Raw genomic sequence first — 127,044 nt, 5'->3', positions numbered from 1 at the left:
TCTCCACCACTGACCAAGGGACTGAATGATAAAGATCATTCTGTCGCAATGGCACCTGTCAGGAATGAGATATGATTGACAGCAAGTGAACATTTTGTCCTTGGTGCCGATGTGTTGGAAGCAGAAAAAAAGAGCCTAACTGATTGGTAGATAACTGGGTAAGCACATGCACAAAACTGCAGCTTGTCGGATATTTCCAATGTACAGTGGTGAAAACGTACCAAATGTGGTGAACCAGTGTGATGGTCAAGAGCTGATGGAGCTGAAAACGTTAAGATTTGATAGAAAAATGCCAGAACACATAGAGCATCCCAGTTCATTCCTTTTGGCCTGTGTGGCTGCAGACAGGTCAGGATGTGCAGGATGTCACCTGAGCATCAGGACTTAACCACAGACCAACAGAAGGTTGTCTCTGCTGAACCATGTTGTCTTATACATTATGGGATGGCGGTGGAGTAAACTTTGGGCCCTGCCCTTGATGGAATCAGTATTCTGGATAAAACTTCCTGCCCCACTGAAGCTGGAGGATCAGCATGAGGTACAGAAAGAGATGAGGGTGTTGACTTGGCCTCTGAATTAAATTCAATCAAATAAATTGGGTCTCATGTGGTCCTCAGGGTCTAGTTTTTTTTTTTTTTTTTTTTTTTTTTTTGCAGCAAAAGGCAGGAACAACATCAGACAGGTGGTCATAATGTTATGGCTAGTTATAGAATTACTTTTGAGCCATTGTATTCAAACAAAAAAATGAAATAAAATAGCAAATTTGAAAGGGAATAAAACTCAACCAAGCAAAAAAAAAAAAAAAAAAAAAGAAGTTACCTAAAAATTCATGACTTTCAAACAAATTATCTGTGTAATTGTGTAAAGTATTGGTCTTTGCCTAATGAGTTTTTGAGTGACTCACTCAGCCCCCGGAGACACACACAGAAACACACACAAACAGGAGTCCTACAACATCGTTAACGCGTAAGTATTGATCACATATGTTGTCTGTGTCTTGCTATACGTTATGTTGTGGTTAGTAAGTTTTTATTGAATTAAGGTTAGCTAACATTAGCTATTGCTATCAATAACGATTGCTACCTAGCTAACCACACACACACTCGTACTAAATCGGGCAGTGTAGGTAGGATTTGATTTGTAATGGAAGTATTTTGACATGTGACATTAATACCTTTGCTTAGGTAATCTGGGTACTACCCGAATGTATCAACTTCCAAGTAAGGGCATGATTTATACGAAAGTCAATGATCCATTCACTGAACACTTCAAATACTTTTTCCTGAAAGCCTACACATTATCTGTTATCTCTTGCACGACATGCCCATAAAATAGCCTATAGGTCTACATAATTGTCATCGATGGGATCAACCAGTTAAACTGTAGCACATACACATAAAAATTCAGCAACAAAGCATGGTATTTATTTACTCAAAAATTATAAACAAGTCAACAGGCGCGGACTCGGAGCGAAGAAGAAGAGGTCATGTGGGATGCTGGAGCCAATCGCAGCCCACGCTGGGTGACACGTCATCACGGTTAGGTCAGGTGACGTAAATGTGAAATGGTGAAGTAGCGCAAATTTGTGCTGCAACTCGAGCAGCGCTGTGGCGCAGCGGTAATGCTGCCGCCCCGCACCTAGGTGGGAAGGGTTCGATTCCCGGCTAGGGTCGGTGATGTAAATGTATAATGTATGTAAATGTACAATGTGTTGTATAATGTAATGTAACCCCGGGGTTAAGTGATGATAATGTCAATATGTGTATATATATAATGTAATGGTGATTGTATGATTTACTGTAATGTGTATGTATGTAAAGGTCCATTCCCGGTGTGGGCACCTGAACGTGTCTACGGAGTTAATTGGTTACGAGTAATGGACTGGGCTAATGCAGATACCCCCCCAGGACCTAGGCCGAACCACACCAGACCGGTGAGGGCACCCCTCCAGGAACGGACCAAGACCAGACCGGAGACAGGACGCGTCCACAGACTAGACCAGTAAAGCGAACAGATGAACTATTTTAGTGAAAGGTTATGTAATATTAACTAACTTGTTTTCTTCCTAATTGTAACCACCCCCACAACAAATGGTTTGGCCACCGATCCTTCGCTAAGCCCCGCCCCCATTGGTTACTGTTGCTATGCTAGCCTGTTGTCTGAAGTTCGGTAGGAAAATGTCCAGTCAGCATCACTCCAGTGATCAGAAAGGAAAGGAAAAGAAAGAAGAGTAAGAAAATAATAATGAGAAATTTTCTATGCAAATGTTTTTTTAAAAAGGTTGTGACGGTGAATTTGGGACGAGAAACGTAGAGCAAGGTAAGAAACAGGGTCGTTAGCTTGTAACGTAAGCTAACTGGTCAGTTCTAATGCTAATGTCCATTAGCCTAGCTTGTATTAAAGCCCAACACAAAACGTTATCTTCGACAGAAGCAGCTGAGTTTTGGGAGCTCCGTCAGAAAGGAAGAGACGGAGAGGGCTCCAGCTGCAGTCAGGCCACAGAGAAAGTGACATGGGGGGGGGGGGGGGGGGGGCAGAGGAATTTATTTAACATGTTGGCTTTATTTCTGCACAAAGATTGATTGCAAATTTAGAAGAAGTACTCCACCGCTTCAGACACAACAACACACACAAGGACCGGGACATTACTCGTTGTTAATGTTTTGTGTGTGTGTGTGCAGACAGACCTGTATTCTGTGATGAGGAGTGGGACCGTATTGTTGTAAGTGATGTCCACAGAAGACATCCAAACTCTGGCTACAAGCTAATGAGTGTTCCAGATAATAATACGGCCACGATGTATGATGTAGAATGAGCCGATCGTTGTGGAGAAATAATCCAGGTAGGATGTGGATTATACATCGTGGCCGTATTCTTAACTGGAACATGTACAGACATGGCCACGATGTATAATCATCACCCTACCTGGATTATTTCTCCATAACGATCGGGTCATTCTGCATCATACATCTTGGTCGTATTATTACGTTTCTTCTTTAAGGACGCACGGTAACACAGCACCTACGCACGATTCAGCAGTAAATCAGCGTAAATGGGAACCGGAACTTGGGGGGACGGAATCGGTTGACACACCGGATCCCTCCACAGACCGGTTCTTGTAGGGCCTCTTTAACTGAAGCTATTACTTGTACCTTTGACAAGGAGTACCTGTACCTTTACTGAAGAAGTGAAGTTGTGTACTCTGTCCACCTCAGCCCATCAGGAGTAGGGTGGGTGGTTCTGGGAGAACCTGGTTGACATCCAGCACCTGAGATCCAGGTGATGCTGCATTCTAAACAACTTGGGGAAAAAAATTAGCTCTAAGTTGTCGAAATGGCTGCTGCACATATTTTGGCGTCCAGCAAACGATTGGAATCTGCCAAACTTGCTTTTTCTCCTCCGAGTTCACCTGTTCCGCGAACGCTATGATATCGGAAGTCGGACAGACACAGGGCTTAAAATAAGTGGACAGAAGAGAGGGGCTGGGAAGACAAGCCTTTTGGCTATTTATGTCCTATATTGTATTTAGAATAAGAATTAAATAGTTTACTATTACACCCCCAGTCTCAGGATTTTTTCTTACTTTGAAAGAGTAAAAGACCAATACTTTACACAAGTACACAGATAATTTGTCTGCAAGCCATGAGTTGTAATTTTGAGATTTTTTTTTTGTTTGTTTGTTTGTTTGTTTTTTGCTTGTATTCGCTCTCAAATTTGCATTTTTGTTTTTGTTTGGATATTTTGGCTCAAAAGTAATTCCACAGGGAAGGTATTTGTGACCACAAGGTGGCAACAGAGGCTTTTATTTTTGAGGCAACACTAACTTCCGTTTATTTTGGTGGGAGGGGCGGGGGAACGGAGTAAGACGTAATTTCCGGCCGCCAACGACTGACATTGTTTTTTCGCGGTAAAATGAAAAGCGCATTTAATGGTGGTCGGATTTATTCATTGTCCAACAGACCAAGTCTCGGATCTGCCGTCTACAAATCGGACTTTTGTTAGCGAGTCTGTGATGAGAGAGCACAGCTGCTGTCCTGGACCGTCAGACGGCTGATCTCCATTTTTGACCCACAACCCGGTGAAGTCAGACGATAAAATCATGAATCAAATAACCACAGAAAACCTCAAATCCGAGTTGGATTTGTTCGCCTTAACTTACAAGGACGACTCGGCTCTCGACAAGAGTGAGTATTTCACATCTCTAGTGACAATCAAACGGGCTGAAGTGTTGAATGTGATGTTCAGCGACCCATCCTGACTGCAGATAAATATCTGAAATTACGCCATATGTTGAATCAAATGTTCACTGGACAATCTTTATCATCGCCAAGGGCAATTTGGTTTTCAACTATAGAAGCAGCGGCAGCACACTTCTCAAGCATACGCATGGCGAATTTGCAATTAGGGAGATTCATACATTGAAAAACAAAGTAAAGCATCGTAAGGCTTATAAATAAGCCTAAAAACGCAGAGTCCATGTGCATCTTATATTCTCAAAGAAAATGGCCTTATGTCAGTGAAAAATGGTTTCACCTCCTCACCCTGTGCAGCTGTGTTTTCAGTATTGTCTGATCTCGTCAGCCTGCTTTGTCCCCCTGCTGTCCTGCCTGTGGTTCATGTGTCCTCTGTCACCTCAGTGGTGGAGCTGTGCATGTGCAACCGACTGGAGGTAAATGAAATGGTGGGGGAGTGGATGGCCTACAGCACCAATAAAAAGGGATTAGTTATCACTGTGGAGAATCTGGAGCAATTTGAACACGAGGTAACTAGCTCACACTAACTATTATGTGTTTCCAGTCAACAAAACGTTTTTTTGTGTTGACCTTTAAACCCATTCTCACTGTCTGTCCTCTGTCTAGGTGTTGAGCAAGAGGTTGAGACAAAGTTCCAGAAAAGACCAAACTCGCAACAGAAACAGAGACCTCCAGAGTGTGCACGATGTGTATCCTTTACAGCACTTGGCTTTGGCTGTTGATAAGCGGAAATATCAACATTTTATAGATCTTGACGTCATTTGTTCAGGATGAAAATTGAGGAAGAGGAGGAAAATCTGCTAGATTCCTACTCTACTCCTGCAAAGGTCTGTTTTTATTCTTTGTAATGTGTTCAGATTTGCACTTTGAAGTTTATTTTATTGGTGCAGATGGTGGCTTGATGCATATGATGTCTGTAATCCATGAACTGTTGACTTTAGTTGTTGCTGTTTATGTTGATTATGTTTACTGAATTGTATCTGATGCTTGATTTTAAAAACCTTGCATCCTCTGCTGTGTGTGTGTTTTTCTCTGCAGGGCTCTCAGAAACGAGCACTGACCACTCCTGAACACCCCCGTTCAAAGCGGGGTGCAGCTCTGCTGCCCAGCCCCGGCCTGCTGCTGTCTCCTGCCAGTTTCTCTCACAGGTGCTCAGTGCTGTAAACCAACAGCCCATAAAACCCCACAAACACACCTTCCCCCTCTGGCTTTGGTGCTGACTCACTGTTACAATTATAATAGAATACTAAGACGCCATGACTAAACTGCACTTCCTCCCTCTTCTCCTTCTTTTTTTAGTGTAACTCCCTCACAGAAATATAACCAACGAGGAGGGAAAGGGGAGGTGGTTGTTACATTTGGGGCTGTACAGGGCACCCGCTGGGTGGGCAGGAAAGCTGGAGAGAGTGTTCAGGTGGAGCTGCTGGATGGTCCTGAAGACTCCCTGCGCTGCAGCTATAAGTACATGTTCCAGCGGCTACGGGATGTCCGAAATGGTATGTAGCTGTACAGACTCAACCATAATAATTTCAGACATCATGACATTTAATATAAATGCTGGAGCCTGCAATGTTGATATTTGTTTTTTTTTTTAATCATCCATCCTCCACAGTGTTGACACAGAAGATTGAGGAGCTTGGAGAAAGCCTTAAGTCTCACTTCCAGATCGAAGACTTCTGTCCTGCCTCTCTGCCCGCGCAGGTATGGTGGTTTTATACTCCTGGGCATGGATGCTGTATGTAAAGTTTGTAAAAACCAAATAGCTATTTGGTTCAAGGATAAGGAATTGGACTGGGGACCTGTCCGGGATGTACCCCGCCTCACTCTGTGTGAGCTGGGATTGGCTCAGCACCCCTAACAACCCGGATACGGTTAAGCAGTAGAAGATGAATGAATGAATATGTCAACACTGTTATTTCTTTGTGATCCACAAAGAAAGTTGTTTTACCTATCTGAAATAGATCCAGTTCAGTAATATCTTTTTATTATCATTTCCTGAGCACTGAGCTTGATCTTTTTTTGTCTTACCACATTAGGATAGTATAACGGTGTTGGGACAGGTGTGCTGTGACAGCAATGGCAAACTCAATGCACAGTCAGTTCTGCTGGAGGCAGGACCAGAGCAAGGAGGGCAGCAAGTGCCTGTTGACCTATCAGAGCTCAAGGAGTACTCTCTGTTTCCTGGTCAGGTGCGTGGTGAGAGGTCAATCTACATGCTCTTTTTAGCTGTATTAGAAGTGGGGTTTTTTTTGTTTTGTTTTTTGTTTTTTTTTTGCGTAACTGAATGAAATATGTGTACATAATTGTTTATTACTCTCTCTGTCACATATATTATAGTTTCATGCCATTTGTGTTGAGTGGTGGTTTCTCCTTTGCCTGTGCACTGAGGTTCGTGTGCAGCAGGTTATATGCCCACCAAGAGTAACAGAGCATGCCAAGGACTTGGGCGGAGACGTGCCCAGGATCTGACCGAGAACTCTGACAAATCAGCTGTTCCCATGCCTATCATATGTGAGATGCCAGAGAAGGAGGCGTTTGGCTTCCTCACAGATTCATCCCTTTGCTTGTCGTCTACCAGGTGGTGGTGATGGAGGGAATGAACACAACAGGAAGAAAACTGATGGTCTCCAAGCTCTATGAGGTCAGATACAAGTTAACAAATATTGCCATATGCAGACAGTCAAATATGCCTATTAATTATTTCAACATCTATATGAAGTGAATGTATTTCTTCTTTTTTGTTTTGGTTTTTTAGGGTGTCCCTCTTCCATTCTACGCTTCTGAGATGAAAATGGAGATGGATGAAGGTAAGTAATAATGTTGGGCTGCAACAACAACTGCATCCTCTTACTGATTTGACAGCGGACAAACTCAACATCTCTAACTGTTGCAGAGCCAGTGAATGTACTGGTGGCCTGCGGACCATACGCACCCTCTGACAGCCTGACCTTTGACCCTCTGCTGGACCTGATCAATGTCATTGTCAGGGATCGCCCTGATGTCTGCATACTGGTATAACTTTTTTTTATTTATTTTTTTTTTTTGCTACATCATAATTTATATCTGACACTTCAATGGCCATAATAGCTTATTAAAACCCCTTTTGATCAGACATCTGCAGAAACATAGTTTTAATGACTGTTAATACTGTGTTTCCTTATTCTCTCGCCTCTTCTCCAGCTGGGCCCCTTTGTGGATTCCAAACATGAACAAATTGAGGTATTAATTGTGGGCATGATTTTTTTTTTTTTTTTTTTTTTTTTATGTGCCAGAATACCTTCTTCACTTTGAACTCATATTTTGCTCAATATATGTGACCGTGTCTTTGTTTCTCAAACAGAAAGCCCAGGTGACTGAGCCATTTGAGGCCATTTTCTTCAGATGTGTGCAAAGCATTTTGGATGGCACCAAAAGGTACTTTTGCTGATTCAAGTTGCCAATGACCAGAAAGAGCAGCATTTTCCCGCATGAGTCTTTTTGTGTTTACATCAAAAAGCATTGTTACCATCATGGAGCCTCGTGTTTTCTTTGGTACAGTGTTGGCTGCCACCTGGTGTTTGTGCCGTCCCAGAGAGACACACACCACCATCCAATCTATCCACAGCCTCCTTTCACCCTGCCAAACCACCTCGAGGACCAGGTCAGACACAGAGACTCAGCTCTTGGCCTTTACATGGAAATTAAATAAACTTGCAACAGGCTTGTGAGTGATCATAGCAATTGTTGCTGTAAAGGTTTTTAAACCTTAAATGTAAAATTTAAGTATTTGGGTCAGATTGGAGTCTCGGGTCTGACTTAAATCTTCATTCAGTTTCTTTCATCAGCACTTTATTCATAGAGGTTATGAACAAGTTTGAGCCAGAGAGAAGTTCATAGTCATTGGTAAATGTGTAATCTGACGTCATAAGTTTAGTACAATGTTTTCTCCTCAAACTATGCAGCGTGTCACCCTGGTCCCTGACCCCTGCACCCTGCTAATCGACGGCGTCACCTTTGGCTTGACATCCACTGACATCTTGTTCCACATGGGGGCAGAGGAGATCAGCTGGTGAGAAAGACTACACACTCCAATTGCCATTTGTAATTTTCACACACCTTCACCCAGTAATGAAGCCCACTTATAACTGAACTGCAGAAGACTGTGTTTTGATTGTAATGTCTCTTGGCCACATTTGCATCTATGAATTTATTAATAGTAGCCATCACTGTAGAGTTTGATGTTAAAAGTGTCGGCTTGTATTGCAGTGGAACTGGATCAGACAGATTTTCACGCATCCTGAAACACATGTTGACCCAGAGGAGGTATGAGCCCTCAGAGTTGAGTCATTATTTTGAGTTTGAGGAAACCCAGCATTAATGCCCCCCTCTGTCTGTGTCAACATGAAGCTACTACCCGCTGTACCCCCCTGTGGAGGAGGTCAACATGGATTATGAGAAGTTTGAGATCTTCGCTCAGATGCCACTTACCCCTGATATTCTCATCATTCCCTCTGAGCTGCGTTACTTTGTCAAGGTACAAACCTCTCTCTCGGCATATAGTCCATAATTCTTTATTATATATTTACTATATAGTTTACATAAAGAGTAATCAAAGAATGGACGAACATTTGTCAATATTTTCAGACACAAAGAACCCATTTTATATTGTTTTTTTGTTTTTTTTTAAATGACCATTTTAAAAACTACATCCTGTCCTGTCCTCAGGATGTGGTCGGCTGTGTCTGTGTTAATCCTGGACGGCTTACCAAAGGCCAAGTGGGTGGGACCTACAGCAGGCTGCTCATTCAGCACAGTGCTTCAGAGGATGGGAAGAGAGTGAGCCCCTGTTTGGCTGCTCAGGTGGTGAAAATCTGAGAGTAATAATAACCCTTGACATCTTGTCATCGCAAGAGGTGACCTAGTGTTCCAGTGGCTTTGGAGACTGCAGCAGGTTTTCACATGTAAAATATGTAAAAGAAAAAATTTGATCTTGTTCCGTTGAAACCATTTCACCCACTGGTTCATTTTTATATAACAAACATGTTGGTGTACTGGAATTTCATTTATTCAGCCACAGAAGCAAATATCTTGTCAATAAATTATTGTCACCCTTTTTTGCGTAGTTTGTGCTAACACTTGAGAAAATAAATGTTTCATATGTACAAATGCAAGTTAATGTACTTAAATTATTCCAGGTAATTTTTTAAAATGTTATTAGAATAATAATTTGATGGCCACCTTGATTTAACTCCCACAAAGCAAAATAATCAACATTATTACTGAATCTCAGAGATGGGTGTCTTCCTGCCTGTGTTAGCATCAACTTGGAATTCAGATGACTGATGTTGGTTCATCTTTACTCTCAACATTAGGCTCCAAAAACAGCACAATTAGTCATAAAAGTGATCAAACTCAGAGTCACTCTGGTCCTTTGTCTTGGCCAAGTCATCCAGCTCCACCTGAAAAATCTCTACGTTGTCACAAGTTGCTAGAAAAGATAATTGAACAGATTCATCATCTCGAGCAGCACAATGTTATATATTAATCTTGTAATCCCTGATTTACCCTACCTTCAGATTTGGTGTCGATTTTCAGGTGATTTTTTCTGAAAATGCAGTAGTGAGAGTGAGAAGCATATGTGGATGTGTTTTTACCATCAGAAAAGTAAAAATACACTCACTCTTCCTTCTTGGTTTGATCTTGAGGTGCCAGTAGATCCTCAATGTCGTCCTCACTGAGCCCATTTGAGTTCTCATCAGAGGATCCTAGTTGATCATCTTCAGCTGCTTCTTCTGGAATACTGTGCATCTTTTTCAGTCTGAAAATATGATAATATAATTTACTTAAGTCATTTGCAAAAAGAAAATAAAAAATTCTTTATTACCTTACCTGTTTGCTTGTGGGGATATGATGCTGTCGTCTGACTCTCTGTCCTCCTCCACTTCATCACTCCTCTGCTCCTCATCCCCCTCTTCCTCGTCTCTGTCAACAGACCTGTCTTCATCCTCATCTGGTTCACTCTCATCCTTGTCCACCTCTTCATCCTGAGAGTTAGCAAAACCCTGTCTTCTGTTTTTGCCTTCTTCATTCTTCAGACTACCCTCATCATCTCCCTGATCCTCCAGCTCATCCTCTGTTCCTGTGTCTTCGTCTTCATCCTCATCTGTCTCATCTTCCCCTTCATTTCTCAGTCTGTCTTTTTCCTCACCATCACTATCATCCCCTACAAGATTGTTTTCTTCTGAACTGCTTTCTTCAACAGTGCTGCTTCTCTTCTGCTTTTCTTTTTCTGCAACTCCATTTTCAATCTTGATACTAACACTTTCTGATTCCTCCTCTGTCCAGGTGTCTGGTTTGTCATCAGGACTTGGATTCAGGGCATTTTCACTCCTGATTTCTTCATTGTGACTACCTGACTCGTCTGTGGAGTGATTCTCTTCTTTTTTACTCCGAGAGTTGTCTTTCTTGTTCTTCAGCATTTCAGTTGGGACCTCATCAATCTTTGGTGAACCAACAGCAACTCCCCTGCTTCTTGTCCTTGTTCTCCTGCTAACACTAATGCTACGTTTGTCTGATGAAGAGTCACACTCTGAGCCTTGGACCGCTGGGACTCCAGCAGCAAGGGAACTGGAAGTCGCAGGTGACATAGGAATGAAAAGAGTAATGTGATATTTGGAAGAAATGTGTACTGTATATGAGCAGGAAAGGTGTGCTGCTAAAGTAAAGCTAAATTAGTGGAAGGGAACATAATGCATTCAAAGTATTAAAGATAATTGTTTTTAATGCATAAATGCATCACCTAATTAAACACCACTTTGGGGGTTTTTATTCATTCATTCATCTTCCATCGCTTATCTGTTTCCGGATCATGGGAGCTGCTGGTGCCAATCCCAGCTCACATTTGGCGAGGGCAGTCCATCGCAGGGCCACTTTGAAGGTTTGTTTACTGATGTTTGTAATTAGATATTTTTCATTATTGCTAACATCTAGGCAGCACTATATTTGCTTCTGAAGTTTAGTATCAAGTAGCATTAAATGGAACCATTCAAGTTTATAACTTTAGGTAATGTACTTTGATACTTTGCATCACTGCTGAGGTCGATTTGAACATACATCAGGAATTCTCTGGGGAATGGCACCTGAGGTTGAAAGAATGTTCACAAGATGGGGAATAAGGGCAATAATGGGCAAGATGTGTGTGGAAAACAAAGCAGAGAAGTGGATTCATTATGTGAGGAAAAAGATGTTTACATACTTTTGGGAGCTGCATCGTCCTCTCTCTGAAGGGATATCACTATTTTTCCCTCTTTTCTCCTTCTTCTTCCTCTTCCCTCTGCTCGTCTGAATGGAGTCCCCGCTGCTCTCACTGCCTTCTGCATGGCCACTAGACAGACGCACTGTATATACAGAGTTCAAACACATAAAACATTTATTTTAAAAAATGGCATAATAACATGTGGAAAAAGGTTTTGGTTTCCTCCTCACACCTGGTTTAATGTCCAGCTCTTGAGATAAAGAGCTGTTCCTGCTTCCATTGCTCCTTCTTTTTGAGCTTGGTGCTCTGCTTGTCTCTGCCTCCTCTCCTCTCTCATGACGAGGCTCCCCCATGTAAAGAGGACCCCACAGTGCCTCATAGTTTGAAAAGAAGCCAGCAGCACCTGTTGAACCAGACCAGGGGTAGTCCGGCTGAGGGGAACCCCTGCAAGGTGGATTCTGTCTGGGCCAGGGATGATGATGAGGGGATGTAGAGTCGAAGGGTTGGTGTAGAAATTGATGAGGCGGTAAGTAGAGTGGAGGGGGTGGAAGATAAGATGGAGGGACATGAGAGAGGCCCTGGAGGTGAGACGGTGCTCTAAAAGGAAACCTAGCAGTCGGGGATGAAGAGTGAGCGAGCCAGGAGGACTGAATGAAAGGATGATGAGAGGACACGTCTTGGTTGTAGTCTGAGTAGCTGCTTTTGTCCTTTTGAAGTGTAGACACCTTTTGTGCATTTCTGGCAAGGCCTAGAAATAGAGATATACATGGGAGTGTGTTTCACATTGAAGATGATTTGTTGTGTGATCCAACTGAATTATACATGTCATAATATCTAAAAGTGAGTGAGAAAGGGGGGAGGCACAGTGGTTAGCACTGTCACAACAAGGTGCTGGTTTCTATCTTCAGGCCCCTTTGTCTTCCTCCTTCCTGCAGTAGTTTAGATTTAAACAGTCACTCTATAATCATGAGGGGTTTAACAGCTAAAATAATAGATGGCTGGACTGAGGAAGAGAACTAACCGTATGAAAGTGTAGGTTGATCTGCCGAAGACTTCTGTTCTGGCTTCGTATTCTTCAGATATGACCTCAAATATTCCTCCATCCTCTGTTGAAGAAACACAGGCAGTTTCTCATATTGAGACAGCTGGATAATTTCTTAGAATACCTCATTTGAAGGGCTTGCAGGACTGAAGGAAAACTGTTCTATACCTTCTTCTGAGCCGCCTGTGTTTTCTCTTTGAATTGCTGCTGCCAGCGGGGGGCATTCTCCTCTAAATACCTCTCATACTCCATCTGCAGGGGTCAAAGGTCAAGACAAATGTTGACCACATGGGCTTCCCCAAGCTCCTAAGGTATTTCTTTCTTGTGTGTATGTGATTTTTATGTGTCTTTGCACCCGGATTGTTTTCATGGCAGCGTTGCAGGCCAACATCTCTCTCAGTGCATCCTGGGCTCTGTCAAACTGCTGCAGAAGCTGCTTGTTGTGTTTCTGGGCTGCAAGCTCTCGCTCCTTCAGCTCCTCCCAGCGCCGCTGGAGGTGCATCACTTTGCTGTGGGAAACACATAGACAGACAGAGAATGAGTATGATATTTAAAATAAACGAACACAATTACACAATGAACAGATAAATGTTGTGCATTGTGACTATTCCTTTGTTGCCTGTATACTTCTTGTATTTTCAATAGAGTTGATTAGTGATAGCAGGTAGCCTGACATGAACTTTCTTAGTGAACACAATCTTTGCAGTACTTCTTCTACTCCACATCCCCATTCATGCCAAATTAATGAAATTACAGATGCTGATGCTTTGGAAAAGTTGAAAAGTTGTGTTGCAGCTGCAGTGGTCTGTAGACAGCATAAGAGTAGGAGACATTGCATAATGGTAGCCCATGTCACACACACAAGCACACGCAGACCTGAGCTCACATTTTTCAAATATAAATTCTAAAATAATATAAATTAACTTTAAACTTAAAATGAATAAACGTTGCCATGTTCTGATCTCCCTCCCAACTCTGCAGAAGACAGTTTTTCATATTGTAATTTGTGTCAGGAATAATAATTATTGTGTTTACTGAATGCATTTTGAAGAATAAAAGAATCTCACCTATTTTGTAGACGGTGATCTCTCTGTTTTGTTTTTCTTTCAGTTCCTGTCAGATGTCCAAGAGACAATAAATTCTTTTTCGGTGCAGCCATGACAGCAGGCCTTCAATAGATGGAGGGATTATCGGGGATTAAAGCCTCACTTTGGGGGGAGGGACCATAGACAAGCTGCCAATCCACACATGAGCATGTAATAGGTTTAAACAGTAGTGAGAGTTGTTTGTTGTTTTTGTCACACAGATGATCGATGTATTAAAGCATTCACTTAAATACACAATAACTGTACATGCAAGGATTTAAAACTATTTAACCGTTAATGTGGAGCTGAGTCTTTACTTAAATAAAAGTTCATAACTGTGATAATAAAATATAAAAAAACTAAAAGTATTCAATGCAGAAAACAAACAAATAAATAGTAACAATAAGAATAGTCACAAATAACTGTTTTACGAATTTATATGATCTCATATTTCTTTTCCGGATGAAAAATGTGGATGTCAATTACCCAGAGCCCAAAGTAATAACTATCATAGTAAATGGACAGAATGACAGAAAATTTATATAAAAATGACAGCACTTTTTTTCCAAGATTTTTGATTGTATTAAATGTTCTAGGTTGCTTTTCACAACTGTTGATACTTTTTTTATCTTTATTTTTGGAAAATGGTACATAGCGTAGCATATAGCATAGCGTAACATTCAGCGGAACTACAGTATCTTGTAGCATCACGGATATATTTTGGTGTGACACTAGCAGGCGAGGGCTTGGCTTCGTCCATTGACAGAGATCGTGGCAAAAAAAGAGGATTTAACAGATTAAGGGTGTCAACATTTCAACTTCAACTTACATTTGTTTGTAGACGAAGATTTTCCTTTTTACATTAAAAAGATTCGCTGGATTTAAACTCGGTCGTAAAGATTTTTCACTTTTTTTTCCGCCGGGCGACTAAACGACGGTTATTGGACGGGGCGTCCGTAAAATCCGTCCCTCCTCTGAACACCTGTTTCCAGCTGTGGCGATAAAAGGAGGCAGCAAAGAAACATGACGAGTTTGGCCAGTGAAATGTTCTGCAGGGTGGACAGAGTGTGTCGCCACCTTCCCGTGGCCCTCAACACCTTCCTGGTGTTCTCCATCACCGGGGAGGTGAGCTACCTGGTCCTGGTCGAGGCTCCGCTGGAGGCGGACCTGAAGAAGACGCAGTGGTCCGCATGGTGGAAGCTGGTCCACCTGCTGGCCCAGTACTTCATGCTGGGAAACATCTGCTGGAACGCCCTGCTCTTCCTGAGGACCAGCCCCAGCATCAAGGGAGTGTTTCTGGGAGGAGAGGGCGTGGGCCAGGGCTGGAGGTAAGGTGGGAACAGCTGCGTTAAAAGACAAGGGAGTCCGTTTCCATTCAGCAGGAGGGACCCGAGAGGAGCACTACTCTGTAAATCAGAAAAACGTGCCCTATTTCTGTATGCCCATATCCAGTTTGACAAACTACTGAACAGTGCCTGAGCATATAGTGAAAGTTATGAATAATTTACTTCCCCACTTTAAGTATAAGCGCCAAAACATTTAGAAAGAACCTCCCTAAAAGTCAAGTCATGCATGTTAGAAGGAATGATAACCTCTCTTAACAACTACAACTGATTGGTAGTTTTTACTCTATCAGCTGTCTTGTCTTAAAAGGTGTTAGAATTTAAGTATTCAAACATTAAAAACCTGGGAAATGTTCTTTATGTCCATCTTTTGGCAGGTACTGCTATTCATGTGAGACCCACACTCCTCCTCGTTGCTCCCATTGTTATGACTGCAAAGTGTGTGTCCTGCGGCGGGACCACCACTGCGTTTTTTTTGGCCAGTGTGTGGGTTTCCGTAACTATCGATACTTCCTGAGCTGTTTGTTGTTCATGTGGTCTGGACTCCTGTACGCCACACTGATGAACGCAGAGGTCTTCATCGTCATCTTGAAGGAGGGAGTGACCGTTCACAGTGTCCTGCTGCTGCTCATACCCTGGATCATGCTTGTTTCAGGTAGTGTCCAGTGTCTCAAATCTATGTTGTCCCATTTTGCATCTTTTCTCAATCAGTCATCAAAACAGCTACCAATTGAATATTGGAGGAATAGTCAAATTTATTTTACCCTCCATAATCTTAAAAGCAGACAAAATGAAATATTACAACTTTGGATTGATAACCACCCGGTTTATCAGGATGTTGATAGGCTGTGATTTATACTTTCAAATGTGTAATTATATCAAACTTAGCAGGAGGATACTACTAGTACTACTAGTACTGCAGTTTGAAACCCAAATGCATGTCTCAAAAAAGAAGCTCTTTTCACTTCCAGGGCTTCAAAGGTTGTCTTTTATTTCATACAATAAAATAGAATGAAAAAATAACATAAAATATGTAAATTAATTTAATAAACACTGAAGGTAGCTTTCCATTAATTCAAAATAAGTACAATGTTTGTGTTTCGTGTGCAGTGGTTAATTTCTTTGTGATGAGGGGGAGCCTGCAAATCTAGCTGTTCGTCTTATGACTGTGTCCCCTGTCCACATTTCAGGCCAGGTCTCTGCACGTGCCTTTGCTTTCGCCTTTATCGCAGACACATGTGTGGTTGGTTTCCTGCTGGTGTCCGCGTTCTTCTTCTTCCATCTCTTCCTGCTGTTTCGAGGACAGACAACAAGGGAATGGTACTCGTCTCGTCGACCCTACAACCTGGGACTTCAAGGTAACCTGCGTTGCACCCTGGGCCATCGCTGGTACCTGTCCTGGCTCTGCCCACTCATCCCATCACCTCTACCTGGAGATGGGATAAACTTCAAGGTCACTGGTTCACTGGAACCCACTCAGTAATGGGCTTTGTCTTTACTTTATTGGTGATGGTTATTTTCATTATAGAGCAGCAAAGGTGAAGAACACTTCAGTTTGAGAGGAGGTAGCTAGGGTTGGGAAGAAGCCAAAATGGTGTGCAGTTGATAAAGGTGATACTGTGTATAACTGTTTACCAGTATCTTCTCCTCATCCTGTACCTGCACTGAGACGTAGAGGGGGGAGGGTCTGCTTTGGAAGGAACATGGACCTTAACCTGAAGCGTATCTGTAATCTGCGGTTTGTCCAGGGATATACACAGAAATGAGCAGGAGTTCTTTGAAAGTGCTCGCATTTAAAACATGAATGGAAACTGCACTGACATTTTTTTTGTTTGTTATTTTTTACAGATTGTGAAATATTTACAATTTTTATAATCCTCATTAGCAGGCATATGCCTTATCCTCCAGGATAATGACTTCTTAACTGTCAGTTTCTCTCATACAGTTAAACTGCCTAAATGGCTTGCACTGTTCTTGATTAAACAATAAGATTATTTTTATTAGTAGCTTCCTATCTGCTTTTGTGCTGCTATAATCATGATGTGCATATACCTTTCCACTCCTGAGATGAGTTTGTTAAACTGAAATTTTTACTGGAGATTGGTGCACCACATGGGACACTGAGAGCAATGACAGGGGTTTTTATCGTGATATTTTGACATCTGTGGGATAACGTGTTAGAGAACAATCATGGCACACGCATGGTGGTGTGAATTCTAGTATTGCGGTTTACTGACAATGTAACACATTCTTTTAGTGAATGTCGTATTTAAATAAACACTTTCCACTATTTAAATAAAACATACTGTGCAACATCAAGTATATGCTGTTCAGATTGACTCTAGAAATTAAACTTAACAAGTCAAATGTAAAAAAAAAAAATCATAAGCCTTCCTTTTTGTTTGCTTCTTGGGGAAGTTTCCTCAGTTCAGACTGGACTATATTTTGTTTTTTCACTTGTCTGTTGTTAATACACCAGTATTACAGATTATGAACACAACACTTGCTAACGTAACTTGATTTATGTTATGGCATGTTAATTTATGTTTCCTCATTACAACACCCCTCAGCCTCTTACCACAGGTGCTCTTACTTTTTTAACAAAAACTACTCTTTCAGTATTGTGATTTATTTTTGCTTAATATTCACCATTGCTTAATTTTATTCCTTTTTTTTTTTTTTTTGTTATTTCGAATGGGTCACATAATTATTTTATTGTTTTTTTTTTTTACATAAAAAAAAAAGGGTGAGATGGGCTGAGTTATTGAATAAAATGTTTGGTGTTTTGTATTTTGGAGATTTTTGCGGTGTAATTTGTGTTAAAATAATTAAATCTGGGGTTTTAAATTTATTCAAGTTGAATTGAAATTATTGTCATGCATCATCCGTTCATTCAGATTTCCCATTGATATCATTAAACAAGCCCGATGTATGAACATGCGAGCGCATGATTTTGACGTCATAAGCAGCGATCGTTCGGACATGGTAACGACCCGCTCCTTAGCAACCGAACCCTCATTTCCGGGAGCTCAGCCTGAACTGAAGCTGCAGGGCTTTATTTTTGTCACTTTACTGATCTGGTAAGACAATTAGATGTCTTTTTAAACTGTTAGCGCATTAATCGCTACCAGCCGGATTTACGGGGTGTTTTTTTTTAGCTAATTTGTTGAATTTATTTCCACACATCGGCTGAAACTCAACAACCCCAAAGCTAGCTAACTAACAGGAAGTTAGCTAACTTTGGTGATAGGATTTCAACATTAGCAACTATTTACATATTTTGCAATTATGGAGCAAATACATCTGTACCTGTAAGTTTTGCATTTGTGTTACCTAAAGGCATGGGCTGGATAAGACAGATGTTAATCGTAAATATAAAAAAATTAAAATGCGGAGGTTAACTTATAAAAGTAATAGCTGATTTTATTTATGTATTTTTTTTTTTATTAAGTAAAAAACAAAAAACTGAAGTAATCATTTTCCAGTGCTGATGATTGTTTTAAATGTCAGGTAAAATTATCCTTAAAATGTTGTGCAGATGTGCCCAAAATAATTTTGAACCTGTATGTTTATTTATATATATATATTTATGTCCTTAAAGCTATGTGTTACTTAAAGGGTTTTTTTGGTTTGTCAAATGTTGATCGTAGACCTCACAGTTAACCAGCAGGATGGAAGTCACAGAGGAAAATATGTGAGTGATGTTTTACTGAAACCCAAACAAATAACTGTTCAATTGAGCTACGTGGTGGCATTATTTGAAGGTGTGTGTGTGTGTGTGTGTGGATATATGTTTGTGTAGGACCATAACAGAGATGCTTGAGAAAATAGTTGAGCTGGATTACAGTCAAAATCAGCTGAGGGGCCTGAATACTGAGATGAGGCACTGGCTGGAAATTGCAGATGATGATATGGCAGCACTCCGCTCAGAGAATGTTGCTCTCAAACAACAAGTGAAAGCGTAACTAGTCACACACTATTATCACACTCATCAAGAAGATCCCTGTAGTGTCTGACTGTCAAAAAATATTGACAAAGAATCTTTGACTGTCTCATTAATTCCATCTGACCTCCTGTTGCCATCAATATAGTTTTCCTTGTGCATATTATTCACCTTCAGACCAGGACCTCATCCTGTGCCTCTCAGACATCAGCCATGTATTTGACTCTGGATCAAAATTTGATAAACACATCCACTGTATCATCAGGGTTTATAATCGTAATCCAATTCAAACAGCATAATCAACACAGACTTGTTTTTGTTGTATGTGTAGCCTGGAGAAGATTGCCAGCCAAGAACAGCAAGTTGAAGCAGAGCCAAGCAGGTTCCTGCTAAATGATGACCTCAATGTAAAAAGTTATAGTGAGAAAAAGATTCAGAAATTGGTAGGTGACCAAAAGTTTTAATGCGTTCCCTGTGTTTTCAAAAAACATATTTTGAGTAAATAAAAGCTTGATAATGTAGACGATCCAGCATTTATCCATGATTTTACTCAGCTGTAACATTGAGCTAAGAAGAATATTATTTCCCTTGACCAACTTCCTGTGATAGACTTGAGCCAAAGCTGAATCTTTGTTGATATTTAGCCTTATGTTGTATGACAAATTTGCCAAGCTTTGTTCCAAATGGTTGATTATTGTGTCACAGAAACTCAATGCTGTGAATAACTTTTAACAAATATTTAAATTATTCTGGTTATTTTTCATGTTCTCATCTTTTATCTCTCTGTAATATTTAGTTTTACTTTGTATCCTTCACTTGTATAAATAAAGTTACTGAAGGATGTGTACAAGCCTTTTGCACTGCGTTGGTATCAGCAGGTAAACGCCTGGTTGTCAAATAGGCCAATGGATTGTAAATCTCTATTTCAGCATTCCCATTTTGTTTTTATGCAGGAGGAGGAATCTAACTTGATGAAGGAACAGAATAAGACGCTAAATGAAGAGGTAGGATGTCTGTTTGTTTTCAATAACAGCCTCAATTTGTCATTTTATAGTATACAACAGTTAGAAATGGTGCTGAAAATTAAAAACACTTTCCACATTTAAATTCCTTTTAGCTCAAGAACCTGCAACAAGAAAGAGAACAGGATAAGATCAGTTTGAGCAAGTTAAAGGTTGCATGTCAAACACTAAAGGTGACACAAACAATTCAACAAGGGGATGCTTGATTATATTTCCCTCCCTGTGCGTCCTACATTGTCACGTTTTCACCCAGCACCTTATTTGTTGTGTTGTGTGTTGCTTTAGTCTGGAACAGAGGAGGCTGAGTTAGGTCTTCTGCATAGGGATGAGGTTATTCATCAGGTAGGAACAGACTGAAGTCAGCCAAGCTTATTCAGCTTTATTATTTGCATTTTTAAGTGTTTGTGTCCATTAAATGATAGAAAACCTTGATGCTAAAGTATGCAGAGGAAACAATAGAGGAGTGTTCCATCATCATAAAGGTAAAAACGTACTCATCCAGTGCTGTTCAGTTAACAAAATCAAATCTATCATTGTTAATAGGACACTGATTCGTGGAGCTCTTTGCGTATATAATGTACTTAAAGTCAGATAAGAAATTAATCTGACAGTAAATTGGCCTGTGGGGTCATTAAGAGAACAGAAATGTGTCAAAGTAATTTCAAGTATGTCAAACACAGATTTCTAGCTGCTCTCACAGATCTCTTTCCTTTGCTATAGGATCTCAGGCTGTCAAATCAGCAGCTGAGGAGGCAGTTGGATAACAAAGAAGAAGAGGCCATCTTGTAATGTGAATTCACAAAATCCTCTTTTATTGAGTGACTATGACGAGGTACTCTGAGTTACCTGGATTTTTGTGTCTGCTGTTGGGTTTCCAGCTCTGCCCTGATGGATGAAGGTGAAGGATCGCTTTGTCCCCCTCTGTCTTTTGCAGATGAAATTAAATTTCTGGCCTCTTCAAATGAAGTAACAAGCGACACAACAGACTTTGAACATCAAAGACATGTAGGAGTTACCTTTGTGATTATGTTAAAAGCCTTAAAAATATGAAACCAAGGAAGTCACCTTTATTTTTCTTGTACTTCCTCAACAGATGACTGGAATTCAGCAGATTTGTGATGTTTGGTACTGTGTTTACAGGGGGAAACTGAGGCTGAGGACCTTCTGAAACCTCACAGTCTCATAGAAGACTTGGAGAGTGAAAGGTACTTTGATGTTTGGTGAGTTAATGTCTTGTCAGACTATGTTGAAATCGTTTTGTTCTTTACTTTGAAGTGGTTTTGTATTTTAGCCAATATTCTTCCCTTATCTATCTGTTGTTGAAGGTATGCAGGTTGCCCAGAGACACCTGTCCTGAGACCTGGACTATTTATGATGTGCATCTTTGCAATCGTTATTTTTTTCATCTTAGTGACTTCTAGAAGTAGTCTTGGATGCTGTGATTCTTTTTCCATCAGGAACTTGTGGACCAGTGCCCATTTAATGCTACAGCCCTACTGCAGGGTGGAATATGGAGCTTTACCTCCTGTTTGATCCAAACACCCCCTCTTATAAACTTAAGTCCATTCCTCTGCCTGACTGGTTTGTGTTTGTAGCTCTGTTTTTAATGAGCAAATCATAAGACTGAAGCTTTTATTGCAAATGTTTACATTTTTCAAAAGATGTGACAAAAGAAAAAGAAAAAACATTCACTGACTTAAAATATTAAAAATCCAATGACATATTGACCCGGTAAAGTAGGAAACACGAGTGTAAATGATTCAATCTAATGACTGCTGGACCCTGTTTAGCTGTTTGGTTTCACAGTTGTATAGTTTATACTGTCACTCTACCATGGCTTACTCAGATGTTTCAGGCTTTTTTAGTGTTAGAAATGACAAGAGTCAATGACGTTTTTAACTTTATAATCTTCATGAGTTTCCTTACAACCCTAAAGCTCCACTTTAGTAAGGAAGACAAATTGTCATGATCTGTTTTATATTTGCCTTGCAATGTAAATCTTGTTCATTGTAAACTAACTATCAAATGGCATGCATTTATCGTTTTCAAATCTTGTATCTAAGAAAGAAAATTAAAGGAAAGCTCATTTAAAAGAAATAATGTACCATCTACGTGAATACGTGAAATCGCAGCAAGACACTATTTTATCTATTCCCTCTTTAAACTATGAATTGTAGCTTATTTCCAAAACAGACAGGGCAGTTTATGTGCTCCTTGGGAATATCTTTGGGCACTGCTGGGGATCATGACAGTTAGGCATCATCACGTCTCAATATAAACAACAAAGAAATCAGGCCAGTCGGGGGAAAGGCTTAGAATAACAGTTTTTACAGTAAAAGCTTCTAATAATGTGAGCAGTGCTGCTTATTTAGGTCAGACTAAATGGGCTAACCAGTTAGCCTGCTAACATCAGCTGAAGGGAAAAATCCCATTTCACTGGTGATGTTTCCACCGCTGGAGACAGCTCTGCTGTAAAAATACACCTTCAAACCAAAGCTTCGTTAGAAAATGAAGACTGCAGCTGCTGAGTTAGACCCATCAGTCTCCATGTGTCCCTGAGTCCGGCTGAAATCGCCCCACCCAGCTGGAGACGATCCCCGGTGGTCTGGTCTGTGGCAGCAGGAGGACAGCCCTTCCCCTCCCCGACAGAGAGGACTGGAAGGCGGGGATCGGTCGGAGGCGGACTGACTGAGGACAGGTGGATGGAGAGCAGAGCCGGGGGCAGCTGAAAGACGACCGACCAGGAGCCGACAGCAACAGGCTGCTTTGTTCCAGTCTGTGACGGGGACCGGGGGACACCGACCCGGGGGACGGGGACCGGCGGGGACATGTTCTGAGCGGAGAACCGGCGGCGGCATGAGGACGCCGAGGAGACCGAGGCAGAGGCGGCTCCTCCCGCGTTTCTGCGTGTGTGGGGTCGGTCTGCTCGCAGCCGCCTGGATCTTCCTCCTCAATCATGTTACAGGTTCGTCCCCGGAAGAAAAATAACACTAGCTGCCATGATTTTATTTCTGTTAAAACCATGACTCGCTTCTGTTGTTTACAACCATTCACATTAAAGTCATTCAGATGTCATAATAAACATCAAATAATGAGCACAGGTCGGGAAAGCGTTATATTTAACAGCACATTAATAAAAATGATGATGATTTTCATGATCTTATCACATGTTTTTATATCTCTATCCATCTCTTCAGGCTGCCGTGGACTCACTGTGGATCTTGACATATCCTTGTCTAAGAGAGAGCTCACCCAGCAAAGAGAAAACAACCAGACTGACACTGTTTCTAGATCTGGTGAGATGCCTTTTACAAATCTATCATGTTTCTACATGAGACAGGGGAGGAAGAATTTCTTGTCCTTAGAGAATTTAAACAGTCGTTTGTTTGACTCTTATGAGCTGACTGGGGACTTTTTTCCTATACTTACCGATGAACACATGGATATTCATTTCATAATGAGTGCACAGTCATTGACATGATCTTGGAAACACCCCACAGTGTGTGTTCGGGTTGCAAAGTCAGCGTTGAAGTAAGGTCCCATCACTCTGAACGTGTTTAATCCAGGTGTATGTCCTCTGTGCATCGATCAACCTCAACGATCAACATCATCCATCATTTGTTCCAACTGCACAAGTAGTTGTTTAAACACAATCAGGCCTTTGAGGGACCCTGTTGCTAGGAAACTGAATGTTGAATTTGTGGTTGGGTGCTGTGTGCATCTGAAGTTGTTCAAAGTGCCCATTCTTAATGACCAGCCGATTAGGAGCCTCCCATCAGCAGCGCTCTCATCACTGTGTTGCATGGATCTGTTGTCTGTTTCAAAGACTGAGAGACAAACAGTGACTACATGTTAAAGTCTGATGCTAAGATGAAGAGAGTTGGTGGCTAATTACAGAGATAATGTTGAAAAAAACCCAACTTCCACAGAGAAATGTGCATTAACATATCTTAAAAATCATTGTTTTCCTGTTGATAATGAAAACAAACTTTATGTTCTGAGTTTCTAAGCAAAATCATGTGACAGGATGTCATAATATGTCTATCCATCTCCACATGTGCTGCATGTGAGCTGCACAGGTAACATTTCCAATGTGAACCCATCAATGTTACCTTTGTGTGGAATCCACATTTCACTTTGCTGTGTCTGACCTTAATCTTCAGTGAAAATTTAAAAACTCCTCACTCAAATCTAAAGTAGAAAAGCGCTGTCTTAAATCTTATAGAAAGGCATCTCTTCATAAACAACATTCTGTTTTGCTGTTTTATTTGTTTGTTTTTGTGGTACAGTGAGTTCTGGTATTTGTCCCAGCTGGACAGAGAGTGCCTGTGGTATGAAAGAAGCAGAAAAGAATGCCAATAATATTACTCCTGTGCAGATTATTAGGTCAAATCACAAGAGGAATGATTTAATAGAAAAGGGTGAAAAACTCAATTACAATGGAAGTGAACTGGCGTGGTCACATGGCTGAGACACACATCACATGTGCACCCGTGAAGTCAATGGAGGTTGCCAATAACAAATAAGCTGATTATTTCTTTCCACTAACCAAAATCAAATCTGAAGCACAAATGTGATATCATCCAATTATTCTTTCTGTCTGATCAACATGCCAAACTCAAAACATATCCAGTTGCCAGTCATAAGACAGCAAACTTACTGTTGTCTGTTAAAAAGTTAAAAAGAGGGAGAAAAAAATTACTTACTAATTAGTTTCCTGCCAATCAAGAAAGACTAATTCTTTCAGCTGTAGCTCAGGTTGCTCTCTCAGTCTCTTGTTTAAAACTATTTTGAAATTTACAAACATCATTTGTCAACATGTTTCTCCCCTGCCCCTCTCTTCTTCAGCCATCAATGAGTTTCCTGAAGATATCTTTACTCTGGAGCAGAGGAGACAGGGAGCAGTGCTCCTTCATGTTCTCTGTGTGAGTATTAGCTGGCAAGAAATACACAATTTGAGAATGAAATAAGCTACTTGGTATTTTGCTATAATAGTTCAATGACTGACTCACATTGCCACTTCTGTGTCTTCTGTATTTTACAGGCAATCTACATGTTTCATGCACTTGCCATCGTGTGTGATGTTTACTTTGTGCCATCACTAGAAAAAGTATCAGAGGTATGAAAAGAAGCTTTTTGTACGTTTACATGGTTGAAAACAAATTATTCATCCATCCTTTGTCTTCATCTTCTCCTGAGTTGGGACACAGTATTAACATTGCAGGCAAGACGGTCCAGATTTAAATTTCCCCAACAATTTTTTAAGTCATTCTGGATCATTCCCAGGTTTTCTCGAGCCTTTAATTTCCTACCAGGTGAATGTAGCTAGATACCTAGATACCTCCATTATGTTTCCTATTAACTACTTTCATTGTTAAAGGAGACAGAGGAATAAATAATCAATCACACAAACCAGAAAAATCTGAAGAGTGGGTAGGAGTAAATAGGTATTTGGTGAGTGCTAAAGGATCTATTGGATTTGAATTGTATGTTATAGGCAGAAACACAAGTAACTGCAAATGAGGCAATAATCTAATTACAATACAGCAATAAAAGCCCTGGTAAGAAATAAAGGGAGTTATATACATTAAAATGGTTACAGGAAGTTTGACACAGCACTTAATGCAGTAATTTTAACATGGAACGACAGAAAATGAGACTTATTACTAAAATGCAAATTACACAAACAAACAAAGGGAATTCTTGTATCTAATACCTTAAGTCTTACATTCTGGAGGTAAATAAAGGCGTCACTATTCATGTTCCCAGGCAGACACTCTTCGCTGTGTGACCAACTAAATAAGAAAGCTGCTCTGTTACCTCTGACCTTCTTGATGATCAACAATTTCATAAGGGAACATAGCATAAATCACAGCACAGGCTTTATCTTTCATTTATCTCTTTGGTGGTTTTGTTGATTTTGACATTGCCCTGCTAAAATCAGGATTTAACCAAAGATGGTCCAGGGTTGGACCAAGTCTTGTGTGTGTGTCTGTGTCTGACTGAGCCTCACTGGTTGAGGCCCAGCCACCAGATGATTTATTAATGAGTTCAGCCACTAAATCAGGAGGAAGACATCAGCTATCCCTGGTTTAGGGAGTGGAACGCTGCACGACAAAAAATGCCCAACAAGGTTACATTTATCGAATCCTACAGCTGGGAAGTGCAGTTTTAACATGACGGGAAATAAATAAATGAATTGGGCATTTGTTTGGTGTATTTTTAAATTTAGCACTGTATTCGCTATGTGAGATATTATTTATATCTTCTTACAGTGACCATGTTTATCATAGTAAATTCAAATATTAGTTGGTCCAACAGCATTTGGTCAATATAAAAGATAAGGATATGATCAGTGTTATTGACGGATCCATGTAAACTCTGTCCAGAACCTTCAGCTCAGTCAGGATGTTGCCGGGGCAACCTTCATGGCTGCTGGAAGCTCCGCCCCTGAGCTCTTCACCTCTCTGATTGGTCAGTAATGCTTGTTTAGTTAAGACCCTCCAATGTGTCATCCCAATGATTGCTTCCTCTGAACTAAAGCCTGAAGTTATATGCATTTCCACCTAATGAGGCCCAAGAAAAGTCAAGTGCATGTAGGTAGGATCACTGGTTGACCTGTTTGAAACAGTTAGTAGATTTAAACAAAGACGAGGAGATCATCTTTCATTTTGCTTTATGGTTTGTCAGCACCCAGATAAAATAACAATGTGGCTCAGATATTTTAGCAAGAGAAAACTTTTCTCAAATTTTCACAAAGCCATCAGGGTTTCGGTAAATGTGTACACAGATGGAAGAAACACATCTTGTAAACTAAACAATATCATTGATGCAATCAAAATGGTTCTACCTTACAAGACAAGAAAATATATGTTTAAGCGGCCATGTTGTAGAAAACAAGTATCATAGTGTGATCAAGAAGAATGAAATCTTTGTGTCTAAATCTAAGTGGTTAAATGATTTAACCTCATGTACTAACACTAATATAATACATTTTATTTGACCGCCTTTGATCAGAATTAGGGTGCTTTTAGGCAGAATGAAACACATCTGCCATCCTCCTGTGGTTACAAGCCAAATTTGTAACATTTCAGTTCAGAGCAGATTTTTATTTCCAACTTTGTTTTCTTAGTTAGCGTAGAATCCTGAAATAATCACTCATTTATTGAACAGTGTCATTTTTTTAATGATTTATGGCTTTCAACTCCTCTGTGTTTTTAGGGGTGTTTATCACGAAGGGTGATGTGGGTGTGGGAACTATCGTGGGTTCAGCTGTCTTTAACATCCTGGTCATCATCGGCCTCTGCGGCATCTTCTCCAGACAGGTACACACACTGTGTCAAAGCCAGGCTAGAGTACACATCTCACCCATAAATATTGCACATAGATATTTATGAATTGCTTTCTCTCACAAACAAAAACAGCCTATATTGTCATCACTGGAGTTCTTGATCAAATTAATATGGAGTTACTATGTGTTCTTTTCAGCCCATCTCCCTGAACTGGTGGCCGCTCTTTCGTGATGCTGTCTTCTACATTTTGTCCATAGTTGTGCTTATCCTGGTGAGATGTCCCCTGATAGATAGTGCTCATTCTCAATAATCTATGTGCAAAGTTTGTGGAACAAGCAAGTGTTTGAGGTGTACTTAAATATATTTATATATTTTCAATTTATTTGTAGGTCATTTATGATGAGAAGGTCATGTGGTAAGGCTGCTGTTTGTATATCAGATTAAATCAATGTCACTGAGCTCAGTGTGTGTTTACGAGTCTGTCTTGGTCGATGTCTCAGGTGGGAGACGATTGTTTTGATCTCCATGTATGGAATCTACATAATCATCATGAAGTGAGTGTCTCTCTCCTCTTCTCACATTTGCATCCTGTTCTTATCAACGCACCAACACACTCCACCTACTGACGTCGCAATGCCTTTGTGTATTTTTTGTGTTGCTGTTTGTAAAGGTTTAACAGATCCCTGTGCAGCCTGGTAGAGAGGCGCTGCAGTAAGGTGGGTCAGCCATGTCTGAGCAGTCTAAGACGGACGACAGCTGTCGGAAATGTGGGAGACTGTGACAACGACATGGTGCCTCTGAAGCCAGGTGCTGCAGCTTGTGTTTGTATGTGCGCATGTGTACATGGAAAACATCAGAAAGTTCCCTCAGTCTCTGAGCTGTGTTCAACAGACCCAGTGACACAATTTAGGCTGCCAATCAAACCCATTTCTGTCCCTTTGTGGATTTCCAGCAGTCTGAAAGAGAATTAGATCACTCTTTTAGATCACAATTCTTTCTCCTTTTCTGTCTCTCTGTTTCTTTTTCGTATTCATGCTTTGCCTCTTACTATTTGCGTCTATCCTCTCCATCCTACTTTTCCCAGACTCAAGTGTGGTGGCCGGTCAGGATTCAGGAGTGGTGATGGTGGATGAGCTGCTGCACCTGCACCCCCACCAGCTGTCCTTCTCAGAGGCAAGCTTCCGCCTTCTCATCACCCCGCATTTTCCCCCCTTCACCCGCCTGCGCATGGCAGGACGCATGGTCATCATGAAGGTACACTGCAAGGACTCACGCTCGTCACATTATGCCAAGTGGTTAGACAAATTTTCTGTTCAACCTCCTATTTTCCTCTGCAGAACTGTAGAGATGATTTTATTTTAGTCCATTCAGTGCGTGCAATTGATGACAAAGCTACTTTGTCAAACAACTGAGTAGATTTTCTTAAGAGATCCAAACGGACATAACAAGCTATTAAGTGGCTGTAAAATATGCAATTGAGCATGATGGTGAGGTCATTCCATTATGATAGTTAAATTTACATTTGCCTCAGAGTTTTAGTAACAAAGCATAACATAACATTTTATGTCTCTGCTATCAATGGTATTTATTCAGTCACAACAGACTCAGGATTTATTCCCAAAGCAGCCCTTTTTTATGTAATTTGCCATAAAAAGAGCTTTCCACTGAGGGTCACTCTGAGGTTTGTAGATTTAATTTGGGGGAAATGAGAGTGCTGGTTTGGAATAAGTACTCAGCATCCTAATTACAGATATTGGAGGAGAAGACGTTGGACCAGTGTATCCACAGTAAATAGACCGAAGCCTACAGAGATATATACTGGCATATCAAACACCATCCTGTTAGCAGTTGCTGGAGGGACGCCATGTAAAAGGCCAATAAACAACCAAACTCAGACACAGACAGACGGCTACCTAATGCACATCCTCATCGCTGACACAAAAGCAGAAAAAGCTCAGTTTTTTAAATCTCCTTCTTCACTCCCTTGCCTCTCATGCATGCGTGCTTGCCATTTTCAGAGCCAAATTAAAGCACTGCCTGCCACTGCTGCCCCGGCTGCCCCCACTCTTTGCCCTCAGTGAATGTGAGGACACGTTTGGCTCCATAATCACTCCTCCTGCCAGTTCTCATGTTGTTAACCATGGTCACATTAAGTAGATTCCATAAATCTGCTGCAGCTTCTCTCATGTTGTGTTTTCTTCTTTTTTATTTTGTCCATCTTTTCTCTGATTTTACCCTGCTCCACTCTCCTCCCACAGAGGCAAAGACTGATTCGGGCTCGGGTTAGCCCAGAGGAGGGGGGAGCTTCAGGGGAAGAGGGTTTGGCTGCCAGTGGGTCATGGGGGAGGGAGAACGGGTCAGTGGCCGAGGGAGATAGGCAAGTGCTGCAGGTGGAGAGAGAGAGGGCCAAAGGGTTAGGAGAGGAGACAAGTGGGGTCGCACAACCTAAAGAAGAGGAGGAAGAGGAGGAAGAACAGGAGGAAGGAGAGGAGAACACTCCGTTCAAACCCTTCGTCCTGCCAGGTGAGCAGAAAATAAATGCAGATAAAATTAATTTCACATTGTCATGCTCTGAAATTAAATCAGACATTAGATTAAATCTCAGCAAAATTTATATTTTCATTGCTCAGTATCTTAAAAAACTATCGACGACGACGACTCCACAGAGACTCTCAAACGCAACGACTTTCTACAGATACTTCTGTCACAGTGACATTCATGACCATCAATGTCTCCAAGGAGAGGCTGTCTAAAAATACTCGCTATTGTCAGCATCATTTGAGCAGCACGACTTCTTTAACTTTGATCGAGTACAGCCCAGTCCTTATTCTATGGTACATTTAAATCTCATTCAGTATTTACAAGGCAAGACTGCAGCCCATTTTGGTTGCTGGTTGTTCCAGCAAGTTTTAAGCACAATGAAGTAACAACTTCAACTTCATTGTGCTGAAGGCCCAATTCATTCTGGATAGATGAGTACACAAGGCAGAAAATGTTGATACTAAATTTCTGGAAAGACCAGATCATGTCGGGTGAAGTGGTACAGATTTGCCTGTTGGAATATGTGGCTTCCCAATTTAGTCAGGGAACCCAAAGACACAAGACCCAGAAATTAGGAGAAGATCAGTTAAATGGTGATACTCAGATCTTGCAATATTTGTTACAAACAAACTACTGTCACTCTTTCATCGAACAAATGTCCTAAAGTCTCTCAGATTGTAATTAACACCTCTTTGGATCTGAAGGTTTGTTTCAGTTGTGACTCGAACAAACATTTTTCTTTGTATATATTCAACAAACAAATGAAACTCAGGAAAGAACTGTAAAAGAACTGCTGCTAACAGTTTTCAGAATAACAGGACTATTTATAGTTAACAGGGTTCATTAAAAAAGGATCACGCTCAGTCTGCTGACACATTGAGGTTGAGCCAAGTTTAGATAAATCTGTAATGATCCCTTTGGGGAAACTTGTATGTCCGTGTGTGTGTGTGTCCTTAGATGGCTGGTGTGTGCGTGTGAAGTGGCTGCTCTCCTGGCCTGTGAGCGTCCTGCTGTACTGCACAATCCCCAACTGTAACCTGCCACGGTGGGAGCGATGGTACCTGTTCACCTTCCTGTCCTCCACACTCTGGATAGCCCTCTTCTCCTACCTCATGGTCTGGATGGTATGACACGCATGGATGCAGGATGGACACACATGGACACAAATTTGCACATACACACTTTAAAGGAAAAACCTGCCTCTTTCCTTTTGTACAGGTGACTATAATCAGCTACACACTTGGAATCCCAGACGTCATCATGGGAATCACTTTTCTGGCGGCTGGCACCAGCGTCCCTGACTGTATGGCCAGCCTTATCGTCGCCCGACAAGGTGTGTATATGAGTGTGTGTATCTGTATGTATGTTACACTTTTGATCAAAATAATTTCCTTTTGTTGTTTGCCCATAAATTTAAATTGAAAATAAATGAATTTGCTGTAAATATAAATTGAAGAAGATTGACCACATAGAATAATTTATGGCCTTGGACATATTGGCTTAGCCAAATCTCCACTCAAGGTCCACTCACTAGCATTTCTTTTTAGAGATTTCAGCCGTATCTCACAGTCTCCATCAGCAGATGGAATCAACAGAAAGTTGAAAGCTCTGGAAGAAGCTGAGGAGAGTTAAGATTGCAATTTGTTTTGCCATTTGAAATAGTTTTTATGAGCATGTTCACGTGTTTGTGCTTGTGGAAAATGTTGCAGGGATGGGTGACATGGCCGTGTCCAACTCCATTGGCAGTAATATCTTTGATGTGCTGCTGGGCCTGGGCTTTCCCTGGGCTCTGAGGACTCTCATAGTCAGCTATGGATCAGTGGTAACAACAGCTCTCCTCTTCTGTTCACCTAATGTCTTAGAGTTGATGAAAACATTTTCCTGCAGAGATTCACGGTGAAGAACTTTTCACGTTCAACACTATAAGACATAGACTGTTCGGGTCGCCACCTTATTGTGAAGATCGTAGCTGAGAAAGCAATTATTTCCCTTAGGTAGAGACCAAAAATCAAGATAAAAGATATTAGTTAGTGGATTTGGATTTATCACGAGGGCAAAAACAATTCCCAATGTTACTCTGTAACTGCTGGGGGGGCCACACCAACCAACAAAGATATTTACAGATCCACATCACTGTTGTCAGTAAAGTTCTGCATCAAATGGATCACTGAAGTTGATGATGTTGATTATTTTTTTTATGTTTCTAGGTGACAATCAACAGCAAAGGACTGGTGTACTCCGTGATTCTGCTGTTGGCCTCGGTCACACTAACTGTGAGTTAGTTGTCATAAGACTGACAATAACAGTGATAATACACTAATAATTTCTTCAATTGTGACATATGTAGACAAAGTTCAAACCAACATTAGCTTCCTGTTTTTGCTCGCCCATCCAGGCTGTGGATTCTGTTTTCAGACTGAGAGAGTGCTTTTACCTATTTAAGATTGTATTTGGGGCTAAATTAGATTTGTCTCACATTTATTTTCGCTGCAATGAGAACAGAGCGTCTCTCTCTGTCCGTCCTTCTCAGGTCCTGTGTGTCCATCTGAACCGCTGGAGGCTGGACCGCAGGTTGGGACTCAGTCTCATGCTGCTGTACGCCATCTTCCTCCTCTGTGCTGTTGGCTTTGAGAGGCTGTAAAGGAAACACACACATACACAAACACAAACTTACAGTCATGCAAAAGGATACATATGTGCAGTCACATATTCAGACTTAAACAAGAGGTCGGGACTTGTATTCCATGATCATATGCCATTATTAATTATAGGTATGGACAGATGAATTTCTTTCCTTTCACAGTGGCTGTACATGTTTGAGCAGTGTTAATGCAACACCAGCTGCCAGAGAGCAACATTGTTTACCTTTGATAAATGAGTATTTTACATAGTTTTGTACCAAACACTATCCAGTCCAGATTTTTCTGAAGTCAAACACAGCTGATGATGGACTGTCTCACAACCAATTTATAAAGTATTGAATTTGTATTCACAAAAACAAGGCTAATGTATAAGGAGGCCCAAAGTGTGTTAGTTTACCTGTTGTTACTTTATGACAGCCGCAAGTAACCTCAATGGCCAGATAATTACCGTAGTTGCTCAGTCTGTGCAGTTAATTTATGTAAAGTAAAGTATTTTAAAGATCCCACCTTTGTGTCTGTGGCTGTAAATGGCATTGCATGGCTGATCATCACATTCAGAGGAATTGCACTAAGCCACTGATGTCTTGGCTTGTTCATATCGTAACCCCAAGCCCACCACCCCTCCCTTTTCCTAAAAGCTTGTCAGCACAGAAATCATGTTGTGGAACAACTATATTCTGCAAGGAGTTTTTGAATGTCTGTGTTCAGAGAAAGTTAAGTGCAATAAAACACTTCTATGACCTTTGTGTTATACTTTAAATATGCCACAGATAACAAAACTTGTGTATGCTATATGTTAGCATTTCCCTGATAAATGACACATTTATGATTTGTTAAACCACAAGAATAATGAAAAGATTTGAGGACCATAAAAAACAACATTAATCAAATGTCCTCCACATGCCATACAACACAGAGACGCATTTGTATTAGGCAGTGTTATTGTTACTGCTACTATGACCAAAAGGTCAAAGTGATGGGAGTTAATGAGGACCCTGACAGAACAAATGAACAACAATGTCCGCCAAGTAAAATTTTATTGAATTTTTAATCTTTGTCCAATTATCAGTCAGACTGGCACAAATGATCTTATAAAGTTGACTACATAGGTAGTTGTTTTTCCATTACATCCATTACAGCCGATCAAAAATGTAAAACTGGCAACAAAGTCACAAAAATGTTACATTCTTGAACTCAATGAAGTCGAATCTTCTTATACTTAAATAAACTGACATAGAACTTGCTGAGTGTTCTTACAAAGATGCCTTTGCCAAAGTGACATCACATTTCCATGGCAATACTTGGCTACTCACAGCTAAATTTAACAGGCATTTTTAATATTGTGCAAAAAAAAAAAAAGTTAAGAGTTGAGCCAGAGTTGATGGATGACTTCAGCACCAGAGACAGCTCCTCTATTGGCCGTGTGGCGAGACGGAGCTGTCCAGGCCTGAAGTCAGCCCACTCATCACTGACGCTTTAAACAGAAACTGGCCTGTTCATGCTCAGCCAGTTGTAGTCTCAGAATTCCAGCAGATCTTCTGCATTGTGTTGACTGCCTTTAACAGGAAACTGTCTCATGTGAGTCAACAGATGTCAGTTGGGTCGAAATCTATTAAGCTTGAGAAACCAAAATGCTTTAAAAAATATATGCAGTTTTCTTTCCTTTCCTTCTTTAAGCAGCTCCTCTATTTATAGTGTGCAATGTCTTGTTTCCAGTATGAACACATAACACACAAAACTTGCATTCAGTGGGAATGAGATGTGGAATTGGGTGTTTAGTGTCACATGCATGACTAAGCAGGGCTCAGAAGGGTCCAAGCAACTACACAGTATTTAAGGAAGACACCACAGCGCCACCATGTGCAGATCAAAATAGAAATCAATATATATTACATGTTCTCTTAATCTCTTTAAATATGCTTGTAATGATATATTTAAAGAAATAACTGTGGACATGTAATTCAAAGTGATTTTTATTTCAGTCAGGCTAAACTGGCTTCAATACCAAAGAAATGTAAAAATAAAAATAGTACAACAAAGTACATCATTTTACAAATACTTATAATGGAGGTCTGACATATCAGAATAATCAAATAAATTCATACATGTCACAGTCATAACAAAAATAGAAAAAGTCAATACAGTACATTGAACGCATTAGGAGCTATATACTTTAAGTGTTTGCTATGATAGACTTTACAAAATTCTACTAGAAAAAACTCCCAATACCAATGAATTATCAGGTAATATAAAATGTAAAAAAAAAAAAAATTACAAATACGACAAAAAAACAAAACACTTGTGATGTGAGAATGTGTGCATTCATACAGGCGCAGTCTGCATGCAAATCTGCCTCAGTGTGAGAAATGATACAGTATGTCAATGATTCTGTGTCATCGGTTCGACAGCAGCTGTTTACAATCACTTGAGAAGGATGATGGCACTGCCAAACGGTTTCTAAACAGCTACCACAAAAACGTCTTGGAAAAACAGATGCACCTTTACAGTTATTAGTTTGGACCTCAACAGGCTAAAAGATGGAGCTGCTAATGGTTTCCCCAATAATAACAATTTGACACAGATTTTCCAAAGTAAATGGATGTTAGAAACACTACTAAAATGACAGTGGACTGAAAGTGTTTATCTTGTGAGCCCAACCCTCGGTGCATGCTCAGTTGTGTAGTGTTGGATTAAAGTAACTAATTTATCCAGTAACAGAATCAGTGATGAAAAGTTAGTTTTGGTGCAACCCTAAAGTAGCAAGGCCAAAGATTTTGTGCTAACAGCTTAACGAGTCAAAGCCATAGTCTTTGTCCCACTGATTTTAAATGCAATGCTTTGAGTGATTATGACGAGTTCTGTTACTGTCGCAAGTTTCATACGATGATGGACCTTGGCACTGACAGGCTTCCCTCAGGGAAACCTCTTTATAAGATAATCGATGCAATGGATCAGACAAAATTGCACAGACAAATGCCACTACAGAAGTCCACTAGAACAATAACAATAATGATAATAATAATATTCTTAGACCATACATATGGTGAATTTTTCTTTTTCCCCTTTTTCAGGGAGTAAAAATAGATATTTTGTTGCAAAGAAAAAAGACTGTTTTGTCTTGACAGTCCACACTGTGTCTATGAGTGTGAAAGGGCACCGATAATTAGCATGTGACGTTAATCCGTTTGCTCCAGCGAGCTGCCATGGAGACAGCAGTTACTATGGTTACTGCATGCTCTCTGTATCTAATGTGTGTAACAGTGTAATATGCATGTGTTTGATGGCAAGCCCCAGGGACTTTGCAGGCAGGTTGGTAGTGACGTTTGTTGCCCATGTCGACTTATGTGAGGTCTGTTTTGGTTTGGAGTCCCCCTTTTGTCGCTGTAGATATGAAGAGTTCTAAAGCTGATCTGCGATCTGGCTCAGCTACATCTGGACAGAGCCTGGAGCTCCAAACTGAGAGGAGGTCTGACGTTTTTGATCGGGGTTGGGGTCCCGGTGCTGAGGGGGTGCAACTTTCCGGTGTCATGTCACTCGGGGGCGGAGCTCTGGTTCTGCTGGTATATGGAGGCTTTGTCCTTCAGCAGAGCCAAACACAGGTGGCAGCTCCAGCTCCCTGGAAAACACACAAGCACAGTAAGACAGCACTCAGTAACCGCAACAATAAAAATACATCAAGCATCACTGTGATCCGTTTAGAGAACAATATTTTTGTCTTGGATTTCCCTCCATCAATTTGCAATTAGCCTTTGTTGGTGGTTATGTTATTCCAAGGCATTGTGGTGGATAACGCCGGATAAATGAGAGCGTCTTGGCACCAGGCTCAACACATGCACATGCAATGAAGTGTCAACTTACCCTCAGGGGGTTCAGTCATAGGAGGAGTTAGACAGTACATGTGGTAGCCTCGGTCACAGTCATCACAGAACAGCAGCTGGTCCTATGAAAACACAGCATCAACTACAGTCCACTCACTACACAACAGCAGAAAACTGTTACTGATGATGATCACTATGGATCCATCATTTCATTTTACTGTTAAGTTTTAATTTAAGTTCATTCATTCTGTGGTTTAATGAAAGTAGAGACGAGGTGGTCCAATATCCAGGCAGACACTGTTAAAATGGGATGGGTGATAGTGTGTAAGGGCAATATTTAGTATATCTAATTACTCCTAAAAACGTTTTTGTTATTTTTACATTTTATTTACATTTTTCGTCATGTTTGTATTTTATGTTGAAGGATCTTTTTAAAGCTTAAGAGCACAAGACATCTCCCTTCAAGAATAGGACAGCTGACAGTAATCTTTCCTATCACTCGTGTATAGCTACAATACCAGAATATATTTCTTTCCGTGCTTCAAGCTTGACATCAAACACATTCTTCAGAACAATGTGTATTTGTCTGACACAATGAGGACAGATTTTGAAAACAGAATTTGGCATTTTTTTTGTCACACTCTGAAAACTGTCTGCAAAGAGCTGTGGACTGTCATTTAAGGATGAGCTGTCATCAAGGTATTGGGGGATAATAAAGTGGAATTTATTTAAAAAATTCCCTTAGTTTTTTTTTATCATAAAATACATGATAATGTCCACAGCTTGAGAACGCAAAAGAACACAGAGCATTGTTTACTCCAGGTAAACTGGTAAAAAAAGTGCTTTTCTATCCCCACTAATTCGGGTACGCCCTTTCCAACGGTACCACCCCCGAGTCCGTAGGAGCTTCCGTTCGGGAGATACGTCACTTCCCGTTACGACAAGGTCATATCTCGGGAACGGAAGGTCGTAGAGACACGGGACCAGGACCAGCGCGTTCAGCGCCCCCGAATTATGTCTGGCGGACGCCACCCCCGAGCGTCTAGGACGTTCGGTTCCGGAGTTACAGACGATTAGACGTTCCCATTGGGAACGAATGGGATACGAGCGTAAGGAAAATTTGACCAAGTGCGGAGGCCAAAATCCACCAGGTAGAAAGTGGTTAGGAGCACGTTTCGGAGCATTTGGAGTCATTTGGTACCTATTTTGAAGTGTCGTTTTGGAAAAAGTGTTGGGGTTATAACTAGTTAGGGTTAGTAACTAGAGCCGGATTAGGGTTAGGGTTAGGGTTATGGCGCGAGTTAAGGTTAGGGTTAGGGTTAGGGTTAGGGTTAGGGTTAGGGGTTAGGGTTAGGGTTAGGGGTTAGGGTTAGGAATAGGGATGATTACCACGATTAGACATTTGAGGATTAGACATTCTTGAATAACTTTTGATAGGAAGGTGATAGAGACACGAAACCAAGCTCTATCCCCACTAATTCGGGTACGCCCTTTCCAACGGTACCACCCCCGAGTCCGTAGGAGCTTCCGTTCGGGAGATACGTCACTTCCCGTTACGACAAGGTCATATCTCGGGAACGGAAGGTCGTAGAGACACGGGACCAGGACCAGCGCGTTCAGCGCCCCCGAATTATGTCTGGCGGACGCCACCCCCGAGCGTCTAGGACGTTCGGTTCCGGAGTTACAGACGATTAGACGTTCCCATTGGGAACCCTATCAAAGCAACATTTATTCTACAACATGATATTTTGGGAGGAAATATTGCAAAAGAGCTCACATCGTTCTCAGAGGTACCGCAAACATTGCAACACTTGCACTCAATGCACTGCCAGCGGTAGGTTTTCACTGCTGCCATCATCACAGGTGTGAACTGCAGGCATGTTGGATGTCCTGCAGGGAGAACAAGTATAAATAAATACGGCAGATCTGTCCAGCTTTGATTTTCTCCATATTTCTAAACTAGCAGGTAGATAGGTAGATTTACTTTATTGATCCCAAGCAAAAAAAGAGTCCATACCTGAACGTCCACAGTCTGAGCAGGATACCAGCTCCTCTGATTGGCCAGTCTTCTGGTTTAAGGTAGAGTCTCCCAGACAGAAGTCACAGTAATCGTTGGGCAAGGCCAGCCCATTGGGGCCCTTCTTAGTAGCTGAACAGGAGAGTGAGTGAGGAAAGCTTTTAGTGCACTCTAGAACTGTCAGTTAAACAATTCAGGAAGACCAGTTAAATATCCATGTCTTTTTCCAGATGAACAAATATTTCAGTGTTTTAGTACAAACCTGTTTAAAACCTGTATGCCAACATCCTCATCACTGGCTGCTGATACACTGAACACTGATCCAAACTAATAAATGATTGACAACTTGATAAAACACACTTGTTGAATGTATTTGCTAAAACGGTTTTGTGTACACAAAAGAAAACAACAGTAATGCGATGGATACGTGGGGGTAAAAACAAAAATATATACATATAAAAAAAAAAAAAAAGATGGATGAGTTGCTGAAAAAATTGCCAGGAATGCCAACTGGGCAAGCTTATTTCAGTCAGGAGAAATGGGCTTTAATTCCAAAGTTGGGATTCAAAATCAATATGAAAATCAAAAAATGAAAAGAGCGAGGGGAATTAAAAAAAAAAAAAAAAAAAAGAAGAATGAGAGAGAGAGAGACATCCCTCCAGCAAACACACACATGCTACAAGGCATGCAACCAAACCTCCCTCCCCTCTCTCTCCGGCTCTCTCTCGGCAATCGAGAGTGACTCACTCTTCTGTTCCTCAGGCTGGCGAGGAGTGGGTGGTGCCTCGATCTCCTCGCGGTCCTCGCCCTCCTCCTCGGCCAGGTGAGAGTGTGTATAGTGGTAGCTCAGGCCAGGACGGTTCTTGTAGCGCTTCCCACAGACTGACACACACACACACGGTCATACAAAAGTGTTATAGTAAAGCTTGCTAATTCTAAATGCCGTCCAAAAAGGCCCAAGTTGGAATCACAAAATGGTGTACTTCATCATCCCAGAACCGGACTAATATATTTAGAAACTTATCTTCACAGTTTTTTCAAATCAGAGCAGACGTGACAATTTGCACGGCCAGCAGGAAGTTACAAAGCAAACAGGGAGCACCTCAAGAGGGGGGAAAAAAAAAAAAAAAAAAAAAAAAGAAAAATCAAAAAGAAAAAACAAAAACAAAAAGGGGAAAAAAATGCATCCAGTCCGATAACTTTTCCAATTTCTATGTTGTGAAACTTTCGAGATGGGGTATTTTAGATCAAACCATGCATGGCAGAAGGCTTGTTTTTTCTTTAAGGCGGGAAAAGCAAAAGCCTCTCTTGCTAACATGCATGACACACAGACATTACAAAGGAAGCTCCGACTCACTGTCGCAGGCGTATGGTTTGTCTCGCTCCTCCAGCGCTGCAGCAGCAGCCTCAGTTTTCTTCTTGCCATTCTTGTCACTGCGACCCTGCAGACCCCACGGAAGCAGAAATAAAAGGAAGATTAAGTTCCTGTAAAACAATGGCATTTACACCAAATTTTTCTTGAGGGTAAAGTTACAGCAAATTATTTAGATTATCTTATTTTTTAGGATTTGTGCGGTCGCTAAACAAATCTGAAATAAACAGAAGGATTACCAGCGTAATATTCTAGAAATAAAAGTGACATCACTGAAACATCTTGCTTTTGTACAGCCTAACCAACAGTGTTGGACACAGTGCATACCTTGGACTTGCTTTTGCCACGTCTCTTAGGCGTCTCATCCTCAAAGTCTTCATCGTCCAGGTCATCCAAGTAGTCGTCGTGGTCCAGGACTCTCTACAGTGAGACCGTCTAGATTAGGTCTCACAAGTTCACATGCAGTATCCTGTATGAAATCACCACATAAAAAGCCTGAGCCTGACCTTACGGACACGCCCTGAGGATGTATGAGTGGCTGTTGATGTAGCAGGAGGTTCCACTGTGGCTTGGTCATCTTCTGGACCACGGAGGTCTGACACACCGCTCCTCCTGTCAAGGGGCTCTCCTTTTAGCAGGGCTTCAAGGCTGCTGCCATCCACCGCTCCAAGAGCATCCCGCTTCAGACCCAGTTCCAAATCTGCTGCACATACCAAGCACAACAGTAACGCATGCACAGGCATGACATGAACACAAAAAGATAATAAATAATTAACACAAAGAGAGGCTCCGCACGCACATAGCCCTTTGACTGTTTTTTTTTTTTTTTTTGATGGGAAAACTTAATCCTATCAGATATCAGTTATTCAATCAGATATCATACCTGCTTTAAGAGGAGGAAAAGCCAACCGGGGGTCCTCAGGGGGATGAGAACGCCGTTTCTTCCTCCAGCGACGGGCTGGGTAAGTGTATAGCTGCCCTGGAGCTACACCTAATGTGACACAGTGCAAATGGAAGAGATAAAATACATTTGGTATTCTCTGCATCTTGTACTTTTATCTTTCTTTTTTATCAAAAGTGCTATCTGCACAAATGGTATAGCATAAAAAAAAACATTTTACATAATTTATCTATATAACAAGTTGGCAAAGACATTTTAAAGAATAACACTAATCAATAACTTGTCACTAAAAATTAAAATTAAAAATAATAGCATGGTTTGAATATGGAGTGAAAGTGAATTTAATGATAATATCGAGTTATTCCATCTACCTGCACTTCGGTGTCTCTTCTCCATCCAGATGTAACAGTTGGATTGTGCTACACCGGTTTGAGAATCCAGAAAGGGCATGAGGATGCTGCGCTCGGCACACAGACGAGCGTTGTAACTATGACACTGCTCCATGGCATCTCTGTAATACTGCTCTCCCAGCCTGAGACATGCAAGTTGGATAATGACAGGTCAAACCAAGTTCTGGAAAGACTGTTAATCATTACTTAAATAACAGTGCAAATTAGACAATATGATACATTAATGTGCTAAAGATCTGTTAAAAATAAGTTGGGTTTCAAGGAACTGTGAAACATGTTACAATAAAAATATCTTACATGAAAAATATTCATATAGCAGATTCTACAAGCTAATATCACCCTGATTTATTTACCAATTATAGAGTCAGGAGAAAAATAACAATGACACGAAGAACATTTTTTATTTAAAATGAAGCTCTTTGAATAGTCGAGTGGCAAAGCTACACTGTCTCTGTAACCAGCACAACTCTGATAACGTCTATTTCTGCTATTGTCCTCATAAGGAGCAGTGTAATCGCTGCAAATGGCTCCAAAGCACAACCTACTGACACTTTGGCTGCAAGCTTCACAATTCACGGCCACTGTATCCCCCGATTCAGGCTTTAAACAAATTCTTTTTTTTTTTTTTTTTGCATTCTTCCACCATGATGGCAGCCATCTTTGGTGTAACGTTAATTAAAATGAATGATGACCACACATCACGGTTAAGTTCACAAATACACGATTTATTTCCGTCCCCATTCTCAAAACAGTTTGTCGCATTATTCACTGAACTACTCGCAGACTGGCCACCAAGACACTTCTTTACATCACCAAACAGTCAGAGTGCCGACGGGAGGATGCCAGAACAAAAGGTTGACTGTTAGCAAGCCCCTCGAAACAACAAAGCGCCCGCCAAGATGACAGCTTACTGTGAAATAAACTCTCCTTTCTCTGAACATCATCGTTTAAATGACATTGGGTGTAGCAGCACTTTACACACACCCAGAGGGCCTCAGTTAATGGTGAGCAGGTTAAAAAACACATCTCCACAGCGGGCTCTCCTTATTTATATTGTCCCAGAGCTAGCAGGCTAACCTTAGCTCCGAGGATAACGTTATTCTCTTGGGACAGTGATTGTATTCAGGACCGAAGCTGCGATGTTTTCAGCCGCCTCTATCTGGAGCTAACTTGGTGTCTTAGCGATTGTATATCAAGCTCTGCGTGGCTGCTCGTCTTTCTCTTACAAGAAATAAGCGTAAACTTACACTTTCACAACACTGTCGACGGCCGCCGCCATGTTTGCTTATTGCGGTTGTGTGAAGTGACGTCAGTGACCGTCACTGCCCCTCGAGAGGAAAAGGCGCAGTGCACGGAGTGCGTCAACCCGCACACTGCGGCCTTTTCCACGACGGGGACTGTGAAGGGCAACAACAACAACAACAACGGACCTAATAAATAAAATCCAGTCAGATCGCACAGAGGTGCTTCTAGCTTGAAAGCACTGAGCAGCTGTAGCTTAACTGGGGCACTTTCTGTGATACAGTTTAGTATGTTGATGTTAACATCATTAATAAAAGGAATTATACAACAAGTCTATGGCTCCAAGTTTCAACATGTAGCCAAAAGTTGCAGCCTTTTGTCACAGATTGGTGGAGACTGATTAGAAGAAAAACAAAAAAACAACAACAACAACAAACTGCTAATAAATGTCAGATTTTTTCTTCTAACTGGCCCTCATATGACTTTTCTGGGAAATTCCAAGGTTAGAAATCTTAGATGTGTTAGAAACAATGAAATTTCAGCTGTCATGAACATATCTGTCCTCTGATAAATCAAAACAAACATTTATTTCTTTAAAAATGATGTGCAGAGAGGGTTTCAATAAAAGTTTGATAAAAGTAGTTGTATTTAGTCATGGTTACCCCTCAAGTCCTGCTAGTTTGATTAACCCACCTAATTCAATTTCTTATTAGTCAAACAAAGTTTAATGGAAGGTTTGTAGTGGTTTATGTAAGGTAGATAGACATGATGGATTTCTTTTCGGAAACTTCAAATTACGTCTAGTTTATTCCTTTTGCCTCCTAGAAATGTCCAGCATCTGAACTAATAAAATTTAAAAAAAATAGTTCTTAGGGGCTGAGTCTCAGTGTAGAAATGAATGATTGGTTTACGGCTCATAACCACAGGTCTTTGGGTCTTTCACTCATTATTCACATGGTTACAGCAGTAACATGACCAATGCAATTATTACTGGTGAGGAGAGCTATCTGACGTTAGCATGAACGTTAGCTATGTGGCTATGGGATGGATGTTTAATTTGCCTTGCCATTTGAATGAATTCATAAATTATGGGTCTTCAGTGACCAGGTAGGCTAAAGTAAACAGCCGTCACAGAATGAAATCAGTCATTTCAACTTCAGTAGGCTTTGGCCCAAAAGGCTGCTCAATAGTTTAACAAAAGCAAACTTGTGTATTATATGTCAAGTGAAGCAAACCATGCTGCTCTTCAGTGTTTTTCAGTCATTACTCAAATGACAGCTACAGCGCAACACTGGCTCAAATGAACGAAATGAACGAAGGACTTGAAAAAAGATTTGTTCATTTTTCCGAACGAGATTAAAAGACCCGAGTCGGTAAAAAGATCAGAACTTCCCATCACTTACGTGACGCCGCGTTAGCTGAAGTTTTTACGACTTCTGGAGAAAACACGGAAGTGGCCGACAGCGTCAGGATGGCTGGTAACAGCTAGAAGGAGTTACCGCTGCCTGGTTATTGCCCCGCTGCTTCGTGAGGTGAGACGATGCGTTACATTTTAACCGTCACAAGTTTATGTACCCCACCTTTAAAATGTATTGACACCCTTGTTAGGTGAACGAAAACCAGCTAGTTGAGCGGAGGAAGCGAAGTTTGCTGTGTAACGCTGTTAGCTCGGTTAGCTTTGGCCACAAACCGTTCACGATCTCGCGTTCTTTTAAAGCCGTTACTGGTCGTAAAATGCTGCCAGTAGTGACGTTTCAGAGTATGACGTAAGATAGACAGGAGCCTGGTGTTGCCATAGAAACAAAACGGTGTCCCAGAAACTTACAAGTTAGCTGAGTGGAGCCAGTCAAAGTGAAAACATCCAACCTTAACTTTTCTGCTTTAACGACGCATGTGGAAAATATATTTACTATTTTAAGTTATGTCTCGTCCATCTCTCCGTGTTTAAAACAGAAATTATTATAAATATAAATATTATATAAAATATAATTGAACGCCAGAGGAGGGTTTATTTTATTTTATTTTTTTTCCCCCTTCCTTCATTTATGCAAAATTAGCTAGAGTACTGATGTATTTGGTGAATTCCTTTATAACACACAAAATCAGTTTTGTATGTTGGCAAAATGTACAGCAAGTGGCAGAAATGATGGCTTCATTTACCTGAAGGGTGTCACTCCTCTGCAGAGATGGACAGTGCAGATGTGCAGGGGGCGACAGCAGCAGAGCCAAGCAGCTCTGGACACACGACGACGTATACAAGGTCGGTCTGCTCTTTGCTAGAGGAAGCAGCCCAAATGAAAACAGAGGGAAACTCTTTCTACAAGGAGAAGAACATTCGCTCAGCCATCGGCCGCTATCACCGTGCTCTGCTGGTCCTCAGAGGCCTCGACTCTAATGTCATGTCATCAGTGAAGGGTTTTGGACCCGAGATGCCTGCTCTCACACCTGAACAGGAGGCTCTACTGAGGAACACACAAGTGGACTGCTACAACAATTTAGCTGGTAGATAAAACATCACACCATTATAGCACCAGCAAATGCCTTAAAGCAGATGTGTTCTCCAAAAGGCATGAATGCAATTGATATTGGTAGCTTAATGAAGTAAGTGTGTTTTTATATAATATAAATTTTACATATTTATATGTTTCAGTGTGTTTACTCCAGAGAACGAATGTTGACTATGTTCGTGTAAGGGAGTACAGCCTGCGGGTGCTGCAGTGGCGACCGGGTGATGCCAAAGCGCTGTACAGGGCAGGAGTAGCCACTTTGGAGATGGGAGATGCTCAGACTGCCAAACAGTACCTCATCAAGGCCTGCAGAGAGCAGCCTAATGGTAAGAAAAGGACCAGTACATCAGGATCATCAACAACAGGCCTAAGTCATAGACATTTATTTAAATATCTGGTTTTTTTCGTACTGCCATCACAACAAAATCCAAATCAGCATCTACAGTTCTCTGTCAGTGATACACTTAAACACAATATAACTGTGCACCATACTGTGCAATGTAAAATATAATAGTGTCAAATTCAGACCTGACAAAGACCGCATTGCACTCTGTTAAATTCAATGAGCGTTTCATCACAGTGCAGTCATTCATTTTCTGTTCATATATACAAGACCAAGTAAGTGGCATGTAAAGAGAGTTTTGTTTTTTGCATTTTCCCTTCTTTTGCTCAGGGGCATTCAGCTCTTTCAATTGATTACTTGATATATCAAATCTGTAACACTGCATGCATGATTCTGCATTTTATGTGCAAGCTCATTCCAACCATTTCCAAGTATCCCTTTCCAAAATAAAACTTCTTTATTTTTTCTGTCACAGATGCTAACGTGAGAAAATACCTGCAAAGAGCCGAGGCGAAACTGAATCAGGAGTTACAAAAAGAAAAGGCAATGTATCGAGGCATGTTCTCCTCCAGTCTGAAAAGCAGCTCTAGAGAAGGGATTGACCAAACCAATGAAACTGGTGAGGGAGTTTAGCCTGAAATCTTACCCAGCCAAATAAAGCCTCAAGTTGAGCGAGACTGCACTGAACGGATCACAAAGCAACTGAAGAGTGAGCACATGTCCTGAGTCACTAATGTTATTATGTATACTGAATACCCTTAAGAGGTGAGTTTAGTGGAGTAATGATTATACCTTATACAGTATGATAGGATGTAGTCAATATGAAAGGGAAGATGTTGCTGCCGAAAATAGAAAGGAGAGGACAGGAAGATTAGTTTCCTAGCAACATGGGAAGAGAGCTGGTTTTCTGAACTCAAAAGAACAAGAGTTTGGATCTTTAACAAATACATGGCTCTTTATACACTACTACTAAGTTTCGTTAATGCCTCAATGATTGCAGTTGTGTAATCAGCACTGTGAATGTTGTTTTTGTGATTTGATTTTGTCAAGTAAAATATTTTTTATAAAAAGTGTCAAAGCTCAGATGTGTTTTTAACCACCATTATGTAACATAGTTATTTTAGGCACAGTGCAAGTTTTAGTCATCAGTTTCTTTTATTAGTTGTAACCCATGAAAAGCCCATCCAATATTTATTTGAAAATCCTGAGCACAATATCAAGTTAAAGAGTATTTGCTTGGTTTTGGTCATTGTCTGGCCTATATGATTGTACTTCAGAGGCGATATTGCCCATAAAACAGGAATATCACATTCTCACAATAGCTATAATCACTGAACAGGTTACCGAGCAGCATGCAAAAAGGGAGTGTACATATACACATTCACACTCTTGGAGATACAACCAGTATGAAATTAAACTGCTTATAGCCAATGTTATGGGTTTATATTGAACATTATTAGAATTATATTATTACATTTAAAATGGGCTGCCTTTAGGCAACAAAGGGATCCCAGAATATTTTTCCTGTTGAGATGTCAAATCATTTTAGGTTTGCAGTTCTTGCAGCACCTAAAAAGAATCATTCACCCCTAAATTTCCTGCAGACCATGCTGTATCCAACATTGCTGTTGCTTGTACAATTAGAATTGATATAATTACTAATAAGATTTGTTAGTGATGAAAGGGGTTGGGCAGGACAGTGTAATCATTACAAAGCACTCAGATTTTGTCTTTTTTAGAGGGAAGGTATGAGCTATGTCAATAACACCTTTTACAAAAACCTCACTGGAATGAATGTTGTGAACCAAGAACAAAATTAATTGCAGATTATCCAGACTTGCCTGAGAAGAACTTTCATTATGTTGGTGGTAGATGAAATGACGGGCATTTATGGGCACTAGTATAGCAGGTGTATCTGTCTAATAAACCACAAATTTTTAAAGTTTGAAAATCAAAAGTGATGGCACTCCTTATTACATTAAATATAATACCAACCATCACTGATGTTCTGAACATACCCAATAGAAGAATATTGTACTCAACAAATTATTATTATTATTATTTTTTTTTTTTGTACAAATGTCATTTCTTCGATGGCTTCCGTTTGAGACTCAGAGATCTCATAGAGCCAAACACTCTCCTCCCCAAGTCCCTCAGTGATCTAGAGCGTCGGAGAGGCATCCGTGGAGGAGGGGATGGAGAAAAAGAAGGGGAGGAGAAAGGGGAAAGGGAGTGGCAGCTGCCCTCTAGGCTCTGAGAGCGGGAGAGGTTGAAGAGGCTTGCAGTGGAAGACAGCCGTTTGTCCTCCTCCTTGGCTCTCAGTAGTCTGACCCCTTCATCTTTGCTGATGCCAGTGCCTCCTTGCCCCACGTCTAACGAGGACACCCATTGTGCCCGCTTTGTGGGCCCCTCGTTATGGTTATGAGGTACTAGCAAACCCTGCGACTCGCTCCTGAACAAAGCCCTTCTGGAGAGCCTGAGGCTGGAGCTTCGTCTCTCCCCGTCTTCTTTCCCCCTCTTCTTCGAGAAGATTGGGGAGTTATCTACTTTTGGCCTCTTGTCACTGCTGCCAGATGAAGTCTTCCCCTTGCGATGTTCCCTCCTCCAACTTCCAATGCTGTTTCTCCTCCATCCATAGCCATACTCAGCTCTGTCCATCTCCTCCCGTTCACTCTCTGACTCTTTGCCCCAGATGCGTCCCTCAAAGCCTTTCCAGAGTTTATTGGTCTTTCTTGGTGTCTGAGCTGCTGACAGCCCTTTTTGCTCTTCCTCACCCCAAACAGAGCTGTACTCATCTCTCTTGGCATAGCTGCTTACTGTGGCTGCCCTGATCAACTTGTGAGAGGTATGCTTTCCTTTGTAGAGCCCTTCCCCTTCTGCTCTCTTCCACCTGCCATTACTTCCACTTCCTCCTCCACTTTGACGAAGTGAACCACCTCTTGGCTGGATTCCGCCAAGACCCAAAGCGGAGGTCCTGTTATTGTTGTGGGGCAGGGAGCACTGGAAGGGTGTATCCCGACGGAAAACTGAGAGAGGGGTGGCACCCAGTGGGGAGGGCTGGAGAGGCCGGGGAGGAGAGCGACCCCTAGCAGTGGGGCGGGAGGCAGGGGAGGATGCAGTGGAGGACGGAAGGTCGGATGGAGAAGGTATTTGCTGATAGTGGCAGTGTGAGGAGTGGTGGGAAGAGGGAATATGTTTAGACTGGTAAGGGTGTATGGGGCTGCTGGAGTGTGAGAGAGGAGGGGTGAGACTGGACTGAGACTGAGGAGAATGGGTGACACTAAGGGATAGCTGGATTGGTCTTTGGGGGTTTAGGTCAGTTAGTTTAGTGTAGTCATATGACTTTTCTGGTTGGGGAGCCAGGTGAGTTTTACTGTGACCCCTCACCTCACCTGCTGAATCAGTTTGAAAGCAGTCAATATCAAGCTCCACACCTTGTTCCATCAGTCCAACCACAACAGCTCTCGACAGGCCAGAGAGGCGGGATATCTCTCCTACCATGGGGGAGTCTTCACTTAACTTGGGACTGGAGCTGGAGTCTTGGATCAAGCTGCTACGCTGAGACTCAGGAGCTGAAGAAGCATTCGTACCAAATAATGATGGTCCTGCCTCAGCTGGAGCACCGCTACTCCAGTCTAATGAGCGGCAGAAAGCTGAAGATCCAAAACCAGTACTTGTTCCAGAACCTGAAGTAACTTCAAGGGAACTGCGGTGAGTCAGGCTGCTTGGACAAGTTGAGATGCGGGGCCGAGCTCGAAGTGCTGGGGTGGGCGTAGTGGATGTGAGTGATGTAGGAGCTGGAGTAAAGTCACTTCTCAAAGCTCCATAACTGTCATTTTTTGAATTGTCCGCAAGTCCCCGGCTAGAATTCAAACCTGGGGCCAGGTTCAAGTTGAGGTTGAGATGCAGATTAATATTCAAGTCCTCTCCAGTTGCTGAAGGAAGGTTTCCAAGGTTGATTGAGTTTCTAGTGGCCTTTTTTCCAGTGGTGCTAAGGCTGACTCGAGCTGAGTTTCCCAGCAGTGACTTACAGGGAGTGATGCTTGCCCCTGGCATTGAGGAAGGTGTACTTCGACTCTCAAAGGCAGAGAGGGACTGGGTTGAACCATGACTTTTGCCAGGGGTGCAAAGACCTCTGTGCACGACTGGACCAGGGGTGACAGCTGAGGTAAGATCAGAGGTCGAAGAGGTTACCCGACTATGGTACTGTTGAGCCAGGCGAGAGATGTACTGCTCCAGTTGGGTGAGGGATGACAGGGTGGGAAGCTGCTGAGGCTGAAGAGGCGGAGCTGGATCAGTATTGGACCCTAGTTTGTCATGCTGTGGTCCTTCAAGACTCTGAGAGGCTGATTGCTCTTGGCTCTGGGAGGTAAAGAGGGGGCTCTGGAGCGCGACAGCATGCAGCGGGCTGGGGTAGGTGTAAATCTCTTTGGTCCGACGGGACACTAAGTCAGTACAGTAGTGAGGGTCCAGTTGGGGTTTTGGATGTTGGGAGGAGGTTGGGGTAGAGCACGATGGGTCAAAAATTCGGAGGAGGGAAACAATCACGGAGTCACCAAGTCCTGAGCAGAGGTCAGACAAAAATCCCAGACCAATTGCTTCAAGGTCACTTGGAACTGCAAGAGATGAGAGAGGAACTTCAGACATAAACATTTTTTAGATATTAGATTATCAATCACTCAACATTCACATACTCTTCCCCCATATCAACTGATGTTGGCAGGCAAAACTGTGCTTTGAACTACCTGCAGCTACAATTTCTCAATTAGCTTCAGCATAAAATGAAAAGTCATATTTATTTGGAATGATTCAAATTATCTCCACCAGCTCACCTGAAAGTGTGGTCCCTTCTATTGGTTCCTCTTCCTGGTTAATCTCCAGCACAAGCTGGTCCTGTTGGTTCTGCTCATGATCCTGCTGCTGCAATGCACCTTCAGACCACAGGGAGTCAGCGTTGTCAGAGGAGGGAGGAACCTGCTCCCACGGTTTCAGAGGTCGAGCTGGTGGCACTGGTCCTCCTTGGGGGGCATCGCTGGACACAGAGTAGCAAGAATCTGACAGAGAGCTACCGCTCACTGAATAGAAACCTTAACAAGAAAGAGGATACAAATTCAGAAATGTACCCATGATACTCATTGATGCTAACTCAGATTTCTAACCTCTCTGGATGTTCAGTATAATAGCACCCGTATTTAATTCAATTTATCATGAATTCTGTTTATTATTAGAGATGATACTTCTCCCCCTAGTTGGTTGTTTTTATCAGATTCATTCCAACAATGTTGTTACCATACAGCACACATTTATCTTTTACGGGTTCACTTCTACAGCTCTTTTTTTGGTAAGTCTTTCCAGACAAATGTTTTCAATACCAACAGTGTTTGGTTTGGACGCATACAAAAAGAAATGGATAACCGGTGAGTCAGTAAAAAACAGCGAAACAGGGACAAGACATCGCCTACAGAAACTTCATTGGCATAAATTCCAGGAGAAAGGCACCATTGCACTGGATCCACTGTTTAACAAACATAGAAAATGTGGGCATCTCTAAAAATATTTATTGATGATTGATTTGTTGAACCTAAAAATACTGAAACAATACGTTCAAGGTTTGAAGGCAGACTCGTCAGAAAACAAGAGAAAAGGTGTGAATGAGCGCATTGTTGGGACAGAAAGGTCTGAGTTGGGTGGAGATCAGGGTTAAAATGAAACTGGATAAGAGTTTGGCAAGAAAGGCTGAACAGTTGTCAACAAAAGTCAGCGCCAAGTCACACAGAGTGCAAGTAAACAAAAGTTTGAAAAAGAGTATAGTTAATGTTTAATTGGATTTCTCTTCAACGAACTGAGCTAACAGAAGGTGACAAACTGTTGGTCATCACGCAGGTCAGCACTGTTATCACTCACTGTCCACCATTTTAAACAATGAGTAAACAATTTTACCTGAACTAGGTCTGGAGTCACTGTCCACATGGACCATACCGCTGGGGTCAGGTGTTGGGGGAGAGAGCAGGTCAGAGGGAGTGTCCCAGGACAGAGTAGACCAGCGGGAATGATTTCCCCTTGCCGATGATGAGAGGACGGTCCCGTTCCCCAAATTACTGCCACAGTCCTCTGGGCTGCTCTGACAGGGCAATACCATTATATCTGAGGCAGGGGGAGCCTGAAAAAATGTGATAAATTATGGCTGGGGAACAACATTTTGAATTCTATGAAATAAAATTCTCCAGTATGTTTGAGTATAAAGATACTGTGTGCATGACTATATGTTCAATGTCTGAAAAGTCCTCTTTACAAAATAAATCAAATACGAGAGATTTGTATTAAAATCAAACGTTTCCAACCACGCAGAAGACAGTATTTATGCTGTTCCACAATATTACAGTTTGCAATTACCTGGATGACATTTGTTCTAATTTGGTATGGGTATTATCACACAGTGGGTTTAATGCCGGGCATTACTGGCTGTGAAACACATAACAGGGATTGTTATGTAAAGTGACATTTCATCACTTCGGAAAATATTTCTGTGTGATAATCACCACTGACTCAACTTGGAACACTCCTTTTCAACCCTAATTTTTGAAAACTGTTGTTTTGATATGACACTGTAATAATAATATATAATGTATCATCTTTTTTATATATATGAAATAGCAAATCAACATTTATAATAAAACAATGACTTATTCATGAACAGCAACACAGTCCAAATGTCTTGACAGATTATGTGATCAAATTGAAAGTCACTTCTAAATCTACCTTCAGGTCAGATCGCTCTGTTCATCAGATTTACATCCACTGCATTTAACTTTGCCTCGCAGCTACGCATCATATCACAGAAAACCACTCACATGTAATACAATGATTCGACAACTTATTTTGTTGTTGTTTTTTTATTACAATTCAGTTTGAATAATTTTTTTAAATCTTAATTTTGGTAACACCATAAAATGATGATAGCATTACAATATGACACGTTTTTGTGTAGCTTGCTTTCCAAAGGCACAAGTATGGTCACATCACCAGGGCTGCCAGTACTGTGGGTGAGTGTAGGACTGGGGATTATTTTTAAAGTCCGGAAAATGGATGTAAAGTTAAAACATAAAATCGTATTTCTGTCTGAGATCATCTCTGAATAACCTGTAATAACATTACTTTCCATTAAATTGCTGACAGGTACACACCGTCCTCCTCCACTACATGTTCTTATCACCATTGGCAATAAGGCCATAACTAAACGCACAATGGCAGAGACACAATTAGACCCATGTGAAAGGCCATGTAGCATTGTGTGTCCATGATATCATTTACGAAGAACACACCCATGACGTCACTCCCCGCTTACCGTAACAGTCAGGAATGAGGCCCCCTCGCACAATAACAAGAATAGAAACCACCCTGTCAGGTTAGCAGAGTGCCTCAATTTCCCAAATTAGTAAAGGCCTGGCTGAGAAATCCCCCTCCTCCAATTATTCACCAAATCCCCCTAACCCACCCCTCCAGGACAGCAGCCAAGAGACAACAGACACTCTGTGAGTGGCACTGATCAATCCTCTTGTTACTGAGGAAACAATACAGGTAGTGAGTCACTGCTGGGAAGACAGGAGCAGAGGGGGCTTCAGGAGATAATGGAGGAAGACAGATGACGTAACAAAGAGCAGCCGGAGTGACAGAAGGGTGGGGAGGGGGGACTAAAGAAGAAAGAGGGGAGAGGAAGGAAAATTCAGACTTTGACCTGTTCTAAGCTTATCTCTGCTCTGAGAGAATGGGGAGCTTCAGCTCACTCCTGTCCTCTATTCCTGTTTTTCCCCTCTCTCTTCTTCGCTCGTAACCATAAACCCGAAACCTAACCCTAACCCTCTTTCTTGTGAATCTAATGTGAGACGTGGCTGAGTGGATGACCAAAATGAGCACGAGTGACCAAAAAAGAGGCAGAGACTGAGAAATAAGAGTGTGAGTCACTGATTGAGTGAAGGCGGTGTGGAAAGGGAGGGGTGAGTGGTTGCCGGGCGAAAGAGAAGGGCATCTTGAAGGACCCCGACCTCCCCCACACTCCCCATGACAAATACCCCCCCCCCCCCCTACTGGGACTCCTGTAATATCCTTGGAGCCAGCCACCCCCTGCTCACCATAGCTACAGCTGCTCGCTCTCTAACTCTTGCTTGGTTCTCCTCCCACTCACAAACACAACAGCACAACAGGCCTGGCGAAATATTTAACTCATCTTCAGCTTGAACGCACACAAATCCAGTCTAGTTGTGACTGTCGCTCACATGTATGTTCTTATGTTTGCTCTGCTGCTAAATCCCACTTATTGCATTCCCCCACCAACTGCCGTAAAAGCACACATTTGTGGCTCCAAACATATGCAGGACTCAACTTAGGATCCCTTATTTAACTACAACACTTTATACATTTCCTTGAATATTTGCATACTTACTTAAGCACACAAACCTCCTCTGCTCTGTATTATCCCTCAACAACATGATGCATTGCGCATTACAGGGTATAGCGTTACACAGCGACTAGTGCGTGATCAAATCATAGGCGGATGGTGGGGGTCTGTTCAGACTCTGTAATATGATATTATTTCATGTGAGGCAGCAACACAACCCCTCTTTGAGAATAAGTAGGAAAGGAAATGAATAATAATGCAACAGTGATCAGTGTTGCTCAGGCTATACACCGGCCGTAACAGAGGCCATGCTGAAGCTAAATAATTTGGTCAAACAGGATGGGATAAAGCGGTTGTTTGGCAGAACGGATTCATTCCACACGGCACAACATTTACTGTTTAGTGTATTTAACCCTTTCATGCACAGCGGTCACTGCAGTTGACAGCTATTCAAAGCTGTTTTCTCCTATATGCATGAGTCTTGATGTCAAAGTTGTGCATCAGTCTCTACAGTGGACGCTGGTGTGTCATCCCATACGCTGCAACTCATTGGTCAGCTGTTGTGAGCGCAAAAAAAAAAAAAAGGTCCTCAAAGCCAAGATGGCCGACAGAAGGCCAGAAGTACAGCGCAAGGAAGGAACGTCTGTCCATTCCTTCTATTCTAGCAGACCCCTGCAGGTTAAAAAAATATTCACGTAAACCTATTTTATTCATTATTCATTTAAAAACATAATTCATCAGTTAAAAGTTCAAAAGCACCTTGTCCAGCCTAGTGGACAACCACCAACTCCGTGAAAAAAATGAAGCTCATTTATTTATTTTTCATCCCTAGAGAGAAAGAACACTCAAGTAAAAAACACTTGGGGGCAAAAATGATTCGCGCATGAAATGGTCAATGTGCTCGTGAAATTTAAAAACATCAAATATGAGCATCTTCAGCCTCTGCTGTGTGGAGCGGCGCACTCCACCTTCACTGAAACAGGTGGATCTTCGGGGGATCAGGGCCCTGAGGCCACGACCAGAGACAAAAGATGTCTCACTCCGCAAGTCAGAGTAATGGTAAGATGTAAGATGATGCTACCAAGGACTAAACCTAATTTAAAGACAGGCTGCCTTCACTGAGAGCACGCAGTGTTGTAGCTGCAGCAGACACAAACAGGACGACAGAAGGCAAAAGAATTTCACAGTTAATCAAAATAGATTATTTAAATTGTTTCTGTCGATCAATGACTCAGCTAATTGTTGCACCTCTATCGCCTGTGAATTGTTGGTAGCACTTGTACTTTTTGCGCTCTGATGGACGAGGGTTAGATTTTTGGACACTAACTTGGCATTGAAGCCAAATCTGAAAAGCAAGGAGAGCAACAAGAAGGTGTGAAAATATCACAAATGGAGAACTACAAAAGTTTTCATCTACTCTTTCAGCATATAGATAATCATTCATTTAGAAACAATGTTTCCATTTTTTTAAAAAGAAAGAATTATCTAAAATATTCAAACAAATCTATGAAAATTGAAAGTGTTTTCTTTGCGTAATGGTGAATAAGCATCATTTTTCGATTTCAGTAGCTGTTTTTCACCGACAATGGAGCTCATCACATGGTACAAAAGCTGAGAGGAGTTACTTTATATTGCATTTTCCCAGACAGCCATAAGCCTGACCTGCCAAATGTTGATTTGCACAGCTGTACTATCAAAGAGAGGAAAGGTGAATCATATTTCAAGAGTTTAATTCCAGAAAACTAAAACGCCGGCATTAACAGGGAGCACATTATGTTATGAGTTACCTAATCAGCTTACAAACTAGTTACAGTTTTGAAAGCAATAATATGTTTCAGGTAAAATAAATACAATGTAATGAAATGTGTAATGTAATGAAACCTTGACATCTACACTGAACCTGTCCACTTTTACAATAGAAAATGGAACAGCCTGTATCCACGTCCATTCTCTCCTTCGTTTCATCGCCAGCTGCTGCAGAGTTTGAACTAGATGTGGTCATTTTTCCAACAACAAGAACAAAAATTTGTCTCCAGTTATGCAAATGTTGAGTGTGTGTGCACTGGCGGAGGCCAACACCGGGCAGAGGGCAGAATGCCAGCCTGCTCTGCTTCACTGGTGGCTCCCTTCAGAGGTGAGAATGAGCAATGCTGCTCGGCCTCTCCACGGGATGTCTCAGCTCCGCAGGAGGAACCACAGAGGAGAAGTTGGCAGGTGGGCGGTGGGGAAGGTAACACATTTTGAGCTGCACTCCATGCAGGTGCCCTCACTAAGCTGGGCCTGTATATACAGTCCCTGCACCGATAACAGCAGATCTTATTATTTCATTTCGTTTTCCTGTGGCCTGTGAGGAATATGATTCCATGTTTTGTTTGGTCAAATTCATTTACAGATCTCTGAAGGTGATCTCAGTGGTGGCCTGGTTAAAACAGAACATGCACTGATGTGCTGCAGGCTTCTGACTCATACCACTCATTGGTAACAGGCACACTTACATCAGTGTGATGCTGCTCTGTGCAACACGAATGTGATAAAGTATGTTACTTTCTGTGGATACAGTTAAATGTAATTATTCTAGCAAACAATGACCCATTTATTGTAATACCTGTGGTAAAAATCTCCCAACTCCAGGGGATCCTGAACACGTGTCACTGGATTGTCAAATCTGAGAATGATCCAGAGATAATCCACAAGAGAGTGGCTCAGTAAAAAAAACAAAAAAAACAAAAAAAAACCAAACAACAAACGCCTGTCGCTGCTCTCGCCAGCACACGCAACACAGTGAAGCCGTGCACAGCTGTAGTCCGTTTCTGAACATAATGTGAGTAACTGAGGGACTACGAGGTGGCAGGTGGATCTGAACTGCGTGCCTCAAAGCTGCGGACCAAGATCACAACATTTATGTGTGAGTTTACCACCACAAAACACGGAGCAGAGCAGAAAGGCCTCACTTCTGAGAAGCTGCAGATCGAGATTGTCTTGTCAATATTCTTTGGGAGTGATTTTAAATGATGAATCAATTATTCAAAATGTGTGGTGAAAAAGGAGAGACAGAAGGGGTTCATTCTCTTGTTATGCTGTGGAAGATGTCATTATTTTTTTTATTGACTGTGTCTGTGCTATTCCCTCATGTTCCAACTAGAAAAAGCATCAGGAAAATATTTTCAAAAGCCACAAACAGCTCCAAACCTAAAGCTCTTTGGTCCATGCAACACAAAGAAAGCAGTAAACGTCATATTTAGGAGGTTGAATTGAAGGAATACTTGACAAATTGATTGAACCAGTACAGGTACTCACTATTCTGTGCCGAGAAAAAAATATCCTCCATAGATACTTTCCATAGATTTTATATGCTTCAGTTTTAGTACCTGCTCAGGAATAATTCAGCGGAGCCGCCACAGTCTGGATGGGACCAGTTTGCATTCTGTCCTCTTGTATTACATGTCAACACACATTCTCCACATTCCCATCACAAAAAGACCTGGTGTCCATGTCAGGACCAGGCTGGGAAACATCCCTGTCCTGTTAGTTTGAAGATGATCCCGAGATCACACAACCCTAACCCTTTCTGAGGAGGTCACACACACACACCTCCTGCCTTTCACTTTTTTTTAGCTGGGGGTTAGATGATGCAGTGTGTGTTTGCTGCTTTGTATTAATCGACAGTCTACACCTGATTTTTAGCGCCTGTGGTATCCCGCTGCATCCACCCTCATAACCTTGAGGCACAGGGCCAAGCAGACGGGATCCGGTCCTGGTACACTGACCTCGATGACATTTGCTCCATGTGCTGCTGCTGCTGTGTGTTATGATCTCACTGCATGCTCGGATGCTCTCTGGCACCATCTCAATCAATTTGGTATTCAGCTCTGAGCCCGGAGCTGCCAGGCGCTGATCAGATCTGCCTACTGAGCCGCAGAGGGACCGGCTTGTTGGCAGATCACCGTCGTCCCCGCATCCATATTTAATAATCAGCTCATGTCGAGAGCCGTGAGCTGGCAGCCTCACACACTGACCTGTTGCCTGCGGGATGTGGCGGGGCCATGCTCGGCTCGGTCCTCCAGAGCGGCGTCCACCATCTCCAGGTGTCTGCACCTGAGCAGCTCCAGCTCCAGCAGCCCTGCCAGCGTCGCTTTCAGGCGCTCGCCGATGCGGACGCGCTCCGTGCCCGACCAGAGCGAGTTCACGCAGCCGCGGCGGCCGGCCATCCTGGTCGAGGCGCCGGCGAGGCGGAACGAAGGCGCACCGCTGACCGCGGCTCCGTCACGGCGCAAAGGAGCGGAGGGAGGAGGGCTTCAGGGTCCGGCCCCAGCTCCACCAGCACAGGCAGGTAACATCGGAGCCGCTCGGTTTGCTGCAGGGTTAGGGTCAGGGAGATAAAGCCCTCACCATCTGCACCGTGCCAAGCAGCCTTCAGCCTGCAAGAATGAACAGATCCAGCGGAACACGTCTTCCCCTAACCCAGGCTTGCTCTCCTACAGTCTCACATCATGGCTCCCCGGGCCGGAGCAGCCTACATGGTGCCGGGCTCCGCACGCTGCGTCCCCGATGAGACAATGCTTCAGCCCGGCGGAGGGTGAGAGCGTCACATGTGGGAGCGGGCGGCGGGAGGAGGAGCCTCCGGCCCGGACCTGCTCTCACATTGGTCGGGGAAGTTTTTCGAAAGGACGCACGGAAAAAAAAAAATCATGCCAGAGGACAAATACTGTTCCCACAGTTAGTGGGGGGATGTAAGTGTTTCTGTGATCAGCTTCTGCTCGAAATTCACAGGAAACTGCTTATTTAGTTATAGAATTGTTGAGTTATATTTTAGTTATTGGCCGATTGAAGATTTTCTAATTCACGACAGTTTGTGATCCCTTTTATACAACAGCTACACCAGAAGGGTGCAGCCAGATCCACTAAAGGCTGACTGAGGAGTCAATCAAACCAATAAAAACAAACAAGCAAATAAACTCCAAACAAACAAACAAACAAACCAAATTACACCTTAAAATCTGCATAATCTATTGACTGTATCCTAAAGCTGTCTCATAATATATGATGCATTACTAATGATTCATTTATACTTCTAAACAGAAGGTAGGACCTGTACAAATGAAAAAAGAAATTTTGTAGGGGACAGGTTACACACATTGCAAAGAGAACCTGAAAGTCAATGTAAGACAGAAAGATTGTGAGCTTGTTTGTCGTTGAGCTCCAAAACATGCTCAACAATTTAATCAGCTTCAGACTGTTTTTAGAGGAATGTAAATCCTCGGTAATTTTATGGGCAGTGCATATATTCTGAACGTCCACCCAGATTTTATTGTGATTCATCCCAGATGTCAGGTTTTAAAAAGCAGTGGGATGTACAGCCTCTGTTGGAGGAGTAAAAACGGAATTATCATCAAAACTCAATTGTGGAGAAGCAGCTAGAGTAAAATAAAAATATAAAATATTCAGTTCTGTTCTAAATAAATTCTGTGTGACAGCTTTGACAGGTGACGGTTTATGTCCGTGCCTGATGTCGACCAGCAGAGGGGGATCTTCACATGCAGAATGTCCTCCCTCCCCTTTTATGCCTCTACAGGCTACTGGGGATCAAACTACTAACCCGACTGTGAAGAAAGTCCTGAAGAAGCAAAAGTATCACCACTAAAACTCACAGCACGATTCACAGCGATGAAGTGATCCTTTCTGTTCCTGCACGGCCACAAGTTCCTAAAGTTCTCAGAAAAAGTCCAATTCAATAGCAATACATCTACACCCATCTGCTGAAAAGGGTAGTTAATTATGGGCCACTTTCACTTTGAGTTAGATAGAAGGAAAAGCTGCTCTCAGTAAGGAATCCACCGAGAAAAACTTTCTCCTATTTGGTCTAACAATTGTTAGAGCGATATCCCATCTGCTCCAGTCTAGAGATTCTGTATCTATAAGAGACATTCATGATATGGTGGTGATGATATGACCAGGAGGCCACTATGTCCACCAGATAGGGAGGTCAAAGGTCAGGAAGTAATGAAACATGTTTGTGGGTTTGGTTCATTTTACTTAAATCTTATCATGAAAGAGGTACCGGCCACGTTTGAAGAACGGAGGATCCTCTGGAGTCTCTGTTTGTAAGAATCATTAATGTCATGTGCTCTTTATTCTCTTCACACGGCGGGCTTCCCTTATTGCTCGACTTCCCTCTTCTTCTGTGTTTGTGTTCCTCTGTGTAAATGTGTACGTGACAGCAGCGCCAACATCACAAGCAGATGTGAGAATGCTCCAAGAGATAACCAGTATATGTGATTCTGGCCTGAAGCAGCGATGGCGACAAGCACACACATACACACGCGCTGCCCAAGTGGATGAGGAGTGTGTCTTTGTTTGTTGGTGTCACATTTCGACTCCTCCCTGCCCTGCCTCCTATAAAGCACCACCGGCCGCAGCAGCTCAGTGGGGTTTGCTCACTTCCACCCGAGGGGACTTCACCGTCAGCCCGGGCAAGACCACCAAGCCGGCGCCACCAGCCGCACACGCCTCCATCACCACTGGTCTCTGCAAACCGCCCCAGGCAACAAACAAACCAACATGGCTCCATTTGAGAAATCCATGGAGATGATGCCCTTCAAGCAGAGGAAATGTCTCGGTAAGTCACACTACCTTTTAATGCTCTGAAGCTGCTGTCTAAATGCTGTGCACGAATGCTGGTTTTAAAAGCATGAAATGTGTATACACATTTCCCTCTAGAAACAAGAAAAGATGAAGTGTGCAGCATTCGGTCTAAGTTCCCCAACAAATTGCCAGTGAGTTCTGTTACTTCACTAATTTACACGATTGTTTTGTTTGTTTGCTGGGTGTTCCCATCAGATGTGTTTTTGTGTCCAGGTGATCGTCGAACGTTACGTCCGTGAAAAAACTCTCCCCCTGTTGGACAAAACAAAGTTCCTGGTTCCCTTTGAGCTCACCCTTGGTCAGTTCCTCTGCCTGCTCAGGTAAACCATCAGGGGCTGTCAGACATCTGTAATCACTTCATGTCCAGCATGCATCTGATGCTTCCAACCTGATATTCCGATTTCGAAACTCTCTCTCCCACAATTTCACCTCCGAGCTGTCAGATTTGCTATTGTTCTCTCTGAGTTTCTCCACGCCTCTGCCTCCCTCACACCGTGTTTGTTTTGTTTGAAAGAAAACCTGTGTTGTTTTCCATCATTCATCCACCACTGTCTTTTTCTTCCTCTCAGAAATAAGATTGCCTTGGACCCTACCCAGGCCCTGTTTCTGCTGGTGGCGGAGAAGAGCATGTCCTGCATGTCGTCCAGCATGGGAGAGGTTTACTCCCGCTACAGCGATGCTGATGGCTTCTTGTACATCACATATGCCTCACAGGAGATGTTTGGAGCAACTCAGCCAGCGGCCAGGATCCCCCGCTGAGCCTGAACCAACAAACTGAACTGAACCCAGACCAATGATGGGGCCTCCACACAACCAAACTGGAAAAAAGGACAAACTGAGCCAGAAACTGTTTTGTCCAGTTTTTAAGCCCAAAACTGCATCTCAGACTACCTCATGAACCATAATGGTTTTAAACTAAGTAAATAAGTATCCTTCCTATTGCATTGGAACCTCAACTGGCCTAAACCAGATTGATGAGGACAAAACTCACCCTGATCAAGAATTTGATAGACTGATGGATTAATGGACTGGCTCTTTTAAGGCTTTGTTTTAAGAGACATTAGGAGAGAAAGTAGAAAACTCCAGATATGTGCTTCATTCCTTGATATAAAAAAATAGATAAATAAATAAAAATCAAGGGGAGGCAAAGGACTCTAAGTGTTGCAATGATATTTTCTTGCCCCAAAATCTTGTAGAAGATGTTAAACTGGTGAAGTTTTTTCCTTTTTATGTGAATCTTCAGGTCAAAGATTCAAATTTTTATCCTTCAATAACCTCAGAAACTTTGAGCTGTGGTGCAAACAAACTAGTTTTACATAACTTCATTGTCAGTTTAGGGTAAAACCAGTCTAGCAGACCCATGATTACCACCATCAGCAGAGTCTTGTTGGTGATCAGACCCTTTCTTAGCACTTATCTCCCCCTCCCTCCTCTCTTTTGTCTGATTGCCTCGTCGTCATCTTCCCTTGAAAATGTGACATTTTTACTCTGGACTCTTGGGATTGTTATTGTTGCTCTGATATTCTGTATCCAGCATTCAGTATTAAAAAATAATTTTAATTTATTGACTCTGTGATGTTTGCTCACTTGGAGAGTTGGCTCCAATAAGCGACAAAGTGAACAGTGGCCTCAGTTCTTCCTGCTCCTCATATATAATAATAAATCTCATAGTATCAAAAACCGACTTTGTTTCTAATCTCCTTTATGGCAAAGTCATGTTACACTTGATTGTCAGTTATTTCAATGTGTACTAATATGAGTTGTACTTGCATGAAGGTGTCTCATTCCTCACCTGACTGGGAGTAGGCACTCCCTCCTCATGACAGTATTATATAAACCTGACCCAGTCAACTACTAACAGGGGTCAGTGTGTCAAAGACTTGGGTGCCAAGGATGGTTATTTTTAAATGTGTTAGGGACAAATGCTGCCCAAAATACTGAGAGCGGGTGAAATAATGAATTGGTAGAGTGATGGAAATACAGATGAAAAACAAAGAAAAAGAAAAACAGGGAGAAGCTGATCTCCAAAAACAGGCGAAGGAAAAGGAAGGAAGAGAGGAAAAGAGACAAGGGGTGGGAAGATAGTGACGTCCTAAAAGAGCAGGACAGGAAAATGGACACAATGTAAAGCAAAGATATACAGTGGAAGAGGGCGACAGCTATATAAACACACAGAAAGCAAGACACTCGCAGTCAGACTGAGTCTCACTTCACACCACTGTGGCCATTCCAGCAGCTTTCTGCCAGCATATTCCCATCAGCAGGAGGCCCGGGGCGTCTTCCCACCGGGATGGCCTGTTCTGATCACAGACAGCAGGTTAACTCAGGGACTCAAGTCTGTTAACAGAAGATGCTCTGATACTAAATTGGCACTCTAAAGACATCTCTATCAAAATGCTCACCTCGGCTGGTGTCAATCTGTCATTACTCTCTTTTTGTTTTTTTAGGGATCACAATTGAGCCACCAGTTATCAGCAGCCCAGATAAAAAAAAAAAGGTTAAGTTGGGTCAATCTGACTATAAAGAATGTTATTGGGTCATTTTTCACCAGTGCACCACGAGTTCACAGTTCACAGCAGCATCAGCAGAACACAAATAACACAACCTCACATAGTACGACTGTATCCAAACACTGTAACTGTAATAACTTATCAAGACACAAGAGAGCGCCTCTGGACTTTATCTGAACTGAAATGTCCCGCTGCCGTGGACATGATCAGGTGAAAGAAGGCTGAGGATGCCACCGGGTTCCCTGATGACTGAATAATGGGAAAATGAAATACTCAGCTGAGGTTACATGGTCACACAATTCCAAACAAGCAGCTGATGTTTCCAAGTTGAAGATGATAGATGTGGAAGAGTGAAAATACGTAAGCACACTTGACCAGACAGCCAGTGAAAGATTTAGGACGGGAACAGGATATGGCAGGTCCTGGCCTGCATCAATCACCTGGATTATGTTCGCATTAAAAACAAGGATCACGAGGGGGAAACATCATTTAGGGCCTTCAAATTTACTATCAAACAACGCTGTTTTACATTTTCCCACATCCTATTTGAATCATGCAAACGTGATGGTAGCGTAGACTCAACCTTGTTGAGGCTATAATGCAGGACAATATCACCAAATTCTAAGCAACCAACTCCACCTCTATTGAGACTGAACGTCTGACATATCAGAGTCCTGGCTTTCTGTTTATGACCTGTGCTCGTTTCTCTCAATCTGGAGTGAGGTTTTATTGTCTGTGTGTGACAAGCGTCTGTCCACACTGCTGTTTTCAATTTGCCCCAAATGTATGCAGTCAGAAGCAACTTCTCATGATTAAGTGGCCTTTTATTTCCTCCTCATGAATCAACTTGAGGGCTGGAAAATAAAAGTCACTCTATGGGTAACCTCTGATACCGCTTGGCACAATCATTCAGCTGTTATCTATACTGCTCATTTGTGAATGACTCTGGCCAATCCCAGCTGACAGTGGACGAGGTCATGATAGACCATGGACTGGTTGCAGGGTTGACACATTTATACTCAAGTCACCACTTAACCTAAACATGCATGTCTTTGGACTGTGGGAGGAAGCTGAAGGAAACCAGACACTGGGAGAACAATCAAGCACCACAAAGAATAGCCCCAAGCCTGGTGTTCAAACCCAGAACCTGTAAATATTATTTATTTTAGTATATTTTTTTTAAATGACATTTTAATTAGTGCCTCTTCCTCTAAGACTAAGACTAATAATACAATAACTAATAAATAAAACTCCACATAAAACACAAGTCAGACGTTACGGTAATCCTTTTTATTTATCTGGCAAAATAATAAAAAGGCAAGCATTTGGAGAAAGTCAAAGTTAACAGTCAGGAAATACAAAAATATAGATAAAACAGCTGTTTTGATTTATTTCCTTTTTCTCTCTCCAAATGAAAAAAAACAAACACTATTTTTCTTTGGATCAACATATAATAATAATAATAATAATAATAATAATAATAATAATATGGACTGTATGCTTATAAGACATCTTTTACACAGGATGCAAAAATCCATGTTTAGCCCTGACATGCTACCTCCAACTACCTATCAACTCATGTAATCCATCCAGTCATGTCCTTAGTTATTTTATCAGGTGGTGAATCCCCATGTTTCTTTCTAATACAGACCTCAACATTATTCCCTAATAGAACTGCTTTCCCTCCCACCCCCCCAAAATCCCTCCAGTCTCTCTCTGGTGGAAAAGATCACAGTAACACCTCCTCACGCTGCTTCAGGAAGCCTGGAGATTTCACAGCTTGATCAAAGACGATGCTGATAATGCTTGCGGTTGGACTTTTTTGTCTGGTGAGTCCTACACTTGATGCAAAGCGCTGACATCTCCAAGCCACCTGTTCCTCTAATCTTGCTGAACTGTCCCACGTTTGGATGGGGGCACGAGGTGATCAGGAAGTGCAGGCGGCAGCTCATGACCCTCCAGCTTCACCTTGATGAGGTGGTTGGCAAGGGCGAACTCTTCATCATCGAGGAGGCCGTCTTTATCCACGTCTGCCAACTTCCAGATCTTCCCCAGCACAGTGTTGGGCAGCTTGGACTTCAGCATCTCCTTCTTGGCTGCAGCGCCAGACACTTTGCCATTGATGGGAGAGAGGGTGTAGAAGATTTCGTCATATGTAGGCTTGTCGCGACCCACCACCCACTCCAGCTCATCTATGCCTTCACTGGCACCCTCCCCATAGCCATGACCAAAGGGACCACTCATGGTTCCTTCAAAGGCTCCACCCTTTACGGTCTGGCTGGGCATGGCAGCCTCTTCCTGCCGAACCATGGCCATTAAACGTGCGATGTCATTTGCGAGCATGTCCTCTACCGCTTCCAGCAGTTTGGGCTTCAGCACAGCAAACTTGGAGAAATCCTGGCCATTCAGTAGCTCCTGAAGGGTTGGGGGGTTGAGAGAAAACAGGAATTGGTGATAGAAATAGATCAGTCTTCAATGGCTACCAATGGGAGCCGCATACAAGCAGCAGGATTTCCTGACAAACCAGGAAAAATAAATCTCATTCCCATCCTGGGCCATCCAGGAGGGCAAGGACAGAAAAAAGGGCAAAGATGTGAAGAGTGAAAAGGTCAACCGACTATGAACTATAATAACATGCCAAAAATACAAGTCAAAGTTGCTGTTTCATCAGATCTGTAACTGTGGATTGTACATCACTGTCCAGTGCGTACGTGTGTGTTTATCCTCATCTCACCTGCATCTTGGCCAGGTTGGGGAAGTCTCCAGGTGAGATCTGATGCTCCTTTTCGATTTTATGGTAAATCTCTCCCAGGTTGGCTATCAGCTCCTTCTTCTTGGAGTCCTTTCCAAACACACTGGGCATCTCCTTTTTCAGAGAGCTGATAATGTAGGCCTGCACCTGATCATCATAAAAATATCGTAATTTATTTACAAGTTCAGTTAACTTTTTGTGGAAAAAGTATTATCAGACAGTAAAATAAGTTTTACAAAGTATATTCATATGTCTTAAATCATTCTGCGGGGAATTTTTTGAGTTTTGAATTCACTAACTCAATATAGATTGTCAGCAAAAAAAATCCCTCTTCCCATTTTGTAGGTGTTATAAGGTTACTGCTAAACAGACAACTGCGATCATACAGGTTTTTTTTTTTTTACTCACTTCTGTTTTTGTGGTTAGTTTAGAAATTAGGCACTAACCAAGTTCAATCTGAGAATGAAATAAAGGTCAGTCATGCATTTCATCCCATGGGTTATGATCATGACAATCCTGACCACCAATCCACCACTTTTGCGTGCAAAAACTTCCAGATAGATTGCCGAGAATTGAAAATTGTGTGGCGTACTTTTAGAAATTGTAATGCATGATTCTGTGTGAGGACTGTATAGGTACCACATTTAAAATGCAGTCAATCTTTTGTTCTTTTCATACATTTTCAACTCTGCAATTTTTTTAATCAAGCTCTGTGTGTCCTATATACATGTTAATGGTGGAAACAAGACATTTTCACTTCGTGGATAAGTTTTCATATTTGTATTCATAACCTCACAGAATTTCTAAAATGGCTGCAGACACTTCCTGTCTTCATTACTGACCTTGGCGAGACGTGCACGTTTGATGAGGTCATTGAGTTTGCGTAGTGCTGCATTACGTGGCAGGGACTGGATGTCCAAGAACAGATCCTGCTCCTCTGCCTCAAACAACTTCCTGTTGTCTGGCACCAACAGGGGCTGTGCCCAGAATGACCCGATGTACACGCGCACAACCTGCAATTAAGATTTTGTAAATTCAGCTCCAATAATCTCCCTTGTCCCTCTGGTTACACTTCACTGTCCACACCCACATAAGAGCAAATTCCAGCACAGGTCACATACATGAAACTACAATCTTGCTAAAAAGTGCAAACTGGCATTAAATGAGCCGTCAAAAAGCACAGAAAATGTGTAGATCAAATGATGCAGCACAGTGAGATTAAAGTGAGCAATAATGAATCAACAAATGTTTTAAATAATGCAGAGGGGCTTTACAATACAATACACCTTCAAAGTCAATGAATAATTGTCTACATGATCCAAAGGTTCCTTTGGAGTCAGTTTACGAATATGGCCCAGGATCAAACATTAACCCATCAGTCAGGAACAAATCACAAGACAAGTTGGGTCACATCTGAGATAGATGGTGTTTCACGTTGTCCAAACACATGTTTTAGAGTCTTTTTTCCCTTGTTATATTGACAGTGGCTTGAATGTATTTAAAATACTTGCTATTACTCTCATATGACCCCTGTCTAAACCTGCCCAAGATGGCCACATTTTCCTTCAAAACATTAACAGACTGTGACCACAATATGTCCAACAACTGATTATTACCAGCTGAAGGCAAGTTCTGGCAGTCAGAGTCAGTGTGGGAAATAAAGACACGCTTGATTCATTTTAGCAGACAACGGATAACAAAATAAGTGTGAAAAATAATGTATTTTTTTACCTCTGGTGTGTTGATAATTTTGCCCAGAGACCACATGAGTGCACCATAAACCCTCATCAGCTGCTGAGTACTGATCTGGTCTGCTTTGTTCAGCACAACACGCATTTTGTCTTCATGGTTCTTGAGAGCGCGGATCACCTCAGAGAATTCATCAGAGATGTCCAGCTTGTGGGCATCAAACAGGAGGATGATGCGGTCCACACGCTCTGCAAACCACTCAAGCACTGCTGCAAAGTCGTAACCTTTAGAGAGAAGTGGAGGAGACATTATCTGGTTACTGTGTTTGTTTCAAGAAGAATTTTAACCATGCTGAAGTGTCAGAGACTTCAATGAATCCAACCTGAGAAACAACAGTCTGACGTTCCTAAGCACTGAGGTAAGAGCAATGCAAAGCTCCTATCTGTATCTGTTTCTATCACATATTCCATCACGTATACAGTTCAGTGAAAAAGTATTAGCCCCCTTCCAGATTTCTTTTTTAGTTTTTTGCACATTTGTCTAATGCAATTGTTAAAGTTCAGCAAATAAAATTTTCTATTCATACAAATATAACCTGAGTAAATTAAAAAAAATGTGTATTTTTAGATGATTTCATTTATTAAGGGAAAAAACAACAACAACAACAACAACAACAACAACAACAACAAAAACCAAACCCCTACCTGGCTACCACATTTTTTGGAAAGCTGAGCAGTTTCACTAACCATGCTAAAGCCTGATTACTGCCAAACCTGTTGACTCCAAATTATTTGTTTCCTCACTTTGTCTGCTGAAGAATGCCAACTAAACTGTCCACCGTTAGCTTATTGTCTCAGAGTATTATGTATAATGTCCATATCTGCAGATCCTATGAATAAAACACTTCTACAAATTTCACATGGAGCCTTTCTTTTGTAGATCGTCCTTTTGTATAAGAGACCTGAAGAGGATAATAAACTAGTGGAAAGAATTGTGGGGGCAAAATCACATTTCTATTTAAATAGTTTAGCTCAATTCTGTTGCTGTACTGATTAAATTAGAGCTGTGTGAGCTGTTGCAGGCTGTAGGTACATTCTCTCACTGCTCTCACCACCCTCATTTCTTTTCGCTGTGACAACACATTGTTTAGCTTCACAAAGAGCTCAAAGGCTCCAAACAGTCAATAAATGGGTGTAGTAGAATTCATAATGACCTCTATGTTCATATTCCAATGTTGACATAATATTGTCTATATAAGGGTTTTCTAGAGTTGTGGCTTTTTCCGTTAGTTATCAATTAACTCTCTTTACTGTGACAGCAGTAGAAAGGCATTGAGAAGTAAAGATCAGTTGAACTCGAGTAATATATCTATAGGATCTTTAGCCTCAAGAACCAAATGACCTCTACCGGAGACTCTGTTCACTGTGTGATATGAAGGACAAGCCCAAGCCTTTTTAGCAGACAGAAAAGACTAGCAATAAATGCTCTGGAGAATCAGTAATGATGAGAAAAATCACAAAGTGACAATCCCAATCTAGGTTTAGCCATAAACAAATTTCTATCATTGCCTACAAAACAGGACTTTTCCCTGGATTTCCCGCTGCCTCAAGGAGCTGTACAGGAAGTGAGGAATAGAGAATTATGGTTTTAATTAGAGTGTGTGTCATCTGATCAGAGAAGAATGCAGTTGCTCTACACATTCATCTCAGCTGCTGCACAATCTGTGCCAGAGCTGTTGCACATGCATTCCAACGTGACTGTCTTTGTCTGTGTGCACACCACTGTATTAAAAAAGGGGCCGAGAAATTAAGTCAATCTACACTGAAAAATAAATGGACAAAGATGTATTCATAAGTGGGAAGGGGGAGATGAAGGAGTGGAAAAAAAAAATAAGGCGAGAAAGACAGGGTGAGTAAAAGTGAAAGTAAGAGAGGAACATGTAATCAGAGTTGGATACAAACAAGAGAAAAAACAAACTGTGCTTACGACATGTAGGTGTAGAGGGATCAAAGGGGAATATTTTAAGTCTAAAATCCCTGTGAGACTCAACCGAGGACATCTGCTCATTCTCTCTTAAGTCTGTTTTTAACACACGTGTCAGGGAATCAAGCAGAAAGACAGCTGTTCAAGCTTAGACTTACGTATAACTCACAGCATTAACAACTGCTGTGCCTATAAACATATGCATAGACACACTACGATACACTCAGGCACAAATTTAGACAGGCCTAAAAATCATGCGCCAACTAAAAACCGTCTTGCAATGGGATCACACCAGCTGTGAGGCCTGTCAACTAGTTGAAGCTGACGGGTTATTACTCAGTACCCGTGGAACAGACCACATGCAAATGAACCCTCAGAGGGTTCTATTTTTACAATTACGTTTTGCATGTAGTCTCATTTTAAAGGCGCATAGCCAAGCAGAAAGCACCAATGATGATAAATTAAGCCAATATAAAAGCGCAAAATACTACATTTCCTCCGCTGGCTGCTGGAGAGCTGGCTCAAGAAGAAAATCTAATACAACTACCATGTTAAAATCCCCAGATTTACAACAGAAATAAACATGTTTGCAAACGATACAGTCTGTAAACATGAAAACAGTCCTGGTTAACATTATACATAGTCTACACAGCTAAACATCTACTCAAGGTTAACTGACTCAAGTTACAAAATGTTACTCTCATACCCATGTTCCAGGTGTTGGTGCCTCCTGAAGAATTTTAATTTAAATATAAGACTAATTATGTGGCCACCAGTGCAAACAATGGACTAATATTTGCACTTATTAGCGTTGCATGCCTTCTCACCATACATGGCTTGCTTCCCTAAGCCATTAACTTGCTGAAAAATAAAATAGCCTAACGGTATTGTATAATTGCTAAAGTTAAACTGGCATGCACTTAAGTTCCAGTGTGTACACACCTTTTTGATCGTTTTTGTATTTGGAAGGAGTTAGAAAGAGTCACTTGTGAGTTTGCTGTGATCTGCAGAAACCTAGGCACGCGGTCAAAAGGCTACAGTCTACAGGCACGCCTCTCATTCCATATGAACTTGTCACGTCACCACTTTCCACTGTCTTATTGCAATCTTATTGTACCTTATACCCCGATGAAGGCTCTCTGACTCAAATGCCTTGGTCATTTTCTGACTTATCCATGAATGGATGTTTAATACGAAATCGCAGTATCTGGGAATTCCCTTATAGTACCAACCAATATACTTTACTTTAATGTTATCGGTGTTGATAATTTTTAACCTCATGTCTCAATCTCCTCATTGTTTACTGTAGTTAAAATGTTAAAATGTGAGTTAAAGGAGGGGGGGTTGTGTTATTTTGTGGTTCAATGAGGAACACATTGTGAGAAATACTTGCTGACTTATTCAAAGAGGAATCCACAATAGCAGGATTATGCAAGGAAAAAAGTTTTGGGCCCATGAGTGGGCAACACTTTCTCAGCACAATTTCTTTTTTGTACTTGTAATGAACCCACAGTATTGCATAGTCTTATGTCAAAAGGAAAATCACTGATTGCTCTGCTATTTGATAACTATATACCATGTGACGCTACATAAAAATATATAGACATGATATTTGACAAGTCACACACTGCTATGGTTAGCAGATTACATCAGTGAGGGAAAACCTGAAATAACAGTGTAGATTCCTGTAGCCACACACACACGCGCATGCACCTCACTGTACAATCCAATTAGTCCTGTTTTTATATGACACAGTCTGCACAATATCTCTGTGGCGTACACATCAGTGTTTATATAGATACAAAACAGAGGATAGTGTGTCTGTGTGCATATGTCTGTTACCTTAAAAAGGGGAAAATTGTGTGTGAGGGTAAGAATGTATAGTATGGAAACAAAACTGTCTGAGGTATTAGGCATAAGACTTCTTCTGCTCTGCCTCTCTTAAGGGTCACCTCGACATCTTTTCATTCATATTTCATACTTTCATTCACACCCATTTATGTGCGCATACACGCATGCATCAACACACACACACACACACACACACATACTTGTTTAGCCTTTTCAGTCTTTCTGACAACCATCACGCTTTTTGTACGTCATCTACTTACTTAATGCTTGTTGTTACAACCAACACTATCAATTAATTTAATTCTATTTCATTTCAGGTCCCTTTTTCACAAACATCACCACTCCCCTTTGGGGAGTATACAGAAACTTGACTGCTTATAAGTTTACTTCCCCTTCAAGGGGCTGAAATCAGGTAAAAAAAAAAAAAAAAGCAGAAGATGCTTTGAGATGCATAATCTTGTTTTCTGTCGGATCATCAAAAGTAAAAGGAAAACTGTGTATGTAGCAATTCTGAAGTGACCCTCAAGGTCAACATCATTGTTGGAGGACATTGAGAAATGGATAAAAATATGAATTGATTTATTTCCACAGAGCACACGGAAATGACTTGTATATGAAATGATAAATGAAACAGAAGCTCACAAACAGAGAGGATTCACAGAATTACATAAAAACATAGATGGGGGAAGTGTTTTCAGTTACTGCTGGTAAGTCAGCCCTTTTAATATAAACCTTGTTATTGGATGATGTGAAAAAGAGAAACAAAAACAAAAAAGACGGAAGGATGTGAAAGAGGATGGTGCCCTAGAAAACCACAGGTACAGAGACAGGAAATGAACTTCAAAGTGTTCTCCATCCCCTCATTGCTTCTTTCAAGCTGTGACAGCCTCCATCAGATTTACATAATCTAGTTTGATGAGTTTTGACCTGAGGGCCTTAAAAGTTAAATACTGGTTTGGCAGCACTACTGACAGTTGGGCTGAAACATACCAAACATAAATACCATACAGGTCAGGGAAAGAGGCAGCGTGTAAGTTGTTTAAACTTAAGGACATGTTTCCTTTTCTATTTGAGCATCTGACTTCCTGCTATTTTGCATGTGTGTGGGCAACACTTTCTGATAAAAGTATTTAAGGGTTTCTGAGCTGAGAGGGTGTGGCTCTGTTTAGCAATACTAGAGAGTAGGTGAGAGAAAAAGTGGGTTAAATAAAAGTGTATGTGTGAAGCTGACCTCTGCTTATTCTCTGTTTCTCCCCGGACAGGATTCCAGGAGTATCAATGATACTGATGCTCTCCAAGACAGGGTTTGGCATTTGGGCACACATGAACCTGCAAGAAATTAGTGAGAAAAACCGGTTGGTTGAGAGTCTTTATAGATAAGCTTGGCAATAAAAAGGTATCATTCAACTTTTCAGTGACACGCTTGGCCTTTAGCACAGTAAACAGAAAACCTTTATAGGAGAAGCTAAAACATTGAGTAGCACTAGGTGTAAAGGAATAGTATGGGGTCGTGCAGGTTGGTACCATTTTCAGGAATCCTTTAATTTCCAAAACTACTCACGTGTGATGGAATATTTATTTAATTTTTTTCTTAATTCTGAATAATAATGACTTTTCCTTGTCTGGGGTCATATTCAACCGAAGTCAAAACTATTTGTCATTTAATCAATGAATTAAATAGCCAAGAATTTAAAAGCCAACAGTTTTGATAATTTTAAGACATTTTTTAAGTTTATTTTTGTGCAAAATTATCAGCTATTAGGCTTACTTAAACTTAACAGTTTGAGACCTCCAGATATAAGAATGTAATAGGGAACACTAAGAAAATACGTAATCATTTATGAATTGTAGTCCTCAGTCATTCCCAATACAAAATAACTCGCTACACAATAGCCTCCTTTAAGCTTGGACCCCAAGGTTCAGAGTTTTACTGTAGCAGTTTCATTTTCCATAGAAAAATCTTACACACTGACAAACACAGAAACGAGGAAAAAAAAAACAAAAAAAAAACTACAAAGCATGAGAGAGGATGAGAGGTTTTGCATAAACCCACGAAGGCCACTGAGAACAAAGCAGGGGTTTGTTAAGTGACCTCATGGCTCAGAGTACTACTTCTCACTCTGCTGCTCTTTGAGTCAATCTGAACCAATACTCACAACATGAGCTCAGAGACACCGGGTCATAAGACCTAGAGAACCATGCTTTAACATTCCTGCTTCAACCACACCAGGCCAGACACACCACAGACCCTAACAGAGGTCTCATACCACATGCACAGGGGGAAAATGGAAAAGTCTTAGGACAATGAACAAGTTAAAAGGAAAAATGAGAGAGAGAGAGGGCAGTACCTCTTGCATGGAAATCTTATGTATGGTATTACAATACAATAATAGTGACTGCCAAAGATAACAAACATTTTCCCCCTCCCTCCCATGGCAGATGGTGTATGATATCCAGTTGGAATTTTGGCTCAAGTTTTCCATTTAGCTATCTCAACATTTTCCACACAGTAGGAAAAATGTTAAGATGAACTTGAGCTGAATTTCTTAGAAACAGAGCAGGATCCTACCAGGCAGAGGGGCGCAAGAATGTTTGATTATGTGTCCAGAAAGTGAGAATACCATCCTCTGAGAGGCCACAGATCTGAGTTCATTTTTAAAAGAACATCAGGCATGCCCAGTCATACTGGAAGTCTGGTTCCAGTTTATAACAGAAGGTCTTCCTCTCTCGTCCCACCCCATGATCTATGACCTTCCCTTACATCGTAACCTCAGCTTCCTGTAAAGAAAAGGAAATGGGGAGGCTCTTACTAGCACTAGGGAATTAAGCAACAAGGTTACAACTGTGTTGGTTTTCCATGTTTGCTTCCTTTGAAAATTTGTTCCTTGTTTGTGTGAATAAATGGTATATATAAATAAAAACACACATACATTTATACATTGCCTTGTGTGTATTTGCTTGCTATGCAAAACATAAAGCTATGTATGTTAGACCCTATCTCAGCAAAGTGCAGACTCAGTGTCCTGGAATAACAGGCCATGATCAGGACCGGACGAAGCGGGGCAGCCTGAGCAGGGGTGGGTCAGTATGGAAATTAAACTTTGCTGACTTTGGTATTATCGACTGATGGCATACAGAGAGAACACAAACACACGGGGGCCCTGTGACTGCAGAGGTGTCTCAAATACAAGGGAACAAGAGCTAAAAAAAATATGCATCTATCAAATGAAAGACAAGTTTTAAGACACATGTAGCACAAAATAACTGTACAAGAGTTAAAGGGCCGCTAAAGAACACAAAAATGGAAAAAAGAAAAAAAAATCGTCTGGTTGAATACACAAAATGTTGTGCTCTTACTTTGTCCAACAAGAAAGTATAGCTGTGAGAATCCCATGACTGATTTCTGTTTACTCTCTTCATAAATAACTGGTTATACTAAGGATAAGTCCTATCTGAGCCTGGCAGTTAAGGCTAATCTGAAGGTTGAATAACTATGGTTTAAGAGTTACACAAAGGAACAGGCATCACAGTCTCCTCCATCTCAAATCCATCAACAAACAATCTGACCCTTGATATTTCCCATCCACTTTTATGAGTAAAAATATGTTAAACCAACCAATAGATGAAGGCCAATCCAAATACTTTTGGCCTCTTGAGAGGAAAATTGGTGTAGTTTGTGCCAGAAACTGCCCAGTGCCAAATGTCAGTCTGGAGCTTGTTCTTGACATAAATGTAGGCCTTCAGACAACATCCCATTACAAGTGATTCGGCCTATACACAGATAGCCAGGCAGATCATGTACCTTTGACTGCCACACACCTACACACATGTAACCCATAATGAATGATCATGTGAATTTTCCCTAAACTGGCATATGACCACCAAGCCCCGACTGTGCCACTGAAACAAATTGAATTCCAAGGGGAACCACGAGTCCCATGATGACACAAGATTGTGTCCAACAGGTTGAAAAATTATGTTGTAATGGACAACAGTCTTTGTTTACTCAAAATCTTATGTGGTTTTCCCCTACGTCTCAAGTCATCAACTCCAGTAGAGTGAATGGGGGTCTAACAAGTCAGTCCCACGCCCCTACCACACACACTTAATTCAAGTGTTATCTGATAAGCATTACTTCATTCTTCTGAGTTTGATGATGTTGTTTGCCAGAAGTTTGCACTTGTTCAAGATAAAGCAAACACTTAACATAATTGAGGGAAAAGATTTAAATGGTTAATAGGAAATAGGCCTTACTGAGGAAATGTCAGTCTGAGCATTTGTACTAATAAAGATCAGGGCTACATGACCCATCTGATAATCTGAAGACAATAGGTTATTAAAATCATGACTGTCCACAGTTTAGTCATTACTTTCTGTATTATTTGTCCATTCATCTTCCATGTCACACCTATGCCAGGTAACGCAACACTGGTTAGCGGGAAGGGAAAAGGATATACCCTACATATCCTCCACAGGAACCGACACCTTCAACAATTGGATGGTAGCCATCTCTGGCCCTCACAAATCAACACAGGTAATAGACCAGATCAAGATGTTTTAAACTTCACCAAGCAACTGACATTGACTTATTGGACCTTGCCTATACAGTCTCACCTTGTACTTTGAGTTGGGTGGAGTCTTCTGATTTAGCTTGCTGTTTTCTGTCATTCCCAAATGTTTTCCTTTGCTGTCTTACATTAATTAGTGATGACCCGCCTAAGTAATACTAGTAAAGTCATCAGATTTTTTCCCTGACTTATTGGGGTGAATCACAGGCCTAAGCGTCACTCTGGATGATTCATAACCCTAAGGGAATATTCCTCAGGACTTCCTCAGGAATGTGGACAGGCTCCAATGTCTTGCCACTATAAACTTTATAAAACACTGTAATACTAAAAGTAAAACTACTTCAAGAAGAAAGAAGCTTGTCAGTTTCTACTAATGTGCTAACAATTATATGGGCACAAAACTCATGGCACCAGCTTCCGAGGAAAGGACACTGTCAGGTCCTCACCTAACAGCAGGGTTTACAAGTATTTCGGTGTTCAAGGGTTCATTCTGCAACAATGGACAAAACCTGTGTGTCACAAGTGACTGTCAGGTGCTTTTAGCAGCAGGAGGAGGGCATGTTAACTGGCAGACTCTGGTCCACTGTGAACGATAAATGTCCTGTTGTGCATGCCATACAGTGCTGGAAAGCACCTACCTGCCCTTTAATTTTCTGTACACAAACTGGCTCTTCCACCTTGTCATTGACACTAAACAGTCACATTCTCTGTGGATGAAGAAAGAGGGGAAACTCTCTCTCTCTCACTCACTCTCACACACACACACACACACACACACACACACAGGGCTCTGCTGGTTAGATTGTGCAACGACACAACGTTACGTGTGAGGACCTGTAGTGAAGACATTTAAACCAGTGTTGGTGCGTTGTTATGGGATGCCACTAAGCACGACATTAACCTGACACATTCCTTCTATTCATACTTTAGGTGAACATCGCAGGGTTTTCGCTGCCTGTTTTTCCTATAAACCTGGGGTATTACTCTGTTTAAGCCCTTTGCTTGCTTTACCTGTTGAGGAAGGCGTTGCCGAAGGCGTTGAGTTTGCGGAAGGGCTTCTTGGGGTCGACAACCAGAGCGTTGCCCGGTACCACCCCCTCCTGTTCGCCGTGCATCACCGCGATGAACGAGTCTGTGGTCGGCTCTGGGCCAATTCGCATGCCGGGGAAGTCCTGCTCCATGAGGTGTCGGATGAACGTGGTCTTCCCGGTGGAGTACTGACCCACCAAGAGGACCATGGGCTTGTTGTCGAAGTCGGCATCCTCCAGGGCCGGGGAGTGGAAGTCGTGGAATCGATACGTGTCCTCCAGAGGGAACAGCTTGGTCCGGTACAGCCGCCGCAGCCCTTCGGACACGTTCTGGAAAAGCTCCGGGTCCTTCTTCAAGTTTTTTCTGAACATGGTTACTGAGTTTATTTGCCCTACGTTGACACGGCTGTGTCAGTCTCCCCTTAAATAATTTATCTGGTCGAGTGGTGTGGCTCTCTCACACCGTCAAGACAGTAGCTGCCTGCTGAAATGAAGCAACGGCTGGGCGAGGTCTCCGAAGTTCTTAGTCCCCTCCCTCCTCTTCGTTAGCTAGCCACACACTCCGCCAGTCATCCGGGGAGGACACCCTTTTCAGCTGACGTTGGCTCACCAAAGACAGCGAGACGCCCTCCGGCATAAATATCTCGCCGTAGGCGGTGAAATTCAACCAAACGCCGCACTGCTGTGACTTTACAGCGGCGCTTCGGGCTCTGTTTGCGGCTAGCAGCTCGTGTTAGCGGCCGCTTGGCAGTTAGTGGACCTGACACGGGATACCGGAAACACTGACCTATACTTCACAATAAGCGTCAACCGGGCCAGCCGCTCCAATGACACCAATGCAGGAAACAAGTTATGCTCTTAACTTGAAATTCAACCGTTTATGAGCCTGATCCTCAGTTATGGTATTCTTCACATTAAAAGGACCACAATGGAAGATTTATTTCCAGTGCTGATTGTCTTTTACACTGTAACGTGTATTTTTCATCATTAAGATTCTGTTTTATACATAAGCAAAGTTTACATAAACGTCCAGTGTCCATTCATTGGTTTTGTGGGAAACAACTGAATGAGGCTACTTGAATTGATGTCTTAGTTCTGTAATCTATACTGTGATAGCTAGTTTCAACCTGAACATTTTACATTTACAGGTGTGGCAGATGCTGTTATATTAAGGGACTTGGAAGTGAAGGGCATCACAAAAGCTTCGGTGAAGAAGGAGACCTTGGAACAAAAAGAACATCTACTCAGTCATACTTTCTTCTACTTTGAGATTAACTTTATTCTGTTTGATGAAAGAATGAAAGAACTTTTCATACTGAGAGGGATTTAGATTCTGAGAACAGCAGAGTCACTCATATTTAGTTTTGGTTTTCATTTCAAATGGATGTATCTAATACCACATGGATATGTATGGTCAAAATGATACCTTCCTTTATTTTCAGTTTTGATTTTTTTTAAATAAATAATGCATTTTGTTTCTGAGACATTTGTGATTTTCACATTATTCATATATTCTCTCACACACACAAACACACATGTAGATAGAATAGAGGTGTCATTGAATGTCATGTTTGTGTCTTTATTTAAGTAGTATATTAAAGAAACAGAGTCACTCATACAGGAATCACTGGGTTGGCTTTATTTTTCATACAGACAAGCAATCTTCACAGAAATAAGTATGAATATTACCGTGAATGGAAAAACAGCAATTGGAAGTTGTTGTTGTATACAACACACTGACTAAAAGTCAGATATATCATCTGTAAGATACAGAGTCCCAGCAGCATTTTGATGACAAGAGGTGTCTCTCCACAGATAACAGCAGCTCCACTGGAAGCCAAATATTTTCCATATGGAGATGCTGTTACAGCTGGTGAGACCCATAGAAACAACACAGCTGACAGAACAAGTACACCATAAAAATAGTTGTATTTATTTAACATTTCCCATAGAAGTGTGGTTATCTCAAGTGCTTGCTTGTCGTTGTTGGGTTTGAATGTTATCAATCAGATCTGATTATGTTCATTTTACAATTTAAATGCAGATTAAACATGCTCCTTTGTCATTTGATGTGCGTTAAGTTTTCAGGTCCTCAGTAGAGACCAAGGCTATATACTTTTTGTTTCCATAGTCTAACAACAAAACAATATTTTAAAGACAAATAATTCATAAACCTGCTTTCCGGCATGAAACCACTGTCAAAAGAAATAATGCTGCCCTCTTTTGGTTCAATCTTGCTGACAACACAACTTCAAATCATTTTATTGCAGGTATATCCAAGCCCTCATGTGATAATACAAACAACACCTAATAAATGGTTAGTAAGATATCATCCACTACAGTCTAAGGTAAAATGTTACCCTTTGAGTCCAATAAAATTAATGTCATTCACCCAGTCAAAGTGTGGATACAGCCAAGAAGGAAAGCCACTCCGGCAAATGAATTTTAAACCTTTGACCATTAGAATTAATCTTTTACACATTGGTACTTATATGGCTTTGAAGACAAGTAGTAAATAGCAGTCTGCATGAAATGCTTGTGTTCAACTCATCTCCTTAGGTTCCTTAGTTTAACTTATCATGACTGAGTGTTGACCCTTAACCCTCCCCTGTAAAAAACAGAGCCATAAAGCAATTTAAGGGTAAGTTAAGTGAACTTCCGTGACCAGAAATCACATTTGAGAAGGAAATAATATTTCAAATGAGTCTTTTGTGCTACAGTGTCCATCCACTCATTACTTGAAGACATCTTCACTCACCCTTTCAGGATAAGGCGGTGGTATCAGAGTCAAATATACCGAGATGACCTTCTATGTATTGAATTGAACAATTGCTATAGTTTACAGACAGATAGAGCAGGTGAAATGAGTTTGAGGCCAAAGGAAACGTGAAGCATTGATGTTAGCTTTGGGTCAGATAGACAAAAGGCACACAGGTTTGTTGCCAGGCAACAATTAACACAAAGCATCAGGAAGATTATGGACCTCATATTTGTTCATATTCATTTCATAATTTTCCTCAAGAGCCATTTTTTTGCCTCCTTTAATAGCCATTCAATTCATTTACACTACAGTGACAAAATAGTTCAAAAGATGATCGAAGATTGAGCTTTTACAGACCAAATTATATGAAGGCACTATATCAAATTAAATGCAAATAATATGTCCCATAGCCTGCGAATCATTCCGGAGGTGACTAAAACTTTTTATCTGATTACTATATTCCAGTTAATTAGCCACATTAATATGCATTAGAAATGTTCATACTCACCAGGAAAATACTGCATGGATGGCTCACTCCACCAGGTCATCAATTCTGAGAGAGATGTGGAAAATTGGGAGAAAAATAAATGTGCAAAAGAGGGAAAGGAGGTAACACAATTAAATAGCAAGCAGAGAAAAACATTCAGAGGGCCAACATTTAAAAGAGAAAAGAAGTAAGGCAGACATGAGCAGAGACACAAGTCTGTCTCTGAGAAATGGTAAGCTAGTGAGGGAAGGCAGCTTAAGACTGTGTGGTGTGGGAGAGAAAAAAAATTAATCATTACACTCACTGTAAATATGTAACAGACCAAACCTGCCCATAAAACTCAATAAACAGTATTCTGCTTAAACACCCACAACCACACGATTATGGGATGCAATCATACAACATGAAGAGTATCCAATCAGAAACACCATGTGGCCTTAAACCTCTTGTAATCAGCCCCTGAATTTCAGGCCTCTTCATGCAGTCTGTCAGGTTTCCTACCTCTGGTGTTATATGTAAAAAAAAAAAAAAAAAGCTTGCAGATATGGTTCACATGAAATGAAGAGATGTATAAGTAATTGATTAATTATCAGATTTTCATAAATGAAGAGAGAATCAATTTTTGATGATACAGCCAAGAATTCTTCAGAATAAACAGGCAACCTGACATCAAATGATAAATTAAAATGAAGACATTGCATTTGAACATTTAGACATTGAGTTTAAATCGGCACTATAATAACCTATTATCACATTTTAAAATTTGTCACAATGCTCATTTAGCATTATCGTTGAGATGTGATGAACTTTCTTTACATTTATTCACAGTCAGGAATTGCATTTATTGGGAAATGCTGATAGAAATCCCTGCAAATGATGGAATCCTAACTAACTGACCAAATCTTTTTGTTTTGCAAATAACATTTGGCAACTTTTGTAATGGTGTTTCAAATAAATAAATGATTACAGAGTGGGAGCGTCTTCTTTATTTGGCACCTGTTGGCCAGGGTCTACAGTTCAGCTTTGCTGTCGCAATTTACTCCTATATGAATGAACTTTTATTCACATTATTGACTTATTATTATCTAAAATACACAAAAACTGAACTAAACAAGCAGCTACTTTTAAAGTAACCTACAATTTTCATATAAGTAAATGGATTGCATCTTCTTCCATCGTTTGTGAATGTAACTCTTCTTAAACTCTGTAAAACCTTTAAGGGATCCGGTATTATTAAAAGTCTTGTTTGCACTGGGTCAAGGTTTCTAAAGTATTCACAAAGAGGTAAGAAAAGGCAACCCCCCACCCAAACAAACAAACACTAATAAAACAACAAAACAAACACGCAAAAACCCAAACGCTATTCTCGTGTTCACTCTGATTGACCCATGTGGGTTGCCGTACTGTTGAAGCGGTGTTGGCTGATGTGTGAGTAGCTAACTAACGTTGTCTTCGCGAGAAAATTGCCTGAAATTGCCCCTGTGCGAAATAAACCAACACTTCTGGGTACCTTAACGTGTAACATACGAACAAACATCGACAGATAAAGTAATGGAGATCTTATTTGAGCTTGCGTTCGGTTTTAATCGGGCTAGCCACCGAGATTTCTCAGCTAGCTTTCGCAATTTGAACATTCACCACAATCATGCTAATTTTAGCTCAGAGCATAACGTTAGTGGTGATACTGAACAACTACGGAACAACTAGACAACAACTGAATGTGTGTTTTGTGCTCTACATTCAGTACAGTTGTGATATAGCTCCTTCTCTGTAGGCAAGCAGAAGGGATGTTTGCCAAAGGGTTATTGCTACTTACTTTCCACACCATTTATGCAACAATGTGTCAAAATGACAGAAAGTACTGTCTTTAACAGTTCAGCATGTGTACAGTCTGTTTCAGGTCAAAATGGCAGAGCTAACTACACTAGAGAGCCTGCTGGAGATGGGCTTTGACAGAAACAGGGCGTGAGTGATCCTGTTTTAAATGAACTCTACATATGAGACTGCTTCAAATGGAGGAAGAGTTTCCAGCACTACAACAAACTTTCTTGCTCTTTTGTCTGCGTTGGTGTTTTCAGGGAGAAGGCTGTGGGCAACACAGGAAACCAAGGGATCGAACAAGCCATGGACTGGTCAGTGTGACTGACACAATAATGGAATCACCGTCAGTCGCCATCACCGTTTTCACACCAGTTTAGCCTCTGTGATGTGTTTTCTTCAGGTTAATGGAACACGAGAACGACCCTGACATCGATGAGCCCTATGTGCCGCCTGTGGGAAACATCCTGGGAGGAGAAGCAGACAGCCAGTCCAACACAGAACAGCCAACGCTAGCTGACACCGCTGAAGGTCAAACTTTTATTTTGAATACCGTTATATATTTTCTAAAGAAATGTATACAATTACAAGTACTCAGTGAAGTTATATTTATGTTGTTATTATTTTAAATGATATTGTATCAGTCTCTGCATTTGTAAGTGACTTAATTTACATAATCAGGAATCACATCTGATTGTTTTATCAGTAATTAGAGTCTTAGTTGATTTTCTCTGATTCTCTGATTTATCTATATTAAAGTGGCATGTCACTTTTCATTTAGACAAGCATAATGTGATGACAGCTGATGAAATCTCTTTCCTGCGGTCTGCCATTAGATTATTTTACAGTAAGATAAACCTGTCTGAAAAACGGTTTGTTCATACTTGTGGCTGACAAGAAGACATTTACATTGTCACAAAACAGTTTCATCTTTCTATAGTTAAAAATAGTTTAGTTTTGCCCACCTTTTTTTGGGTCTTCAGTGTGGCATGTTTTTGCTGCAGGTGGAGATATCAACTACATTGAGAATGATGAGAGTGCAAAGCGGCCAATGACGGAGGAGGAGAAACGTGAGCAAGTCAAGAGGTCAGAGTGCACATGTAGCTTTTTACTGAAGGTTGAGATTCATCTTAATCTGAAAGAACAGCCCCACTGTTTCAAGGAGTTGGAAATGGGTTTTGGAGGCTTGTAATTCATTGTGAGTAAACCAATGTCTGAGTGTGTATGGTTTTGTTTTTTTCAGGCTAGAGGAGCTGATGCGGGTGAAGCAGGCAGAGAGAAGAGAGCGAGAGCGGGCGGAAGAAGTGGAGAGAGAGAAAGCACGGAGGAGGCAGGGCCAAGAACTGCAGCAGATCCGGCAAAAACTGCAGGAGGATGATATGAAGAAACTAGCTGATCTGCGCAGGAGAGAGAAAATGGAGGACAAAATGGCAAGGTAAGGTCTTTAATGAGTCACGTGTAAGCACAAGAAAAAGTAGCTTCAGGGATTGGTTATTGACTTTTGATAGAGACATGAACCAGTTTTTCATGTATCTGTAATAAAACATTACCTAAAGGATCAAGCAGTTTTAATAATTTTCCATTGGAATGTATTCCAAGGTGACCAAAGAAAAGGTTTTTACAAAAAAGGAGAGAGCCCAAAAAACATCAGTGTGATCATGAGACTGAAACACTGTTGTTGTTTTTTTATTTGCTGTTACTATTCATGAATCTTTGTGAATCTTTGAATAGAATCTGAACATGGACAACAATGCAGTGTTCTGGAGAGCAGGTTTACTTATTACAGAATGTAAAATAATTGTAATGTAATGAAAAGCACCCATTGTAATTGTTAAATGTGTGTACTGGGTTATTGTCACCCAATGAAACACACTAATACATGTCAAAATACTGTATATTGGGGAATATTCAGTTCAGAGTCTCATGGTATCACAGTATATTCCCAATGTTATGTGGCTTGTTTTTTATTTCTGTTAGACAAAGGGTTAAAGAGAAGATAGCACGTGACAGAGAGGAGAGAGCGCAAAAGGTACTCCTGACATCGGAGCAGTTCAGTTTTCCTTCTATCTTGTTCTCTTCCAAATTTTCCATATTACCACATCTTTTTTTTTTTTTAAAGATTTGTTTGTTTTTTATGTCTAGTTTGGAGGTGGAGGAACCCCGAGCACAGCTGCATCGTCTCAACCGGTCCAGCCCAGCCCCTCATCACCCAGCAGTCAGGGCCCTCCACCCACAAAGAAGGAGTATGATGAGTCCAGGATACAGGTGCAGTCTCATCAGTGACGCTAATGCAAGATCAAACTTTGTCCTTGTTCAGACATCAACAGTTTACACATATTTATGTATTAATTTAGGTGTGAGACAAACTAACATTCTTGCATGTTTTTAATGAAAAAATAAACGTTTTGCTATGAAACTATAACATTTAAAGTGTGTGGTTTTTAAGGTGGCTCATGTCTATCTCTCTTTCTAACCCCTATTCCTCCACTCACTGGCTCTTTAACTCCCCTCTGCTCCTCACAGGTACGTCTGCTGGATGGCTCAACCATCACGACGGTCTTCAAGGCCCAGGAGCCGCTGGCAGCAGTGCGTGTGTATGTGCAGGTGAATGGCAACACACCTGAGGGTCAGGACTTCACGCTGTTGTCGCCCTATCCCCGTCATGTCTACACTGAACTGGACATGGAGAAGCCCCTGAAAGAACTTGGTGAGCACTGGGCCTGTGGAACATTTTATCTAAGAGGTGAAGTGTAGACAACCCCCTTAGACTGCTTGCACAACACAGGTTTTCCCTCACACTGTTTCTGAGCCATTTTCACAGATTTTATGCTTGTCTTCTTAGGTTTGGTGCCTTCAGCTGTGCTGGTTGTTACCAAAAAGTGAGATCAGGAGGATCTGCTCTGTGAGCCTACCTCACCACCTCTACATCCCCCCACCCACCCCAAGCCACTGCAAACATCTGATCCAGGAACAGCATTGCCTCCTTTTAGTATCACTCAATAAGCCAGCTAACTGAACTAAAGCAGAGACAGAGCTGGGGACTGCATGACAGTTCTTCGCAGGAAGACATCAGGAAAAATGGTTTGTTTTTTCAAGACTAACTGAAAGCTGCCCCTTGTCTTTCTGGTCCGATTTCACTGGCTGTAAATTGGACTGACAATGATCTTTATACATCAAGAACAAGGTGAAGATAGCTGGCTTCTGACTGATAGTGGAGCACTGCTCATGGTTTCAGAACAAAATAGTTCACTTTTACCTGATCCTTACATGGCAAAGCACCACAGAAGACCTACGTGATTGGTTCTGTCAGGGCCTTAAATTTAATCCCCACAATCTTCCTGATTTTATGATGCTCTAATTTGTCAGTTTTTTATAAGTTAAAATATATTGACATATGTCTACATATTCACCAATATACTTACAATAAAGCTTACTGAGAGAATTATGGACTGGATTTTCTAAAAATCACTTCAAACCTAGAAAGTCTGGAGGTATTTTTATGTTTTTCAGGGGATTGGTTGAAAAATGGAGAGCCAAAATATTGAAATCTTATCTCCAAAATGTAAAGTGCCTATTTGTGTCTGGCTGAGGCTGATGTGAGCAGGTAGATTACAGAAGTTTTTAGATGTTAAAAAAACAAAACAAAACAGATTCTTAGGTGGAAACAATGCTCTAAGAGCTTGAACTGCTTAACAATGAGCTGAAATCCACAAGTTCACAATCTGACAGCTGTCATTATCATTTTAAAACATTAAAAAATATTCAATATAAGTGTAAAATAAAAGGCACCCATAACCCTTTTTATTAAATTAGTTATGGTAACTCCAGCCAGGAGCATAAGTCCATTAAATTCACAGATAGCTCTCCCATTTTCTTCATATTGCACATTTAGAAAGAAAGGCAAATGCACAAGTGGACTGTTAGTAATGACCAAACAAAGAAGAATGGAGAAATTAAATACGTGTTACTACTATGGACCAAGAGTGCTGCTCAAAGTTACACTCTGCATTGAACAAATCAGATTGTCTTCAGTTAAATTTCTGACAACATGAGGCTTAAGACAATACAATGGTGTGCAGAAATGTCCAGACTTTAAAATAACTTGACCCAAAAGGTTTACTTTCAGTCACTGAGAATAAGGGAGACAAATAAAGACAACACAAAGCTGATCTGTTGTGACACACTATAAAACACCTTTATATACATTAGAAAAAACAACAAATACCTAATGTGTGGAATGGTACAAAATGTCAATCATACATCACCTGTAAAGTTTTGGATGACTTTAAAACACAAGCAAAGGGGTTGGCTTGCAAACAAATACAAAAATAGTTCTGGTTAAAATGCAGACACACCGATGTGTTGAAAATTAACGCCACTGTTTCCTTGTGATCTTCCCACCTGTCCCTCAGACCTGATGCTGAAATGGCATGAAATGTTAAAAGATCTTTACTCCAGTCTCCCTTTCACAAATCCAGGACAGTGAGTCAACCCAGAGGAAGGACGGAGAGGAAAGGATGCTGGGATTATTTTTAGCAGAGCTAGACCGCCAGGACTGGGTGCTTCAGTTTGTTGTTCATCTGAGAAGTATTCCTGGGTCAAACTGCATCCTGCCGTCTTTTGGTGCCACAGTTTTATTGCTCTTGATCTGTTTAGCTTGGAGGATAGTAGCCCTGGTTGTAGTTCCAGGTGTTCTGGTAGCCGTAGCTGCCATATTGCGGTTGCTGGGAACAAATCAGACAGGAATTAAGTAAACAGGACATCTTGAAATGTCCTCTGTCTTTATAAGACCATTCCAGCTTCACATCCTCTTGAAAATCACTTTAGTACCTGATACCAACTGCTGTATCCCCCGTAGCTGGCCTGTGCATTCACATCTGTACCCATCATAGGTGGAGGGGGTGTGGTGATGGGGACATGTGACATTGTGGGTGGGATTTGTGCAGCAACAGCAGAGCCATCATCACTTTTGCTTAGTTTTTCTGAATCTTCATCTCTGCAAATCAAAAACTAGTTCAATGGAGGATTGGCCTCTAGGATGGTTTTCATCTTTCCACCTACTGAACATTATTAATTTTTTTTTTTATCAATATCAGATTTTTTTAAAGAAAATTAGGGGACCATTTCTTATGAACTTTATCAGTTTATCTCGTTGCCCCTCACCCGTTTTCTGCTCCTCTCTTTGTTCCACCGAGCTCCTTCAAAAGTTTCTGATGCTCTTCGTAGACAGACAGCACACTGTGCAGGACAGAGCCAATGCAGAACAAAATCCTCAGCAATGAAGAAACTAATCAGATAGCACCAGAGTTTACATCGGCAGTTACATCTTAAATGTTTGCCAATCAGAAGACTGAAAGTGCACTCTGACCTCTGGATAGAGTTGCTGTAGTCCTCTGCGAACTGCAGGCCTCTCTGTGAGAAGAGGATCTTGGTGTGAGGGGCAAGAGGTGCCGCCAGGGCTCGTGTAACACACTCCTGTACTGCCTCACTAGAAGCCCAGGGGTCGCCCGACACCTCCAGCTCCAACAGGTTCAAGTAGAGTTTATCATTATCCTGCAGCAGAGAGAGAATGAGAAACAAGAGCTATGTGCTGCCTGTGCTAAGTTTGGGCTTTCTAATTCTGCATCAATTATAAGAATATGAATTACATCTGATATTGTTCAGCACATCCAGAAACCACGTCTTCTATATAATTAGTGGAGAGACTTTATCATGGTTGGTTAAATAAAACTAAGCAGGTTTTATTGTGAAAAAGTAAAGAAACAGAACATTAAAGCTTTGGTGCAAATACAAATAAAATAATTTCTGCCATTGAAAGGCAGGGTGGGGCTAGTAAATTATTTACAAGTATGATGTCAAAAGTTATTTTTTTTTTTCCTAAATGTGTGCGAGGAGAATTAATTATCTCACTGGACTAATCTCCAGCGCCTCCTGTAAAACCCTCCGGGCTCTGCTCGGGTTCCGGCCCAGCTTCAGCAGCAGACGAGCCAGCTTGATGGAGTAGAAAGCGTGTAACATGGGCTTCTCTTTAGAGTCAGCCACTGCCTCCTGCAGAAGGGCCTCTGATTGGTCCAGCTGGCCTGCTCGTCTCTCCAAGGCAGCCCTGCGGAGACGGACCATTGCCAGCCCAGGCAGGTTCTTCTCCATGGCCTCCAACACTCGCCGAGCCTCAGTTAAGTCACCTGTTGGACAAGATCAAGGATTTTCATAAACATGGTGGCTACATTTACTGTTGGCTCCCCTTTATATGAAGTGTTTGTGTTGGTTTTCATTTGACTACTTTATAATGATGTAATCCATCTGTGCATGTATATGGGTGTGTGTTTAAAGTATTTTAAAACACCTCGACTATATTTGTTTCAGCAGAGTCAAAATATGAACAATTTTATATTTTTTCTAATGTCAAAATGTTGAAAGTGTGAAGTGTTACTGACCTTGGCCACTAAAATCTAATGACTTCGACCTTATGCCCCAATTAATGATTGTGCCAAATTTGAAGAAATTATGTGATGGTGCTATGGAAATATTCCATCCATGTGTGTGGAACAGATAAGATCCTTATGAATCTAACACATGGACAACCTGAGGACAGGCTATCTCCGGCTCTGGCGGCCGCCGGCAAAGAGGCATAAATGTGATGATGTTTTGTGACATTGTCAACAACTAATAAATTAGATGATTGCATTTATTACAATGCTGTGATTTAGAGGTCATGATCACTAAGAGAAGAACCTGTAGATCCTGTTGTTTTGTGTTTGTGGAATAATCATCAGTTCCATTAAAACTGTATACTATCAAGTCATCCTTACTTTTCACTGAAGTCAGTGCACATCCATATCCCAGATTCACTTAATGCAATCATAAGTCAAACCTTCAGAGTGTGTCTGTGTGTGTCTTGTCTCGCTGTACCGTGTCTCTCCTCGAAGGTGGCCCACTGCATGTGGATGTTGGGTTTATTAGTCAGGTGGATCTCACAGGCTCGTTTGAAAATAGCTCTGGCTTCTTCCACACTCTGTGGCTCCAGGTACTGAATGTACTGAAACACACACACATACAGATAGAGTGCTAACTCTCTCACACACACACACATATATAATCTCATCTCTCCTTTTTCTTACTCTGATCCAGAACTCCTCGTATAGAGCACAGGCGATCAGGCAGCGTTCAAAGAGGATGCGAACCCTGTGGTCATCATGGACAGCTGGCAAATCTTCTGACACTTCCTGAGTTTGAGCTGTGACCTCTAACCCCTCTGAGGCTGCCTGGTTTGGATCTAATAAAAGGACAGCAGTCAAAACTGTACACGCTCTGAGAGGTTGACTTAAATTGATGTGACAGTATCACTATCTCATAACCAGTGACCTTGGTTGGAATCTTTGGGGTCATTGTTCAGCTCAGAAATTTCCCAGTCCAGGTATGAGTGCCATGCTCGCAGCTGGAGGCGGTCAAGTGACTTAACATGGAAGTAGGGTCGCTTGATCTGCATGATGGAGAGAGAGAGAGAATGGAAATAGACAAATAAGCATTTACAGTAAGAATTTTGGCAAATTAAGAAACAAATGTTACACAAACGTTACTGTATCACCAAGAATTTGGGTTTTAATTGAAAAAACATCCGGCTTTTGAAAATATGTCAAGTAGTGAATACCAGCATGAAATGTGTACTCGAAATATATTCACTTTTAATCAGGATTTCCTTTTTCAGTTTTTGTGCAGGTGCCTCTTCTTTGCCATTTAAGTGGCTGTTTTTAACCAAATGAAAAAGGAGAATTTGCTGAAAAAAAAGCATTTTAAATAAATACATATACAATGCATACAGCAATATAGGTAAGAAAAATCTGGTATGGAGCTGAACAAAACAGTCATAAAATATAGCACCAGAATCACAACACAAAATTATTTTGGCACTCATACCTTTTCAATTTTCATAAGATTGTGGAGAGATGGAGAGAATGGACATGAGCAAGACAGCACAGTAGGATAAAATATATAATACACTAACAGGCAGTTCATAAAAGAGAAAAACTAAAACAAGCAAAACAAAACAAAAAAACCTCACAGCATCTTCAAAGTGCCATCTTTTGCGAACTTCTCCCTCGTTGTCTTGGTACACTTTGTCCCTCTGAACCAGAACTTGTTCCCTGATCTTCTGCATTAGTTCCTCCTACAGATGAAAAATAAGCACCAATTTGACAATCTCACCAATATATATATGAGCGTATATGACCTATATATGACCTTATCTTCTAAAGGTTGAGTGAAGACTGGTCATATTTTACTCACTGTGTCTGTACCCTCAGGTGTGGCGGGCTCTTCTTCCCCTGGCGGCCTCTCCTTCTCCTCCTCCTGGGCCTGTTCAGCGCGCTCCGCCTTCTGACTTTGACGACACAATGTCCTCAGCTCTTCATACTCCTCTGGTAGGAGAATATCTTTGGGCTCATGGCCATTCAGGTGTTCCTTGAACCTGAAACACAGTAGGAAAGTGTGATTCAAGAGGAACAAGACAGGAATATTTAACAAGGTGTTGACTTCATGTTTTGCTGAAGGACAATTATTCTCAAATATGGGCACAATTGATCAATTGAAAGAGAAAAGCTCTGGAACTATTTCTCATTTAACAAAAAGGTGAAATAACATTCACTATTGTGGTAGTAAACCTGGTACTAGCAACAATGTATTTACATACATTTTTGTCTTCTCTAAATTTACCTCAAGAAATTGTGCTTGGCCATAACATGGCATGTATGTGCGTGGTCTTACTTGTCATAGTGTGTGTTGTAAAGCTGTGTGGGGACTTTGAGGACCCTGTCAAGGACAGCTGCTGCGTTCCTCATGTTCCCCTGCTCCTTCTCCCACTCAACATACAGATCCCAAAGTCGATCTGAGTGGAAGTCCAGACCTGCTGCTGCAACTGCATCCTCAAAAACACTGAGGGTAGAAAGGGGAAAACCATTAGAATGCAAAACAACTCAGTTCTCCACAAAATATTGTTTGAGGTTTTTTAAAATCAAGGACAGTTAGCATGTACTTTGAGTTGAGCTTCACAAACAGTTAACAGTGGATACAATACTGGACTTAGTGTTTCCTTGTTACTGGCACCAAGTACCTGCTCATGGTGGGAATTGTTGGGTCTAATTCATTAAATCATTAGTTGGTACACCATATAGATTGATTAATAATTCACTGATCAGTGGTGAGAACTGGAATTTTCCTTGCTAAAAAAGGGTCTCTATCTAAAACATTAAAAGCTTAATATTGCTTACAATATTTTAATCAAGTAAATTCTTACTGACAATTAATTGTCAATTAAATCTTAATATCCCTAAATCAAATTTGGCTGAGTCATTCAGTTCACTTCACATTCACTAAAGGATAAATGGATTTGGTGGGAAATGTCTCAACTTTATTTAATAGTTTTTCACTCCAATGTTGCTAATATCCTTCTGCCGAAATCAATTGTGCTCTGAATTGTGAGGCCTAATTCAAGGGAAAAACTAATTTTGTACAAGGCGTCAGAATTCAGGTTTAACAATTCATTTCTTCAATATGTATGTGTGTATCACAGTGTCTGTCTACCTGCGTATCCGCTTTGGTGATTCAGGCAGGTTCATGTCCAGTGTTCCCAGCAGCAGATTGATGTAGTGGATCCACAGATCTACACTGAGGGGGATAGCCTGGAGACCTTGTTCACACACCTAACACAACACAACACAGCACAAAAATGAACACGAGTGCAGTAAAACACTTTGTTTGTCCACTTTATGGTGGTAAAGGGAAAAAGAAATAGTGAACTGTAAACTCTTATTCCTGCTTTACCTCCTCTGCTTTGGTGTTGTTCCCTGCACGGCGTTCCAGATCAGCAAATTTCTTCCAGTATCCGTAGCAAAGTGGGTAGCGAGCAAGAAAGGCCACCAGAGCTCTACGTGATGCTGTGATGTGACTCTAAACAGGTGAGAAAAAAAATCCAAGTCCATTTTCAATCGGCAGCAACAAATAAATGTTTTAAGGGAAGCCATAATATTGATCATATCATATATGATGGCTAAACTGTTGATCTAATTCCCGCTGGCTCTCTACACACCTCCTGCTCACAGTATTGCAGCAAGTCAGTCCAGCTGGTGAAATCGTGAGGATTGTCATGGGCAGCCTTCCACAGACGCTCAAAGTCAGCCGGCAGTTCACCTTCTTCATCCTCTACAGCTGGAGGCATGGTGAAAGACGGGGGTTCGGGGTCCACAGGAGCCTCAGGAGCAGCAGCTACACTGCCGTTCTCTTCTAACATCTCAGCCATCTCAATTAGAGGCGGTGCTGAAACTTCCATCGCTAAAGAGGGAAGAAGATCAGAAGTTTAATAGCACAGATAAATATTTATTATGAGCTCCTTTTAGACTTCAAATTATTTTACATAATGCTGGGCCATAAGTCCTTCCAAAATTCTGTGAATTGAAATGACCTCTGACATCGACTGTAGCAGTGGACATGCTGTGAGGTGTTTGTTTGGGTCAGCGTTTGCACTTTATGTAAGTTAAACCTACTTTTTTTTTTTTTTTTTTTATTTCATTAAAGTCCTGTCAGAAAAATTTCTTCACCAAATGGATGTGATTTTGTGATATTCATTTAACTTCCCCGTTCCTCTACAACCTGGGCAATGTATTAGAAAAAGGCAACATCAACATTAAGAAAAACTCATTCATATTCTGGAAAACTAGCGAAATAATTAAAGAATACAATTATTTTATCAGTGCTGATTTTAAAACACTTTAAGAATTTTTATCCACTCAGCAGTCAAACTCATTATTCAGCTCAGCATGAGTAAACTCATATTTGTTGATCCACGTATGTATAAAATCCAGTTAAATAAAACCCATACAAAGCAGTAGTTTAGAGCTTTCATTTAAACGCCCCCTGTCTGAACGGGATCGTTTCATTCATATAACAAGCATAGTTCCGGCTGCAGCGCCTTCGACTTGCTGTGAACCTAAATCAGCTGGTTTGTGATGAAAAGTGATTCACACTCTGGTTGAGTTCAACACTCTGCTTGAATTCAGCACTCTTGGTTGAAGTTGCTTCACAGGGATGTTTGGCTGAGATCAAGTTAGCTTAGCTTAGCTTCTCACGCTTGTCCTACATTCAGCTCCGCTCACTGTCTTTCCCCAAAATAGCTGCACATGAACTCAGAGCTGTCTGGAAGCCGAGAGCCGACTCCGACCTGCAAGGAGGAAAATTCACACCCGGTAATTAACTAACCTGAAGACTCTTCGAGCTCCCCGTTGCTGCTCAGCTCCTCACCGCCTTCGGCCGCCATGATGGTAAACGTCTTGCAACGTCATACACGCGCGACAAAACGCAATGAAACCTTAAAGAAAGTCATTTTGGCCGGAAAAAGACAAACACACAAATGACCGATGTGTGTCTTAGTTGTAGTGTTGTATGGGTCTATTCCCATACTACTCAAAGACTTCCTCTATTCATTAGAACTGGTCACGAGTTACATTGCAGACTCGCATTAATATCAGAAAATAGAACAGAAAAACCGATCAAAAAGTTAAAGCTATAGATGATGATGTTCCAAACAGTGTACAAAGTTTTTAAAGTCACCCATTCTTTACTTTATTTATAGTACTAATATAGTTTTAAAAATGACGTTTTGCAAAGTTTTTTGTGTGGTTTAAACAATATTTTCATCCAATTCTATAAGTAAAATTTTAGATCATTTAAGTATTTCAACATTGAGTCACTAATTTTTTTTATTAAAAAGGTTAATTTTAAAGGGTACTTTTCCACCTCCAGGCAACTACAGATTTATCTAATAAACAAGTTATTTAAAATACATACTTTATTCAATGGTGGAGGTTTTAAACTACTTCAACTTTCTTTTGTTTTCCCCAAATTTTTTTGCTCATCTGACTCAAAATTTTTCTGTTATTGTGAAATGTTTTATTTTAACTTGAGCCCTCTAACTGTATGAACTTGAGAATTAACTTTCATTTTGCTGTGATAAATAAAATTAACTTGTATCAACTGTAAATGTACAGAAACCAGAATTGCACAATAATCTTTCTGATATTTAGACATTGTATACAAATTGGTAGATTTACCAGGGACATCTTTGACATTTGGTCAGCTTTATTTTCACTTGGTCTCGTCTTTTAAAGTAAATCTAACAACTGACAGCTGAGGTCTTTTCCTTCATTTCCATTTCCACCAATTTAAGCCATCAACAACACTGCAGTGAAATGTACATTTATGATCATTAAAACAACGAAAGAAACAAATTCAGGACAAGAAAAACCCTAAACAAAGTCATATGAATTGACAACATGGGACATAAACCAGAATCCAGAAAATCATTGGCATATTTGACTGCTCAGTGTGTATTTAGGATTGAGATTCAGTCAGATTGCTCTATATAGATATATATCCAAGTTAAACACTTTGTAAGCACGGGATTTGTCTTGTTCGTTAAGAAGAGGGCACACTGAAAATCCTGGCCTGTCCTCACAACTATTAACATGAAAATCTAAACAACTTTTAAGCTCTCACGCTTCCTCAAGTGCATTAAAAGAATCTAGTAAACAATGCTGGAAAAAGATTTAAAACAGAGAAAGCCTATCAAAAAGATGATCCACAGTGTCTATGGTTCAGTCCCACTGATGTGATTCCCGCTGCCAAGTTTGTTCAAAAGAACAGAAAATTCCCTCTGTGCTGGAGTTAAAGGACCTGATCACTTCGACAGTGAGTCGGTGACAATGATTTAACCATTTCCATGCACACAAATTCATCACTTAGGAATTCAAGATGATAAACATGAATTAACTGGCTAGGATTGGAAAGAAAGACAACTATTTGTTTTCATTTTGAGGATTCAGGAAAAATGGAAGAAAAAACAAAAAAACCCATCTCATTTTGAAAGTTTAGGGTTTGGGGCCAAAGTTTACTGGCAAGCATATATATCTTCAGTTAACTTGATTGAAGTGCTTGGCTTTTCAAAAAGGATGGAATGAATGTCTGAGAATTTTCAAGTCAGGAACAGGCTGAGGGAATCACCGGCAGGCACATACCTTGAGTATGAATCTTTACAGATTTTTCTTCTGACACAAAGTGAAAGGGAAATGAAAATAAAACAAACTGAAAAGTGGCCAAATGTTTTCTTTCTTAACCCCAAAGATTCATTATCTTGATATGATTCGAGTTGCTCCGTTATCATCTATCTGAAAAATGTGACAAACAATTATCCAACTATCAGTAACCCTTTTAGTTAGGCATTACAGTGTGACTGAACACAAGTGGGACATGGCAGAGATGTTATGTGGCTCAGTAGGACTCACACATTTACATGGATTTGTGTCTGTGTGTGTGTGTTTATTTGTCTCTGTTTTCCATTGTGGTTTTCCTGCCTTTCTTTAGTAAATCTTGGGCGCCCTCTCTTTTTTCTCCCCCTGCTCCTCCTTTTCTGTCACTCTGGCTACTGAAGTGTTACGGTCCAGTCTGCCCCTGAGTTCATGCCAGGCTTGCGAAGTGTCAACACAGACATGGAGGCATCAAATTCAAACTCTACCTGGCTCTCTTGACCATCTGCCAAAGGAAAATCAGAGACTGTTAGAGAAATCTAAGAGGAGGGGGGGGGGATCTAACACCAAATTACAAGATCTCACATACATAGTTTACACAAAGTTTAATTGTCCACATAAAATGATATGCAATATCATATGTGGAAGTGAGTAAAGCAAGCATATGAGTGGCATGTGAAAAGCTATTGTTTTTTCCCCCCACAAAGCCTTCTCTTGAAAGGCTTAAAAAAAAATTTTAACTCCTAATAATGCTGTACTGGGGTATGAACCTGTTGAATGTTTTGTAATATACAATCCAAATTTAAATGATTCAACCATTAGTATTTAAATGTTAAAGACATTTTGAGTAAATAACTCACCAGCAGCTTTAAGGGTAATCTTACTGGGCTTACTGGCTCCCAGTATGACAATACGTTCAATCCAGGACTGGGTGGTAAACTTAGCATCTGGAGCCAGGTTGCTGTGGACCAAGCAGACATGGTGGTTACAGCAGGTATTACATTACAACGAGTCTATATTAGAATCTATATTAGTGTGGGTTTTACTTAAAGAGAGGCAGTGTTTTCTACTGAACTGAGACTGATATTTTAATCACTCACAGAGAAGAGAGGATGTTGTTGGCAAAGGACAGCCTCCTGTGGATGAACTCCTCCTTCTCATAGTTGAAGGTGTGGCCATCGTCTATGTACAGCTCACCCTCTGCTTTTCTCTGCCAGGCAAAAATGTTAACATTTAAAACTACGGCAATCTGCACTTAAAAAAATATCAGAAGGTGAGAGTTCAGTCTAGCAGCTGCAGCCGAGTGTGGCCATCTGAGTTACCTGAGAGTTAAGAGCCACAAACAGAGTGTAAGGATCGTGCTCCATGCAGGTAGATGACCTGCGAACCCGGAGTTTTCTGGGAATAATTGAGCCTCCACGCTGGAAAACTGGGATCTGAAAAGCAAACAAATCTTCATGTTAAAACCAGACACCAAGTAACATGGAGGGCATTGACATGCAGAAATATATCAATACTAAAAAAACTAGAGAAAAACCAGCACAACATAATTTCACACAGGAGCAGTGTTATAGAACAGTGTTGAGTACATCCTTGTGTTGGTCTTACAGAACTCATGGTGACAGGAATGTAAAGGTTCTGGGCCCCATTGTGCCTCTGGAAGGTGTGGACATCAAACCAGACCTGAGGAAGACATACACGCACAACTTAAGGCAGGATTTGACTAATAGCAACAAGAGCTACATACACAGCATGCAATAGATGAACATTCAACTTGACTGTATCAGTATAGTTGAACTCCTCAGTGCAGCCTGATGACACTTGAAGCACACAGTAACTTTAAGATGTGCTTGGTTCTATATTTCCTCCTCTTACCTCATCTTTACCAGGCAGGTAGGCAGTGACTCCCCTGGCTCCCTCCTCAGTCACTGGGTGTACCAGTAAGTCCTTTCCTGCAGCAGAGTTAGGTAACATCAATAGAGTGACAACACATCTGTTTCACTGTTATTCATTCATTCCAAGTTTCAGTTGTTGATTGTTCTACTGTACATTGACTGTTTTCATACCAAGCTGGCCTGATTCATACCTAGCACCGTTATACCACAACAACCATCACAGTACAGTTATTTGTGTGCATTGAGTAATTCTCAGCTAGGCATAAACATTCAGGTTTTGTTTCTCACCAATCAAGAATTCATCATCCAAAGTGAAAGTAGCAGGATCCTGAGGATACTCCACCCACAGTGGTCTGCAAGAGAGATGCATTGATGTGATAATACAGTCATTTAAATCAATGTGAATCAACATTTTTGCACTTGACCATCAAAGAATACATGTTCAAGATGTAATGGCTTAGCTGAGTCACTAAACATCTATACCAAGCAAGTAGAAGTACATGGATTTGATTCAACTAAAACACTTGCATCACCAACAAAATTTGTGGCTGTAAGTAATCTCAAAACAGGCAGTTTTCCTCGCCATGTCCTCACCTCATCACTGGCTGTCCAGTACGGTGGGCCTGGTAGAATTGCTGATACCAGTAGGGAAGAAGGGTGTATCGTTGGCGCACTGCTTCACGTATCAGCGCTGTGTTTTCTGGACCAAATAGCCAGGGCTCACGGCGGGGTGTGTCAAGGTGGGCATGTGCCCTGAAGAATGGCTGATACGCTCCCGTCTGGTACCACCGAACCAGCAGCTCAGTGCTGGGGGACTTGAAGAAGCCGCCAACATCAGCTGTAAGACAGGAAGGTAAATGTGTCATTTCTGGGCTGCTCAACGTCCAAAGTGTTAAAACAGTCAAACAAACAACAGCTTATTGAGTGATTCTATTTTTGGAGATTATGATGGGAATACAAGTCCACACTTCTTAAATTAAATGCACGTGTAGTGTTTTCATTGATCTGATCACGATGATGGTAAATTTTCATATGAGAGAAACATGGCCTGTTCAACATAACTGCAGATAGATTATACAGGAATCTGTCCTGTCACCATGGAAACACCTTGTACAGTTTTCCATTGGATGTTTCCAGGACAACACACAAGTCCTTTTTCCCCACAAAGTAAACAGCTATTAGTTTTCTTAAAAACACAGGTACACCTGCTAAAAAAAAAGTCAGTTGATCCCTTTCGGAATTCACCTCTTCTGGTTGTACTGACAACACACGGCTGCAATGAGCAGCACCACCGCATGCAGTTTCAGAGAACACACACAGATACAGGGGAGGGAGAGTAAGGTACAGCCAAACTGAGCAAACTGTTAATATATAGCTGTCATTTCTTGTGTTGGAGCCTTTTTGTGAGACTTGAATCAGCGCTTTGTTTTTAAAAGTCACTTCAGCGCTTCAGCTCACTGAGGAAGCTGAAGTTGTGATGTTTCAAGTGTAATGGCGAAGTACTAGGTCTATATCTGAATGATATTGCAGGAGAGAAAAAGGAAGATTTGAAAAAGAAATTTGCATGTTCACCCAGATGTTTAATTTACAACAAAGTTAATTAAAGCTGGAGCCACAAATTATGATTTTAACCCAGGACTGAATGCCTTGTGATGCCTTATCCTTTGCTAACGATCACTCGGGATTTGTTTGAATTTAAGAAAAGTGCAAAAACTTCTAACAGTGTAAATTGCTTATATAAACAAATCAAATGATTTGAAAAGCAAATCCGGAGATTTTTTTTTCAGTTCTAATGATTTTGGTCTTTAAATACGTTGGTAATTTTACACCAACCAAGCCCACAAACTCCCAAGGCAGCACATGAAAGGAATGAAAATCCTCACCACCACAGAAAGAGATTCCAACCAGGCCCAGGCTGAGACACATGGGGATAGAGATCTTCAGATGGTCCCACTCAGCAGCATTATCTCCTGTCCACACAGCACCTGCAGACACACCCACACACCTTTAACACTACAATATCCTCCATCAACACAAAAACTAAGTTGTGGTATTTATATGATCAATTTTAATACTAAGATTTAATTTAGAATCATTAATGTACCAATTAAAGTATTATTATTAAAAACTCATCAAATGGATCATATCCCAACCAGTGATCATAAAGCCTACTAATTCCTACTTTAAAATGGTGTGAGACTGTTGGGATAAAGCACAGCTGACACATTTGACCAGGCTAAAACTGACCACCACCAGCAAATCATTACATGTACAATGACAAAACTTTTGTGTTTTTCCACAGTTAGAGTAAATTAAAAGGAATGAAGGACTCACCATAACGCTGAGACCCAGCAAAGAAAGCTCGAGTCAGAACAAATGGTCGCTCAACTCCTCCTGATCTCTTGATCAGACCCTCTGCTGTGGCCATTTGCTGCAGGTTACACACACACACACACAGGTTGCAGTATAATCACACCACCGATACCATTCACTATTCGTGACAGAATTTCAATGAAAAGTTCAGAAATATTTAACAGTTATCAATCATTTTATTTAGCTAATCCTTTGCTGTGCTGATATTCAGCACTCCAAAAACATAAGATGGAAAATTGCATCTAAATTATTTAGCGTTGAAAAAATTATTTAACACCAAGTTTCAGTTTTACCAAAAATAAATAAATAATAATATAAGTAAATAAATAAAATAAATCAGAGATTAATTCAAAGCACTCACCACATAAAAGCCATAGGTGTTGTGCAAGTCACGATGCTCCCAGGCTCCATGCATAGCATCCTTGTGCATTGTGACCTCTGGCCCATTAAAGACTGATGGCTCATTCATGTCGTTCCACGTGTACAAGTTCTCCATGGAACCCTGGACAGAGATTGAGAATATAAAACTCAAGGCAATAGCATGCGACAATCGTTAAAAAGGTTTTTAAGAATGACCAATGCTATCAATAATTTCTCCTCAAACTAAGGTTTAGCAAGCATTTATCAAGCAAATCTGAAGTATCTCATGCCATAAATGTCCTTGCAGCTCACCTCATACTGATCATAAGCAAACATGCTGGCCCACCAGTCCCTCATATCTATGCGAGTAAAGTCTGGATATCCAGCGCTTCCTGAGGCACATCAAGTGATCCCAGGAGACAGAAGAATGGGATAGTAATAAGAGCCATAATGGAGATTTCAACAACGGACAAACATGTCACTATAAATTTTCTGTTTCTCAGTGAACATCTAGTTCATTGTCTATGCATTTTGTGGTGATTAATACAGACTTACCAGGCCAGCACCAGCCCTCATAGTCTCCACCATCTTTGTTCTTGATATAGAAACCCCGTGAACGGATTTCATTATGGATCTTGTAGTTGCTGTCTACTTTGATATGAGGGTCCACAATTGCCACCATCTAATAAAACATTAAAGGAAATTGAGAAGGAAATCTCCAAGATGTAAAACCATCCAGAGCAAAAACCCATGAATTTTCATCTGCTGGAACATTTATCATGTGTACCTTGCGTTTCTTGTCCATGAGACCCTGCAGCATTTCCTTTGGTGTTGCAAATTTATGTGTGTCCCAGGTGAAATAGCGCTTTCCATCTGTGTGCTCAATATCAAGCCAGATGAAGTCATAGGGAATGTCATGCTCATCAAAGCCAGCATCCACTGACTTCACATCCTCTTGGTCATTGTAGTTCCAGCGGCACTGGTGGTAGCCAAGGGAGGTCAAGGGAGGGAAGGACTGAGTGCCTGGAGGACATCATGAGAAGCCAGTATTGAACCAATTTTCATCAATATGAATCAAATATAACAAGCCAGAAACTACAGCAAAGCAATTACATGTTCTATCATTGCAGATATCATTGTAAGCCCTGTGTGTATAAAGGAGAAATGAGTAACTGCTTTTCACCCTTTCCTGTTTTTAGCATGTTCTGTGTTACTTGCTGAAAATTGCCCACTTCAAAATGTTTTGAATAAACTGGAGAAGACCTCTCCTACCTGTGAGGGAAGCATACTGAGAGAAGACATCTTTGGGTTTTGGTCCAAGCATAATGAAGACATCAATGATGCCACTTTCAGAGATCCAACGCACATCTGTCTGAGGCGTCTCACTTGAGCCCTGAACATAGTCCAGCATTTTTCCAAACACAGTCTGGGAACAAAGCAAGTGAATCGAGGACTGTGATATTGTACAGCAGGCAGTTGCTACCAGCCTTCTGGCCAAACTATGAGCCAGAATCCAAAATTGTAAAACTGGAACACAATTTATGCAGTTGAAGTTCCTTAGGTCCTGAGAAAGGCTCCAAGGTGTCTGCAGTGAGAAAGACATACCTTTCCAGCTGTGTTGGAGCTAATGTCCACCCAGGTTTCAGCAGCATTGAGCCAGAAGATGCCTGTAGTCCTCTGGGTGTTGTGGGCTAACATAACTGGGACAGCTCCATACAGGGCCATGGGATTATACAATTCATACTGGAACACATCCAGGTTGTAGAGCCGATATGGATCTCCGTTACTAGAACGCACAAGCACACACAAGGGCTTGATCCAATACAACTGAAGACTCTGGCTTCACTATTGTATGAGAAATATGACATGTTGTTACTCACTCTGTTGTTTTGAGCCTGAGGGTGTCTGCATGTTCTGGGATTCCATATACATGCTCCACACCCGGCAGCGAAAAGTCTAAACTGACAGCAGATGGACCTGTAGGGTGACAACAACAAATCAGTTCTGAGGTGGGAAAGCAATCAGTCAAATAGAAGTTATGCATATTCAGGATATAATGGTGGTGGTGATGATTTCAGAGCTCAAATGCCTGTTGGTCTTAATTAACATACACACATGCTTACATACTTCAACATGACACATAACAGAAAAGACATAATTTACCATTAGGTTTGCTGTCTGTGTGTGATTTAAACGTTTCCTCCCACATCCCGTCTTCTACTTTTTCTTCATCTACATTTTCTGCCTGGCAGGCAAACAGAAAAATTAAACATTTACAATGAGAAGGAGGCAGAAAGATGAATTTAAAAAAATGCATTTTTAAAATACAAGACAGCGGGGGCAAAGTACTGTATTTCAGTGTAGTGTACCTCAGCTTGGTTAGCTGGATCAGCCTCCTCTTTCTTCTCGGCCTCTGGGTCAGCCTGACTGCTCCATGAAAAGGAGGGTGAAGTGAAGGAGTAATTTAAGAAAAGGGGAAAAAAAAAGGATGCGTCACTTCTATAACTCACACTGTCATGCGTGTGAAGAATGACAATATATGGGAGTAATCTATGACAAAAGGAAAAGGACATAAACAGGGAGGTAGGTGACTGGCCCCCGACTTCACACTGACTGCCAGCCAGTACTATAGTGCAGGGTGTTGAATAACTTGACTTTAACAACAAAGGGGAATGCGCAACTCCCTAACTTTTGGCTATTTTAAGCTAGGAATCATGGGACAAGAGCTCTAGAGACTATAAAGTAACACCCATAAGGCTCCTATAATAATAATAATAATAATAATAATAATAATAATAATAATAATAATAATAAAAAAAGATAGAAAAAAGACTGATGTCCATTCAATCTGGCATAATCCTCCATGCAATCCAGGCTCTGGTGCAACACCAAAGACCTGTCCTGAACTGTAAATACTGTTATAATAATAGAGGTGCATAATCTGGAGCTGCACACATGCAGGTTTGTCTCTTTCGTCCCTTTCAGCGAGTACAGTAAATCTTACATCAACAAAAAGCAACGACAAGTACCACAAAGAGTGAAGTGGGCAGCAATATCTGCTAACTAGGCAATTGCTATCTGGTGGGAAAGAGTAGGTGTATGCACTAAGAAATACATTGCTCTCCACTGAAAAACACAACAAACTCTACAATATTCTATTCTCAACTACTCCACTTAGTTACCATCATAAACTGAGAAAAACAAATAAATTCAGTCCATATAGCTCGTGAAGAGACCAAGTTGGCCATGCAGTTTGCAGTGTTAGATCAGTTCATCAGACAAGCCACTGAAGTTACATCCATAAGATTTAGTTAGACACTGATCAGATGAGGTGTACAGTAAAAATCATTCCTAGGATTTCACTTTAATCATCCAGTGAAGACATTTTCGATGATTGGAATGATTTCTGTGTCATAAAATCAAAATCTAAATTGATTCTCCCTCAAAAAACAAAACAAGGATGAAAACTGATAAACTGACCTATTACTCTGAATTAAAGCAATCATTGCCATGCACACACTCCTTTCACTCTTCATGTTTGAGGGTAGATACAGAATTTAGTGAAATGGGAGTCCCTATATTTTATATCACTATGGGCAGCATTGGCACAAGGAACAGAATACATACTGACAAATCTTAAGAGTCTTTACCTAGTGAATACCCTCTTGATATAATCCCACACGCTAGCCACTGTGCTAGTTACTTTATAGGAGAAACTAGGATGATAGGGAGAAGGACAGAACAACGAGTCAGAGACAATACTCAAAAAGGAACAAAAAACAGAAATAATCCAGAGTGAAAATGTGGATTGAAAAAAAAAGAAAAAAAGAAAAAAGAGAGGGCTGGTACTTGGTAAAGGGTGTGAATGTGTGAATTCTCACGTGTCCTTGCGCATCCTCAGGTGCTCAAAGGCCAGCAGGCCACGTGAATTCAGTGACATCAGCACTTCACGTCCCTCCATGATGTCAAGTCGAAAGGGTCGGGCGCTGACAATGACTCTCTGAGACTCTGCGCCCAGGGAAAGCACCACCCCATTCTCATCTTGAGACAAAAGTGACAGGCTGAGGCAGAGAGGGGAAGGACAGAGGAAACGAGCAATAAGAGAAGATTTAGTTTTGATGACGTTAAGTGAGGCCAAAAAGTAAAAGAACTCAATTTTCAACTATTCTCAACTCCAGACTGAAATTATACCTAACCCAACAATTTGCACAATGTGTATACACTTTTTTCCCCCAATTTCCATCCCTTATTTACAGTCTAATAAAATATTCTTGGTGTTTTTAAATTGTTATTCATCTTCACAGATGAGTAATTTTTTTGGAGATATTTATACAGTTAGGCCTATTTCTCACCAGGAGCTGAAAAAGAGACTAATGGAATCTGAAAATCACACATTTTTAGTAATTATTATGAAAAGCCTAAACTCATGAAACTAAGAGAGGCATTGTGAAATATTGATATTTTATGGGTCGCCAAAATGAACATCACAAAATGGCTCAATGAAGCCACATTGGAAATCAAGCAAATTGAGCCTACTGCTCCAAATTGATGTAGACAAACCAAAGTTGGTACAAGTGTGCATCATGGCAAGATGGGCAGTAAAATGTCAGGAACCAATATCCTAACTTTAACAGGAAGTTGGGCAATTTAGATTTGAAGCACAGAAATTTAGTGATTTACACAACTCATACTTCAACAAAATCATCCTACGGTTTTAATCCAAATGACTTCACATTCACTCCACATCGTACACTACAACTTGACATAAAATCAGTGCATGCTCTCTAGCGTCACATCATGGACACTCACGATATGTTGGACTAATGCTACTCCTGGCAAAATGTTTTCAGTGTTTATGAAGTTGTGCAGGGGGAGAGTCCAGAGGCCTGTGAGTTGCCATGGGTCTGCGGGCACATTCATGGCTGCTTGAGCAGAGTTAATTTTGTCTTTTTTAGTTAACTCTAATGGTAAAAACCTGCACTACCCAGTCACACTACACAATTGGCAACCCCAAAGGGAGACCTACGGTTCGGTGGGTGGCTCCCTAATGAGCACATCTGGGACCTCATAGCGAGGCTTCAGCGGCTTCAGCTCATTAATCTTCACCCTGGTTATGTTTCCTTGGAGACGGTACAGCTCGAGCAGCAGACGCACCTGAGAGAGACACAAAGGGAGAGTGGTAAAAGGGGAATTATTCAGGAGAAGCAAATGTAGGAACAGAGGAAGTTTAGTAGTAGAGGTTGGCAAATAGGTTCAGTCTCGGTTTACTGCATAACACTTTATCATAAACATTTAATTTTGAGGGCACAAGAGTAAAGAAAATGTAATGAAAAATGTACAATTTTACTAAACATGAATTAGCATAGAGGTAATTCTGGAAAAAGGGTTTACTGGCCACAGTGGATATCACTTTTGTGTAATATCTATTTGTGATCCATTAGATTAAAGACAGCATCAAACGAGTCAGATTTAATGTTAAATCTGAAGAACCTCATACCAATGGCAGCCAGAATCCTTACTATATTGTCTGTCCCTTGTGTGCAATTTACCTTATTGTTGTCATTGATGAGCTGCAGAGTGAGTCTGGTGTTGGTCAGCTCCATGGTCTCCAGCAGGGCACGATAGGGAGACTCACCAGGCTTCAACGCTCGCTGACGCCTGTTTCAAATTTAAAAGCAACCATCAGCAACTGTGTTTCATCCCTCCTTACCTGGGGCGACCCTGACTTTGAGCCTGGATCATCTTTTCCTCATCTCCGACTCACTTGCAGAAGGCACTCTGGTCACAGGTCTTGAAGTTGCCCTTGTCCACAGCCCACGTCCCACCGAGGCACATGGCCAGCCACAGCACCACCACAGGCGCCATCCTAAAGAGAAAGTGTGTGTGTGTGTGTGTGTGGGGGGGGGGGGGTTTATTTGGTTTCACAAAGTGAACTTTAAAACCAAGTCGCCTCTCCAACTGACTGCTTCGGGTCGAATTGAGCAAGACCCGAGCAAAACTACAGTTTAACAGAAACACGCCGAACTTTGGTCCCTGAAAGTCAGCTCGGCGAGTCTACCGGGGAAAAATGCTGTAGTGCTAATTAAACCGTTTCCCGTCTCCTCGTCCAGCTGCATTCACACTGCGCACATATCAACACGAAAGTGAACAGGGAGTGTGTTTTTCGTGCTGGAGGCTGAGTCTGCAGAGAGAGACTGCTGTCCTCGGTGCTTCTGTCACAGCCGGCCGGTGGATGTGATGATGAAACGATGCCAACACACAGCATTAGCTAACGTACCGGAAAATGGCTATCAGCTAGCTCACACACAACCGGAATATTTGACAAAGACAAACAAAACACGTGTACGAATTATTAGTGTAGCAACAATACTGTGCTAACCCCTCACAGAGGGACTGAATGGTGGGCGTCTAATGGCGTTTGTTTAGTTATTTATCTCCTCGGACACCTCAGGATGTCGAGCTAACTGACTGCCTGTCAAACTGCTAATTCAATTGAAGGGGGTCTCCATTAATCCGGGATTGTTTTTTCTTTCTCTTTTTTATTGGCCGATAAAACCCTAGCCATCAAATTTGTTGGCACGTTTGCCGAGTGAGCACCCGGGCCATTAATCGACAGTCCCTGCCGTAAAAATTTTTCCCCAAATATTGGACAAATTCTCGATGAAAGAGCGGAACAGCTTTGTCTTACCTCTCAGAGAAGGAGGCCATCTTGATTATGCTGCCATTTGACTCCGCCCATTTCACACCGCAACAAAGATCTTTAAAAAGTAAGAGTCATCATCACACACATTTTTTTTCTACAAAGCAAATTAAATTCTACATTTCATACCAAAATGTTAATTATACAATTTATCGGATTTTATTTAAATCTGATGAAATGAATTAACTTCGCACGAGTAACTGACACGCCATCTCTAAGGTCCAATCAGAGACGTGCACACAAATGCCCTGGATTTGTCTTACACGGGATGAACTTCCTCTCTTAGGCTTCCTACCAATGTGACGTTCAAGTGTTGGAACACATTAATGCAACCCGACCCAACAGCTCCTCCAATAAATGTAAACTTAGAGGACAAACAGCCAATGTCGGTCGTTTGCCAAATCTTTGAGCCCCCCCCCCCAAAAAAAAGAAGTTATTACTCATCTCTTTAATTAAGAGACTGTTTAATGGATAAATAATTTGGTCCTCGTTATCATGTAGTTATTCTCTCAAAACGAACTCAAAAATATTAAATTCACAACAAGATCAAGAAAATAAGGGATTTTTCACATTTGAGAATCTGAAACCATTAAATGTTTTGTATATTTGCTTGGAATTGATACAATTTCATTTCATTTCTGACTGTAAATATGAAGGCATGGGTTTAACAATATGATCTTGACTGTAGGTTGTTATCTTGAGGATCCCTCATGAGGTTAAAAAAAAATATGAATGAATGTTGTAATACACAATTTTCTTGTTTAAAGAAAGAGGCACATTCAAAACACATTCTGAGACCAAATGAGGATTTATTTTCTATGGTGGTTGAATATTGGGATTGACAAGATAAGAGACACAAAACATTTCTGGAGCCACAACTGTTGACCATTAACAATCTGAAAAATGTACAAAACAATCTAGAAATGGTTTAGCAGAATTATGGTCTACTGTCTAATTGGACTGACATATTCAGGCTGTCCTTTGTGAGGAACAAATCTGAAATTATCCATGTTTGCTATTTCTGCAGTGAACTTGTCTTTCTTACAGAAAGAGCTTGTTAGAAAAGTCAAAAAATAGGAATTGTATGCATACACATATGTGCAGGAATATATATACACACACTCACACAAACACATACACAGCTCTACTTGTATGAAACTGTAGTACAGTGATAGCAACTTTGCAACACACACAATAATACAGTATTACCTCTATATTACTGTATCTATATTTCCTGTGCTAATCACTTCTTCATGTACCTACTCCCTTTAGAGCTGGAACCGCCAGCACAGGTGTCCTAGTCTATCAATGTTTTTATGCAGGACACTGTGAATTGGTGCCACGTATCTTGCCACATCACCATCCCGTGAGAAATCCCTGCAGAACAGGCCTTTCTCTGAACTGAAGACAAACTTTTGGGGCATTGGTCCATTGCCCCTCACATATTCCCACACAGCCAACAGAAGTAGCCTCACCTCGAAGGGAGTGAGCAGGGGGAAGGCTTCGTGGACATTGGCAAGCACAGGAGGCAGGAGTTGGCCTTCTCCCATGCACGACACCAGAAGACAGGAGGCTTGAAGGTGCCAGGGGGAGTCTGTGGATGATATCTCACGAGATGCCTCCCAGTGGGCGAGCAAAGTGGCCAAAAGCCCTCTGAGCACAGCAGAGCAATAGCAGAGAGCTGGGCGTCCAGCTGCCACCACCTGAAGCAGAGGGAAAAGAACTGGATGGGCCTCAAAGCAACGTCGAATGTGGATGTCTCGCTCCACCGTGGTGCGAGCATGCTCTTCTGGAGGCCAAGAAAGCTCCCCATTTGCCACATCTGGACAGACATTTTCCACCAGTGTGACAGCAACAACTTTGGCTGCCTCAGCGTTGATGGGCGGCGGCTCATCAGGGTCAGATGGTAGACGTGAGCCATTGATAGACCCATTGAGACCCGAGGAGCTACAACACTGGACTACAACAGCCAGCAGAGTCTGGACATTCTACAGAGACAAGAATATGATATATTTTAAGATTTTTCTGCTGCAACACAAAATACACAATGATAATTATTCAGAATTTACTCACATAAATCTTCTACCACCCAACAACACTGTTTTTTCTCTTTAAAGTACTTGCATGAAAATGTAGTCTCTAGCTCACGAGTTGAATGAAATATTTCAGTGCCCATGGCTTTCTTTGGACAGAAAAATAATCCCCCCCTTAGAATATGCCTACATCTAGATTGGATTCAATCAAGTACTAAAATTGTTCAACTTACCTGGATCACACTGGATGAATCAAGCAGCTGTGTGGCAGTGCGGATCTTCAGCCCTTTGCCGATCACCCCAGCGTGGAATACAGACCACACACTGCCAGAAAAGTTGACAGTGGTGCCGAAGCGACAGTTGACGTCTAGCAGGGAGGCTCCAAGGTCAGGGGACACAGAAGGGGATGCCAAAGGGGCACCAGACATATCTGCAATCTGCCCTCCAAACAGGTCAGCGTTGCCTTTATGTAGTGCTCCCTCAACCAGCTGCTGAAGCACTGCCTTGAGAGTGAGCGGAGAGTATGCTGCAAAGCGGGACAGGAGCTGGACTGAACAGTTCACTGCTTCGCCTGCCTGTCCCCCATCTCTCCCCATCTTCCCTCCTTCTCCTCTCCTCCGCAATGCCAGAAAGAAATGAGTGACGGCAGCACGGGAAAGCAAAAGCAGATGTGCTGGGGAGGAGGTGCGAGGGAGGGGGCTACAGGAAAGGAGGCGCACTGTGGCATGTGACACAGCTGGGTCACCATGGAGAAGGAGTGGGCCAAAATCGTGGAGGTGTCCTGAAACTGCAGAGCCTACTTGGATGGCCATGGAGGACTGAGCACCCACTGATCCTCTTCTTTCCTCATCCTGACTCTGGATGGCTGCAGCCAGGTTAAGCAGCAGTTGTCTCAGCTGCCGGGGCCCCAGGGTGTGTGTATGGATCTGGGCCACACAGCGTGCTACAGCAGCAGGAATGAGTCCTGCCATGCAGGAGGAAAGTGTGGTGTGAAGCTGCCAAGCCAGAGCCAGCTCTTCTGGGTTGCGGGCCTGAGTGAGGAGCTGGCAGAAGGCCTCAGTGGCCACACTGGGACCCCCATAGACTGACAACAGACATAGAAGCTGGTGAAGCCAGAGGTGGCGTTTTCTTTCCAGTCGTAATGTCTCAGCACAAAGCTCCCCCACGTGAGACTGGAGCTCCTCCAGAAAAGGGGTGACTCTCTGTGGTTGAGAGGAAGCAGAGTGAAATGGATTTCCTTCAGTTCCATCTGAGCGGTTGAAGACCAGTTTGTGAAGATGCAGAAGCAGCATCTGGAGGAGGCGGTCACAACCTTCTCTGACTCCTTCATGGGGTGACGGTGTTGGGCCGGAGATGATAACAGAGGCTGGCGTCGCAGTATCAGCCAGAAAACGGAGGACCCTGGCCCCTCCTGAAGGACTCTGGCTAATGAGATGGACAGCGAGCCCCAGCATGTTATCCAGCTCTTCTCTGGGGAGGCCCTGCAGCAAGGCTTGCAGCTGAAGCAGGACTGGGGGTCGTAATAGCTCAACCAGCTCTGCAGACACAGCACCAAAGAGGTTGGGAGACATTGCAGCCAGTTGTAGCAGAAATGGTACGGCAGCTCGACGAAGCTGAGGGGAACTCTCCCAAGAGGTGGAGGATGAAGTGGGAGAAAGAGGACCTGATGGATTCAGGCTCTCCTGAAACATCCTGAGCAGCTCCCTCCTGATGCTATCTGAGTGGTGCGCTGCAAGGTGTCCAAGGATTCCGACCACTGAGCCAATCTTGGGCACTCTGTTGCCTTTATCACCTCCCATCACCATTAGGCCTTGGTCCTTGGTGCCATGAGAACAGAAGTCTTTGAGTCCACATGCCAGGACTCGGCTGATGATAGTACCTGGGAAAGCAGACCCAATGTGAGCCACCACCCAGTCAAAATGTGGGGAGTGTTGAACGGAGGTGTCCAGCAGTGCATCCACACATGCATCAGGGCACCAAGCCAGCATTGCAGCCAAACACAGAGAGTAAGCCTCCATGAGGGACCGGGTGGCAGCACAAGACATCCAAAGCTGGAGCAGCTCATTGAGGCTAGAGGAATGGGGGGCCACTCTGCGGCCAGCATGTTTGCTGCTTAGCTGGCCCAACAAATCCACAGCCCAGGTGGATACCAGGGGGGCCCAGGCCCGTGGATTGAGTCTGATAAACTCCGATAGCACACCATGGACTTCCTATTGAAGGAGAAAAATAATAAGAATTATTTTTTTCAGGTATTATCCTATTTTTCTATATGACTTAGACACTATGTAATGCTGAGCTGTACAAATGCACCTTACTTGATTTGGCACATAGTCCCAAATGTATTTCTTTAACGAGGCTAGAAATGTTTGAATCTGTATTAACCTTAATATTTTTTAATTTTATAATAATCAATCTAATTGATTTCAGCAATTTTGATAAGAAGTTCCACCTGTATGATGTCCTCCAGGTTAGAGCTGACCACAGAGTTGGCATCCCCCTCTGTCTCCAGGTTGTGCAAGAAGGCAGAGACGTGTTCATCGTACACACCCCTCAGATGCTCCAGCACAGCACCTCGACAGGCTGGGACTGAGCGCAGCAACCTTACAGCACAGCGGGCATGTTCTCGGACACTGAGCTTCCGGCCCTGAACAGTGTCAACGCCACTGATAAAGGACTTGATCTCCTGGGATAGCTCCTGGGTACTAGAGGGGTGTGTGGAAAAGATTAAATTCTTTGCAAAATGGGACATTTAGAAGAAGAAGAAGAAGAAAATGACAATCACTAAACTCTCTGTTTCATAAGCAGTTAATGCTTAGTCTAAAATTGTCAGCAAATTGTTTATTGCCAATCACAATTTACATTGTGTATTTGCTGATGTTGTAATGGTTAAGTGTGTCAGTTGCTGTCAGATTAAGGCTCCAACAAAAAATTATTTCATTTATCTAACCCTAACCCTAACCCATATATAATTATTATAAGCAGCAAATTCTCACATTAGAAAACCAAAAACTGCTCAGAATCATTTGAGTTGTCAATCAATTCATGAAGGTAATTTGCACCTTGTTATTTGTGAAGCTGGAACTGCGTGATTGTATTTTACAAGTAATCAATTATTAATTGACGGACCACTTTTTGGGGAATCAACTGATTTTAATGCCTCAAGCTCTAGTTATCATTAACAGTCTTATTTTTTTAAAGGGATATTAATTACTACAATAACAATAATTACTACTACTACTAATAATAATAATAATTAGTGGTAGTGACATCAGAATTGTTTATATATACATACATACATACATAAGAACACTATTTATGAGCTCCGTAGACTGCATATAAGTTAACATATCTAAACATATATTAGTTAGTGGTCAGTGATGTTTGCTCCCTGCCATATGCTGCCTCCAGGGGGTGCCGGGGTAACTCTAAAAGTTCGACTGATTGTCGTAGACAACTTAACTGAAATGATAAAACCTGGACTAGGCGGACTTTGGGGTCCAGCTCTCACCTCAGGGCAGTCCTCGGGCTGTGAGTGTGTGAGCTCTGCATCGCTTTCAGCGGACTCCCGTCAAACACCACAGACATCGCTTGGTCTTTTACCATTAAAGCGGCGCATTAAATCTTCCTCTCGGCCCGAGTGGCTTCGACGGAAACAACAATGGGATCTTTTTTTGTCGTTATTGCTGTCAAATTTCAGGACAGAAATACAGCGAATGGCTCATCCAAAGCCGGAAGATGGCACTTCTTCGTTGCTAAGAAAAAGACAACCGACGCAGGCAGATGACGTCACTTGCGACATCTAGTGGTCGGGACTGCAAAGACACGTAAGGCTTACAGGAAACTGTGGCTTTCTCATTAAACCGTTTAAGGATTTAGATGATGCCGTGGCCTCAGACTTTGTTCTCCGTCCTCAGACACATTCGCATAACAAAAGAGCAATTTTAACAGCGGGGGAAAAAATGTGAAAGTTGTTTTATCAGGCATATCAATCTTCTCCTGTCAGAACGGTACAATAAGTTTTTCATTGTACCGTTTTTCTCCGGTACAGCTAGCGTGTTAAAATACTCATTTGACATGTTGAAATAATGTTTCAAACTACTGGACAGTGTATTAAATTTAATTAAATTATGCCACCGCTTGTTTCCCCCTCCGGTGGGCGTGGCTTTCGGAGTATGACGCGTGGCACTCTGTCTGGTCTGCCGTGCAAATCCAAACAGCAATAAAACAATAAACATCATAATAAAATAAAATAATCATCATTCTAAAGCCCAAATGTGTCACAAATTGCTAAACGTCATAAAAGTTTAAAATAAAAAGAAAATGTGTTTAGTTTTGCAAGCTACAAATAATGTGTTTTGGTGTAGAAGAACAATGATGTATCATTTAAAGTTGCAGTTGCTGCGGAATCAGGCATTACAACAACAACAATATTAATGAATATGACGATTCTTATTATTTTTGGCTGTCAAGTGGATGCTTTTATTGTGAAAGGCTCGGGCCTCAGCGGCTACAGGGAGCAACGATCACAGCTGAGATTTGACGTTTGTCGGACAGATACAGACTGGAAACGTGAAATTTTTATCGCCAAAGGTAAGAAAAAGAAAGGCTGTCAGACTCTTTACATCCCGAGTTTAGTCCAGGGTGAGGCTCGTTTCTTTGAGCAGAAGGGTTTTACTCGGCGTATCTTGGATCTGGATGAAGTAAAGGAGCTAAAAACTAGCTCACTTTGTCTGATTTAATCTTCCGTCACCTGTTTGGATTTGTGTCGTCTGCTAATTTATGGAAACTCAATAAATTATTAATGTATCCCATTTTTCAGAGATGTCCACTTTGTTTTAAAGCATTGTATTTATTTATCTCATCAAAACGAAGGAGACGCACATATTTGTGTAACTGTCGCGTTTTTATTAAATCCAATGCTTAACAAAAGCTGGAAGAAGGCAACAATGCTGGGGTTTGGTTGAAACTGTTTTCTAGAGCAACTATTTAATTTCGCCTCGTTTCTATAGCTGGATGTTGGTTCACTTGGACCAAATTATCGACAGACACACAAAATAAATGCAAAAAATAAAATGGGATAAAACGATGAATGATTATTATTTACTTGAAGCCTTGATATATTTCCCTAGGAAAAAAAAAAACCAACAACGACGACAACAACCATGGAAAACCTTCCCGGATACCTTATCACAGGGATAAAAAGCGAATAACTATTTGATATAACATGTTTTTGTTTTTTTTTTGTTTTTTTTTTTGTAGGCGCTGTCCAAGATTTTCAAACAGAGAAGTGAAATGGCCCCGACTCTGGTAACCAAACTGCTGCTCCTTCACAATATAGACAATTCGACTGTAATGTTTTCGTTTTGGTTTTGTTTGTGTGTGTGTGTGTGTGTGTAGTTTAATTGGGATTTTCTATCATAATTATGAGTTGCTATGAACTTAATATCATAGTATGTTTGTGTCCAGCACACTCTTGCTTTATTGCATACAATTTTCCAAGTTTTATTATTTTTATTATATTATCTTTCTTAAACCCAAATTTGTGTGCCTGATATTTTCTACAAATATTCTGTTGCGATATTAAACATTTATTAATTTTATTTTCTTTATTTTTCCAATCCAAGTATGATGTGAAGCCAGAGCCTGGGGATTTGATTGAAATCTTTCGTGGCACCTATCAGCACTGGGTCATATACATTGGTGATGGCTTTGTCGTTCACTTGGCACCACCCTGTGAGTCATGGAAGACAATTCTGCAAGACAAAAGCCAAAAAGTGAACTAGTCACAGTTGAGAACAAAAAGCACCTTCCACTGATAGCTACCAATGTTTGATCTAATTTGATAATCCAAAATGTAAGATTGTATTATTATGTTGTTTAAACTGATTGATAGTTAATAAACCACTCAGATAACACAAATATGTAACAATATGCAGTGAACAAGCTGTGTACAAATGATGTGTGTTTATTTTTTTGTGTGTCTTTCTGTTTGTATTGATAGCTGAGATCCCAGGGGCAGGTTCCAACAGTGTGATGTCTACCCTAAGTGAGAAGGCCTTGGTGAAGAGACAGGAGCTGTGGGATGTAGTGGGAAATGACAAATGGAAAATAAACAACAGCCTTGATGAGAAGTACGAGCCCCGCCCAGTTGATGTCATTGTGAAAGAGGCCCTTGATCTGGTGGGCTTAGAGCTGCGATATTGCGTGTTAAGGGGCAACTGTGAACACTTTGTGAATGAGTTGCGTTATGGCAAGGCAGAGTCCCGGCAGGTAGGTTGAGATCTTTTGATTGCAAAATATTCATGTTTATACATTATTTATACATTGTTCATTGTATAAGAGATTGTATCTTAATGTGGAAGTGAGTGTATCTTGTTTTATTGTGCCAGTGGATGTTTTCTTGTTAATCATTCTGCGGATAGTACAGTCAAATTTGAGTTTAGTGTAGACAAAGAAAGAGTTAAAAAGATCCCACAAACAAAACATACCAACTTCAACTCATAATAGGCCAGAATCTTAGCAGCATAAAGAGTAAAACCAGTTAATGAGTCTGGAGGTATTAACCTTAACAGACCAGTACTTCCTCCTTAATGGCAGAAAGGTGGTGGCCTTGGTAGAATGTCTTCGATTATCTGCCACAGTGCAGCCTGTGAACCACACCAGGACGTAGATAAACATACTTTTACAGAGCATCTAGAGAAGGACAGCAACAGTTTCTGAGACAGATTAATGCTCCCTAGTGACCTTAGAAAGTAAAGCTGCTGCTCTAATTTTCCTCAACAGAAGTGGTGTTTAGGCCCTGAGAGATGTGTGTCCCCAGACATTTAAAGTCACACTCTCCATCATGTAAACAGGAGCAGGTTCCTTCCTCTCCCTCCTAAAGTCTATTACTAGTTCTTTACTTTTGGAAGGGTTATAGAGCTTGTTTGGAATTTGTGCCAACAGGCTCAATATGAGTAGAAAAACACAGATGTCCCACATATTTTTAAACTTCCCGAGAGCTTTAAAGAGGAAATGTCTCCTGGAATGCAGGAGCTCTGGACTACTAAATGGAAAGAGACAGACTTTAACAGGCACTCAAACTGTGTGACCAGAACAGAGTCAAACACAGACAAATGTCTGAGCTGATGCAGCTCTGTTATTCCTCCAGAAGATTTCTCATGTCTGATGAGTAGCTGTGGGAAGAACTTGTTGGAGTTATTTGTTGTCTGAAGAAGTTTGGCTATTTATTGAAGTCCACGGTTAAGTTTTCTTTTATCACTGTTTCGGTCCTGAGCTATCACATTCATGGCAATGGGACAGGCACACTAACCCTAACTTAACCCTGCCCCCAACCTAAAAGAAGCTTTAAAGAAAATAACCTTATATGCAAAAAAAATTGAATGTTGGGTTTCAGGAAAACTCAGATGTGTGTTTTGTCTGTGTAGGTGCGTAAAGCAGGAGAAGTGGTCATGGCCGCAGGCCTGGCAGCAGCGGTGGGCCTGGGCATCGTGGCTCTCGCTGGAGCACTGTTTGGAGGGAGCAAGAAAGACGACAAGAACAAACAGTGATCAAAGTTCTCAGTCGCCTGTTCATTGACTTGACTAATACATCGCCAGCAAAGCCGAACTTACTCATCTACAGTCTCAGATAGCACTTACCCGCTGTCTAATCATTCCGTCCTTCGGAATGAAAACAATGCAAAGCACTAACTTTTCTGACTTTTTAAACTTTCTAGAGCAAATATGAGCACAACAAATACATTTCCAATAATCAAGGTGCCAATATGAAGTATGTTGAGCTGCTTTAATAAGATTTTGATGATAACTGCAGAAATTTTTTAAATTGTAAAAGGATGAAATTCATGAAGGTGGCCCTGGCACAGGGTGTTTTATATGTATTGTTATTTTCATCCTGAAAAGTTGCTGAATGTTGCTCATGGTCAAACAATTGTGGTTATTCAAATTTAACTACTTTCTGTTGTTAACCAGTATTTAATAAGCTATCTAACAAATGTTATAGTTTTGTTAGTACGTCAGTAAGCAGTAAAGCCATATAGTGACACATTGCACCACCTTTTCAGCCTCTGACATCTGTTTTAAAATTATTTCAATTAAAAAAAATAAATAAATAAATTTGAATTAGTGTGAATTTTGTTGTTTGTCTGTTATTCCCAAAGTGGCACACACTGAAAAAGTTATTAATCTCAGGCCATAGTTGTGCATTCAAAGGGGACTCTGAAAAACTACAGAAGTATTAACAATATATTACAGATGGTCATTTTAAAGACAGACTCTGGAGCTTTTTTTATTTTGATGACGCCCAGTGGCTCCAACCAGGTCACTGAAGCCATTGCTAAACTGTTAAAAGTGGTGAGTTTGAAATGTTGGCCAAAGTTTAACTGTCAGTGTCAACAGTCATTGTGAAATAAAAGTATTGAAACTGAAGTCCAGAGATATGATCTGCATATTGAAAATAATATAGTTTGAATAACATGGCAGGACACATGCTGTGGCGTACTGGTTAACGCTGCAGACTCGCAACACAAAAGTGCCACGGTCAATTCCCAGACACCCCCCCCCTCAGCAACGGAGGACACACACATCTGTCTACAGTGTTGCTGTGGGTGTGTGTAATGTCAGCACAAAGCCACAACTCAACAGTGGAAACATTTGTTTTATCACCACCTCATAGATAATTATAAATTATATGTATTTATATATATATTATATATATTATATGTATTTATATGTATATGTAATTATAAAATTACATCAAATATGAAATAATAATACTACTTCATGTTTCTTCCAACACACTCTGGAGAGTTACAAAGCTTTACTTTGGTCTCACCCTGTGGATGGACGATGTTTAGTGTTTGAAAGTACACATATTATTCATCCATGGGATGGTGAGAAAACATTTGGCTTTTCGTTTCATGCTTCCCCACCTCATTGTCAGTCATGACCTTGACTTCCTGCCAAAGTGAAGGCACATTTTTGAAGCTGCTCACTGAAACAGAACAATAGATAGTATTTGGACAGAAGCAACCTTTGTGGTTCACAAAAATCTTTGCATGGTAACCCTTCACACACCATTTCTTTCAGTCTTAGAGTGCAACTAGCCAGTTCCAGTAAACGAAACAGCAGATATCAAACACTGAGTTGAAGATATTGATATGAGAAAGTCCTGACACTTGCAAATGAAATAAAACCTTTCCCCTCCCCCACATATATTGTGTGTGTTTGATCTCCGCCACAGGGGCGTAACACTAAAGATATAGGAGCAGCAGCACTTGCTGGAGCACTATTGGGAGTGGCACTGGAACCAGTTGGACTAGCAGCAGCCGCCCTGGCAGCATTATATCTCAGTTCTAGGCCAAGTTAACTTCCTCAGTTTCTTCCTCACATTCACCCCTTTAATTGGAGTATTTGACCCCTAATAATCCCAGCCAATTACATTTACTAATATTTTACTGAATTTACACACATTAATTTAATTATACAAAAGAAATATACATAGTTTTAATTCAAGCTTACTGGGAAATAAAGGTACACTACTGACAAATATCTTTAATATTTTTTTCAGGAATTTTAAACTTAATCAATTAATTCTCCAGAACAACCATCCTGACACTACCGGGATTGAATTTAAAAGTAATATTAACAAATTTACTGATCTCCAGTGTTCAATCTTGAATCTTGGTGCCGGAGAAGTTCATCACACCATGATCATTTCATCAATGTTAATCAAATGGCTTTCAGCCTGACAGAGTGGGCTTCGCACGCTCACCCAGTTCTCCCAAACTCAACTTGGGTTAGTGTGTCACATATTCAAGTGGCAGCAACAGTGGAAAATACAAAGGACACCCGACAAACTAGTCCCCTTAAAATGAGGTGTAGAGCTGATGTCATTCATCATATTCAATTGTACTTGTTGTCAATTAGTAATAAGAGGGGGAACTAAAACAAAAACAGCCCAACATAACGAAGAAAAATATTGTTTTATTTTACAATAGCTCACATGCTACATGATTTGAATTCTCTGTAAAACATCACCTCCAGCCTTCTCCAGAATATTGCAGCATTGTTCCTGATCTGACTTTTGAGTCGGGGGTTTCCCTATTCGCCATTTTAATTGTAACACCTATCGTAACAACACCATATGGGACAGGAGATATGGACTCATGCTGAAGGTTTTATGGAAACACAGAATCTGCTGGTTTGAGACATACTGGGTCCACATTTGAATTTCTTTCCAGAAATCTCAGGTTCCTTGGATGCAATCCTACCGAACGGATGTATGATTAAATAAAGGCACAAATAAAAGAGTAAAAGAAACGTTTTCTTTACCCTGATCACACCCAATATTAACTAAAATGAATTGTTTGGCTGCTTAATATCTTCAAATGATCCTAAAGGATTTTGGTGAGATCTGGAGGATTATACAGGTAAGAACGTATAACAAGACCTTCAAAATATAACTTTGATTTCATTAACCACACCTAACTGGGAGACACAGGAAATGGAAATGCACAAGCTGATTTGAACCCAGGTTTCCAGCCTCAATTAAACAACATAAAACTTCCTAAGTCCAGCTGCTTCCATTATGTATCCCAGTAACAGACCTGGAACCAGTCGAATCCCTGGTGTGTCAGGCTGGTCCAGTACAGCAAAATACAGTATTGTATGTGCAAAACTAAACTTTTTAGTTTTGTGCCATGAAGCATGTTTGGCCACACAAATACACAAGTGCATGCATGGACTGATTTTACATTGTTAATTAGTAATGAAGTGAAAGCTGAACTAAAACATTCATATCCACTGTGTGTGTGCGCGTGTGCGTGCACTGAAAAACATTCAGTATAATAATGCATTTGATCCCAAAATTACCTTATATATGTTTATCTGTTCTTTAAAAAGTGTAGTTCCTTCGTGTAATTTTAAGACAAGATGCAACATTTATATACATTTACTTTACAACTGCAACTTTGAGTTTGAAAAAAGAAGACAACCAGAGACACCTGTGAAATGACTTCTGCTAGTTCTTCGTGTCTCTGTGGATTTAGCTCTTCCATCCACACTACTGCATTCATAAACCACTCGGCTGTTGCTTTTTCACCCATCTCTCACTCCTTTAAAGGCTGATCTCACCTGAGTTGAGATCATCTACTGAAACTGCATACGTTCGCGGTCCTCTACTTGTGGAATGTCGAGCTTCCATCTATTGCTCTGGGATCAGTGAATGCAGTTCATGTTCCTTTCCACCCCCCGACCCTCATTTCTCTTTACCCCCCCTCGTCAGTCCAGCTTGCGTGCTCCCAGTTTGAGTGGGCCTTTAGCAGCTTTGCGCTCTGCTCGTTTTGCCTCCAGCTCTTTCCTCCGCTCCTCCCGTTTTTTCTTTGACATTTCGGCCTTGCTGAGACCTTGGGGGCAAATGCACAGACACAGTTAGTTAATAGTCAGCTAGCACGAATCCTGTAATGCATCACTAATGAAGAAGTAAAATGGTCCTGTGAAAAAGCAGCAGCAAGGTTATATAACAAAGCTTTGATGGAACATTCAATTTCTTTTGGCAGCTCATTTTAGAAAAGAAAAAAAAAAAAAAAAAAAAATCAGGGTCTGTTTTTTGACAAAGAAAGCCAACTGAGACTTACTTTGGTTTCCATCCAATGACTCCCAGCTCTCCTCTGTTCCCCAATCTCCTGTTGCCTCAGCCCCCCAGCCATCTCCAGTCTGACAAGGAGAAAACACTAAAGTGAAATAGCTGATTTTTTAGAGGAGATTTTGTCCTCCCAATCCCTCCATCTACATTTGTAAAATCTGATGGTAATATATTTATCAAATATTTGATCACACTTCATTTACTTTTATTTTACTCATCAAGACCACTAATAGCTTACTCTGCTAACTAGAACACACCTGATCAACAAGGATGAAAAACTGTTCCCAACAACAAAAATGTTTTGTTGTTGATGTTTTCATCCATGTCAAGAGTCACAATTTTATTTTTGATTCTTAAATAAACATTTCAATCTCTCTATATCTTGGTCTTCTGCTTGTTTGCCTCCCCTGTCCTCACCATGGTGGCGGTGGTGTTGGCTGTGTTTCTCTGGGACACACTTGCAAAAAGGTCATTCTGGCTGGCTCCCTTTGCTGTGTTGCTGCTGTCCCAGTTGTACTCGCTGGCTAACCGCACCCCTTCAGGCAAGGGGAGCGTCTTAGTGGCCAAGGTTGGGTCCGTCTCCTCCTCCCCCCAGTCATTGCCCCAGCCCTCCTCACCCGCAGAGCTCTGACCCTGGCCTTCCTTCTCGTTGGACCAGCTGTCGTCAGCGTCCCAGCCCGAGCTGCTCCAGTCAGAGCTCTGCTTTTTTACTGTCATAGAGGAGGATGACCGGCCCGCCTAGATATTGAAATGATGATGAGATTGAAATGAAGACAGGAAATAAATAAAAAAAAAAAAAATGTCAAACACAAACATTTCATAGACATAGGTAAGACCAAACAGTTTTTATAGTTCACAGATCCACATTAAAGCCTCATACTCCTCTGTCACTAGCCTTCTTTTTGGATGAAGCCATTCCTGACCAGTCAGTGCTCCAGTCCTCTAGCTCTGTGTGAGCTTTCTCTGGCTCCTTTGGAGTGAAATTTTTTTTAGATACAGTACAATTATATAAAATGGCAATTTTAATAATTGTAATCTTCTTGCTCAGTGAAAAGAATTTAACTCTGACCTCCAAACTTCCCCAGTCTTCCTCATCATCCCAGCGATCTCCTATTGGCTCATCATCGTTGTCCGTTACTTCAAGAGTCTGTGATTGATTGGCACAACTAGAGGCACTGTGGTGTCTCAGCGAGGCTTGTGGAGTTGTATCTTCAGACCCTGAAGAAAAGAGAAAAAAAGAAACCAATGTCAGGACACATCCAAGTGAAAACACCCTTTTCTCTAGGATTTCTATTGAATCTGTTAAATCTACCAGGGGCATGTGCAGCATGTGCTGAATCTGCGGCACCAGTCGGGCTGTTGCTGTTGGTAGGATCGCCGCCCTCAAGTGTGCCCCCCTCTGTCCCTGGAGTATTGCGGATCAGTTTAGATGTTAGCGAGGACATGCCAGTTACGGCCCAGCCAGCCCAGCTAGAAGAGGGGCCTCCAGCTTGAGCACACGAGGCTACATCCTTTTCTGCAAGATGAACAAGAGACAGAATTTAGTGTCAAACTGACAGAAAAGTATCCATTTCTATAACTGAATCAGTCACATAAAAATTAGCTTTTGTTTCCTATTACAGAGAAAGATAAGCAAATATCGAAGATGTGCTTCTCATCTGGTTTCTTTGGAAAGTGAGACATCAAAAGTCAGTTTATTTACTTATTTTATTTACACACCTATATCAGCCAGCTTGGCAGGGTCCTCTGACACAGTCTCCAACTTGGAAAGGAAACTCTTGATTGCTTTGAATGCCTGAACAAGAGAAAGACAATAGAGCATGTGCTGAGCAGAAATACATTAGTGTATTCCAGTGACAATAAAAATGATCTACAGAGGAGAGTGAATTTAGAAGTCAGACAGGGTAAAACAACTGACATCACAAGTCCACTTAAGAGTCAAATTTACCCCTGAATTCAAAATCCCTCTCCCTTCATGGGGATTTTATACTGAACTGCTGTTGTCCAAAATAAACAGTAGCTTATATCTCACACAAAAGAATGCGTGTGAGACAATATGTTAAACCGAATTCCTTGTGATGAGCTGCCTTATTTCACTCAATAACCTTGACTAAATCTTCTCTATGACTACTTTGTAACAGATGCCGTGACCATACTGCAGCCCTTACTGTCTCATTGTATCTATAGGCATCTGCCTTTAAATCTTAACAGCTCAACTCTTATTAGCTTAACTCCTCCTATCTCAGATCTTCCTTTACTATCAAATGTTAGCCAATGAGACTGAAACTGAATGCTGCATTTTGCTGCACTGATGTACTCTATAGATACAGCTACATTCACTGTTAAGTAATGCCATGTGTACCTGGTCCCTGACACTCTTATCAGGGTCAACAGTAATGGCACAGAGGGTGGGGAGGATGCGGGCAGCGATCTCCGTTATGCTGTAGTAGTTATGTGTGGCAGCAAAGCCCAGAACACCAGCAGAGCGAGAAGCTGGGAATGGATCTTTGGTGGCTCGTGAGAAGGCAGAGATCAGAACACGCTGTCGAGTCTGTGAACAAATGAATAGTATAATTTTTGCACAATCTTTGCTGAAGTTTGGTCTAAGTGTTTTGTTTTGTTTTTTTTTTTTATCAAATGTTGCACAAAGGCAGATGGGTTTTACCCCAGCGTTGAGGTAGGAGGCGATTTTGCCCAGGCAGACAGTAGTGTTGCAGCGGATTGGCCCTTGTTCATCTCTGGCCTGCAGCCGGGCAAAGTGACGCATGAGCTCCTGGTTCAGGTTGGTCTCATTCAGTTTGGGAGCCAGGAGCAACATAGACTGGGCAGAGAAAGGAAGAAAAAGTGAAGAGTAGTTGCTACAACTGGTTGGCAACATCAGGTACACAGGTAATATTTGATGACTCCTTAAAGTTTGTGGTTGTGCTGTCCAAGCTACCTTAACAGTCTGCTCTCTGATGGCTGGGTTGGTATCTGTGAAGCCGTGAACGACATGAGGAAAAATCTGTGAGTTGACTGCTGCCTCGTTCAGATACTGAATAAACTGTTCCATCTGAGAGACACACAGAAAGAAAGCGCAATCGTGTAAGACAGCAGGAACGTATTTGTCCTTTAATGGTGGATAAAATGGCTGTTTATCTACTTTGTGTTACTCTACCACTCACTGATGTTTTTCTTTCCTGATGAGCTGCTAATGTAAATTGAATAACAAAAGCAGGGAAATAAAATTCTCCTTACATATATACTAATTCCCTGTATAAAGTTCACCCAACTCTTGGTACATACACACCATAAATCAGACAGAATTTGAAAATGTAGCTTTCACATTCAGGGTATTTTCACCTTTTCTACAAACCCATGATCCAAACGTAGTTTTCTGATACTGGGTTGTTGTTGCTGTAGGTAGTTTTTTTTTTATATAAATCCACCACCACAAATGTAGATGAAATAGGCCAGTGGCAAAAACACACCTGCTGCAGCAGTCGTATCCTCATGGCTCGGTCTGTAGAGGAAAACATCTTCACGATGACAGGGATGATCTTCTGTTGGTATTCGTCTGCTGAAAGGAACTTCCCTACCTGGCACACGAAGATGGGATAGAAATCAGAGAGTTTTTTTTTTTTTGTTTGTTTTTTTTAAGTGTACAGGGATGTAATTTTATAAATAGTGCTTGAGATAATCATACATGTATCTAACCTTGCTTGCCTTACTTAGACATGTTTTTGGAAAAAATCTCCACGGACTAGAGTTTCTATCACATCCCAATTGATATTCAGCAGGTGTGGAAAATTGCATAGGGAGGTGGGGATTTACCTTGAATAGAGGTGTGAGAACGACAGCACCTGCATTGCCAAACTCAAAAGCAGTGAGCAGCTGAGGCAGAACTTTGTGTTTACAGAAGTCTTCGGGGAAAGAGTCCAAATTTTCACTGAGATCCTGGAAAAATTGCTGCTTCTCAGCTGGCTCCTTAATCTAGACAGAGCAAATTTTTCACAATTTAAATTAACAAGGCTAATTTAGATAATTTTAGATTTTTAAGAAATATATCAATCAATTTATTCATGTATAGCAACCTGTATTTCTTCCAGGAAAAGGTTGCTCTCCACAAAGCTGTTGCTGAGGAATCCTCCTGGGGCTCTACAGTTCTGGAGAAAGCGTGCTGGGTTTGGCCGAGCCCGGGGGTTGGCTCCCACCAGCTCACAGTAGTGAGGGACCAGAGCCTTGGGTACCTGCAAGTAAAAAGTAAAGTCACTTTTTGTGTGTGTGTGTGTGTGTGTGTGTGTGTGTGTGTGTATATGTATATATGTATGTATATATATATATATATATATATAAGACAGATGAATGACTTAAATATCAACTGAAGAGATGAGAATTTGTAGCAGATGGAAAACAAAACACGACATTCCTCAAATTAAAACATGTAAGTTACCAGAATTATCATTTTTTCGTATTTCTATTATTGTATTATTTCATACATTTCTTCCACTCTTTTTGATTGAACTATCACTCTTTTATTCACATCATCTTGTTGTATCCATTTTTTCTGCAAACATTTGATGGTGCCTGACATCAGCTGTTTATGTTGATATAATTCCAAAAATTTAAGTCACAACTCTGTATTGCTATGTGTAATACATCTGCAATTATATTACTTTGCCACATTGAAATCTGAAACCATTTACTGATAAAGACAAGGATGTTTAGAATATTAATAACGTTTATCTATCACAACTGAATGAAAATTGTCCAAAGAAGCTATCAAGGTGACCCACCTTTCCCAGTGAACGAAGGGAGGAAGTGCGTGGGAGTGGCCCATTGAACACTTCCCAGATCAGGCAGCCGAGCCGCCACACTTCCCCTGCCCTGCAACAAACATGCAAAAATGTATGAAAGGAAGCTTAAGGACTTAACATTATCTCATCAACCCTAAACTTGAGGAACTTTACTTAGTTCTGCTAAGAATCTCTTCTGGGATTCCTGCACTTTCTCCAAATGTTCTTTCTCTAAATGTTCTTTAGACTTTCTGTGTAAAATATTTTTTATCATTGCTACCTCCTCTCAATTCTTAACTGTGTCAAACACGGCCCTTTCTTACTTACCATTTCTCTCCACTGCTGTTGGACATCTCTGGCGGCTCATATTTCTCCATGTCTGGGTAAACTGCCTTTGGGGCAGGGAGGGACACCCCACTTGGGTCACCCTGCTCAGGTGCCACATGGTCAAGTCCCCCTAATTTCCACTCTCCGGCTCGATCCACGAACACAGCCCACACGCCAAAGTTGTTATGGAGCAAGTGGCAGTCGTTGACTAGGAAACTCAGCGCTTTCTGTTGGAAGGGGCAAGCAACAGAGGCAAAATTACAGGTTAACAGCAAAAGTGGGCTTGAAGAGGAATAGAGAGAGAAATGGCTGAACTATGGATACCCTGAAAGCACGAACCGACACACTGCCCCACCCTTACCACTATCTGGTGTAGTCCCCAGGAAATCTCCAGTTCCCCTGCACCACCCTTCTCTGCCTGGGTCTTTAGGTGGACTGCCAGGGGAGTCACCTGCTCAGTAACTAGATACAGGCTTTTCTCTGTCTGGAACAACAGCAAGCAAGAACATTTAGCATTTAAACACAGTAGAAAGAATCAATGAGATGAGGGAACAAAACTACATCATAAATAATGACCGAACTATAATCAGAAGTATTAAAAAAAACCCATTATGCTTAAGTTATAAGTAAAACCACTTCGTAACATACTTAATTTCATATTTATTTTTGTGTAGTAGTAACAATAATTCTATACACAGAAAACTTTCTTTAGAGATTGACTTTTGAGACATTTGAACTCCAACTGGTTGATTAGTGGTAAGCATCTGAAAGATTTTCAATATGTATCAACACAGATGAAGAGGAAAAAAATATTACCAAGGTGGCTTCTATTTCAAACTCTTGAATTGTTTTGGCAAATATTATATTAAATACACCAATTTGCACTACATTTAACTATTCCAACTTTCTAAAGGATGATACTACTCATTAGCATAAACACAAAGGAAAGGGTTTAATAGTTTACACAAATGATGTAGTAAACTACTCGCTCCAGCTGTTGTAAAAATACAGTTTATTCCTGGTGTGACTATTCAGACTCACCTCTACCTGATTGTAAACAAGCAGAGAAGAGAAGACAGAGATAAGACAATTTGATATCACACAGTTACGTGACAAAAAACAAGCCTGCTGATGCCACTTTTCAAAACACTGCCATTACAGACAACAGCGGAGAGACCCAGGCATACCTCTAATCCATCCACATAGGCCAGGATATTAGGGTGACGCAGGGTCTTCATACGCTTGAAGGCAGCCTTGGCGAGCTGGGTCTGCTGCTCAGTGCCCTGTGCTACCTCATACACGAACACAGACACCGGCTCCCCGCTGGTCTGAGGAGACAGGACCACATCTTTTCAATGAATGAACATAACTGGCCATGAGTTCATGTCATCATGTCAAACACAGCCATATTCCCATCTGCACATTTAAAGGCTGCTGCCGGTCTGTCATCGTTTCTGTGCCCCTGCAGTGATGTGGAGGACTCGGACTGTCTGGATCGGGCTGCTCGGAGCTGTCGGTAATCAGACAGGTCGCAGTCCGAGCTGTTCACTCAGCTAAAGCCGGGTGACGTGGCGAGAAATACGTGTCTGTCTCCGAGAGTAGACACGGCTCACCTTATCCGGACAGACAACACATTCAAACAAGCGCTGGTATCTGCGGAGCCACACCAACACAGACTGACTTGTATCTGCAGCGGTGTAACAACAGACAACATATCCGATGGCGAATTAACAAACAGGCCTCTATAACCAACGAGCTAGCGCTAGCCGCTAACGGAGCAGCCGTCTCCCGCTTGTACCTTTCGCTTGCCCCGGTGCAGGCTCCATATCCCGGACTTTTCCTGGGTGTCCGGGATGATTTCATAGGCAAAGTCTTTGACAGGATCCCTGGCAAAAAAGGACCACATCTCTTTCCTCCACACCTCATCAAACACTCAACTGCAGAGGAACAACACAGAATACAGGAAGAGGTTCTCTGTCAAATAGTACGTAGGTGAAATGGCTCCGTGGGAACTCCGTTCCTGCTCTTTGGTTCCGCCTTCGGGTTGCCTGAAAAATGTTATTTCATGCATATGAAATTCCACTCAGTGTCATTCTGAAACCTCAGATGTTTGCTTATTATAAAATTTTAGACGGGCCCCACATCATCAATCATCTGCATTACCTTATGAGAATTAGAGACAGTTACATATCCACCAGGAGAAAGCAAAGACAGCAGTGGATTTAAAAAGTTTAATGAAAAAAACTTGTGCTTACATATTTAATGTTTAAGGGTATTTGGAAATTTGTATCAATTTTTATCTGAATATTGTCAGAGGTCGAAGAGGTTATGGTAAATGGTAAATGAATAAAACAAGCCTTACACTTATTATCTTGAT

General features: G+C 41.3%; 14 protein-coding genes across 20 annotated transcripts; 7 read left to right on the top strand and 7 right to left on the bottom strand.

The window, feature by feature from the left end:
• Positions 1–3,888: 3,888 nt before the first annotated feature.
• On the top strand, positions 3,889–10,043 carry pola2 (polymerase (DNA directed), alpha 2). 2 transcript variants are annotated; one of them, XM_029512601.1, is made up of 18 exons: positions 3,889–4,184; positions 4,638–4,762; positions 4,860–4,942; positions 5,023–5,080; positions 5,292–5,401; positions 5,553–5,749; positions 5,866–5,954; positions 6,290–6,442; positions 6,832–6,894; positions 7,009–7,060; positions 7,147–7,265; positions 7,434–7,472; positions 7,594–7,667; positions 7,791–7,871; positions 8,167–8,301; positions 8,499–8,555; positions 8,640–8,766; positions 8,958–10,043. In XM_029512601.1, the coding sequence occupies exons 1-18, from the start codon at positions 4,100–4,102 to the stop codon at positions 9,105–9,107; spliced, it is 1,797 nt and encodes a 598-aa protein (XP_029368461.1). In that variant the 5' UTR covers positions 3,889–4,099; the 3' UTR covers positions 9,108–10,043. The 2 variants fall into 2 exon arrangements, with proteins under 2 accessions (XP_029368461.1, XP_029368460.1); XM_029512600.1 differs by having other exon boundaries at positions 7,791–7,893; positions 8,195–8,301.
• Positions 10,044–14,352: 4,309 nt separating this feature from the next.
• Positions 14,353–17,615, top strand: zdhhc24 (zDHHC palmitoyltransferase 24). The gene is made up of 3 exons (XM_029512844.1): positions 14,353–14,942; positions 15,335–15,612; positions 16,148–17,615. The coding sequence occupies exons 1-3, from the start codon at positions 14,638–14,640 to the stop codon at positions 16,438–16,440; spliced, it is 876 nt and encodes a 291-aa protein (XP_029368704.1). The 5' UTR covers positions 14,353–14,637; the 3' UTR covers positions 16,441–17,615.
• Positions 17,616–22,778: 5,163 nt separating this feature from the next.
• Positions 22,779–30,885, top strand: LOC115049912 (sodium/potassium/calcium exchanger 3-like). The gene is made up of 13 exons (XM_029512530.1): positions 22,779–22,887; positions 23,120–23,218; positions 24,771–24,847; positions 24,967–25,041; positions 26,312–26,396; positions 27,144–27,247; positions 27,411–27,485; positions 27,604–27,629; positions 27,715–27,768; positions 27,885–28,021; positions 28,299–28,468; positions 29,473–29,737; positions 30,713–30,885. The coding sequence occupies exons 1-13, from the start codon at positions 22,779–22,781 to the stop codon at positions 30,883–30,885; spliced, it is 1,449 nt and encodes a 482-aa protein (XP_029368390.1).
• Positions 30,886–34,352: 3,467 nt separating this feature from the next.
• On the bottom strand, positions 34,353–42,214 carry LOC115049758 (zinc finger protein ubi-d4-like). 2 transcript variants are annotated; one of them, XM_029512262.1, is made up of 11 exons: positions 42,163–42,214; positions 40,877–41,037; positions 40,488–40,595; positions 40,111–40,307; positions 39,932–40,024; positions 39,590–39,674; positions 38,980–39,114; positions 38,233–38,364; positions 37,993–38,105; positions 36,256–36,337; positions 34,353–36,013 (listed from the first exon to the last, which is right to left on the bottom strand). In XM_029512262.1, exons 1-11 carry the CDS (start codon positions 42,192–42,194, stop codon positions 35,928–35,930), a joined length of 1,224 nt encoding a protein of 407 aa, XP_029368122.1. In that variant the 5' UTR covers positions 42,195–42,214; the 3' UTR covers positions 34,353–35,927. The 2 variants fall into 2 exon arrangements, with proteins under 2 accessions (XP_029368122.1, XP_029368124.1); XM_029512264.1 differs by having other exon boundaries at positions 40,111–40,304.
• Positions 42,215–43,588: 1,374 nt separating this feature from the next.
• On the top strand, positions 43,589–46,080 carry ttc9c (tetratricopeptide repeat domain 9C). The gene is made up of 4 exons (XM_029512265.1): positions 43,589–43,689; positions 44,342–44,659; positions 44,808–44,990; positions 45,483–46,080. The coding sequence occupies exons 2-4, from the start codon at positions 44,344–44,346 to the stop codon at positions 45,638–45,640; spliced, it is 657 nt and encodes a 218-aa protein (XP_029368125.1). The 5' UTR covers positions 43,589–43,689; positions 44,342–44,343; the 3' UTR covers positions 45,641–46,080.
• Positions 45,037–57,924, bottom strand: LOC115049757 (uncharacterized). Its single transcript, XM_029512261.1, has 4 exons — positions 57,419–57,924; positions 50,948–51,167; positions 49,840–50,094; positions 45,037–49,623 (listed from the first exon to the last, which is right to left on the bottom strand). The coding sequence occupies exons 1-4, from the start codon at positions 57,608–57,610 to the stop codon at positions 47,090–47,092; spliced, it is 3,201 nt and encodes a 1,066-aa protein (XP_029368121.1). The 5' UTR covers positions 57,611–57,924; the 3' UTR covers positions 45,037–47,089.
• Positions 57,925–59,761: 1,837 nt separating this feature from the next.
• map1lc3cl (microtubule-associated protein 1 light chain 3 gamma, like) lies at positions 59,762–61,557 on the top strand. The gene is made up of 4 exons (XM_029512721.1): positions 59,762–60,018; positions 60,120–60,175; positions 60,258–60,364; positions 60,614–61,557. The coding sequence occupies exons 1-4, from the start codon at positions 59,961–59,963 to the stop codon at positions 60,801–60,803; spliced, it is 411 nt and encodes a 136-aa protein (XP_029368581.1). The 5' UTR covers positions 59,762–59,960; the 3' UTR covers positions 60,804–61,557.
• Positions 61,558–63,822: 2,265 nt separating this feature from the next.
• ehd1a (EH-domain containing 1a) lies at positions 63,823–77,193 on the bottom strand. Its single transcript, XM_029512717.1, has 6 exons — positions 76,409–77,193; positions 72,061–72,158; positions 67,038–67,279; positions 66,149–66,319; positions 65,289–65,453; positions 63,823–64,969 (listed from the first exon to the last, which is right to left on the bottom strand). The coding sequence occupies exons 1-6, from the start codon at positions 76,795–76,797 to the stop codon at positions 64,436–64,438; spliced, it is 1,599 nt and encodes a 532-aa protein (XP_029368577.1). The 5' UTR covers positions 76,798–77,193; the 3' UTR covers positions 63,823–64,435.
• A 3,884-nt stretch (positions 77,194–81,077) lies between these two features.
• ubxn1 (UBX domain protein 1) lies at positions 81,078–84,944 on the top strand. 3 transcript variants are annotated; one of them, XM_029512602.1, is made up of 10 exons: positions 81,078–81,101; positions 81,564–81,638; positions 81,752–81,805; positions 81,895–82,022; positions 82,496–82,577; positions 82,735–82,926; positions 83,469–83,520; positions 83,634–83,756; positions 84,015–84,198; positions 84,334–84,944. In XM_029512602.1, exons 2-10 carry the CDS (start codon positions 81,580–81,582, stop codon positions 84,372–84,374), a joined length of 915 nt encoding a protein of 304 aa, XP_029368462.1. In that variant the 5' UTR covers positions 81,078–81,101; positions 81,564–81,579; the 3' UTR covers positions 84,375–84,944. The 3 variants fall into 3 exon arrangements, with proteins under 3 accessions (XP_029368462.1, XP_029368463.1, XP_029368464.1); XM_029512603.1 differs by having other exon boundaries at positions 81,101–81,221; XM_029512604.1 differs by lacking the exon at positions 81,078–81,101 and adding an exon at positions 81,145–81,179.
• Positions 84,945–85,662: 718 nt separating this feature from the next.
• LOC115049679 (pre-mRNA-processing factor 39) lies at positions 85,663–92,800 on the bottom strand. Its single transcript, XM_029512096.1, has 15 exons — positions 92,739–92,800; positions 91,573–91,814; positions 91,308–91,433; positions 91,068–91,186; positions 90,252–90,419; positions 89,775–89,955; positions 89,551–89,655; positions 88,854–88,971; positions 88,610–88,764; positions 88,401–88,527; positions 87,402–87,673; positions 86,860–87,044; positions 86,655–86,729; positions 86,322–86,487; positions 85,663–86,215 (listed from the first exon to the last, which is right to left on the bottom strand). Exons 1-15 carry the CDS (start codon positions 92,794–92,796, stop codon positions 86,144–86,146), a joined length of 2,169 nt encoding a protein of 722 aa, XP_029367956.1. The 5' UTR covers positions 92,797–92,800; the 3' UTR covers positions 85,663–86,143.
• Positions 92,801–93,597: 797 nt separating this feature from the next.
• On the bottom strand, positions 93,598–105,922 carry ganabb (glucosidase II alpha subunit b). Of its 2 annotated transcripts, none has more exons than XM_029512095.1 (25): positions 105,878–105,922; positions 104,954–105,055; positions 104,739–104,847; positions 104,216–104,343; positions 103,071–103,250; positions 102,840–102,905; positions 101,559–101,619; positions 101,353–101,434; positions 101,070–101,166; positions 100,795–100,975; positions 100,462–100,615; positions 99,977–100,212; positions 99,745–99,871; positions 99,502–99,581; positions 99,191–99,331; positions 98,791–98,887; positions 98,340–98,441; positions 97,051–97,294; positions 96,745–96,809; positions 96,437–96,513; positions 96,170–96,244; positions 95,884–95,997; positions 95,662–95,771; positions 95,422–95,522; positions 93,598–95,066 (listed from the first exon to the last, which is right to left on the bottom strand). In XM_029512095.1, exons 1-25 carry the CDS (start codon positions 105,895–105,897, stop codon positions 94,957–94,959), a joined length of 2,859 nt encoding a protein of 952 aa, XP_029367955.1. In that variant the 5' UTR covers positions 105,898–105,922; the 3' UTR covers positions 93,598–94,956. The 2 variants fall into 2 exon arrangements, with proteins under 2 accessions (XP_029367955.1, XP_029367954.1); XM_029512094.1 differs by having other exon boundaries at positions 101,559–101,616.
• Positions 105,923–106,697: 775 nt separating this feature from the next.
• On the bottom strand, positions 106,698–111,658 carry ints5 (integrator complex subunit 5). Its single transcript, XM_029512626.1, has 4 exons — positions 111,431–111,658; positions 110,372–110,624; positions 108,156–110,132; positions 106,698–107,877 (listed from the first exon to the last, which is right to left on the bottom strand). Exons 1-4 carry the CDS (start codon positions 111,523–111,525, stop codon positions 107,158–107,160), a joined length of 3,045 nt encoding a protein of 1,014 aa, XP_029368486.1. The 5' UTR covers positions 111,526–111,658; the 3' UTR covers positions 106,698–107,157.
• A 766-nt stretch (positions 111,659–112,424) lies between these two features.
• On the top strand, positions 112,425–116,046 carry LOC115049869 (HRAS-like suppressor 3). The gene is made up of 5 exons (XM_029512449.1): positions 112,425–112,512; positions 113,182–113,229; positions 113,547–113,655; positions 113,924–114,192; positions 115,350–116,046. Exons 2-5 carry the CDS (start codon positions 113,215–113,217, stop codon positions 115,470–115,472), a joined length of 516 nt encoding a protein of 171 aa, XP_029368309.1. The 5' UTR covers positions 112,425–112,512; positions 113,182–113,214; the 3' UTR covers positions 115,473–116,046.
• A 1,839-nt stretch (positions 116,047–117,885) lies between these two features.
• On the bottom strand, positions 117,886–126,636 carry scyl1 (SCY1-like, kinase-like 1). Of its 2 annotated transcripts, none has more exons than XM_029512400.1 (18): positions 126,466–126,636; positions 125,855–125,995; positions 125,029–125,151; positions 124,668–124,894; positions 124,341–124,431; positions 123,639–123,794; positions 123,379–123,537; positions 123,036–123,143; positions 122,504–122,617; positions 122,231–122,386; positions 121,928–122,116; positions 121,285–121,360; positions 120,878–121,081; positions 120,635–120,783; positions 120,446–120,535; positions 119,983–120,303; positions 119,558–119,636; positions 117,886–119,326 (listed from the first exon to the last, which is right to left on the bottom strand). In XM_029512400.1, exons 1-18 carry the CDS (start codon positions 126,571–126,573, stop codon positions 119,202–119,204), a joined length of 2,616 nt encoding a protein of 871 aa, XP_029368260.1. In that variant the 5' UTR covers positions 126,574–126,636; the 3' UTR covers positions 117,886–119,201. The 2 variants fall into 2 exon arrangements, with proteins under 2 accessions (XP_029368260.1, XP_029368261.1); XM_029512401.1 differs by having other exon boundaries at positions 120,461–120,535.
• Positions 126,637–127,044: the final 408 nt, after the last annotated feature.

This window comes from Echeneis naucrates, chromosome 10 (assembly GCF_900963305.1).
Source record: "Echeneis naucrates chromosome 10, fEcheNa1.1, whole genome shotgun sequence".
NCBI lineage: Eukaryota > Metazoa > Chordata > Actinopteri > Carangiformes > Echeneidae > Echeneis > Echeneis naucrates.
This window is presented reverse-complemented; position numbering and strand designations above follow the sequence as displayed.

What these genes read in the sequence shown, in the direction of transcription:
- zdhhc24 (XM_029512844.1), top strand. Translation starts at nt 14,638, where the DNA reads ATGACGAGTTTGGCCAGTGAAATGTTCTGCAGGGTGGACAGAGTGTGT. An exon ending in GGCGTGGGCCAGGGCTGGAG is followed by an intron (nt 14,943 to 15,334) that starts GTAAGGTGGGAA and finishes ATCTTTTGGCAG; the next exon opens with GTACTGCTATTCATGTGAGA. An exon ending in CTGGATCATGCTTGTTTCAG is followed by an intron (nt 15,613 to 16,147) that starts GTAGTGTCCAGT and finishes TCCACATTTCAG; the next exon opens with GCCAGGTCTCTGCACGTGCC.
- ttc9c (XM_029512265.1), top strand. Translation starts at nt 44,344, where the DNA reads ATGGACAGTGCAGATGTGCAGGGGGCGACAGCAGCAGAGCCAAGCAGC. An exon ending in CTGCTACAACAATTTAGCTG is followed by an intron (nt 44,660 to 44,807) that starts GTAGATAAAACA and finishes TATATGTTTCAG; the next exon opens with TGTGTTTACTCCAGAGAACG. An exon ending in CTGCAGAGAGCAGCCTAATG is followed by an intron (nt 44,991 to 45,482) that starts GTAAGAAAAGGA and finishes TTTCTGTCACAG; the next exon opens with ATGCTAACGTGAGAAAATAC.
- LOC115049758 (XM_029512262.1), bottom strand. Translation starts at nt 42,194, where the DNA reads ATGGCGGCGGCCGTCGACAGTGTTGTGAAAGT. An exon ending in GTGGCAAAAGCAAGTCCAAG is followed by an intron (nt 39,675 to 39,931) that starts GTATGCACTGTG and finishes TGGGGTCTGCAG; the next exon opens with GGTCGCAGTGACAAGAATGG. An exon ending in GCGGTACCTCTGAGAACGAT is followed by an intron (nt 36,338 to 37,992) that starts GTGAGCTCTTTT and finishes GTGTTTTCATAG; the next exon opens with GACCAGCTGCTGTTCTGTGA.
- LOC115049679 (XM_029512096.1), bottom strand. Translation starts at nt 92,796, where the DNA reads ATGGCGGCCGAAGGCGGTGAGGAGCTGAGCAGCAACGGGGAGCTCGAA. An exon ending in TGCAATACTGTGAGCAGGAG is followed by an intron (nt 91,434 to 91,572) that starts GTGTGTAGAGAG and finishes TCACCTGTTTAG; the next exon opens with AGTCACATCACAGCATCACG. An exon ending in CACCTTCGAGGAGAGACACG is followed by an intron (nt 87,674 to 88,400) that starts GTACAGCGAGAC and finishes CTTGTCCAACAG; the next exon opens with GTGACTTAACTGAGGCTCGG.
- map1lc3cl (XM_029512721.1), top strand. Translation starts at nt 59,961, where the DNA reads ATGGCTCCATTTGAGAAATCCATGGAGATGATGCCCTTCAAGCAGAGG. An exon ending in CAAGCAGAGGAAATGTCTCG is followed by an intron (nt 60,019 to 60,119) that starts GTAAGTCACACT and finishes ATTTCCCTCTAG; the next exon opens with AAACAAGAAAAGATGAAGTG. An exon ending in AGTTCCCCAACAAATTGCCA is followed by an intron (nt 60,176 to 60,257) that starts GTGAGTTCTGTT and finishes TTTTGTGTCCAG; the next exon opens with GTGATCGTCGAACGTTACGT.
- pola2 (XM_029512601.1), top strand. Translation starts at nt 4,100, where the DNA reads ATGAATCAAATAACCACAGAAAACCTCAAATCCGAGTTGGATTTGTTC. An exon ending in CCTGCCAGTTTCTCTCACAG is followed by an intron (nt 5,402 to 5,552) that starts GTGCTCAGTGCT and finishes TTCTTTTTTTAG; the next exon opens with TGTAACTCCCTCACAGAAAT. An exon ending in GGGGCAGAGGAGATCAGCTG is followed by an intron (nt 8,302 to 8,498) that starts GTGAGAAAGACT and finishes CTTGTATTGCAG; the next exon opens with TGGAACTGGATCAGACAGAT.
- scyl1 (XM_029512400.1), bottom strand. Translation starts at nt 126,573, where the DNA reads ATGTGGTCCTTTTTTGCCAGGGATCCTGTCAAAGACTTTGCCTATGAA. An exon ending in AACAGCAGTGGAGAGAAATG is followed by an intron (nt 124,432 to 124,667) that starts GTAAGTAAGAAA and finishes TGTTTGTTGCAG; the next exon opens with GGCAGGGGAAGTGTGGCGGC. An exon ending in TCAGAGAGCAGACTGTTAAG is followed by an intron (nt 122,387 to 122,503) that starts GTAGCTTGGACA and finishes TTCTCTGCCCAG; the next exon opens with TCTATGTTGCTCCTGGCTCC.
- ints5 (XM_029512626.1), bottom strand. Translation starts at nt 111,525, where the DNA reads ATGGTAAAAGACCAAGCGATGTCTGTGGTGTTTGACGGGAGTCCGCTG. An exon ending in ACCTGGAGGACATCATACAG is followed by an intron (nt 110,133 to 110,371) that starts GTGGAACTTCTT and finishes CTCCTTCAATAG; the next exon opens with GAAGTCCATGGTGTGCTATC. An exon ending in ATTCATCCAGTGTGATCCAG is followed by an intron (nt 107,878 to 108,155) that starts GTAAGTTGAACA and finishes TTGTCTCTGTAG; the next exon opens with AATGTCCAGACTCTGCTGGC.
- LOC115049757 (XM_029512261.1), bottom strand. Translation starts at nt 57,610, where the DNA reads ATGGCCGGCCGCCGCGGCTGCGTGAACTCGCTCTGGTCGGGCACGGAG. An exon ending in CCACATCCCGCAGGCAACAG is followed by an intron (nt 51,168 to 57,418) that starts GTCAGTGTGTGA and finishes ACATTTTTTCAG; the next exon opens with GCTCCCCCTGCCTCAGATAT. An exon ending in AGAAGGGACCACACTTTCAG is followed by an intron (nt 49,624 to 49,839) that starts GTGAGCTGGTGG and finishes CATCTCTTGCAG; the next exon opens with TTCCAAGTGACCTTGAAGCA.
- LOC115049869 (XM_029512449.1), top strand. An exon ending in CGTTCACTTGGCACCACCCT is followed by an intron (nt 113,656 to 113,923) that starts GTGAGTCATGGA and finishes TTGTATTGATAG; the next exon opens with CTGAGATCCCAGGGGCAGGT. An exon ending in GCAAGGCAGAGTCCCGGCAG is followed by an intron (nt 114,193 to 115,349) that starts GTAGGTTGAGAT and finishes TTGTCTGTGTAG; the next exon opens with GTGCGTAAAGCAGGAGAAGT.
- ganabb (XM_029512095.1), bottom strand. Translation starts at nt 105,897, where the DNA reads ATGGCCTCCTTCTCTGAGAG. An exon ending in ATCAAGAGGGTATTCACTAG is followed by an intron (nt 101,620 to 102,839) that starts GTAAAGACTCTT and finishes CTTTTCATGGAG; the next exon opens with CAGTCAGGCTGACCCAGAGG. An exon ending in TCATGGACAAGAAACGCAAG is followed by an intron (nt 99,872 to 99,976) that starts GTACACATGATA and finishes ATGTTTTATTAG; the next exon opens with ATGGTGGCAATTGTGGACCC.
- ehd1a (XM_029512717.1), bottom strand. Translation starts at nt 76,797, where the DNA reads ATGTTCAGAAAAAACTTGAAGAAGGACCCGGAGCTTTTCCAGAACGTG. An exon ending in AAATTATCAACACACCAGAG is followed by an intron (nt 66,320 to 67,037) that starts GTAAAAAAATAC and finishes TCTTAATTGCAG; the next exon opens with GTTGTGCGCGTGTACATCGG. An exon ending in AACGTGCACGTCTCGCCAAG is followed by an intron (nt 65,454 to 66,148) that starts GTCAGTAATGAA and finishes TATGATGATCAG; the next exon opens with GTGCAGGCCTACATTATCAG.
- ubxn1 (XM_029512602.1), top strand. Translation starts at nt 81,580, where the DNA reads ATGGCAGAGCTAACTACACTAGAGAGCCTGCTGGAGATGGGCTTTGAC. An exon ending in GGCTTTGACAGAAACAGGGC is followed by an intron (nt 81,639 to 81,751) that starts GTGAGTGATCCT and finishes TGGTGTTTTCAG; the next exon opens with GGAGAAGGCTGTGGGCAACA. An exon ending in GCTAGCTGACACCGCTGAAG is followed by an intron (nt 82,023 to 82,495) that starts GTCAAACTTTTA and finishes TTTTTGCTGCAG; the next exon opens with GTGGAGATATCAACTACATT.
- LOC115049912 (XM_029512530.1), top strand. Translation starts at nt 22,779, where the DNA reads ATGAGGACGCCGAGGAGACCGAGGCAGAGGCGGCTCCTCCCGCGTTTC. An exon ending in CCTCCTCAATCATGTTACAG is followed by an intron (nt 22,888 to 23,119) that starts GTTCGTCCCCGG and finishes CCATCTCTTCAG; the next exon opens with GCTGCCGTGGACTCACTGTG. An exon ending in CACTAGAAAAAGTATCAGAG is followed by an intron (nt 25,042 to 26,311) that starts GTATGAAAAGAA and finishes AACTCTGTCCAG; the next exon opens with AACCTTCAGCTCAGTCAGGA.